This window comes from Natrix helvetica (assembly GCF_964273705.1).
Source record: "Natrix helvetica genome assembly, chromosome: Z".
NCBI lineage: Eukaryota > Metazoa > Chordata > Lepidosauria > Squamata > Natricidae > Natrix > Natrix helvetica.
This window is the reverse complement of record NC_138554.1, coordinates 39370161-39514339: the sequence shown is the minus strand read 5'-3', so window position 1 is coordinate 39514339 and position 144179 is coordinate 39370161. Positions and strand designations below refer to the sequence as shown.

Genomic DNA, 144179 nt, shown 5'->3' with positions numbered 1-144179 from the left:
AAACAATTTGGGTAACCTTGGGCTAGTCACTTTCTCTCAGCTCTAAAAAAGAAGTAACTTCTGAAAAACTTTGAGAAGAAAACTGCAAGACTCGGACAATCTCTGAGGATTGGACACAATTGAATGGAAGCCAAGAATAATGTTGTTACCTCAGAGTTATGAACTTGAGATGGGGACATATCAAATGAAGGAACAGACAAACAAACCACATGCAGGGATGTGACAGTTGAAGCCACGATTTTGAAGACAATTTTCATTGTTAAACTTAAGATGATCTACAATGATTTCATAAATATAATAGCAGCAGAAGCTGTTCAGGGATAGACAGCCTCTTTGAATAGCAATGGCAATAGCACTTAGACTTATATAGTGCTTTACAGCCCTCTCTAAGCAGTTCACAGAGTCAGCATATTGCCCACAACAATCTGGCTCCTCATTTGACTGACCTCGGAAGGATGGAAGACTGAGTCAACCTTGAGACTGGTGGGATTTGAACTGCCAAATTGCAGGCATCTGGCAGTCAGCAGAAGTAACCTGCAGTACTGCACTCTAACCACTGCACCACCGAGACTCAGTATGCCTTGTAGTGAGGATATTCAAGGTGTCAATCTTACGCATTATCACTTTTCTTCTGCTGCATATTTCTGAGTAGATATAAAACTAGATTACATATTACGCAAGTGAACATTTGCTCCCACAATAGATGAGTCATGAAAAACACAAAAACTGACACTCAAGCCACCTCCAAATCACCTCTTTCTATATTATGCTAACCTCAAAGAAGTCATTATTTTATTTAACATGCCACTATAGTTCACAGATACTGTGATGATAGCTGAATTTTTTTTTGCAATATCTTGAACTATAAACTACTCAACCCCATTTTAGCATGTTGTACAAACTTGGTTATTCAGTTATTCTCACAATTCTGAATAAACTTAGATTAAAGTTGAAATAACCCTGCTTTTTCAAACTAAGGTACAGCATGTCCCTTCTCTTACAATATTCAAAATGTATCTTGAAATTAAACTCAGTAATATAGGTATGAAACTTTCCTCATAGGTCTAATTTATTTCCTTAGTCAAATCAAATCATATTTGGGTTAAACAAGATCACAGTCCAAATTAGGAGTGATTGCAAACTGAGCTGACCTCACAATATGGTTCTTAGAATGCAGATTCCTTAGTTCATCTCCAAATATTTCATAAATAAAAAATATGAGACCCAAATTGTAAACCTTTGTTGACAGATTTTTAAGTCAAACATAGAAAGTCCTAAGCAGAAGGTAGATACAGGCATCTCTAAAATACAGTTCTATAAATCTATTCACTCTACAATATAACACGTTTTCTTAAGGGTATGTTAATGTGTTATTAATTCAATATCTAATGCTGCCCAGTCTCTTACACTGTGTAATTTTAAAATTGTTGCAGTTGGCATGCATTTCCTCTTGGTAAGTACATGGAAAATAAATTGCAACATTGGAGCTTTTATTTATATGTAGGGCTAATGAGCACTGCATTGCTTAGAGACATATGCATGCACACACTCAGATCCTGCAAGACACCTGAGGGAAAAGACAGTAATCAAGAGTGTTACTGAAATAAGCGCTAATTATTTTTGCCACACACAGTTGCATATTGTCAGACTAATGAAGCCAATTGATTTTAACAAAAGTATTATACAACATACCTACAAAGATCAGAATTGTGCAAACTATGATATTCTCTATGGATTTCAAAGGAGCGGGATAGGAAGAAAACAACTTGATGGCACAAAAACCAATAAACCAAACAAACAACATTAAAAGGACCAATCCTTCCTAATAGGCAACATAGAAATTTAACATGTATCCCTACTCAATACCTGAAAGCTAATAAGAACTCTTAAAAAGATAGTAATGGTAATAATAACTAAGCAACTAAATGTATATGTCACCTGATTCCCTGTGATTCAACAAAAGAGGATTTTCCAAGCAATCTGATCCTGTTTCTTTGATTTATTTGAGGATCCAAATTGTTGGGGGGCAATATGCTGACTCTGTAAACCACGTAGAGAGTGCTATAAAGCATTGTGAAGCAGTATATAAGTCTAAGTGCTATGGCTATTATAGCATAAGAGAAGCAACTCATCCAGTTAAATAAATAATAGACTTTTATAAAGTAATGTAATGATTTATAGTTTCACATTTTTGTCCTCTTTTTTAAAAACAACATATGGACTTTATAGTTGTTTTTACCAAATCCTTTGGTTTAATTGAAGCATATGGAATTTTGACACTTGTGTTTCTTTTATTATTATGTTAGTTTCGTCCATCATCATCATCAATTTATTTTCTATAATTTAATGCAAAAAACATGATTAAATTAGTCAATCCACTTTTGCAGAATCATAAGTAAATCTATTTTGTCCTATTTCTATAACTCTCTATGACTTTTGTAAAATCTGTGTGAAAAGTCTTCCTTACTATATTTTTGTGTTTTTTTCACCAATGATGGACTGACAGAATTTGGGGGTTGTGTTTTTTTAGTCAAGAAACATACTAGAACATTTGGAAAGTGTGGGTGGAAAAGTACCAATCTGTACATTAGCACAGGCAGTTCAGATCAGTTTCCATGAGAATTCTTAGAGATCTATTGTGGCCAGAGCAGGCCACAGCTTGTAGTTACCACGTTCTTTGAGTTTTCATGGTCACTGAGCAATTTCCAAGCCTTTGGTTACAACCAATTGAAACGTGAAAATTTGGGCCACCTAGACCAAATCATATGGTCTCTAGAAGATGTATTTCTGAATTAGGCAGGAAAAAGGCAAAGGAACTGATTGCTATGGCAGTTGATTAATTGATTGACTGAATGCCATACAATGTCAGGGAAATCTACACATGCTGGACACAATCCAGTATTGACAAGCTAAATTACTAGTTCATTCTGTTAGGCGTTTGTATGCCTATCCTTGATGCACAGCAGGGGGCAAACTAGCTAGGTATGGGAGAATTAATTGGATATAGATAGTCCTCAACTTACAACTGTAATGGAGCCTGCCCCAGGGGTGAAATTCAGCAGGTAGGTTCTGACAGGTTCTTGACAACTGGTAGCGGAAATTTTGAGTAGTTTAGAGAACCAGCAAATACCACCTCTTGCTGGCCCCAGAGTGGGGAAGGAATGGGGATTTTGCAGTATCCTTCCCCTGGAATAGGGAAGGAATGGGGATTTTGCAGTATCCTTCCCCTGGAATAGGGAAGGAATGGGGATTTTGCAGTATCCTTCCCCTGGAATAGGGAAGGAATGGGGATTTTGCAGTATCCTTCCCCTGGAATAGGGAAGGAATGGGGATTTTGCAGTATCCTTCCCCTGGAATAGGGAAGGAATGGGGATTTTGCAGTATCCTTCCCCTGGAATAGGGAAGGAATGGGGATTTTGCAGTATCCTTCCCCTGGAATAGGGAAGGAATGGGGATTTTGCAGTATCCTTCCCCTGGAATAGGGAAGGAATGGGGATTTTGCAGTATCCTTCCCCTGGAATAGGGAAGGAATGGGGATTTTGCAGTATCCTTCCCCTGGAATAAGGAAGGAATGGGGATTTTGCAGTATCCTTCCCCTGGAATAGGGAAGGAATGGGGATTTTGCAGTATCTTTTCCCTGCCATGCCCACCAAGCCACGCCCACAGAGCCGGTAGTAAAAAAAAATTGAATTTCACCACTGGCCTGCCCGTTACAGTCATAAGTCATGACAGTCCTAAAGTGGGATGCCAAATGTTAAGTGAATGCCATGCTTGTTAAGAAAACCCATCATTTGCAATTGGGTTTTGTTTTATTTTTTGCTGAAAACTGAAAGTAAACACTGGCTTTCGGCAAAAACTTTGTAAATTAGAGTCATGTGACTGCAGTGTGTTCAAACAGCTGTAAATTCAGGCTGGTTGCCAAGTGGCCGAAATGCAGTCACATGACCATGAGGGGGATATCAACCCTTTTGGAGGTTCCAACATAACTTTGAATGGTCATTAAGCAACCAGTTGAAAGTTGAGGACTATCTCTAGTTTGTATTGAAAGCCAACATCATTGGAAATGGCAAGGGCTAAAGAGAAATAGGACAAGCAAGGCACTGGGAAGATGGGCAGGCCGGCCAATGTTCAAGGCAAGCAGCAGAGCATGGAAGAAAAGGACAAGGTCCAATCACTTTTTAAGAATCTCCAAAATCTGGAACAGCCAGGAGATTCTGCCAATTTCTGCCTACCTAGTATGTTTTGGCAAACCTTCCAAAACATGATGCATTTGTTCCAGGTTTAAAACAAAACATCATGTTTTATTTTGTGCATTCCCTAATGCCATTATTGAAACTTATTGGTATCCTGTTCCCTACCCTGGTTTTTAAAAATTCAGAAATTCCTCAGAAGCTTTCTCAAGTTAAGTAAATCAATTGGCAGGTCTATTTTTTGCAATCCCAAACACTAAGGTGACCAACCGTCCTCCTTTAGGGAGGACAGTCCTTCTTTTGTAAGTTCTGTCCTCCCTCGAAAAGTGTCCTCCTACATGTCCTCCTGTTTGATATTTGAAGGCTAATCTGTTGTGCGTTATGTGACATATTTTATTAAACAGTTTTTAATGGTGTTTTTTTTACTTCATCGCAAGTATATTGAACAGATATTGAATCTTGTGTTGAATTTTTATCTAAAGAAATGCTAGACATTAAAATAGACGACAATTGTCTCTTTGAAGAAATTAGAAGACTGAATGTATATTTAAATTCTGAAAAATTAATACAATGGGAAAATCAATACGCTGAAATTGATAAAAGATGGGTGGATATTTTCAGCCATTTCAAAAATGAACATATTCCATGTGAACATTTATTTATACTTGTTCAATTTACGTTGTGCTGTCCTGGAACTAATGCAGCAGTTGAAAGAGTTTTTTTCAATTGCCAATGATTTTTGGACAAGTGAGAAATCGAGATTGAATGTTGATACTCTAGCTGCAGCACTTGCCGTAAAATTCAATATGAAGGATATTTCTTGTTCAGATATTTCCAATATATTGTTAGAAGATGATACATTGACAAAAATATTAATTCATTGGAAAAGTACTCATTTAAATAATAATTAACAGGCATGTAAGCATAATTACAATATAAAATGTTGCAAATGTTTTTATTATGCATATATCATATTTTAGTGTATTATTGTTGCAATGAATAAAATTCTTTTATTTACGATATATTTTTTCCAATTTATTTGTCCTCCTTTTCATTGTAAAAAAGTTGGTCACCTTACAAACACCAGCAATTTCACAGAATTATAAATCTGGAATGGATCGTTTTGGCTTTTGAGTCTAACCCTCTATATTTTCTTCCTCTTCAAAAATCAGTAGTAAATCAGGAATTATGAAGAGAGTATTTTCAATATTCCATTTTACTTCAGAAGATGCAAAACCAATCCACTTCAATCAATTTATTGCATTTAGAAAGTGGCTTGATTATCTCTTAAAGAAACATTTGTAAAATTTTATCTGGTTTCTGCATGTGGCGTCTGAATTGGGGCTATTTTGTTGTATCTTTTTAGAAAGCTGAAATGTAGATTTAATTATTACTATCTGGGGGAAAAAAACTGCCCATCCCTGAAGGACAAGTAAATATTTCTTTAATAAACAAATCTTGTTCCAGGCTTAAAACTAATGGACAATAACCTAATTCCAATATAATAGTTGAGAATGCACAGAGACAAGTCGAAGGCTTATTGGGTTTCCATTCCCTCTCAAACTCATTTTAAGTTTCTGGATGTAAACGGGTCTCCTCAAATGCAGGAAACAGTTGTTTGCATTGGATTATGATGTCTTGGGTGAATTCTAACTAATGGGATGTTCAAATTATTATCCTACAATAAAAAAGAAGCTCTTTGCTTGTGTGTGAACAAGGGGCACAATGTCAGGACAAGGCTGAGCATGTGTCCACGTGTCAATGAATTGAGATTAAACACGTACCATATTTTTCGGAGTATAAGACGCACAGAAGTATAAGATGCACCAAGATTTTGAAGAGGCAAATTTTAAAAAAGTTTTTGTACTCTGCAGGCCTCCCAAAACCGGCCTGTTTTTTGTGAAAACAGGTCTGGTTTTTGTCAACAAATGGCATGCATAGCCTTTAAGAGGCTTATAGAGTGCTCCTGTGGGCTGGGGTGGGCAAAACTGAGCATAAAAGTCCCATTTTTCACTCATTTTTGCCCTTCCCAGCCTCCAGGAGCACTCTATAAGCCTCCTAAAGGCTATGCATGACCATTTTTGTGAAGGGGGTGGGGTTTGAGGAGGCCAAAAATGCTGTATTCGTTGTATAAGATGCACCCAAATTTTCACCCTCTTTTTTGAAGGAAAAAGGTATGTCTTGTACTCCAAAAAATATGGGCATATGCTGAAAAACCAATAATAATTCTACCCATTGTGCACCCAAAGTATACAATGCAGCAATTAAGAGACAGGGAGAAATATGATATTGTGAAGAGATAAAGCTATATGCCTCTGATCCAAAGAATAAGACAGTCAACAATGAAATGTACAGCAAATCCAGAGAAAGCTGACACCACTACTAAATTTTATCAGCACTCTGTTTATCTAGACAGATTATTTGCATAACTAAACATGGATCCATTGTTGCAGAGAACTATTTATTTATTAATATTCTCCCTGAAAATAGCTTATACAGAGAAAATTTTATCTCCACAGCCAACAAACTTACAAGATGCTGACAGAGAGACCTCAAACCGTTCAATGGCAAAGGGTTGACTTGGGGGGGTCTCCCTCCCTTCTAGTCAAAAACCTTAATCTCTGCAGCCCATTACCTCTGACTATTGCTTGGGCTTTGTTAAGGCCAAATCTCCCCTAGTCCTAGTTAAAAAGCAACAGATTGGGTTTACCATTTTGTGTGTCTCCTCTAGTATGTTTAGGAACATACCCATAATCCTTAATCCCTGCAGCTATTGGGAATTGTAAGTCAAAATATCTAATGAGTTCTAGGGCTGGCTGCCTCCATCAGATGAAAAAGACTAACAGGGAGGGAGGGAGGGAGGGAGGGAGGGAGGGAGGGAGGGAGGGAGGGAAGGAGCGCAAAACCTTAATGCAAAATGTAAAAGCAGAATAGCTGGGTTTATACAATTCAGTTATCCAGCTAGGTCACAGACCTAGCAGCTGCATTTGTACAATCAGTTAAATTTGATTAATTTTTAGCTGAATCCAGCCAATCTGATTAGTTTTATCTTTAGCTTATTAGTTTATACATATCTTTATTATGGTTACTAACCAGAGAATATCAATAAGTGTTGGAAATAAAACAGTTTGTGACTAGTTCATTGACAACCAAAGTACACCTAATTTGGGTTAGACTGTGATTCAGAGTTTTGGCAAATGCAGAAAATAGGGTAACTCAATCAACTTGCTCAGGATTAGGAACATTGTAGTTTTAGGGCAAGTTCCAACTTGAACTCCTGTAACTCCAGTTGACACTGGCAAGAAATTATTGGAGCAGTACAAATCCTTGCTTTATCTCATAGAAAGTGCAATAATCAACCCAATGCCCTCCAGATTTGTTCTAGATTCAGCTTTAGATTTCTGGAGAATACCAGGTTGGAAAAATATGAATCACAGATAGGAATGTTCTTACCTGTCTCAGAGTTGGTTGAAGCAACAGGCATTTCGACAACTAAAGATGTCTTCTCAGTGATAGAATTAAAAAATAGTTAATTCTTCTTCTAATGAATACCTGTGGCTATCCTGCAGAAAGAGAAAAAAATTGAACAACACTTCTTCAAAAGATGATCTCAGAAATTTATCCCATGACCTACAGTAGCATACACCCACTTAATTCTGAAACCCCATATCAAGTTCAGAGATTATTTATAAATAACTAGGTGATTTTTTATTTTATTTTTTTGCATTTTATTCTTTAGCTAATAAAAAGAGGAATAAGAAGAAGAGCTAAATTGTCAAGGAGATACTTATCTTCTGCCAAGTTTCACTTTCTCCCACATTCAAATTTTTAAAAATCTGAAAATTTCCCATCCCAGTTATGAAGAAATTCAAATTCTGGCTAGTTTTATCAACAGCCCACCTAAATGAAGTAATCTACCATCTGCCCCATTGAAATTTGTGGAGTTGTTTCCAACAGTAAAAGAACTAAACAAATATGCAGCTGTGAACGATGAAGACTACATCCAAGAAAAGAGAGTTGCCAACCATAATGAAACCACAACAGTGGAAAAAATACGTAGAGATTCAAAGCCAGGCTTGTAAGAGATAAACATTTAAACCCCTCTAACTTAACTAATCTCACATTCTTTGTGGCCAATATATTTTAAAAATGCAATTTCTCTTACAAAAAATATTCTGACCTCAATAATATAGATAATATAGTTTATTGTTCACATACATATACTGAACTGTATACTGACATTTCTTGCAAGTTGATGCTGAAAGATTATATAGCAACCATTTGAAGTTACAATCAACTAAAAAATGGGGACTTAAAATCTCTGTGTGAAGATCAGATCTACTTTGTGGTCATGTGACCCAAATTCAGGTATCACTATGGTAGCATTTATGATTATTTGCAGCATTGCAATCTTTGACAAAACCATACCTATAACAGACTATTGGTTTGCTTAACAACTGCAGCATTTTTTTAACATTTGCCAAGGTCATTTTACAACTTCTTGTTCACAAAAAAAGATCATAAAATTTAATCAGATTCATGATTGGCTTGTTTTATGACCATTGCAACAACATAATGGGCATGCTCCTTTATGTTCACATGTAGAGGACTAACTGCATAATTGGAAATTTTAAGCATGCTTTAAAATTGGAGAAAGAAATACCAAGAGCTTACAATGTGTTGATGACATTTACAATAGCTACAAATGCAAAGCATTGGCAAGCCCTAAGTACTAGTAAAAGAACATAGTAGAAAAAAATGGGATTAAAATTAAATATAAAGAAGACCAACTAATGACAACAAACAGAACCACCAGCCTCAGAACTAGCAAAGTAGCTTTTTAGGATCAGCTATCAATAGTAAAGGAATAAGCAATCGAAAATACACCATATACTAGCACTTGGTAGAGCAACTATAAAGGCCTTAGAAAAGATATTCAGATGCAGTGCTGCATCTAATTACAATCATGCTGTGACACTCTATGGAAGCAAAAGTTGGACTTTAAAGAAGTAGGATAGTAAGAGTATTGACACCTTTGAACTTTGGTTTGGAGAAGCCTCCTGAGGATACTATGGACAGCCAAGAAAACATGCTAATGGATCATCAAATAAATCAATTTAGTATTCTCAATCCAGGTACAAATAACCAAGTTCAAATTATCCTACTTCAGTCAATTATGCAAAGATCTAGTTCCCTAAATAAGACGTTAGCACTAGGAAAGGTGCAATGAAGCAGAAGAAGAGGATAACCACAAGCAGCAAGGACTCAGTTATAGTGGCAATAAGTATCCTATTGGGAGTCTTGAAATAACAGGGATAAATCATCATGGAGAAATGAAAACTGACTCAACGGTATGTAATCAATCAATCAACAGTTTTATTATCTGTCATGATAACAAAAATATCATTATTCTGAAAGGATGCTAAACTTTATCACTTTATATATTCTGACTGTAAGCAGTGTAATATTATTCTGTTTAATTTAGGAATAAGTCTCACTGTTTTCAATAGAGCTTTTATCCCAATTTCATTATATTCCCCTACAGCTGTAGTTTAAAGTTCCAGTAAAGACCAAATCTCCTTTCTCCTGTGTATAACTATTTATTGAACTAGATAGAGGCTAGACAGAAGAAAGGAAGTCTTGGTTCTTATTGGACCTTAAAATTACAGCTGTAATGGAATACAGTGTAGTTTGGATGTAAACTCTTAGAGGCAAATCCTTCCAGCTGGATTGAAAGGTTGCTCATTTTGTGCCTAGCTTCCTGTAAGGGTCATTGCCAAAAATCTAAAAATATATTTTCCCAAAGGATTGATGAACTGGTTCAATTTTCCCAAAGCAATCAAACTGCTTTCTTTCTCCTGCAAGATTGATGTTAGCAATAACTCAGGAGGTTATCCATACAAGAAGCACAATCAGGAATACTATCTCTTTCTTTATTGTTAAGTTACATTAACAGAATTTTACAAGACTGAATGTATTTCTCTCCCCCCTCCCACCCACCCACCCCCGGCCTCCTTTGCTTTTACATTTCAGAAGACTAGGAAGGATCCCTTCTGAAATATTTCCCACACCATTCTCCCTTCGGGTGAATTGAGACACCTTTTACACGCTGGTTATCCGGTATGCAGTTCTCCCTCCTGTATCCTAAGACTATTTCCACAGACCATCACACTCTCAGACACTAGGAAAAATATTGCAAGAAAAGATACATTATTATTATTTATCTTTTCTCCCAAACAATGGGCCTGTTCTATTTTTTTTCCCTCCAAAAGTACTAGGAGATGGTGAAGATTGACAGAGAGCAACTGGTTCAAGCCATCCAGTGAACTTACAGCTAAATGGGGATTTGAACCAAAATCTCCCAAAGCTTGTCCAACACAATACCAAATTACACTGAATATTAATATCTTTTCAGCAATTGTCTCTTTTTCTAAGACCTAGAGGTTCAACTTATGAGTTGATGCATCCCTGGGTGTGATGCAAATGAACCAGCTACTGTATGTGTGGAAAAAATATATAGATGTTCTTATAAATTCTAAAGTTTTAGCCAATATTCCTTGCATGATTTTTTGGTGAACAAAAGAACCGATTGGGCTGATCTCCTCTACTGTGTTCCATTATTAGCCCAACCCTCATTGACTATTCACAAGAGAAATCTCAGCCAGATCTGCTGACAGGAGGAAAATATTAGTCAGAGAACTGACATGCCCACAAGCAGCAGTTAATCAATAATTCGACAATCAATAATACATTAGGAATGGAGTTAGTCCTAATTAAAAGGTGAGATGCAGCCATTCCCTACAGGAAGTATAGACTGAACTGTATAAAAGAATCTGTATAAAACTGTACAAAAGAATTTTAAAAAAAAACATTCAGATAAGGATTATTGATAGCTCAGCCTAAATGTGAAGAGACAAGGCAAGGACATAAAACCAAGATTTTTTTTACTGTATCTTTTTTACATATCTATTTTCTGGGATTTTACATGCAGAAAAAGAAGCCACCTCTAACAAGCATCCTTAGGCTGTTTAGAAACCCAATAAATGCTTAGTCTTGCTTTTTTTAATCTTGGTTCTGCTTGCAGCATGGATTCAGACCCTGAAGAGAGTGTTTCAAAATTACCAGCTTCTCTTGCCATTTTAGGGACACAGTGGCTCAATGGCTAAGACGCTGAGCTTGTTGATAAGAAAGATCGGCAGTTCAGTGGTTCGAATCCCTAGCACCACGTAACTGAGTGAGCTCCCATTTTCCCAGCTTCTGCCAACCTAGCAGTTCGAAAGCATGTAAAAATGCAAGTAGAAAAATAGGAACCACCATTGGTGAGAAGGTAACAGCATTCCGTGCGCCTTCAGCATTTAGTCATGCCGGCCACATGACCACGGAGAAGTCTTCAGACAGCACTGGCTCTTTGGCTTTGAAACAGAGATGAGTACTGCCCCCTAGAGTCGGGAATGACTAGCACGCAAGTGCAAGGAACCTTTACCTTGCCATTTTATTCCACTATATTCCCTTTCAGAGTGGGGAAAATTGAAGGCAGTCTTTTGCAAGATTAGCAGGAGATAGATAGAATGCTGCAGGAAAACCCCACCCCACCCAACCCCCAAATTACGAAAATGCTTGGAACTGGAGGGTGAAAACTATGCTCAAGATTACAGCAGTTAACCATTGGGTGAAAACAAGACACATATTATAATTTAATGCATACCTATAAAACATACAATGTAACTGAGGGCTTAATCACTTCTTGGTATTCCATCCAGTGGTGGGTTCCTACAGTTCGGCCGAACCGGTAGTAGCTTGGCAGCCTGGGTCGCTGAAACTGGCAGCAACCCTGACCTGCCATGCCCCCGAACCGGTTCCCCATCTTGTCTTTTGCTTCTGCGCATGAGCAGAGCAATTGTAGGTGTACTGTGCATGCGCACACAGCATAGACCAAGCGTATCCTGAGCGAACCAGCAGTAGTTTCTGCCGGAACCCACCCCTGATCCCACCCTCTTATTTCAGATGTTTGCAGTGTGATTTATGATCACTTAATAGCATTCTAGACTGGTCTTTAGGCTTTCCACGAGATCTAATTTTTTCACATCTTCGATACAGGAAAACAGAAACTACAGATTCCAGGGTAGAAAACTGTTTGACACAAATTAGGTTTCCCATATAAGGATCATCTAGGGATGCTTTAGAGATACACAAATCTCAAAAGCAAGAGGAGGAGGATGGCAAGCAGGGAGAATAAAGCCCAATAAATTCCTTAAAAATTAGAATAGTTTCTATTTGCCTGCTGCATTTCAAATCTTATAAAATCCTTGCTTTCGCTGAATGTTTTCATACAGCATATTGCACCTGTAGTCTACATAAGCCTTTAGGTTGCAAAGTACAAAAAAATATTCAGCAGTAAATCTTAGGTAACTCTGAGCTAGTCTGGCATTAAATTTTGGAGTATGACTGAGGTAGAACGGAATTCCAATTTCCAATCTCAGTTCCAATTTAGATGGAGGAAGAATCTGGGGGAAAATATTCAATGAATTCATACCATAGAATGGCAATATATTTATGGAACATAGAATATTCACAAACAGGAATGTTTTTGTTTGAAAACTTTAACTTTATATAGTGAAAGGGATAAATGCTTATGACATTCCTGTTAGATAGAAATGTGGGATATAAATTAATTATGTGGCATCAGGCTGTTTTCAGTGACCTTATAGATAGATTTTTTTCTCCCATGACAATCTATTCCCAATGGGGTATAAATGAAGTAAAATGATCTGGCTCAGAAAGATCACTGGAAAAATATTCAATGAAGGAAAAAGGTTGGAAAGAGAAATAATTTCCTTGGTAGCTGGACTTAATCTTTGTTTTGCTCTTCTACAAACAAAGCTTCAGGTTTTCCTTGTCAGCTATACTTTTTAAGTTGCATGATTAACTATATTGTTTTTAACCATTTTAGTGTGTGTGTGTGTGTGTGTGTTATTTCTCTTGAAGCTGTTTTGAGTGTCCTCAGGTAAAGATTGAAAATAATTATTTGAGAAAGAGTGGTAGAAGGAGATTACAGGGGATTGCAGAAATCCTCACTGAATGCAATGCAAGCTATATCTAGATTCCAAAAGACGTTTTTATTTTAAACAATTTGGAAAGAAAAAGCATGGCCATCATCATTCTTAAGGCCAGCACCCAAAAATCTTAAACCGAGAATTGTTCGAGGGTTAGGCTTATACTTCCTTATGCATCTCCTGTACAGGTTGTATGTAAATAGCATAGGTAACAATAGATTTTTCCCTCTACAGCAGGTAGAAGGATCATTAAGAGAGATCGTTTAAAGCAGCTGTTCCCAGTATGAACACCTTGGGCAGTCATGGTTGGTTGACTGAGGGTAATAAATATGTTTAAGGGACAGAAAGATTGTGTTAGGAATTTGAGCTTGCACTCATGTTGCTTTTAGGAAAGCACCAATCTTCCATAAAACAGTCCTCTATATCTTTCATGCATACACAGACCATCATAATCTATTCATCTCGTGTGTCCCAAATCAGTAGTCCAAGGAAATAAACACCATTACGACATATCCATTCAAAATGATCAACCTCAGCACCAACACACTTGTGCATTATGCAGAAATGAGTTCACGTGACAAGTGGGGTGGGGGCAAAAAGACCACTAATCTTTTCGGTGTGCCAGCCTATCATCACATTTCATATTATGTAATATGCTGTGCATTCCGCCTCCATGGAGTGCAATGTTAGTAGCTTTCTATTTTTATAGACACACACAGATACAGACACAGTCTTTTTACTGTGATGGATTTTTTTTTAAAAAAAAAAGAGGAAATACGGATCATTCAGGGCCATTTTGAAAATAAAATCTCAAGTATGTTTCAAAATTTGAACTGGAATTCCAGGGGCTGAAAAGGAATGTGGCTATATTCTCTTATGTTCCAAGATTTTAAACATCGAATTGCTTTTCTCCTCTTGCCTCCTTCCCCCTGCCCCGACCCATACAAAGAAATTCTCAAAAGCTATGTCAGCAACTAAAAATCTGAGAGTAGGGGATAGGATAATAATGTAAAAGTGTACATTTTACAATATAAACCAGTTTTTACTATCTCTCATACTCACAAAAATGTGAATTCGTGGACGATGCATTGACACGGATAAACTATTATGAATTAAGCCTTAATAATCATGAGTAATTATACTGGCTTGGGGGGGGGGGGAGGCTGGCTGCAAATCAAAGACACTTTACAAATGGTTGTGAGTCAGGTTTTTCTTTATTATGCCAAATAAATGTAAAATGAATCTGCAACGTTAATGTCATCTGCTTTTTTTTTCTAACAATACAATCTGTGCAACTTTAATCACTTTGTCATCAGAACAATTTGGAATAAATATTTAGTGACAGAATTTTCAGAATGGTCCATGGCATAGCACATCTGGCTGAATATCATTCAAATAAGTAACACATTATCTGTAAATGTTGGTTCTTTATAAACTTATGTCAGAAACTAAAATGAATTAAATGGTCTATGTCAATGATATAATAGAGATTAGGCCCTTATAGTATATCTAACAGTGACAAATTACCAGTTTGGTGGTTAAGGCATCCAGCTAGAAACCAGGAGATTGGGAGTTCTAGTCTCACTTTAGGCATGAAAACTGGCTGGCTGATTTGAGCAAGTCACTTTCTCTCTCAGCCCAGTGCACCTCTCATGGTTGTTGTTGGTGGAAAATAGGAGGAAAGAGTATTAGGAATGTTAGCTGCCTTGAATTATTTATAAAAAATAATAAATGTAGGATTAAAAAAAATCTAAAATAAAAAAATGTGCAAGGTAAATCACAGTTTAGCACAGACTGATCATTAGCCAATAACAGTCACTTTAATACAGTTTCACTTTAATACAGTTTCAAGTAGAGCACTTTGCACATTCCAGATGTGATAAGATTCCTAAAATCAGCATGGTCTTTGATCAAGAATCAGGAGAAGACGATTCAAAACGCTTGGAGACTAGAGGCTTGGTTACTCCTGAATTTTTGTGTTGGGTGAAGAAGCCCATGGTTCAAATACTTACTCAGCCAAGAATCTAATTACAGTAAGTGACTTCAGTTCTACTTCCTCAATTCAACCTACCTCAAAAGATTGTTGTAAGGAGAGGAAGAGGAGGAAGAGAGAGCCATATAAGCGACAAAGCAAAAGAGCACCTCTCCTAATTTTTAGGCACTGTTTTCTTTCTTTCTTTTCCTTTTCTTATTTTCTTTTTTTTAAAATAAAAAACAACATCTTTTACACTCCTAGCTACATACAGTGAGAGAAAAGGGGAAACATAGAACGTAATTTATTTTTCTCATTAAGTCTAAACAGGTTTCCAGCATTTTTGAAATCTCAAGAATTGGGGAGGGGGGGAATGCATGAGCATGTGCTATGTTGGTATCCTAGCTATCCAAACAGGTAATCCATCTCAAATTCAGAAATGCAGATCACCCCCTAACAAATTTGTGTTAATTTTCTGCAAAACCCTAAAATACTGCACAATTGCCGTATTCTAGAATAAGGCAGAGAGACCCAGGGAGATGAATAATGTGAGAAGATCTGCCATCCATTTTGTCTATCATCACACTATGATGAAATAAGGCAAAGCAATTTAAAGAAAAGGACCACCCTTAAAAATACCCAGGGAGTGGTGAAGATTGGGTAGCTTAAAGGCATATTATGGTTTCCCTACACAAAAATAAATACTTTTGTCCAGGAAAAAGAAAATATCCATTCATTCATTCATGCCCCAGTAACAGAACATCTTTCAGCTGGATTTCAGCTGGAATCATCATCATCATCATCATCATCATCACCATCATCATCACAGTAACAAGCTGCGAAGCATTACTCCTATTCCTGTGAAAGCAATTCCCACTGAGACTTAATTCAAAGTAGACTCACATCGTGGATCGCGCTAATAATATACCCACGTAGTGAGACAATGATTGCCATTTTGCACAATACGCTAACTAAGCCATACCCCTGGCTGCCCATATTTTGACTTAATAATGCTGGTCGCCTAATCCAATTTGTTTGTGATTCCGTGTGTTATGAAAGCTCAGAAGTCTGACTTATGTTCACCGTGGTTCAATTAACCATAGTTAAATACGTCACACGCGAACACCCAGCTATTCTCTGTGATGTGGATAACACACATCTCCACCCTTCTTTTTCCCAACCGGGAATCGGAGAAATTATTATATTCAATCATTTCAGGTCTCTTCCAACCTGCACAACACTTAAATCCGCGAATAGTTTAAAATGAAACCACAGAAGCCTCCAAGACCTCACGCGCGCAACGCTACTCGAGGCTAAACGAAAGGCGGAAAGGGAGAATCCAATACTAGTATGGCAAATCCGCCCATTAATATCAATCATTTAAAAAAAGATAGATCGGAAAGGATCCGCGTAGTTTTGGGGCGAACCGATCTGAAAGGAGGAGGAATGGGAGGAAGAAGGGTGGAAGGAGTAAATCTTCATCGAGAGCTAAATCTCAAGATAAGAGATTCTGTTTAGGGTTAGAGGCGAGGTGACACAATGCAAAGGAAGAACCGGGGCGACGGCGAGGGGACATTCCAGCCGAGAGGAACGAAATGGGTCGGAGTGGGAAGGATAGAAAAGGAAGCGACGAGGTCCACTGAAATCGTGGGAAGGCTTACAGTGGCTTACCGCTTCACCCCACTCCCCTTATTAAATACAGAAGCCGGGAGACGAGATAAGGAAAGAGAAAGGGGGAAATGGATGCGCCGAAAGAAAGAAGAGGGGTGGGGGAAGCTGGCAGCCCTCACTCACCTGTTTACGGCGGCGATTAGAGCCGAGACTGGGTGGGGGTACCGAGTGCCCCTCTTTCTCTTGATCTTGGAGATTCGCGGCTTCGTAGCTGAGCTTTGCCTTGGCTTGACTGGGAAGCGGCTCGGATCATTCTTGACGTCTCCTCTAGGGGCTTTAAAGGGGCAGCACTTCACAGAGAGAGGCGATGGGCTCCACCAAGCCACGGCTTGCGGGGAAAGCTTTCTTCTCGGGCTTTTTTCTTATTATTTCACAAGCAAAGTACGCGCGATCGGGTTTTGATTGGATATAGCTCAAACATTAAATTTGGCTGAAAGGAGAGGCCACAGTCTAGAAGTGTCTTTGAACAACTTATCTTGGGGGCACAGGTGCCATGTCTCTTTTTCATCGAGTTTGCAGGGATGCTGACACCCGAATTGGCCAACTATTTTTCACCATCGCTTGTCCTAAGACCATTCAAAATTGTGTGGGTACTATAAACCATGATTGTGTAACAAGTTTATGGATAACAAAGAGAGCCACAGATAAGGTTCCACTTGCAATTATACCAACATTAGTTTGTTTTTGATTTAGTGGAAGCCCAGCCAGTTGCATCATATTGGTCTACCTATTAATAAATGGAGGTATGGCATAAGGTGTGAAAACAGTCAAATAGGCTGAGTTCCTATAATATGTTGTGCCTAATGCTTGTTTTAAGCAAGATTTTATTATTAAGGCACAAGGGGCTGAGTTTACAAATCCTACTGCTGAGTCCAAACCAAACAAACTTTATTATGAAAAGAATATCCCTGGCACCATTTTCCTTCTGTCCAAACCTCTAAACCTTGGACACTTGGGCAGAACTCTACATGATATTCGTCCTCCTGCTCCAACCGAGATAAAACATCACATCTGAACATCCGTATGTTATTGAGCTGTGAAAAGCACCAGAACAGAAAGTTTGTTGTGCAAAAATTCCAGGCAACATACAGAGTCCGTGTTTAGTTCATAAAGATAGAATAGATTTAACAATTTTAGCAGGCTGCAAAATGATTTACAGGCCAGGCAAGAAAGGGTTAATAATTTGTGCTGGAGATGAAACCTGAAAAGAAGATAGATGCAAGGCAAAATCAAGGGGCAAAATGTTTCATGGCAATGGGCACAAATAGTCTTCGACTTACGACCACAATTGAGCCCAAAATTTATGTTGTTAAATGAGACATTTATTAAGTGAGTTTTCCCCATGACCCTCCTTGTCACAGCTGTTAAGTGAAGAACTGCAATGATTAAGTTACTAATATGGTTGTTAAATGAATCTGGCCTCCTCACTGATTTTGCTAGTCAGAAGGTCACAAAAGGTGATCACGTGACATTAGGACACAGCAATGGTCATAAATATGAAACCAGTACCCAAGCATCTGAATTTTGATCACATGGTGAGGGGAATGCAGCTGAGGCCATAAGTGTGAAAAATGGTCATAAGCCACTTTTTGAAGTGACGTCGTAACGTTGAACGTTCACAAAATGATCTGTTGTCAGTTGAGGACTACCTGTTAAAGGAAAAGAGAATTTGGACAAGCATTTCCCTAATAAGACTCTTGTGAACCCTTGGTCATGGAAAAGAACAATTTGATCTGATTGAAAGCTGTTAAGATGATGGACATATTGAGGTAGTCCATCAGTCCAGCTTACAGAAGAACACCAGAGGGAAGAAAACAAAATCGCATCTCCTCTTCTATCAAGCTTTATTTTTGAAGACACACTCTTAGAGCAGTGATGGCTAACTTTTTTGTTGTTGCATGCCGAAAGTGTGTGTGTGTGTGTGTGTGTGTGGGCAGGTGCACCCTCGCCCATAATGCAACACGTGCATGACACACACACCATGTGCCCCCCCTCTGCATATGTGCACGCTTCCCACTGTGCATCCTGCACCAACCTGGAAGCCAAAATTGGGTGCAGGGGTGCCGCGCAAGGCCCTCAAATGCAATGTGAGTGCCCCCTGTGCATTTGCCCCATTCCCCCATGAATGTACATATGCATCCCCCGCATGTGCCCCGCCTCTACACATGGGTGGCAGAGACCTGAAGACCAGCTGGCTGGCGGGAGGTGTGCATGCATGTGCGGTGGAGCTTGGGCAGGGGCAACGGCTGGCATGCCCGCAGAGAGGGCACATGTGCCATAGATTCACCATCACGGCCCTAGAGACTTCCTACCCTCTTTCTTAGCCAGAGATTTTAAAAGTGTATTTTGGTATGTAAGATTTGAATGATTGCTAGAGTGAATATGAGATGCTTATGTTACTAAAATAAAGTTTTTTAAAAAAAATATTGTGATGGTATCCTAGAATCATTGGGTGATGTTCACTGACTTTTCTGCCACATAAAAGATTCTCAATTTCTGTTAGGAAGGGCCGTCATTTCAAAACAGTGGGGGAAGCAACCTTGTGCCCTCCTACCTTTATATTTATCAGCTCCAGTCAAACCAGAGAATGGTGAAACACTTGGGGAATTGTATTCCAAAACATTTGGAGTGCACCGGTTGCCTAAATTAGATGGTCAGCCTCTACCAATATGTAGAGTAGTCAGTATGTCAGCCAGATGTCTTGAATTTCAGTCTCCATATTTCATACTGAGCTTGATCTTTGAGATGGATATTATTGGATTTCTGGAAAGAGCTGAATTAGGTAAGGTTGATATAGGTACATTAATGTCTAATGTGCATTCAATTATTCTTGCTTGCTTAAAGAACAGCTTCAAACAAAACAGTAACTCAATCAGCTAAAATTAGAGTAACCCTATTACAAACTTTATACAATTGCATACTATCACATTATAATGGTTTCTAATGTCCCTCAGGAGTTGGATTTGGGCAGGTTTATCCTAAATTTAGATTACTGGGTTTAAGGTTGCTGACTTCTTACTAGGCTGTGATGTTTTGCAAATGATTTGCTTATTCACAGCTTCAAAAAGGCAGGGATACATGTACAGCCAGTGGCATCTACAGTATGCCACAATGACATCAAAAATATGTCTAGCGATGTCATCACGCAACTGATGCACTTAGGTGATGACATCATGTTGTTTGATATAAGTAAAAAAAAATCATGGAATATGTGTAATGTCATGCATGTTACAACATTTGCTCAACTGGCAGACACCAATGTTTCCAGCAACTGGCACTATTTCAAGATGAATCCCCAACACCAAGCCTATTATCAGCCATACAGGACATTTTTATGGATTTAGATTCAAGTGGCAATTATTTTCAAATACTGAATTGCTAGTACCAGGGCAGTCTTCTTTCAATAAAATGTAATACCACTTTTATTATTATTACAACAATCCTATCCTGTGAGTTATGTTGTGAGTGATAGATTCAAAGGCATCCAATAAACTTGTTTTCGGGCCTGCAGCGGTTCCTTTAAGAATCTTTGGCCTGCCACACTCTCTCTTCTAGCTTCACCTTTAGTATGCATATTCTCTGGGCACAATACTTCCAATGGTTTAAATTCAAAATTAAACACATCCCCGCAGGAAAGAACTTGTTAGCAGATGCTCTGTTGAGAAAACCGCAATATGACAGGAAGAAGGAAGAAGTTATCCACCCCATCATATCTCCCTCTTACCAAAAGGCAGCTCAAGTCGCCACTCAAAGCCAAGATAAGCTGACGACCGAGCTGAAAGTAGCACTCCGGACAGACCCGTTGTTCAACAACAACAAGGACATCCTAATGGTGAATGATGGCTTAGCCTGGAAGGGGTCCAAACTGTATGTCCCTGCAGGGATGAGGCTGCAAGTTCTACAGCGGAGTCATGATGCGAAACTAGGAGACCACTTCGGATTCCTAAAAATGCTCCACCTCGCCAGGCGTCAATTTTGGTGGCCAAAGATGAAATCGGAGGTGGAATATTATATAAAAAGCTGTGCTACTTGCGCCACGATGAAAACCCGGCCGGGAAAGCCCCCTGGACTACTACATTGAGTGGCCAACCCTAGCCGACCATGGGAAGAGATTGCAATGGACTTCATCGTTGGGCTTCCAGACAGCAGTGGTAATAGAGTAATCTGGACAGTTATTGATTTGTTTTCCAAGCAAGCGCATTTCATCGCTTGCTCAGGGCTGCCATCCGCAAAGAAATTAGTGAAAATGTTTGTGAAACACATTTATCGCCTACACGGGGTGCCAAAAAGGGTCATTTCAGATAGCGGAGTTCAGTTCACAGCCAAGTTCTGGAGAGAGTTCCTCAGATCGATTGGGTCCACACAGGGACTCAGCTCAGCATTTTATCCCAGCACAAATGGGGCAGTGGATGCGATGGTGGAACAATACATCTGGTTTTATGTGGACTATCAGCAAGACAACTGGTCGGACTTGCTACCCTTCGCTGAAGTGGCATACAACAATGCAGTCCACAGCAGTACTGGATTAACTCCTTTCCAGATTACCAGTGGCATGGAATTCATTCCCATGCCTGAGCTGCCTAAAGAACCTCCCTCCTCCATGTCTCTGAATGAATGGATGGACACACTAAAGAAGGGATGGGAAAATACGAAGAAGGCTCTAGCACAATGATGGCAAACCTATGGCACGCGTGCCACAGGTGGCACATGGAGCCATTTGTCAGGGCACGCAGCTGAGTTCACCATTTTTAAAAGCCATTTTTTGCCCTCCCCAGGCTCCAGAGACTTTATAGGAGCCTGCGGAGGGTGAAAAGAGCCTCCCCCGCCCCCTGGAGGCCCTCCAGAGGCTTCAGGGACCGTCCGGAGGCTTCCCTGAAGCCTTCAGAATGCTTAAAATGACCCTCCAAGCAAACCGGAAGTGACTTCCGGTTTGCTCAGAGGGTCATTTTAAGCGCTCTGAAGGCTTCAGAGACCGTACGGAGACTTCCCTGAAGCCTTCGGAGCACTCAAAACGACCCTCCGAGCAAACCGGAAGTCACTTCTGGTTTGCTCGGAGGGTCGTTTTGAGCGCTCCGAAGGCATCAGGGAAGCCTCCGGACAGTCCCTGAAGCCTTCGGAGGGCCTCTGGGGGTGGCGGGGGAGGCTCTTTTTGCCCTCCCCAGGCTCCTATAAAGCCTCTGGAGCCTGGGGAGGGCGAAAAAAGCATGTAAAAATGGGGGGGAAGCGCCTTTTGTGCACGCATGCACAATGGGGGGGGTGCATTGCATTATGGGTGTGGCACGCACGCACACAACCCCCCTGTGCTCCCCCCATTTGTGGCACACGAGCCAAAAAAGGTTCGCCATCGCTGCTCTAGCAGATGCGGCAGAAGCTTACAAGAAGCAAGCTGATAAACATCGCTCCCTCCAACCCCCCTTTCGGGTGAGGGACAAAGTTTTTGTATCTACCAATACATAAGATTAAGGATGCCTAGTAAGAAATTGGGTCCAAAATTTCTAGGTCCTTTCCCAATAGAAAAGATAATTAACCCAGTTACAGTTCGACTCAGCCTACCCAGAATTCTAGGGAAAATTTACTCGGTATTCCACTGTAGCTTGTTGAAACCAGGGTCTAGCATAAGGCCATCCACCCAAGCTCCCCCTCCTCCTGTAGTGGTAGAAGGGGAAACACATTATGAGGTGAAATAAATCTTAGATTCCAGGCTGCATAGAGGTTGCTTACAATATTTAATGCATTGGAAGGGGTACCCCTTATCTGAAGCTACGTGGGTGAAAAGTTGGGATCTAAAAGCAGATAAATTAGTGAAACAATTCCATGAGAAGTTCCCTGATAAGCCAAAGGGTCCCCCTGGGGGGGGGGGCAGAGGTGGTTAAATGTCTTATGGTAACTTCTAATTTTAATTCTCTTTTCCAGAAACGGTTTCCCTTTTGAAGAGAGGCTGCCTGTCAGGCCTGCAGCGGTTCCTTTAAGAATCTTTGGCCTGCCACACTCTCTCTTCTAGCTTCATCTTTAGTATGCATATTCATTAAGGGGGGGAATAGCAATGGGTAGAATGTGTTGTTTTCAAAATAAAAAATTCCTTTCTAGAAGCTCAAGGTTATTTTTTGTCTCTGCACCTTGGCACCTGACCGGAACCAGTGGGGTGGAGATGACAATGTGGAAGAAGAAGATTGGACCATGTGATGGATTAGTGGGTATGGGGACAAGATCATGAACTTTCACTGGGTGGGAATCCTAGGTAACTTCCAGAATTGGGATTCCACAGATGTGCTAACATGTCTGACTTATTAAATTGGAACTTTAAGGAAAGATTTGCCTTGGACTCTGATTTAATTCTGCATGATAATTGGAACGCTGACACTTGTGGATAAAAAAAAATTGAATGCATAGCTTCAAAGTTTTAAGTTCCATTCCTTCATTACAATTGTACTCTGAACACAAGACAAAGCATACACTGGCCATATGTAAACGAAGCATAGCCATCATGTTGAATGACAAGATTGCTAGCTTTTCAAACACTTGTTGGAATGTTTCTCATTTTTACATAAACTGTTTTAAAAGCGTTGGCATCTGTACATTTATATTAGTCATTTATTTTAACGTAAGGTGCATAAGGAAGTAGTAATGATATAGTTGTCCCTTATAAATGGCAACATGGGAAGGAAAATTGTATGTGAAATAGTGAGGGAATAAATCATGAAAGGCAGGAGTTGTTTCCATAAAACAACTGACTAACTGAACCATGATTTACTAAGTCAACACAATTATCTGTATTCACATACTATACTGAATAATAACAGGGCACATAAGATGGGAATGGAATATGCACTAGGCCAGGGGTGTCAAATTCACATCATGGGTTTGACACTTGATGTATCACAACATTTCCCTCCTTCACTAAACCAGGTGTGGACATGGCCAGCATGTGAGGCATCCGGGCTGTAGGTCATGAGTTTGACAGCCCTGCACTAGAATTATATAATTTTAGTGTTTCAGGATGATTAACAGAATTAGGGGTTGATAAGATAACCGAGTTAGGTCTAGTTGTTAAGGCACTGTTGGAAGATTGAAAACCTCCGTGACACCCTGTTTAGCCACAAAGCCCCCCACCCCCTTTCATCTGTTCCACAGTCAAATCCTCCCCTGACCCACATGCAAGGTTATAAAAAAATCTTTACACTGAAAATTTAAAAATCTGTAAAATTAAAAATTAAAAAAAACTGTAAACTGAAATTTAAATGTAAGCTGTAAGCTGGCAGCCAATACAGGTGAATCAATCAGGAAGCAAGATCATCTCAAAGATATGGAAACCTCCTAAATCACAATACCTGGAGTCAGATCCCCAACACGGCCCATAAAAATTCTACACCTAGAGAAGATTCTACACTTAGAAAACATCAACACTCCCTGACCATGCAGCCCCAGAACAAAAACATTTCAATCAACATATCTACACACTTCACAATCAAAGCCAATTTTCACTATAAATATTACTGCTCTGGATTTCATGGTTCCCTTGAAGAGCTGGATTGTAAGTTTTGACTTGCTGTGCTCATTTATTCAGCCACTGAATGGACCAGAATTTTCTTCTAATAGCAGCTGGCTACAAACTCAGGGTGTGTGACTTTTAGTCTGGCCTTAAGCACAAAATCAGATAGTGACTTTGGGCCAGTTGCTTTCTTTCGAGGCCAACTCATCCCACAGGGTTGTTGTTGTGGGAAAAATAGGAGGAGAAAGGAGTATTGGGTATGCTTGATACCTTCAACTATTTATAAAAATAATAAAGGCAGGATTTTTAAAAAAAATCTCCCCCACTCTTGGGGAAAGGCTCAAATTGGGGGGAAGAGTGCCTGCCATTTTATTCAAGGGGACTGCTCAGTTGCCTCAGTTCCATGTTCCATAGCACACAGGTCATAATGTAGTGTTTCTAATCCTTACTGCTGCCCGCAGAGAAGTTGAGAAATTATCCTTCCCTTTTCTGTTGTTGGGTTATTGTTATTTTTCCCCCACCAGAACAAAATAGATACCAGTATCAGCACCATGGACAGAGTCAGGAGGAATGTATTTCAAACTACCAGTCTCTGCCCCCATTTCACCCATGCCCATCCTTTGTCAGGATTGCCATTACAGTGACAATAGCATTTATATAATTTATTACAGTCACAAGCCAGTAATTTATGCAACATTTGAAAGAAGACTACAAGGCAAAAGTCCATAGCAATTTTCTAGCTTGAGGATTTTCCCCTTTTCTTCCCTTCAGGCTGCCAAACCAGTTTAGACTTTTTTTAAAAATTCCAGAAAAAAATGATCAAGGGACAAATATTAAGAGCTGATGTTTTGATTGCAAAACCAAGGCTAAACACTTTAGGTCAACAGTCACTTGATCATTCCATTGTGGTTTCTGCATGCTGAGAAAAGCAAATCACCCTAATCTCAATTTAGATGTAAAGGCCTTTTTTTAAAAAATGCCATTGGTAATTCCTTTGTTGTCAAATAGGTACTCTTTGTCATCAAATCTTTTATACTCAAAGCTGGAGTGGAATGGGAGCTGGAATCTTGTAAAGTCAGATGAAAAATGTAAATATTCTCCCAGGCATGCAAGATTGTCAAGAGCCATCTTTAGAAAATGACATTGGGTTCACTATCAGGCAAATGGGGAAGCTTTAGCTGTAAGCTGACATTCTTGCATTAAAGGATCTGCTTTTCAGGAATCGTTTCAATATGCTACTTGAAGGTATTTTTCTAGCCTTGGAGCTGATTTGTCTCCTGAATTGCAAACATGCAAAAAATGCTATGATAAATATTGGTATCATTGCCATCCCCGCCCCCTTGGTCTTACCTTTGATGTTCTTGCTTTAATTTCATATTTCACCCAATACCAGTGATCTACACTTTCTGCTTTGTCTAAATAGCAATTTTATACTTGCCATTCGATTTCAGGTTTCAGGTTTAAGATCTAACTGGAAGTAGAGGACTATAATCCCAAGACACTTTACTTGGCACTTTCTACAGTCATTTCTGGAGGCATTCTGAGAAAATAAAAAGGAAGCCCAGTACAGCCCAGTGATTGGTATGAAAAAATCCCCACCTTGCTTACATCTTTATCCATTCATATACAGTAACTCCCCGGTTTGGAAGGCACACACATTTATTTCCACTGCATACAAATGGAAGTTACTACAGTAATTTTAATTGGCAATTTTGACTATACCCTTTCTTAATAGGGTTTAAAAGTTTCTGTGCAATGTTTTCTCGTTTTGTAAAAAAAATCAGTCTTTTTGTTTTAATGCAGGCTCCACCTTGTAATATTGCCGGGGGGGTGGGGGTGGGCTTGGTTAAAAGTAAAGAAATCAATATTTTAATTAATTTTTACTGTCTAGTAGACAGTATCCGTATCATATCATCCAGATTTCCAAAAGATTAGGATTACCACAGAATTATTAAGGGCCTTGAAAGGACTTACCTTTATTTCCCTAATAGGAGAATACAGGTAATGGACAACCTGCTCTTTATAGTCTTCAGTTGTGATAATCATAAAACATGTTGGTCATGTGAATATTGTGGTCATTAAGCAAACATATGAGCTGAGTTTGCTGAAAATTGGAAAAATTTTCATCAAACCATTGTAAAACATGGTTCACATAAATATGGAACACTGCAAAAAGTTGTGAATGCAGCCTGGTTGCTGAGCACTCAAAGTGTGGTCATGTGACTATGGGGAGGGGGCGGTTGATCATTGGAACTTCAAATCCAGATGATAAGTATCTCCCAGGTAGGTTTGTCGTAGCCAGTCTGTCAGGCCTGTAATTCTGTTCCTTTTAGGATCTTTGGCCTGCCACACTTTTTAATAAATTCTCATGCTGTGTAATTGGTATAGTAGTTGGGAGGGGGGAATAGAAAGGAGTAGGATTGTGGAATGTATTGTTATGGATTTTCTTAGAAGCTCAAGGTCGTCTTTTGTCTCCGCACCTCGACTCCTGGTCGGAAGAAGATGGGTGTACATGCCAGCGTGGAAGATGATGATTGGAACATGTGATGGATTTGTGGGTGTGGGGATAGATCATGAACTTTCAACTGGGTGGAATTCCAGGATGCAAATCAGAGTTGGAATTCCATAGAGGTGCTAACATGCCTGTAGAATAAATTGGACTTTTAAAGATGGTTTTGCCTTGGACAATGATTTAATTCTGCATGGTATTTAGAATCTTAACACAGTCATTAATTGAGGACTGCCCGTATAAAAATGAGATTGGATTTTGAACCACTATGTTAGATTTCACTTGTATTTCTTTTGGTGATACTTTCAAGCTTTGTATTGTTATGAGTTTGCAGAAAGAATTACTTTTATTGCTTTAGGCCAGGGGTGTCAAACTCAATTTCATTGAGGGATGTATCAGGGATGTGGTTGACCACAGGGGGGCTGTGAGGGTGTAACTGACTGGGTGGGTGTGGCCAGCTTGACATCACTCACTGGGGGTGGCTGACTGGGTGGGTGTGGCCATCTGAGTGGGTGTGGCCAGCTTGATACCACTACCCAAACTGCTGGCATGTTTCCTCTTTGCATTGGGTAGACCAGGCCGAAGTGACACGGGTAGACCGGGTTAAAGCAACATGGGTAGACCAGCCCAAAGTGATGCAGGCTGGCCCCTCACATTTTCCAGGACAGCCCTTGGGCTGAATCAGACCAATCATAGGCCAAGTCCAACCCGCAGGCCTTGAGTTGGAAACCCTGTTTAAGTTGTAGAACAGACATTTCTACAAAAATTCACATAGTCCCAAAACTAACTACAGACGTCCACAATTTCATTCCACTGTCTGTGTTTACCAGATGACAAAGAAATGGATAGTTTTATAGAAGAGCTGCTTCTTTACCTGGTACAGCTGCCTATCCCCTAATCCAGTGCTTGTAGTCAGGTGTCCAACAGTCTCCTGGTTGTGGCCTTTGTCAGCTTCTAGGGACTCTATTTTGATTTCTGCATGTTTGTGAAGTTGCAGAAAGCATTGCTCTAATTGCTTTAAGCTACAAAACTGGCATTTCTACAAGAGATTATTCTATAGCCCCCAAATCAGCTCCAGACTTCAACAATTGCATGTCACCATCTGTGTTCACCAGCTGAGCTGTTTTATTTCTGGCTCAACTGTACAATGCCCACAATTGTAGGAGGGGGGAGATATAAAATGCTTTGCAGAAGCTGCAGGCAGAGTACCTTCCCTCTGGTGATGAGAAGGCCAGTAGAGAGTCAGCAGCCATTCAATTTTAGAATGAAGAAATAAATAGCACTTTGGTGAGTCTGAGGTTCTTCCCACACCCATCCTCTTCCTCACTATAACAAGCACTCGTCTATGGAGAGGGGTTGTTGTCAAACACAAAGTAAACATGGACTCTTGGTCAACTGGAAGGTGAGCCCTGATTGGTTTAAGCTATTCTCAGCATTTTGAAATGTTCAGAAAGTCCCAGTTTTGTCGGGATTAGAAATATCAATTGGATAAGAGGCTTGAATTAAAAGCCATGATCAAATATTTGGAATAGGTATGTGCTTATCCCAATTATTTTTCAAATGACATCTTTAATTTTTGTACCACATCTAGTTTCAATATTGCATTTTTTAAAAATTACTATTTTTAATATAATTTTTACTGGCATAGCAACCCTATTGAAAACAGAAGTAAATTTTACTTATTATATTTACGTGGTTTTGGACTTTGATATATGCTTAGTTACATTAATAATGTTTATACTTTTTGTTCATAATAAATGTACCAGTCACATAGAAGAGGAAATGTTACAACCTTGATCAAAAATCTTCAAATGAACATTTTGACTAAATAGAGAACTAAACATCTACATAGAATATCTCTAGGGCCAATCTTATGTTGATGCATATTGAGTATTAAACTTGATTCTTATCCATTTAAAATATTCATAAATGGGACATAGACATAATATAGTCAGTTCCCTTTTATTACTTTATTCACAACTACTAATGTCTATTTCACTTGTAGCTGTGGTTGAAGCATAATCTTTTCATATTCTAATTAGGTTACTAGACTACTACTAGGCTACTAGAACATGGAGTTTTCTATATCACCCATTGAACCATATCACTCAAATTTCCAAGAAGTAATTAGAATTACTAAGGCATTATTTAAAGTCAATGTTCTGCAGACATTTGATTTTGTTTCAACAGCAGGTTTCAATTTTGTATTAGTAACAGAAATAACAAAAAAGCCTTCTTTTATTCTAGATGAGCTCGAATCACCAGGACCAGATGAATTACATCCATGATTCTGATGAAACTGTTGGATGGAATTTGAGAACCATTGAACCACATATTTCGAAAATCCTGTAGCATTGGGGAATTACCAGATGACTGTAAAAGGGCTGATGTATTTCCCATAAAACTACAGACCTATCAGCCTGATATCAATACCTGAGAAGATTCTGGAAAAGATAATCAAGCAATGAATCTGCAAACACCTAGAGGCAAACAAAATCATAATCAGAAGCCAACATGGGTTTGTCAAAAATGAGATCATGCCAGACTAATCTTATTGCATTCTTTGACAATGTGACAAAGTTAGTGGATGAGCAAAATAATGTGGACATAATTTACTTGGACTTCAGTAAGGCATTTGATAAAGTAGACCTCTACTTGTTAAGATAGAAAAATGTGGATTGGATTAGTAGATGAATTTGTAATTAGCTGACCAACTGCACTCAATGTGTAGTCCTTAATGGAACTGCATCTACATGTAGAGAAGTATACAATAGGATACCCAAGACTCTTTCTTAGTGCCATACTCTTCAATATTTTCACAAATTATTTAAATGAGGGGATAGAAAAGGGAACTCATCAAACTTTAGATGATACCAAGCTGGCAGGAATAACACTCCAAAAGATACAGAAGGATTTTGACAGAATTGAAAACTGGATCCTATCTAACAAACTAAAATTCAATGGTAGGAAAACTAAGGTTCTACATTTAGGCAAGAAAAACCAAATGCACTGTTATAGAATAGGTGGAATCTGGTTTAATAGTAATAACTATGAGAGGGATCTTGGAGTCCTAATGGACAATCATTTAAATATGAGCCAGCATCCTATAGCTGCCAAAAAGCCAAAGTAGTCCTAGGCTTCATTAACAGAGTGATAGAATCCAGATGACATGAAGTGCTAATATCACTTTATAAAGCCTTGGTAAGATCACACTTGAAATATTGCATCCAGTTTTGGCTGCCATAATATAAAAAAAGATGTTGAGATTCTAACACAGGGGTGTCAAAATCAAGGCCCAGGGGCCATCTCCGGCCTGCAAGGTGCTAAGATCTGGCCCCCAAGGCTGTCCTGGAAACAGCAAAGGACTAGCCTGTAGTGCCTCTGCCAGCAAAAATGGAGCTCAGGAGGGCTGCATGAGCCCCCCTCCAGCTTCATTTTCACTGGAAGATGGTTGCAGGAGGCCATCACAACAAAAAATGGAGTTTGGGAGCCCATTTCTGCTGGCAGAGTTCTTGGGCCCCCCAGCCGTCCCTGACATGAGTGATGTTGAGTTGGCCATGTCCACCCTAGCCATGCCCACCCTGGCACCCTGAGGTCAAACATAATCCTGATGTGGTCCTAAATGAAATTGAGTTTGACATCCCTGTTTTAGAAAGAGTGCAGCAACAAAATGACCAGGGGACTGGAGGCTAAAACATATGAAGAATGGTTGCATTAAACTATGTCTAGTTTAATGAAAAAGACATTAGAGCACTGTTATTATGCCACATGTAGTCCTTTACATGTGACATGATAACAGTGTTCCAATATCTAAGGGGTTGCCACAAAGAAGAAAGGATTAACCAAAACACCTGAAGGCAAGACAAGACGCAACGGATGGAAACTAATCAAGGAGAGAATCAACCTAGAACTAAAGATAAATTTCCTGATAGTTAGTACAATTAATCAATGGAATAACTTACCTCCAGAAGTTGTGGACATGCAAGGTTTTTAAGAAAAGATTGGGCATCCATTCATCTGAAATGGAACAGGGCTTCCTCTTTGAGCAGGGGATTTAGAAGACTTCCAAGGTTCCTTCCAAGTCTGTTATTCTGTCATTCAAAGATCTGAGAGAAGAGGACTTGATTTTATTTCTGTAATAAACATGTATAAAATTGAGATTGGATTTTGAAGCACTGAGTCAGCCTGTTAGATTTCACTTGTGTTTGAATGTACTTGGGCTTGAGAAATAGTGTTCCCACAGTGACAAGCTATACTTGAGCCTCACTTAATTCTCGCTCATTATTTGCTTTTGGCTTTGAGCTTAGAAGCATAAAATAAAAACCAAAACACAATAATCATGTTGTGCCAGTGAGCTCTCCCTCGGTTTTACAAAGTGTTTTCTGGTATGTCTTGCAACAAAGGCAAACAGTGACTTAACCCCAATTGCCAATATCTTTTCATGCTGAATCCGGCACAGGTATAAATAAATGTTTCATGCACAATATAAAACAGTCCTGAGTTCTCTCATTTCTGAAATTTTATGAAATGAAAATTACATGCATGATGCTATCTTCAATTCTATTCATACTATCTTCAATTCTAATATGAAACACCAGAGCAAGAATTGAAAATAGGTAATTTAGCCAGTAATCACATAGGCGGCCTGCTTTCCTAGGAGGTTTAGGCATTAATAGACAGCTACAGAATTACACTATGGAGAGCCCTGCCTTCTCTAACCTAAAGCCCTCAAGACACCTCAAACTACAATCCACATCATTGCCTTGCTGCCAAGGAAGAGAGGTAGGAGTTGTAGCCCTCCCTAATTTTGGAAAGTTTGTAGTATAGATTGCTTTGAAGTAAAACACACTGATCTGACGATATTCTTGATTGCACAGCACTAAATCTGTGCCTAGATGGCCTCTTTCTCATTAAATTCTTCTCTTCGTTGATCCTCTTCATGAGATTAAATTTAATCTGCTTCTTCTTCTTTCTTTTTTTGCTCCGAAATGGTAGATGGCAATACAGAGTATCTTAGGGTAGGCAGTTGAAAAGTTGATGACATAATTTGAAACAAATGGGTTTTCCATAAATTCCTAGGAGAGAGAGAGGAATTTCCCAAAAGATAATTTTCATGATTGAATGTTTTAAATCCTTGTTAATCTATTCCATTTATTTTTAAAAGACATTTTATTTTATTTTTCTGCTATTGTCCAGTTCTGCATGTATTAAACTGCTACTCAAATGCCAAGCCTGGTTACAATGTAGTAAAAAGAAAAGGGTACATTTTGATTTGCTGCATATTTAACTTTATAAATATGTTGAATGCAAAGAGCATTCAACATTTATCAGAATACCACAATATATTTTCGTAATGCTGCATAAGGGCACAAAGATACATGATGCCCCTAGGCCACATTGACTGATAGAATCATCTCACAAAATGTGAGGATTTGCATTCCTAGAAGGATTTGAAAGGAGGGGCGTCATGGCACCTCTCATTAGCCTGTTCAGTCTTAGCTTAAAGCCAGCCATTCAATTCTGGTTATGTACTCGAACACTGCCAAGAACCCAGGGGATGTTTTGTATTAAAGGTGTCCAGTTTGTGGTACTCCCTCTTTTTTCCAGGGGCTTAAAATATGATATTTCCAGTGGCATTTGGGACATGGTGGCTCAATAGCTAAGACGCCCAGGAGTAGAGCCTTCTCTGTGATGGGCCCAACCCTCTGGAATGACCTCCCCCCCAATATCAGAACCACTACCGACCTCCGCTCCTTCCGACAGAAACTCAAGACCCACCTGTTCCAATTAGCTGGCTTAGCCGATTTATAGTCCCACTTTTAACCTCCTGGCAAACATCTTATTCTGGGGTAGTTTTTAAGGGTAATTTTTAATTTCTTAATTCGAATTCTAACTATTACTGTACAGTGTATATCTTACCTCCTCCGTCTATCTATATATATATCTATATTTATGTATCCATATTGTTGTTTTAATGTGACTGTACACCGCCCCGAGTCCTTTCTGGGAGAGGGCGCGGTCTATAAATTAAAGTATTATTATTATTATTATTATTATTATTATTATTATTATTATTATTATTATTATTATTATTATTATTATTATTACGCTGAGCTTGTCAATCAGAAAGGTCAGCAGTTTGGCAGTTTGAATCCCTGGGACTGTGTAACGGAGTGAGCTCCTGCTACTTGTCCAGCTTCTGCCAACCTAACAGTTCAGAAACATTTAAAAATGCAAGTAGAAAAATAGGAACCACCTTTGGTTCAGTGAGCCTTTGGCTTTTAATCATGCTGGCCACATGAGCACGGGGACACCTTCAGACAGCACTGGCTCTTCAGCTTTGAAATGAGCATCGCTTAATGACTAACAAATATGTGTGAGGGGAACCTTTGCCTTTACCTTAGTGGCATTTGTCAATCTATTTTTTCTGGCATGTAAGGAAATGATTTTTGAGTTATCAAATAATGTGTCACTCTTACACACCTGCTATATTTATACTATCTTTATATTATCTGGTCTCCAAAGCCAAGCAGAACAGGAATTTCAGAAGAAGAGCAGGAAGTGGGAAAAAGCTGCACAGAGAGCAATGTACTTATGTATTGATGCCAAGAAAACTGAGTGAATGTGAAGGTCCAGGAAGCTTCCAGCTTTATTTTTAAACTGTTGTTGTTATTGTTGCTTCTGTTGGCCGTGTGTGTGCTCACATTGTTAATTGCTTTAGATTGGTTGATTTATTGTGTATATATTTTAAAATAATTGGGCAGCCTCACAATTTAATTGCATTGTTTTTTTAGTTGTTAGTCACTCAAAATCATTTGGTGGTTAGGCAGCCCATAAATTAAAGGAGAATATTTGTAGCTCAGGATTGAAATGAAATGCTCTCTGAGCTTGGTTGGCTTGTTTGCAAACATTTCACAAATTAAATTATGTTTAATTACATTCTATAAAATATTATTATTTTTAAAATAGTATTCGATGTTTGGAAATAAAGTTAGTAACTTGTTCTACCAGTCTTATATGGATATGGGTAGGATTTGTTAATTGGGGATATTGTTTCTTCTTTGACTGGTATATTATTGTGTAGTGAGTGAGTGATAAGGATGAGGGGTGAAACCTACTTACTTTTGCTACTGGTTCACGGAAGGTCCTATGTACATGTGGAGGACCTTCCGTGCATGTATAGAGCGTCAAAAACGGACATGATGACATCCAGCTGGGTGGGCAGAGCCTGCTACTGAAGGCGCCTGAAAGGTAAGTAGAACAGCAAGGAGGAGGAATCCACTGTACCATGCAATTTAGATTAGCTAGAAAGCAGGAAATCCTGCTTTCTAACTAATATAAACTGTGCATTACAAGTAACTGTTGGAATACTGGTCCACCTGAACCAGTAGCATTTTTTTTACTACCGGTTCATCTGAACCAGTAGCTTTTTTTACTACCAGTTTAGGCGAACTGGTCCAAACTGGTAGCATTTCACCCCTGATAAGGATATTCTCAGAACTATTTTCTCCTTCTTTGATCTTTGGTTTTTGAATGATTCCTAAATGTAATTTATTTTTATACATACTTCATCAGAGTGCCAAACTTCCAAGAATCTTCTTGCATTTCTAGACCTTATGTAATCTAAAATGTCTACACTTTTCCAGTGGAACTTGAATGGTCTATGTGATGTGAAATTAACAAATGTCCATCGTACCTCCTTACTACCAATTGATTAACCAATACAGTTGGTTCAGTATTGCGGTGAAGACTGAAATAATAATCAGCTAGTTCCACCTCCTGGGCATTTATCAGAACTGAAGAGTTGGAGCATGGAATTCTCAAACAAATTACAATACCGCAATTATTGTGGAAAACATTCAAACTGATATTCTCTGGTTGTTATTGTTTTCCAAGATTTCAAGCAAAAGTGCTGTTACTGGTGAGGCTTTCCTTAAAAATAAAAAAACAGTCAACAGCATTGACTTTTGCAATGTAGCATTCCTTCGATTTCTTTAGATAGGGACTTCTTACTAAATAAATCATACGTGGAACAAGGAATAGAATCCTGCAGGCACTCTGTGCTCATTAGTGTGACTTTAGGACCTCAAAAGACCCTGTTTTTAAAATAACTTGTATTTATTTTTTTTATTTTCAAATCCATCTTTATTATTTTTATAAATTACTCAAGGCAGCAAATTATAACTGGAATTGTGGGGCAAAGATGTCATATTCCTTTTTTTCTGCCATACACCTATATTTTATATGCTTCTACATTCTTGTATTAAAATAAATTGCAAACAAACAAAATTAAAAAACAACCCCACTTGATTGTACATCCTGAGAAAAAAGAAGAAATGATTTTTGCCTTGTTGACTTGTGGCAATATTAATGAGTACAGGAAGAAATGGAAGATTTCAGTTGTATTTGAGACTGAAATATAATGCTGCCACAGTGACAATTGAGCCTCACTAAGTTCTCATTCATTATTTGTACTTCTCTTTATCACAAAATACGCAATAAATATTTTGTTCAAGTAAGTTATCCCTTGTTTCTTCAAATGTTAAAAATAATAAAAAATATATTTCAAAAAAAATAGAAGATAAAATTAAGTTGAAACCTATTGCGATAGGAATCTTACTTACTTTATTGAAAGGATTGGGTTCAACAGGAGGAGAAAAAGAAGACTGTGTAAAAGATGATATTCCAAGGTAGCAACAGTGGTGGCTGGAGGATAAAAAGAAACACCAAGTTCTCTGGGTAAGCCATTTGTTGGCTTCTTGCAGTTGTCCATTGAGAATCAGTTCCTGAAGACAAAATATATCTTACAAGACGATGCAGACAGGAAATTCTACACTCCTCCTAAAGGCCACATCTATGAAGTCTATTTTGTCACTGACAGATTTGAAACTGGACTTTTAGTTTCATCTGGAAAGTGTATACTATAGTAGAGTTACTACAATATCTGTCTGTCTCTTTATCCCTCTCTCCCTCCCTCCCTCTCTCCTTCCTTTCATCCATCCAATTAATATAGCCATCTGTCTCACACATTGAATCTAGGGAACTCACAATGTTAAAACACATGCATGCACAAGAGCAAGCACTGAAATAAATCAATAAACTCAACCATAGAAAAAAACCATGAAAAACCCCATAATTAAAACTTTAAAAACCATACTTAATAAAACATTAAAAATGTATTCTGTGAGAGTGCAATCCAATTTACTAACCATTTCGCAAGTTCCACAATACCACTATCAGATACATACCTAGGCAAGATAGCAAAGCTAAAAAAATCTTATAAAAGCCAAAAAGTAGGGAAATAATGTTCCAAGAATGGGCTTGATGGCAGAAAATATTCTCCTTCTAGATCCCGTCAGATGATATTCCTTAGTGGATGGGACTAATAAAATGCCTCTTCTGCTGAATCTGATGGGATGAGATAGATGTAACTAGGGAAAGGTGATATCCCAAATATCCCAGTTCCATGCCATGAATTACCAGGTGCATTACCAACACCATCAATGACACCTGGAAGTATACAGGCAGTCATCATGGCTTACAGAACAAAGGTGTATGGTGCCCTACTCAAGGAGTGCACATAACTGCACACACAACCACAGTTTGTACCAGCTATACTTTCTGAATGCTCTTCAAGCTCAGCCCCATGTACAGTGCATTACAGTAATCAATTTGAGAGATAGCTAGGACATATTTGACAGAGACCAATGCTTCCTGGTCCAGGAAAGTGTGCAACTGGTGCATACCATGCTTGCTCACAATGTCTGTTTGGGGCAATGCCACTTCATAAGAGATGTTAAATCCCTGCAACCAGAAGGCCCCAAAACCCAAAACTGCTCAATTTTGCCAAGGTTGAATTGAAGCCTTTTTTCCATTTATACCTGCACAGTCTCTAGAAATGAAGACTGAAAATCAATAGTATTGCTTAATTTACCAGGAGCATAGCTATAAACCATATTGATGATACCTCACCCTATAATAATAGATGATCTCATCCAATGGCTTCATATAGATTAGACAGGAACAGAAAGAATTCACTGAGTAGGGGTTGAGGGCAGAACCTCCTACTTCTTAACAATACCATCTTTGGAAGAATGAGGAGAGTAAGCATAATACAATGCTGCCCACTCCTCCCAATTTTTCTCTGTCAATTCAGAAAAATACCATGGTTGATGGCATCAAAAATAATTGAGAGGTTAAAAAGATCCAGAAAGGATGAAATATCCCCATCTTGCTCATTCCAGATGTCATCAAGACGTACAACCAATGCTGTTCCAATCTCTGTCTGAAATTAGACAGAAAGGGATCCAAATAATTAATTCATTTATTCAAACATCCTAAAGCTACTGAGTGACCATCTTCTAAACAACCTTTCCTAAAAAGGGAAGCTTGGACGTGGGACAAAATTATCCAGTATAATAGTGTATATGATCACTTTTTGAGAAGGGGGGAGGGATAATCCTCCCTCTTAAGAAGGAGTTCGTAGGCATTGGAAGCCAGCCACACATCACTTCCTGGAAAGCCTTCATCATCAAAGAGGGACACAGATCTAATAGGTGGGTAAATGAATTCACAGTCATGAGGACCCTGTCCACCTCATTAGGCTCAATAGTATCAAACTTTTCCCAGATAACGTGGCAACATTTTGAGCCAGGTACTTCTCTAAGACCTGAACCAAGACTTGAGTTCAACTAGATGGAGATTTGAGTGATTTGGTCTAATGTCTAGCATATTCTTCTGCGGAGCCCTGTGCAGGTGATATTCTGCCCTTCCCCTCCTTACCCAGGAGTCACTGAATCACCTTAAGCAATGCAATAAGGGCAGAGAAGCATTGTTTCTCATTTCTAGTAATTATACAAGAGTAATTTATTCCAGGCAAACTAGTAAATTGTTCTTGTCTATTAAGAGCTGACCCAATAAAGAATTGCCACTCAGTGTCAGCCCTTAAGGAGCTTAATTCTTCCAGAATGCTAGATATACACACATTATCCAAAATCCCTCATGATGAAAATACAGATTTGGGAGAAGAGTTTTCAAGCAATTTCTGCTCACCAGGAATACCTTGAATTAATGCCTTTTAAATCACCTAACCTAATTTTAAACTTCTCTACAGGTAGTCTCACTTAACATTCCCTCTTTATGACAAGCTAAACCAGGGTTACTTAGGATGAGTCCCCATAGTTGTGACTCTCACCGTGTTCCCATTTGATTGCAATTTGGATACTCAGCAGTTTCCTCATGATAACAACATCACAGAGTTCTGTAATCATGTGATCAGCATTTACAATCTTCACTCCTGACCTGCAACATGCAATAGTGATTGAGAAGCAACAAGAAGGTACAAATGACAATCATATGACCATGGGATGCTGTGCTACATGGGATTTTCCTATGGACTGCCCTGCCTATAGGTCAGTGTGATCATATGATGTTGCACCAGTGGTGGGATTCAAATAATTTAACAACTAGTTATCTGCCCTAATGATTCCAACAACCAATTCACCAAACTGCTCAGAAGTTTAACAACCAGTTCTCCCAAATTGCTGCAAACTGGCTAAATCCCACCACTGTGTTGTACCTTAATATCATGTGCTTAGCAACATAATTTCTGGTCCCAATTATCATCAGTAAGCAAAGGTGATCTATATTTGATTTGTTTGCCTATCCATCTCTCTTGTCAGTCTCTCACTGGCTACCCACTTCCCTATCTCTCTACTACTCAACTACACTTAAAACTCTCTTTTCCAATCTCTGGACACAACTGACAAAAGTGAGGGTATATTCACCAATTGTTTGAGGTATGAAAACATAGCTGTAAGTTTTAAAAACAAAGAAAATGCAAACAATAAAAAATCCTGGCCCATTTTCTATTCTGACTCTTCTATTGTGACCTTTAATTCCCACATGGAAAAAAGAATTGTTTCCCTAATGGTTCAAAATACAAAAAAGAAGAAGGACATCTTAGATTGAACCTATGTACTGCCATTCTCTGTTTCCCAAAACTGCTTCTAATATTTAGAATGAAAAGAAGTTAATGTCAAATTGCCTCAAATATCAAACTTACCTTTCAGAATAAACAATCCAAATTGGTATACAAGCCTCCACAGTATTTCTGGCAGTTGGATCGCTTCCCATATCTGAAGGAATCTGAAAGGAAAAAAAATATCTTCAAATATAGGAATGCAAAAAGATTCTGTATCAGGAAAAAGTGATATTGTATCGCCAGTACAGTGGTACCTTGATACTCATTTTTAATTGGTTCTGAGAACCAGAATGAATACCAAAAACAATGAGAAGTCCAAACAAGGAATAATGTAGTAAGTCACAAGTCAGCCAAAACCAACAAGTTCTAGCTTGTGTATTGCATACCAAATAAATTATGAATACTGGGACAAAAATTTTGCCACAAAATGCATTTAGTATCAAAAGAGGAGTGATTTCTACTCTTGTTCAGGTCAGTTGTAAATATTGCATTAAGTCATTTTCTTAGTGATTCCTCAATGCTTCGTATAATTTTATAAGGAAATGTAACTTTCATTCAGCTTCATTTTTTCCCAACTTCTTCTCATGCAATTTGGCGTCTGATAGGTGGGTATTTGTAGTTCCTTATGCCTATCATGGCAACTATTGGTGACAGTGTCTAGACAGGCAAGTTATGATACAATTAGAACAGAGGTCATCAGTCTGGCTTTTAACCAATTAGCTGGTTTCCTAAATAAGTGTGCAGAATACAAAGCCAGAAACAAATTCTTCCTTTGTAAAAATTCAGAGTGAATGAGTGAATAGTGCAGTGTAACAAATGAATACCTAAGGGAATTTTAAGAAAGAATTTTTTTTATTTCTGACTGTAGAGGGGAATGATAGAATATTTGTATAATTACTATATTATTATTATAATCAGGCATAGAGATGTACAAATTTAAAAATAGGGAGGGCATCATTTATATTTCCCCTAATCTAGGGAAGATCAATCTCCATGCAACTAATTTTCATTTCCCTCCAGTATGACCACATAAAAGCAACAATACACATTATAATAGTAAACAACACCACTGGTTTTTATCCCAAGATAGGATTCATTCTATAAAATGAAACTGACTGCAAGTTACTGCCCATAAAATTACAGTCAGTGCCAAGTATGTAACTCCTTTAAGGTCAAGAAATTTAGGCTTTTCAAATGTCCTTCATGGTTGAAAGTAAATCTTTACCTTTGGAGGGAAGGGATGTTTTACTTGATCTGGAATGGTTGGAGGGTTTTCCCCCTTATGTTAGAAAAATCTTGATTTCAAGAAAGTTTTGAAAAAGTGTGATGGGGCTGAACAGAACAAATTGAGGACCCAAAAACTTCTGAATCCCTCAGCCTTTCCTTGAGGCCATTCCTAGAAGGAACTGGACAGGCTGCTTAGCAGGCATACATCTGGTTGCCATTTAGTCTGTGTGTCTGTGTGTCTGTGTGTCTGCCTGCCTGCCTGCCTGCCTGCCTATCTATCTATCTATCTATCTATCTATCTATCTATCTATCTATCTATCTATCTATCTATCTACCTACCTACCTACCTACCTACCTACCTACCTACCCATCCATCTACCATCCATCCATCATCTATCTATCATCTATCTATCTATCTATCTATCTATCTATCTATCTATCTATCTATCATCTATCTGTCTATCATCTCAACACTTACCATCTTATCTAAACAATATATAATAAAAGCAAAAGAAATACTACAACATGGTTAAAAGTCAGAGATAAAACAGAATTAAGAACAAGGTTAAAAAGTTGAAAAAGTTGAAAAAGAGGCGGAAGGAGCACCCTCAACCCACCAACCACTCTTAGGGTTGCATATCATTCTTAAACCACCATGCTCATTAGGAGGGGATGTAATTCTTGGAGTGGACACTAACAGACAATTGTTTCCCAGTTGTTTGAGGAAAGGGAGGTGAAAAAATTGTCTGCTGAACGGGGGAAATGAAACAACCACTTCATAAATGCATGGCACAACATAGGAGAACAAACACATCATGACTAGATTCAGCAGTCCATCGGCATTTAAAAGACATAGGCCACTCTTTTGAAGACAACAAAGTCCATATTTTGGATAGAGAAGACTGCTGGTTTGAAAGAGGGGTCAAAGACGCCATCTATGTCAAAATTAAACAGCCCTCTCTCAACAGAGAGGGAAGAATATGACCTAGTCCATCTCCAGTCTACAATATAGTCCTTTCAGCAGTTCCAAGAAGGCTCCACATCAATTTGCACCACTCAGGTGACCCTGATGTCATAGATAAATCTCCAGGTGGCCTTAATGACCTGCTAAAAGAATGCAAATGACCAGCTGTCTGCAAGGAGTATAAATTCTTTCATTCCCCACCATACAGTCAGAGCTGAAGAAGCTTCTTGGATGAGAAGAAAAACAACAAAATCAGGTTGCCTCTTGAAAAAGCACCTTTGGGACAACCATGACCTGGATGACTGAGAATCTCCATAGACAAAAATATTTGTATTTCTATTTCTTTATTCTGCCTATATATCTGAGGTTGACATGCCAAAGTTTCTTTCAAAGAGAAAATAAAGCCCGTTGAAAGTGGTGAAAAGAACAAAATAATTTCAGCTGGAGCAAAAAAAATTAAAATAAATATTACATATACTGATGTTTCATAAATAAACTCTCATATGAGGCAAGCAGAGTTTCTGTGACTTCATGGACTTCCTGATTTATAGAATGCAGTTTAAAAAAAGATGCATACATGTATAAAAATGCAGGCATATTTAGCATATGGACATAATTTACATGTTTGCTAAAATATTGTACAAAAGAAATCTTATATTAAAAGAAACCCCATATGGAAATCTATCAGGATAATTAGGCATTTTTGCAATATTCATATATAACCTCAACTTGAAATTTATCGAACTATAAAAGTCTGCAAAAATTTCTTTATACATGAAATTTGCTTTAGCAACAGCATGAAAAAGCAGAGAAAAGAAAGAGATGAGCCAGGGAAGAAGATTTCAGATGTTCTCTGTGTTACAAGGGATACATTATAAGCTTTTGTGTAATCATATTCTGTAATTAGTTCATACACTGGAAAGAACGAGGGAAGACTGATCAAGAAAAGAATGGATTGGTTGAGTTTGATCGATGGAGTTGAGATATTGCTGGAATTCGGTGTAAAACTTTGTCATTTCATCTCTGAGGCATCTTTGCCATAGAATAGAGGTGCAAAAGGTGCCTCAGTTTCAAGATGTTTGAGAAACACAGCCAGGCATAAAGTCAGGGTAATTGCAGTAAACCATCTTGAATGAACATCTGGATCCAAAAGAAGGAAGACAGAAAACAACATAGACACTATTCCTCAGAAATCAAGTTCAGAGAGGTTTCTGTGGAATTTACTACTAGATAAGTGTGAATAGGAATTCAAGCCATGCCTTTATAAATCTATTAACAGGGGAACAAAAGTTATGCTCAGTTTGTTTGTGTACACACACACACTCATACACACACAAACACAACATCACCAACTTTCAACTAAATTTTAAAGGTTTTCAATGACAAGTCTTGTTCTCATTATAAGCTTAGTAGAAATTCCTACAGTCAAAATTTAGTTTAACTGTTGACAGTATCATTAACAACAATAAGAACAGCAAAATATTTCTTTAATGCTAAATTTAAGATCTGATGATTAGATGGAAATATCCATTAGTTTTCTTGGCTGCAGTAAAGAAATGATTTGGCACTGACTTGTGAGATGCTTTTCAACTGCCCAGACTATCTTATAGACCAGTGATAGCTAACCTTTTCCCAATCATTGCCAAAAGCAGTGGTGGTGGTGCATGAGGGTCTTGTGTGGGCATGGCCACACCCATAATGTTATACGTGCAACCCTGCATGCAAGCGTGCATGACCCCAGCCCTCCCCCGCTTTTGATGTGTGATGGACCCGTTTTTCTCCCTCCCCAGGCTCCAGAAGCTTTCTAGGAGCCTGGGGAGGGTGAAACCTGCCCTACATCCTCCCCAGAGGTCCTCCAGAGGCTTCAGGAGGCTTTCACCTCCAGAGGGTGAAAAATGGCCCTACGGGCAACCCAGAAATTGGGAAACGGATTTCCGGTTTGCCCATAGGCCATTTTTCACCCTCTGGAGCCTTCAGGAGGCTTCTCTGAAGCCTCTGGAGAGCCAAAAAATGGCACAACACACAAACCGGAAATCTGTTCCCAATCTTCTGGTTTGTGTGTTGGGTTGGTTTTTTTAAATGAAAAACGGCCGAAAAAGAAGGCTGAAGTCAGCTGGCCAGTGCACACATGTGCACTGGAGCTGACAGGGCAATGCCTTGCGTGCCCTAATAAATGGCTCCATGTGCTACCTGTGGCATGCATGCCATAGGTTTGCCATCAGTGATAGACCTTGCATTTTCTATCAATTACCCATACAATTACTAACCAGATTCTCTTTATTTTACCTTCTACCTCTACTGCGGTTACTAGGCAATGGTGTACACACTCAACTTGTTTCAAACTTTCTGCAAATATTTGTCATAATACAGTCCACCTGAATTTTTCTGCAACAAACTCAAATTATATCTATATATCTCTATTCAAATGCAGTTCATGTCTATCTATTATATAAGAACAGTAGGTTGGAGGAATAGACTTTTTAAATCAACCCCAAGCCTCCTTAAAGTGCCAAAAGCAACATAGTCAAGTATTGTGCCTATCAGCTCCCAAATTTAGTAGGAACAAATGCCTGGGAAGATGCATTGTTAATGCCATTAATTGGTGTCTGCTTTTGTTCTTCTTGCAGCAATCTTCTCTAGAACTAGTCAGTTTTTATTCAATCAGAACAAAGTGAACTACATTTCTATCTATCTACTCATCCATAAAAGGTTGCATTGTAAAGAGCTGCTGGTGATAATATCAGAGTTATTTTTCAGAAAATTCACTGTTCTAGAAAGCCAAGGATCTTTCTCCCAATGTTTACCTTGAGCTTCTGGCAAAATTCATGCAGCAAATGAGGCTCAAGCCTTCCATCCTTCCGAAGTCAGTAAAATGAGGACCCAGATTGCTGGGGGAAATATGCTAACTCTGTAAACTGCTTAGAGAGGGCTGTAGAAAGCACTGTGAAGCGGGAAACAGTACATAAGTCTATTGCTAAATGCTGGTCAGGATGACTTATTTCTGGGCCCAACTCTGGGACATCTTTATATTCCTAGTCTCCTCCTTGCTGCCCTCTTTCCAATCTCTGTATAGATCATGGACAACTCTCCCATTTCCTTGAAACCACTACACAAATAAGAATAAATTTAAAATAAGTAAGAGTGGATTTTAAGAGAGTGAAAAAAGAAAAAAGAAAGAGTGATTCAGTCAACCTGAAGATAAAGTGGACAAAACTGAAGTCACAATTAAAAAAAAACACCTCTGGAGAATGTGTGGCATATGGTTGTGGACACACGCATGATTGCAGAGACGTACATAGGATCCTGCACTTAAAGGGGCATTATCTTCCCAACATGTTAATGAGAACATATTTGTAAAAGCGAAGAATATAGAACCACTCCCTTCAAATATTGTGAACTACAATTCTCAGCAGCACTAGGTAGGATGATCAGCCATGAAGAATGTGAATTCTTCACAAAATCCTGCATATAAGTAGCAGGATTTTGTTGCAGGTCTATCTTTGAATTTGAAATGGTAAGTACTTAAATCACAAAAGGACCACATGTTGAATACACCACAATTGCCGGAATTGTACCAAACATGGTTTAAAACAGTGGAATTTCTGACTATCATTAAGAGGACTGGCAAACAGTAACAGCATTTATAAGACATTGTGATGAAAATGGTAGGGAGGCATATGACTTCAAAGCATAATAAATTAAAATTGATTCTCCTCAAGTTTATATTGTTAAGATAAGTAAAAGCATAAGTCTCTACTTTCCCTTTCCTATAGGCACAGAAGAGGCCAAGTTCTTTCTCCCTTTTTCTTTTCCAGTTCTTGACATGAATTAATTTGTACCTGTAATTTGAATATGACCTAACTGGGAGCATAGCTTTTTGATATGCCGATAGGCTGCTAAAATAGATGATGTATTCTCTGTCAAATTATCAGACTTTCCAAGGAGGATATAATGGTTCAGATGAGAGATTCCAATTACCCCAGTCAAATAATGCTGTCAATCTAATTCTGTCAAGAATCAGAGATGCGAACTCCTCTCTTTCTGACTATACCACATTCCTTTCACACTTATCTCATTTATCCAACAACTCTGACCCACTCTGCTTCAGACCATGCCCTTTTATCTGTTTTCATACACCACACAACAGACTAACTCACTTACTTGACATTTTATGGCTAAATATCCTATGTGTCAGGATAGTATTAAAACACCAAGGACTGAATCTGGAATGTTGCATCAAAAAGCTTTCCCAAATACATTAACTCTTACCTGGACCACCAAAAATGTGAAAAGAATGAGCAAGTTTTTGGACTCATCAAAATAAAATATTTCTAGGTAAAAACAGATGTGTACTGCAAGTAGTAATGTATATTTCCTGTGTGCTAAAAACAGATAAGAGTTGTTGGTTTTTTTAAATTTTTTGGTGGATCTTGATGCAAACTGAATAAAATCACAACTATTTGGTGTATAAACATCTTTATTATTGGGCGGCCTAAAGATTACAATTTGGGGTTTGCATGATGCCAATTAATATTTGCTTATTTGGGTTCTTTTGCCAATTTGCAAGTTGTGTCCATGATCAAGTGAAGCTTCAGCAGACAAATTTAGAGAATATGAACAGATGATGCTATGATAGCATCATATTCACCTCACCTTTGAGACATGGAAAAGGGAGACCAAAGAGCTTTCCAGTTTCTTCTTTCACAAGATATGAAAATCATTATACTAAGATAAGCTTAGGGACAAAAGACTCCCTTATCGCAAGTGAGCATATAAGGTGGGCACCTTGTTCTCTCAGTTCCTAGCCACTGATTTTTCTGGATGATTAATCTTTTGCAATGAGAGGGTCAAAGCTCTCCACTGTGCCAAAATATCATCTCTGCTACTTCTCTTGACAACTCATGAATGTCAGTAGAGGTGAAAAGACAAGGAGGGAAAATGGATCTTTGAGATACTAGTTCTCCCAGCACTAAAAAAGACCCCCTTACAAAGTTATGGCTGAAAAACTAGTTTCTTTGTTTATACCCAAATGGGAATGGAAGTGCTCTTCGCCTCTCCCAACTTCTTTGACAAAATCATGAGTAGTTTTATGGAAGAGCTGCTCCTTTTCATGGTACACCTCTATCCTTTCCCCTAGTGCTTAGCTGATGCAACACATATTCTGGGAAAGAACAATGTTTATATAAATGTTCAGCAGTCTTCAGAAGTGATCTTTGTTCGCAACTTGGAGCTGTGTTTTTATTTCTATATGGCTGCATTAAATTGCCTTGTTGCAGCTACCACTAGGTGGAACTCCAATATGCATGAGGCCTCAAAAGTATTTCAAGCTTAATTTGCCTGGAACAAGTGTTTTTATTTGATCAGGGCTGTTGCCCTTTAGACCAGCTGTTTGGCGTCTAAGCTTTGAGACATGAATTGTGTGGATTTAGGAAAATCTCACTGAGAAAGAAATAGAGGAAAGTAACAAGATGTCAATAGTTCTCTTTGCCTTGGTAATATAGTACTTTTTTCTATCCCCTCATCAGGATTCTTTAGAAATTCTTTTAGTGCTATTTTTAAGTTTTATATTGTTGTGAGTTTGCAGAATGTATTGCTTTTATTGCTTTAAGCTACACCATGGGCATTTTTACAAGAATTCATGGCATAGCCCCCAAATCAGCTTGACTTCTACAATTGCTGCCACCATCTGTGTTTACCAGCTGAGCTGTTTCATTTCTGACTTAATTATACAATATCCAAAACTGCAGGAAAAATAGGTGGAAAATGCTTTGCAAAACCTGCAGGCAGAGTATCATCCTCTTGATGGTACTTGTGTTACTCTGCCTCTCACTTCATCACGAAGCAAAGAGAAGGAGGCCCTCAAAACAGCCAGAACATAAAACCTTCGGCTATCTGGTATATAAGAGATCCAGAAGTCAATGGATAATCTTCAGGGAGATATAGAAACTCTTGGTCTGTTAACCATATGTGATCTGTATCATGATGGAATCAGAGCATGAATCACACATCCAGCCTATACTTGATACCCATTGATTTAGCTGTCCCGTATCCTGGGACAGACTCCAACACCATAGCAACAATCCCCTTTGCCACTAAGTGATCCATGCTGAAAATACCAGGGTGCAGCAATGGCACAAGGCAAAATGTTAAATGGAAGAGCCATGCTTGCCATATATCCGCCAATACCACATCAAGATGTGTGTCCACGTGTATGTGTGTGGTTGTGTGTAAATAAATGGTACCTTATGTGGTATTGGCACATATATGGCTAGCAAGGTTCATCCCATGTATGGCCTATCTCATAAAAAAAAACTGATTCTGCATGGCATACAATAAAGGTCTAAAAGTAAACATATAAAAAAAGAATCATTCTTTTTTTTAAAAAAAATGCCAAGGCTAAGAGAGAATACCAACAATAAAGACAAATAATGGGGCCATTACAATATCTCCCCAGTCTCCTGGGATCACCAGCTCTGGTAACCCAGAAAACCAACAGGGGTGGAGCAAACCTTATTTAACCATATCTCCCTCGTTCTGGCATGCCCTGTATATGGAAGGAAAGTGGGGCCATTGGTAGTACGCAAGCCTGTAGCAGATGCGAAATCGGGAATGAAGTAAGAATTCAATCACAGAAATCATTTTTTAAAAATGGAAACACATCGACAGCCAGCGCATTATGGCATTCTTACAAAAAGAAAAAAAAAAGGGGGGGGGAAAGGATGAAGATGTGGGTTCCTAATCCTTGTGCAGTCAACTGATACATGGAATGTTCCAAAACCCAGGGGAAAATGTAGTGGGGGGGGGGGAGAGAGACAAAACACAAGAGAGTGATGCCATTGCAGACTTCTTGAGTGACTGGGGCAGAGGAGATGGCCCTGGAGTGGCAGAATCAATATGAACTACCAGAACTTACAGGGTAAATTGTGTCCAGGTTCCTCCCTTGAGCATCAATACTACATACTATGAAATAAGATGAGATCAAAGGGGGAAACCAGAGCTCTTAAACTGTTCTTGAGGTGCCCCAGCAGTAGAGGTGCAAGTAGGGCATATGGATGCATCACCCAGGAATGTTTGCTGGGGCACCTTTGTATTAAAAAAATGAAGGTATTTGACTATAGCCTCAAAGAAGTAGCAGGTTTCCTTTTGCAGGAGTTGTAGAAAGACTAGGCAGCCATCTGTGATGATTAGGGGACTCGAGACTAAAACATATGAAGAACAGTTGCAGGAACTGGGTATGTCTAGCTTAAGAGAAAGAAGGACTAGGGGAGACATGATAGCAGTGTTCCAATATCTCAGGAGTCGCCACAAAGAAGAGGGAGTCAAGCTATTCTCCAAGGCACTTCAGGGTAGAACAAGAAGCAATGGGTGGAAACTAATCAAGGAGAGAAGCAACTTAGAACTGAGGAGAAATTTCCTGACAGTTAGAACAATTAATCAGTGGAACAGCTTGCCTCCAGAAGTTGTGAATGCCCCAACATTGGAAGTCTTTAAGAAGATGTTGGATAGCCATTTGTCTGAAGTGGTGTAGGGTTTCTTGCCTAAGCAGGGGGTTAGACTAGAAGACCTTCAAGGTCCCTTCCAACTTTGTTAAATTATTATTATCTGTTGAGATTATTTTAATCTGAATTCATGCATTGAGCAGCGGGTGGCACTCAGTGACCACTGTTTTTCATGGCTCTTTCTCCAAACCTCTCCTATTTCTATTGCTGTCTTTCAAATCACAGCAACCATCTGACTTCCTTCTAAGGTAACAAGTAAGGAAGGTATACAGAATTTACATAGCTTAGAGCTATCCTTGGACAATAACAGAATAAGAGGGAAATTCTATTTTAATCACAAAACAATTAAAAATGCAGGCACCAGCAATGAAGAGATCTTACAGTCTCCTGGATTTATAATTTATAAATTAAGACATAGGTAGTCCTCAATTTATTACTAATCTTTTAATGGTAGCACGGCAGCATCAGAAAAAGTTATTTATGACATGTCCTTGCACTTATGGCCATTGCACCATCATCCTACAGTGCAGTCACATGTTCACAATTGGAGCAGTTGGCAACCAGCTTATATGCATCATGGGTTGCAAAATTCTGCCATCACATAATCATAATTTGCAATCTTCCCAGCTATTTTCTGATTTAAAAAAATGTCAATTGAGGAAGCTGGATTTGCTTAACAATCAAGTTAAGCAAATCCAGTGATTCACTTAATGGCTGTGGTTTTTTTTAAAAATCATACAATCAGATTCAGTCATGTGATGATTTACTTTATGACTATCCTAATTTAGAAAGGAAATTCTGGTCCCAATTGTGGTCATAAGTCAAGGACTTCCATAAGACTACTGTTGGATGGTACCAAAATAAGAGGAAAATCCTACTAAGATGGTGTAAGTCTCTCTCACGTATGAACTGAGGCAAGTGGAAGAATATCCTGAGGGGATTGGTAGAAAAAAATGGGCAAATTTTTTTCTGTGTTTGATTTGCTGCAAGGTCTCCAAATATGCCATTTGAAATGATGAAAAGAAAGAACACCTAGCAAAATTCTTCTCCAATACATTTGCTTTTTTATTGTTGATGCAGAAAAGTCATTGAATATGCATACATTTATACACACACACACATACACACACACACAAACATTCATACACACACACATCTATTGTTGTATAAAATAAAGAATGGACATAGTGTGGTTTTTCATGGATGAATCAATGCAGACATTGTTTCAAAAAAAAAAAGCCGAGGCCATTACTGAACGCAAGTATACACCATACCTGTCCCCAACACAATAGATTTCTTGCAGGGTCCCCTTATGCTTGCAAGAACCATTTTCATTTTTTTTAAATTTAGGGGGCAGAAGGAATCCCCAAAGGGATGATTTCCCAAGATTTAACATTTGATAGAAAACAGAAATGGGGAAAGAGCAGGCTTTTTAAAAATGTTAAATGACACAACAGGAGTGGAATATTTAAAAAGAGGCAGCTGATCTTCCATTCACTGAAAAGTGAGTAAGTCTTCACCACATATACGAATCATCAAACCTATGAAAAAGAAAGACAAAACTAAAGTAAACATTTTCTTTAAACTTTACTTTGAAGGAAGACTATCTCTACACTACACTATTGAATTAATGGTTTGCTAGTGATGTAATTATAAATTGATTCTTGATCTTGTAGAAGTTTGGAGGGATTCTAAATCTGAATAAACATTGATCCATGCAGATAAAACAAACAAATGGGTATAAATGCCATTTTTGCTGGGATTAGTTTGCATGGATCAATAGCAGCCTTATCCTATCTATCTATCTATCTATCTATCTATCTATCTATCTATCTATCTATCTATCATCTATCTATCTATCTATCTATCTATCTATCTATCTATCTATCTATCTATCTATCATCTATCTATCTATCTATCTATCTATCTATCTATCTATCTATCTATCTATCTATCTACCTACCTACCTACCTACCTACCTACCTACCTACTTATTTATTTATTTATGTCAGAAGCATTACAATTAAAATAAGGCATACGAGATTACATTTAAAATATAAAATACAAAATTAAAATATGTACAAATTAAACAGATCTTGCCCAGAAACTAGCAACAGTAATTGTATTATTCAATACAATGTTAACAAAGAAGTCATAAATTGTGATCCCCATAACACTAAAAGAGTTAGATTGAGAAAGGCTGCAGTACAGATTAGCTTTCGCCTTCCATTTAAGAGTGGCTGACGCATAACTTTTGGCATATATACTGGTGGTTGGTTGGTTGGTTGGTTGGTTGGTTGCTTGGTTGCTTGGTTGTGTGTGTGTGTGTGTGTGTGTGTGTGTGTGTGTGTGTGTGTGTGTGTGTATACAAACCTATAAGTTCTTGGATTTCATGATTTAGCCACGGTGGCGCAGTGGTTAAAGTGCAGTACTGCAGGCGACTTCTGCTGACTGCCAGCTAACTGCAATTTGGCAGTTCAAATCTCACCGGCTCAAGGTTGACTCAGCCTTCCATCCTTCTGAGATGGATAGAATCAGGACCCAGACTGTTGGGGGCAATATGATGACTCTGTAAATGGCTTAGGGAGGGCTGTAAAGCACTGTAAAGCGGTATATAAGTCCGCTATTGCTACTTAAGCCATGTTTGATAAATGAGATGCAATTTCTATTCAGATATCATATATTTGAAACTGTAGAAGTGGGGTTTTTTTGAAACCCATTGAAAGCCTGCAACTCCACAAAATTTGTAAGATAATTTCTAGATAATCCATTTCTCCAGGAATTCTGTGGTTAACTGCAGCCAAACAGTGAATGATGACTTGATGGATTTGCAACTTCCAAAACTAGGTATTGTTTTGTTTTTGCATACAACCAGAGAAATGCACAGCCTATGAATAGGTGGTGGTAGTAGAAATTTAGTATATTTTCATCTTGTGGGAGATTTAGGAGACTTTTATTATACTACTAGGAGCTCCACCAGTTCAGAAACAACAGTGATTAATTGCTCATCTTTGGCATTTTTTTCTCACTATTCCAAAGTCAACAGAAGTAAAGATAATTACATATTATTTTTAGTAAGTAGAAATGGGAATTGAATGGACCGTAGCATCTTTATAACATGAACTGCTTAGACTCACCTTGATCTGGCATTGCTATTGTCTCCAAAAACAAGCTCTGACATCAAGGTCTCTGGGATAGATCTCTTGCCATACCTGATTATAAAAAGTAAAGACTAAGTTAAAGCTCCCCAATTGTTTCCTTGGAGAGAAAACGCTTCCCAAATGCAATTCATTTTTTCCTTATACCTAGATCCCTGCAATTACAAAAAATAAAATAAAATCCTACCAGCTAGGACTGATTATCTGGAATAGGCTTTGAAAGTATAACATGATATTACTTTTTAAGTATTTAATTTTTGATTGTCTTTCTTTTATTGTATTTCTTATTTCTATATATCATGTTTGGTTAACTCCCTAATCATCTGGATGGATGAAAAGGCAAGGTATAAATAAAATAAACCATGAACAAAATGGATAAATAACTAAATAAATCTTAGTTACTGATCATCTGCAAATTGTTAATAGCCAGGGAATCCACCATCAATTTCTGCACAACCAAGCTTAAGGCAAGACATTTTAAACATTAATCAGCCCTTAGCTCTATATTTTCTCATTCAGCAGATTAAGTTCTATTTTGGATTTAGAGAAAGTGAAATAAAGCTTGCTTCCTTAGATTTCTCACTATGTAATTTCTTGGCAACAATATGCCAGTACTTGAGCACTGTCTTCTTCTGGGATTTTTAAAAACTTTCCAATTTAGCTTATAACTATGGAATTCACTCAAATTATCACCCAGACTAAACCCCTTAGCTTCCAGTTCCAGAAAAAGTTTTGCCACTTGTTGAGCTTTAGAATGTACAGCTGATTTAAAAATCTGAGTGCTCGGCTTATACAGATAAGTCCTCCACCTATAATTTTTTTGTTTAATGATTGTTCAAAGTTACAAAAATACTGAAAAAAGTAACTTACAACCAGTGCTCACACACAACCATTGCAGCATCTCCATGGTCACTTGGTCCCAATTTAGATGCTTGGCAACCAGGATTTATTTACAATGGTTGTAGTGCCCCGGGATCATGTGGTCCCCATTTGCAACCTTCCCAGCTGGCTTCCAACAAGCCATGAGAGAAGCCAAATTTGCTTAATGTGATGCATTTAACATGATTCATTTAACAACTACAGTGATTCACTTATCTAACAAAGTAGATCATAAGATTGAGTGCAATTTTATGCAGTAACAGTCACTTTGCTTAGTAATTGAAATTCTGGTCCTAATTGTGATTGTAAGTCAAGAACTATCTGTAGGAGTTTCATTAACTAACTCTATGCAAAAATCAGGGGACATATATTTCAAAAAAAAAATGCTCCACTCTTTTTAATGATCCTGAATGATAATAGATCCAGAGTTTCATAGGAAGTTGATGAAATATTCTTAGTTAATAGGTAGCTAGCAAAAAACAGTTGTTCAGTTGTACTGAAGATGTGCTCCTTTGCTGGAAGGTATCAAGAAAAGATTGGACAAGCATTTGCCTGGGATGTTATAAGGATCCCTGCCTTGGGCAGAGGTTGGACTAGAAGATGTAAAGTTACAGCCCTTTCATTCAGTGATTTCATAACTAAACTGACTATATTTTTCCCACTTATTCTAAAATTCAAGAATATTTATGCAGAAGAAAATCTGTAAGTTGACTTTTGGCTGCTAACAAGAAAAAAGTTCTTTGATTGGCTTCTGCAGGAAGAAATTCACTGGTCTTCCATGGCTCAGCAAAAAAAAAAAAAGAACAGTTTCTCAACTTTACAACTAGACTATGGACACTGAACAGCTCAAAAGTATTAGTAATAGTATTAAACACCAACAACTGAGAGAGAGAAGTGCTCCCTGATGGTCTCCTGGTTCTGGTTTCCAATTAAATTTCTAAGTAATAAGAGCTAATAAGATGGTGTAGGCTTTCATGACTGGTTTCTGTTGGGCAGTGTTGGGCATCAGGGTTTAATGACCATTCACTAGACTAGACTACAATCAATAAATCCTGAAGCCCAACCTTGTCCAGCTAATGATCTGTTCCAAGCAGCCAACACTAATAGGAAAAAAAGCTAACTGGGCATTTTAGAGCCGAGTTCTTCATTTCCTCCTAAAAGACTGCAAAGCACAGCAATCCATGGAGAGCATCATTATGTATGAACAAACTTGCAGCCACTAAAGTAATTGTAAAGTAATTGTAAAGTGCATGCACCACCTTGATATACAGGCTTACTAAGTGACTGAAAAACGTTAAATTTATCTGAATCTGTAAATTCTACCAGGATAGAATTTTGAATTATATATATCATTTTTTGAATTATCTATATTACTTTTTGAAGTACTTGGCTGAAGATAGATGCAACATGAAAAGAATCCATAGCTTCTAGACAGATCTGATATAAAAATCTGATGCATTGAATAATTATGATTTAAGATGGTGCTTGTTCATGTAAACCCTATAGTTTCTCAATCAACAGTCTTGCATCCCCCTTTTATACATATTCACCTATTTGCTATTGCAAATTTTCCACTTAGAAAAAACATTAACAAAATGTGCTTGGAGATGGAAGCTTGAGTGAAATGAGGCTGCATTAATTCCTCCTATTCTTTGGATCCACACAACAAATTCTTACCCGTTGTACATTAAGAAGAAATGAAATAAATCAAAGTAACATTCACAGGTGGACAAATGGCATAAAATATCACCCATGAAACATGCCCACAAAAAACTACATTCATGCTTTTTCACACCTTTGTCTTGTCACCAAGTTAATGTAATGCCGAAGATCAGCAAGATATTTTGCCATTTCTTCCGGCGAAGCATTTTCTCCAGGACTCTCAGGCTTGGGTGGATAGGCTTCCACAAAAGTTCCCAGACAGAACATGATGCACAGAGCCATGGCAATCACAAGAGGCCAAGACTTCAGAGAGGCAACCATCTAGGAGGAAACAAATAATACTGATAAGTTCATAAAAATCTAATCCACACTAGCCTAGATGAAACACTGCAACAAGTCTGATATTCTCAAGTTCTGCATGAAGTCTACTTTTATATTAACTGTCATAACTATAATAAGCTTAGTAAAATATATTGCTGGAGTTACCTACAATTTGTATATTGTATTCTCTCTCTTCCTCTCTCTCCGTCCCTCTCTCTCTGTGTATTTCTGTCTCTGTGTGTTTCTGTCTCTCTCTCTCCCTCCCCCCTCTCTCCATCTCTCTCTCTCTGTGTTTCTGTCTCTCCCTCCCTCCCTCTCTCTCTATGTGTTTCTGTCTCTCCCTCCCTCCCTCCCTCTCTCTGTCTCTCTGTGTGTTTCTGTCTCTCCGTCCCTCCGTCTCTCTGTGTGTGTTTGTCTCTCTCCCTCCCTCCCTCTGTCTCTCTGACTCTGTGTGTTTCTGCCTCTCTCTGTCTCTCTGTGTGTGTTTCTCTCTCTCTCCCTCCCTAGCCCCTCTCTCTGTCTCTCTCTGTGTGTTTCTGTCTCTCTCTCCCTCCCTCTCTCTCTCTCTCTGTGTGTTTCTGTCTCTCTCTGCCTGTGTGTGTGTGTGTGTGTGTGTGTGTGTGTAAAATCATTTGATATTGCGTACACTTATCATTTGAATGTTAACAATTGCCCAAATGCACCATCTCACCCTACTAAGCATCAGGTTCACTGATATCTTTAGCCTAGTTTGTCAAACTCTGCTTAAGAGTTTGGTCCTGTGGACCATTTGCCGATAACGCTTTTCTAAAATCAGTCTAATCCTGACTGCACTGGAACAGAAACATCTGCTTGGAAGAAAGCACACATATAAAAAGTAAGGTGGGATGTGACCTATCAATAATCTTGTCCATTTATTTCATAAAATACACAGTGGCACAACTTTTTCATCCAGGAATTTCCTTCACCCTGTCCCAGCTACTCACTGTGGAAAAGAGATTCAAAGGCAAAGCTGGATATGAAGAGATGCTGAAGCTCCGCGATCTTCAAGTTGAATCTTGCAATTGCCTCTGTTAACGGCTCTCACAATCAGGGTTTATATGCTTGGTAAGTGAGTAAATGAAGGAGGGGAAGGCTCCTCCCCCTCCCTCATTTTCTCTCTCCCCCACGTTCATTCAATCATTCACCCATAATTTGTTGATCGATGCAATTCTGTATCAGCTACCTTGATTATATTTCCAAGGAAACCACATATGCATGCCAAGGGAGGGAGGAATTCATTAGAAAACTAGATGAACCCAAAGGGAATTAAGAACTCTGTCTCTAAGGCAGTGTCAAAGAACTACAACTTTTGATGACCATCAATAGGATGGCAATGATGGAGAAGTCTACCCCCTAAGAGAATATAATGCTGAGTGAAGATACATTCTTTTAAAAGCATAAGAAATATCCCATTGGAATGGACAAGTTCATATTTAAGACAAACTACAGTGCAAAAGAAGTTTAATTCACATAGTAGACCCGGTCCTTTTGCTTACAACTATTCTTTCAGACAGAACCAATATCAAGGGCTTAAAAATAACATATGGGATTAAAGAAAGCATTGTATTTTTAAGTAAAACAGAAGGCAACATTTAATTTCCAATATTATACATAGATTGCTTTGACAGTTCATGATTACATATGGTTGTAAAAAGCAAAAGGAACATAAGTCCAGAGAATTGTTTTCTTCTCCAAAATTATTAGTTGAAAGCGAAATATTATGCTTGTTTTAACTTTTACATCTTCTTTTTTGTGTGTTTCTCATAAAAATATGGGAAACCAGCTGCCATTTTTTGCAATTATTAATCAGGCTTCAGTCATTTCAGCACAACTGAAACTATGCACTGTTGATAGCTCACCAGAAAATCCAATAATTGTTATTAAGCAATATTTTTTGTCCTCCTCTTTTAACAGATCACTGGATTCCCTCTTTTCAGCAACTTGTCTCTATTTTTTTATTTCTTCCAATCATTAGATTTTTTTAATAATATTTTTTTATTATTTGACTTCCCTCATTCTTACGACTGGATGGAGCCATAAAAAGAGTTTCAGGGGCCACAGATGAACCCAAAGTCTTAGATCATTACTTCTATGCTCCAAATAAATAGATGTCTGGATTTTAGGAGGAAATACTTAGCATTCCTCTGAGAAATTGAAGGTATTCAAATCTCTGGAACAGAAAAGAAGAACACAATGTACTCATGTTATTCAGGTACTCCTTGATTTACAACCACAATTGAGCCCAAAATTTATGTTGCTAAGTGAGACAGTTGTTAAATGAGTTTTGCCCCATTTTTCTATCTTTCTTGCCACAGTTGTTAAGTATATCACTGTAGACCCTTGTTGAATGAACTTGGCTTCCCGTTGATCTTACTTGTCAGTTTATAAACGGGAATGACATGACCTGGAACACTGCAATAAATTTTTGTCAGTTGCCAAGTTTTGATCTTGTGACCATGGGGATGCTGCAAAGATGGTGTGAAAAACGGTCACTTCTTTCAATGCTGTTGTAACTTTGAATGGTCACTAAATGAACCATTGTAAGTTGAAAACTAGCTGTACACCTTTTCTTGGTGATTCTACATACTCTGAATACATCAGCGAGCAGCCACCCCTCCTCCTCCCACTCAGGTTAATTAGAAGGACAAATGATTTGTTAATTAATCATTGCTTTGCTGTCCAATCTCCCATTAAGAGTTGATTACATCACAAAGATTTTTTCCAACTTAATCAATAGTCATCCAAATTCCCACTTTATAGACAGATTAGTTGCTCTTGTGGTTTCAATTCATTAAAACAGTAACTCGAGTGGAAAATATTTCAACTTTTAAGTCATGGGCTAAACGTATCACACAACCCTGGAGTGATATGGAAGCTTGTCTTCCATACTTTCCAAACTTAACATATTATTGACTATTTGATCTTCTACTTTATCTTTGAATCTCATATTCTAACTTTTTAAAATAGTCACACAGTGACTGATAGCAATAGATAATTGCTTATTTTACACTAAAATTAACCGTGAGCTCTCGTAACATGCTGGGCGTTCATCCCTGTGATTTTAGAATTCTCAGCTGAAATTCTGAAATCTGAGGTTTCAGTTGAGAATGCTAAAGTCACAAGGACAAGCTCTCCAAAATCTTACCACTTACGAATTGATCTTGCATTATTATTATTTTTAGATTTGGTTTGTGCGTGATCATGTAATTTAGAAATAATTTAGGAATCCATATATGTAAGAATAATTTGGAAGATGGATTTATGGAACAATCTGAGATTTTCAAACATAGTTCTCCCTTTACGTACATTTAAGCTATGGTGATCTGTTATAGTGTGATTGGATCTTTTCTAACATATCTTTAACCAAAATAACAAGCTATCCTTTTCGCAGTTAACTCGGTGCTGAAATGTTTACGGTAGAGCAAATGAAAACAACAGACGAGGAACATTAGCAAAAAATCCTTTTACAGCAGTGAAAGAAAAATTCAATTGGTCAAAAGTATTTATGCACTTGAAGTAAAAGCTTCCCTGAGACAATTTGATTGAATGTGACTGATTATCAGAGGTGGTATTCAGCCAGCTCGGACTGGTTCGCCCAAACCAGTAGCGGAAATCGCGGGTGGCCACCCACGAGTCCCAGCTCTATGCCATCCTATTTAGGCACGTTTTCAAGCCAAAGCGCATGCGCGGAAGGCCAAGCACATGCATGGATACGCACGCTCACATTTATGAACCGGTAGGGAAAGTAAGTGAATACTATCCCTGCTGATTATATAGCCATCATTTCAGTTTCTGGAGAACACAGTAGATGGAATTTGCCACTGCTGCTTTCTGGGACAGTTATCAATTTCCCAATCTTGCATATAACACTTAACTTAATTCTTATTTCTTGAACCCATATACAAGCAATAAGTTTGCATGTATGCACATTTTCTAACTGTTGGGATGAAGCTCACAGTTCAACAAATGCTCCAAGATATACAATATACATGCAAATTACCTGCAAAATGCAAATAAGAAAAAAGCACGAACATTTGCTTCTGCATATTTTGCAGAAAGTATGCATTCAGAGAGATCAGCATGCAAAATGCACATATTAAAAAAAATTTATACACAATCCAGATGCTGTGTCTATGGAGACTCTTTTAATAATACAGGTGAGAAAAAATCTTAGTTAAAAAACTGGAAATCTCTACCAGAATTTTTTAAAAGTATTCTATACAAAGTGAAGATGAAAACCCTTTTAATTCTGCAGGTTTTTGCAAAAGCCCAACATGGACCTGGCCTCATTTATAACAAGATAAAAAGAATGTCCTAATGATTGTAGAGGCATCAACTTTAAAGACACCTTTAAAGTTGCCAACACTGAAAGATAGTGAAACAGAACAAGCCCATCACAATTTAAGCAAAATATACTAATTAGCAAATATTAATAACTAGCTGATAACTCGATGTTGCCCAAGTATTTATTTATAGAGGGAAAATATAAGGACCGAACATAATTTCTAATGTTGGATTTTCCCCTTACCAGAGGGAGCCCCCTTGTGGAGTACTGTGAAGCCATTACCATCGCAACTCCACTGCGCTGTACAGTTGAAGCCATTTTACGGCAGTACAATAGAAGCCATTTGAAGGCACAACAGGCTGTATCGTAACAGAACACACACTCCGAGCGGTGTCAGAGGTGTCTTACCCTCCACAGTATTTGTTTCCAGAGAGTAAGTCATCTGTGCACCAAGTTTGGTTGAAATTGCTCGAGGCGTTCCAGAGTTATGCTGGAACATACACACACACACACATACAAAAAAAAACATATTATTTAACTATTCATAAATTAATGAATAATGAAAATATATGCTTGATGCCCTCCTTGAAAGACAGAGAAGGTAAGGACGAATTAAAACATAAAAGGAAGATGATACATAATTTTAAAGTGGTATAAAAGAATATATTTTCTGATTTTCCCAAAGTGAGTGGACCTCCATAAAAAGACAACAATCATAGAACTATTTCTTGGAAGATTTGCACCCATTTCTGGATAAGGAGGATTTACTGCTCTCAGTCATTCTTACATTAGTCATCTTCCAGATATACTACTATAGTGCTATTTAGATGAGGCTACCCTTGAAGAATATATGGAAGGTTCCCAAATGCAGTGCTCCAAGATCCGCACATGTTACCACTCTGCCATTAGTGGTGCATTGGTAGCCAGTTTGCTTCTGGATCCAATTCAAGTTTTTTGTTACCACCTTTAAAACCTTACATTGCATAGGACTGAGATATTTGAGGAATGCCTTTCTACTGATCCCATCAGGTCTGGCAGGATGTGCATATGCTGTGGGTCTCATTGATACGATTTGTTGGCTTACTGGAAGGTGCTTAAAACAGATTTTCAGCGAGCTTGGAACTCTCATGATGCTAGATGGCTGTATGGCAGTCAATAGAAGGGACTTCCTATGCTTCACTGCTATTTTGTTTTTTATCTTGTTCCTATTTTAACTTAAACTGGTTGTTTCAATGCTTTTATATACTTTATTACCAAGGTATGTTGCCCAGAATAACTAGGTAAGATGGGTGGCCATACAAATGTGAATGAATAAAAAAAAATTTAATAAAAGTTTTATTGGTTTTTTAAAAATTTTACAGGGAAAAAGGTAATGGAAAGGTACAAATTTTGGCGGTTGCAGTGTGCGGTAGGTGCCCCCTCCCTCCATACTCAAAGTATACATTTACAGAGAAATCATTACTAAATAGTAACATAAAGTCAGCATATAGATTCAATTAATAATTTCAGTCAACTTATGTCAAGCAGATATCTTATTCATTTTTGTGATCTGAGTTTTCTCGGTGTCGCCCCATCTCCCCCCGCTGGCAGAGCTCCAGCCCCTCCCGTGTCCTGTGTATCTGGTGTAGGATCATCTGGTTTTTCTAAGAGAGCTTTGTTTTTTTCCATAAAGGCCTGTGCCTCTATGGGTGTGTTAATTCTAACTCTTGTGTCCTCCCAGAATACTAGCATACCTTCAGGCATCAGCCATCTGAACCACACCCCCTTCTGGTATAATCTCTTCACTAGCTGCGAATAACTTTTCCTTTTTTCCCTCACTTTCTTGGGGATCTGTTTCAGAATGTTTATTTGCCTGTCCTGGTATTTCAAGTGAATGAATAAAATTAAAAGTCCAAATAGATTTACAATACAATAGTGATTGCCTTCCATAGCCTGACTCTGAATCGCATTAAATTAAAATTGGGCCAAAACAATTTGTTAAAAATATTCCAATATGTGGATCAGTTAGAGGCCTGGCTGTGCATCCCCAGCTGAAGACTTCAGATTCTCTTCATGAGAAAACCAGATAGAGTGAACCTGTTTACACAGCAAAACCATCTGCATCTTCCTGTTAATGCTTGATAATGTCCCATGAACATGAGAATTACAGGTGTGAGGCCAAGACTTCATGCTCCAACTAGTTTATACCTTTGGCCAGAGCAGTAGAGCTAGGTTTGGGTTCAGTGCTGCAGCCAGTCACCACTAGGGACTTGTATTCTGGGGCTCCCAAAATTCTACTGAAGAGTTCTGTAAAAATTAGTTTGTTCCACTTCATAATATTATAGGGTGGCCAAAAGAGACTGAGTAAGGCCAGCTTAATTCAAAAGGCAGAACTCTTGAAGCTTAACATTCATTCTCTCCCTCTCCATGAATGACTATGTTACTCTCAATCTGAAATTATTGAGAATATTATGGAAATCAAACCAATCATGTTGCAGGGATTTAATCCTGACATCATCAAAATATCAGTAACCACTATAAAGTTAGACCAACTCAAAAATGGCTATAGTTGATGCATAGCCATGAAGCTATTCAGAAACAACTGTTGCTATCAGAAACAGTGCAGACGACATTATGCAATTATTTTGATTACTTTAGGGAAACTATAAGCCCTTCCAGAACAAGCTGAACCCTAATCTTGTTCTATTGGCCAATTTTACTACAAAAGAGGATATGTGACCACCTTATATGAGCCATGGTGGCACAGTGGCTAGAGTGCAGGCTACTTCTGCTGACTCCTGATTGGCAGCTGTTTGGCAGTTCAAGTGCCACTGGCTTCAAAGCTAACTCAGCCTTCCATCCTTCCGAGGTCTGTAAAATGAGGATATAGATTGTTGGGGGAAATATGTAAATCGCTTATAGAGGGCTGTAAAGTGCTGTGAAGCGGTATATAAGTCTAAGTGCTTTTACTATTATGAACAAGAGTTACAGCTCACCCAGTCTAACATCTTTTTTAATGGCTGAAACATGTTGCACAGATTGTTTTCCAACTGCAACTGTTCTGATCAACACCTCTTTTTATTTCTGCAGGCTAAACTATTCCAGTCCCTTCAGGCTGTCACAGCAGATTTGCTATTAAGAATTTTCAGGGTTCACTTATCTCTGCCACAAAGTGGCCTACGTGTGTCAAATTTCTCAGAAGGAAGGACCAGTGCAACAGGAAACAACAAACCGTGTTCTCCTCATACTGTCTCCACTATGATTTTAAAGAGATAACCTTTAGTATTGATCTTCTTTTATGAAGTTCCCAAGAGTCTTTTCAGAAGAGTGCTGTGGTTCAAGCTATACTAATAGCAGCACTAATTGACTCGAAACTGGCCTTTTAAGTATGACTCATGATCAAGAGATATGATAAGGACCCATCTGATAATTCTATTATAACTATCCTTTAATGCTTCAACCATCCATAAAGATTCTCAGAGGACTCTCACAAAAATAAATAAAATGCTGTAGTTATAGATACAGCTGAACATCCTTCCATCTGGTCTATTGTCTTTGGCAAAAGAAGTAAAATGGGAGGCTGTTAATTATCTCAGTCTTCAATACTATTCCAAAAACCTAGTTCAATGAGTGGAGCTGAGTTAAATTGCAAAAGAAGAAGGAGGAGGAGGAGGAGGAGGAGGAGGAGGAGGAGGAGGAGGAGGAGGAGGAGGAGGAGGAGGAGGAGGAGAAGGAGAAGGAGAAGAAGAAGAAGAAGAAGAAGAAGAAGAAGAAGAAGAAGAAGAAGAAGAAGAAGAAGAAGAAGAAGAAGAAGAAAGAAGAAGAAGAAGAAGAAGAAGAAGAAGAAGAAGAAGAAGAAGAAGAAGAAGAAGAAGAAGAAGAAGAAGAAGAAGAAACACCTGACTGAGGCAGGTACAGCTGAAAACACTAGGATACCTTAGTAAAACAGCCATCAAGTCAATGAAAGTCTATGCAATAAGAAATAATAACATCCGTAGTTTATTTATTATTTTATTTATTTTATTCGATTTATCAGTCGCGTCCTCTCCGCGAAGGGACTCGGGGCGGAGTTATCTCTGTCTTCTTGATAGAGAAAGTTATGCACCCTCAAAAGAGTTTCAGAAAACAAGAACCTTAATGAAATTCAATTAAATATATTTTAACAAGTGCAATATATATTTTTGTAGTTCCCATATTGATTTTGAAATGGGACTGACAACGGAAAAGCTGTTGTAGAAGTTCAAATAATTATTTGGAAGGTCCCTCTCTTTTCAATCTCAGCAACTTTTACATTTGGACTTCAATACTCCACCCATATTCCCCCTTCACTGTTCAATGTTCTGATGCCAGTGCCACAGAATAAAGAATGGCTATTGTGCTCTGATTAGGAAGGCAAGCCACTCTTCTTGCCATTTCTTGTGTTAAATCAGAGATTCAAACAACGCAACTCCTCAAGGTTAGAGTGAAGCCAAGAATGCCACTTCTCATTTCTCTTTCTATTGCCCTCTCTCTGTATTTCTGTACCATCTTGCTACCCTATTCTTTTAATCTCTTTTATATGTCTGTATCTAGACATTATTTTCATCCCAACCCTTCCTTTTTTGCTGTCTTTATTTCCCAGTATCTTCCTGTAATCAATCCAGGAAATTCAGTCCTTGATCCAGGATCCTGCCTTCTTTCCTGCTGTTGTTAGATTATTATTGCCCAGACATGATTTGCTTGCCCATGTTTTAATCTGTTTAATTTATCATTTTCATGTTTAATTATTGTGAGCTATCCAAAAACATTCATGGGTGGGTAATCATAGGATGGGTGGATGGATGGGTGGATGGATTGCAAGAGACCCTGATATAAGACATATTGAGTTTTCAGAGAAAATATGTACTACAATGCTAAATAAACAAACCTGTGCATGTATGTTTATGTAAGTTGTGCATATATATTTCTAGGTATAAACATAGACAAGATCAGCAGACAATAAAAAGCAAGTCATAAAATGGGAGGTGAAAGGGGTCCAGAGAGGAAACCAAGAACTTGAGAACCATCAGATAAAAATGAAATTTGAAAGGATGTCTTTTTTCCTTAGATTTCAAAATGTAATTGAGGCTGATGATGAAGACCTGAGGGATATTATGACAAACTTACTGACTGAATATATCAAAAAAGACAGACAACAGTTGGGGTGGGACATTGACCTGGTCTATAGAGTAAACTCAACATACGCCAGAACACATAACATTCCAAGGGAGGTCCACATTAAATTTCTCAGAAAGACTACAAGAGATGAGATTCTGAGTGCACAAAGGGGGCAAGCATTAAAATACAAGGATAGAGAAATAGCCATTCTGAAACAAATCCCAAAGAAAGTTAGAGATAAAAGAAAAAACTATTCGCTTCTAGCGAAGAAATTATACCAGAAAGGGGTGTGGTTCAGATGGCTTATGCCAGAAGGTATGCTAATATTCTGGGAGGACACGAGAGTTAGAATCAACACAACTATGGAGGCTGAGGCCTTCATGGAAAAAAACAAAGTCCTCCTAGATAGACCTGATGACACTACACGGGACATACAGGACACGGGAGGTGCCGGAGCCCTGCTGGAGGGGGGAGAGGAGGCAACATTGAGAAAACTCAGATCACAGAAATGAACTAGAGAATCTGTTTAATATAGAATGATTGAAATTATTAGAAGATAAAAGGTTATATGCTGACAAAATACTATTAAGTAGCAACAATTTAATGTATTAATAAATGAAAGTTATGAGAATGGGGGGGAGGGCCATTTCCTGCATAATGTAACTGTCAAAATTTGTAACTTTATCCACCATCCCTTTTCCTAATTATTTTTTCTAAAACCAATAAAAATTTTGTTTAAAAAAAAACAAGTCATAAAAGGATGAGATTTATCCTCCCCCCCACCCCCCGCCCAGCTCTCTAGACCTGTAACATCCATTCAATCCCACAAAAGGCGTGCTGAGTGGCACTTTGGCTTTTTCCAAGCATTTGTGTAAGTAGGAAAAAAGGAGAAATAGCATTTATTTTCTTTCCAATAGTTTCCGTGTCACTGGAAATTTTCCAGACTGGAAAAATTAGCAAGGGAAAAGATCTGGTCCTCTGCACAATTGTGTTTTTGTCTATCCTGATAGCAAGGTGCCTTGTTTTGTCTGTCTCCTTTCCGATTCATTTGGATTAATCTAAGTAGGTGATGGCAAAAGATTCTGGCCACAATGTACTCATCTTTATTTATGGATTTTTCCTTTAAGAAAGTGTACAAAGGAGGTGGATGAGTGGGGAGGATCATATAAGTAATATGTACATACTGTATATATTTAAACTGATTGGAGAAGCAAAGGCTGACATTAACCCATAACTCAAAGTTCATTATTCTCAGATTACTTTCTTGCACATGCTTATCCCCACCCAACGTTAGCAAACTAATTATTTGTTGCTCATTTAAGAATTCAGAATCAGTTGCTGTGTGCATGTCATGGTAGCCCCGACTCTTGTGTAAACCCCAGCTTCCGATCAATCCAGCCAGAATAAAAAGAGAACCTCTTCTAATGAATTTGGCCATAGATCCCAAGATCACTCTGGAATCTCTAGCCAGAAGATTCCCCGCTCCCCCACACACACTCCCCTCATGCATTTTAACAAGAATTCACACCCTCTTTTTCCTCTTTGTAATAAGTGAATATTAAACAAATTGAAAATTTGAATTGAAGCAATAAAAGACTCCAGACATCAGGTAGTTGGGGAAAACATGAACCAAAAGGAGATATAGAAGAAAAAACTAGCCCAAATAGGGTTTCTATTCTTCAAGGCAGAATAATGCAATGCAATACAATAGCAGAGTTGGGAGGGACCTTGGAGGTCTTCTAGTCCAACCCCCTGCCTAGGCAGGAAACCCTATACCGTTTCAGACAATGGCTATCCAACATCTTCTTAAAGACTTCCAGTGTTGGGGCATTCACAACTTCTGGAGGCAACTTCTGTTCCAATGATTCATTGTTCTAACTGTCAGGAAGTTTCTCTTCAGTTCTAAGTTGCTTCTCTCCTTGATTAGTTTCCACCTATTGCTTCTTGTTAATAAGAGAGTTGGAAGGGACCTTGGAGGTCTTCTAGTCCAGGGGTGTCAAACTGGATTTCATTGAGGGCTGCATCGGGATTGCACAGTCGCTAAAAACCAAAATGGCAGCGGGCCAGTGGGGGCAAGGGAACCAGTTTGGGGGCATGGCAGGCCTGGGTCCCAAATTGACTGGATGCCCAGAAGTTGAATCTATAGTAAGAACAAAGGAGCTTCTGGGCATAACTTCTACTGGCCTGAGTCTAAGCAATGTTGGAGAACTTAGAATGCTCCAGATAGGGCTTAAGGAGAACTACGGTGGCTCCAAAACTCACATAACCTAGTGTTAATTTTCCTCATCTTTTTGCTGCTATCAGGTGATCATCCAGAGCTTTGAAAGGATTACTTGTAGCTCTAACTACAGGTAGTCCTTACTTAATGACCATTCACTCAGAAATGGCTATGTACATACGCTTGATCATGCTATTGCATTTTGAGAGCTTAGCCATTGGGTCTTTACAGATGTTTGCAGAATTCTGCAGTGACATGACAGATATGCATATATTTTTTTGCCAATTTCCAGCCTTTTCATCCTGTTTGTGACCAAAAACCACCAATAGATTCACTTAACAACTGCAATGCTCGCTTATCAGTTGTGGCATTTGCTTAGCAACTATTATTTTTAAAAGTTATAAAATGTGGTGCCTCGATCTACAATTATTATGGCTTTTGTCAGAAATTCCATGCTCCATTGTGGTCATAAGTCAAGGACTACCTATACATGACAGTTCCCAGCATTTTAAAAATAAGTACATTGAATTACAAGAGATGCTGGAAGTTTAGCAATATATGGAACTCTAGATTTTTCCTATCCCTGACGTAAGACTTGAGCCAAAGGATTCAATACTTGATAAGCTATGTAAAAAACTTTTACATGTAAAAAACCTCTAGAATGCAAGTAATTATACTGTAAATGCTTCATTCTTCCTATAAAGTGACTGTTCAAGAACATTTTCGCTCTCCCGTAGCCAAAATGTTCATGTCTTCTGAACTGCAAAACCTGAACAATAGGCAAAAAAGCAGGGGGGGGGTATTTATTCACTCAGGTGTCAGTAATAGCAGGCATTTAACTGAAGGCAAACAACTAATAACAATACAGTTTGTTCTCCAAAGGCTGGAACACAAGCCAAGTATTGTAGGATAATAGAGATAATCAGAGTATTGCTTGGCTCCCTTTCTAACCAACTTCCTGCTCCCTTTCACTCAGTTTTGCATTTCTCCCCCAAATTTACCAATCAAAGACAAAAACTCAGTTCAGTTGACTAGGTCTTTTATGATTTGATTTCATACCAGGAAGCTTGGAAGCCAGGTCAGGTTAGCATAACCAGCCTCTAAAAAGGATATGGGAAAAGGGGCAGGATATTCTCCAGTTTTAATAGCACTATGGAAAAGGTGGTTGAACTGCAATTTGTCTACTGCAACCCCCCCCCCCCATGTATAACTGGGAATGGTATAATATTAAAATGCCTGCCTGCTATCCTCCTTTGGCATCTAATCATACTGAACGCTATTTCCTAGTGAGCAATGGACGCTTTGGATGTGTTCAAGGATATATTGTTCCAGTGACGTGCGGTCAGTAGAGGCAAGGGAGGCAGGGCCTCACCTCTCTTCATGGAATAATAGTATATAATATTATATACTATATATATAATATTATATACATCCGTCCGGCCGCGCCCGGGAGACGCGGAGGGAGAAATGTTGTCGGCGCCTCCGGATGACGAACCAGTCGCTTGCTTTCATCATCGGGAGGCCGACAACATTTCTGCCTCCGCGTCTCCCGGGCGCAGATGGACAAAGGTAGCCAGAATGGCGCCGAAGCAGTCCGGCGAGCGAGCGAGGCAGCGAGATCTTCGGTCACTCGTCCACCGGACTGCTTCCGCATCTCCCGGGCGCGGATGGACGAAGGTAGCCAGAATGGCGCCGAAGCAGTCCGGCGAGCGAGCGAGCGAGGCAGCGAGATCTTCGGTCACTCGTCCACCGGACTGCCTCGGCGCCATTCTGGCTACCTTCGTCCATCTGCGCCCGGGAGATGCGGAAGCAGTCCGGTGGACGAGTGACCGAAGATCTCGCTGCCTCGCTCGCTCGCCGGACTGCTTCGGCGCCATTCTGGCTACCTGACTGCCTCGGCGCCGGACTGCCTCGGCGCCATTCTGGCTACCTTCGTCCATCCGCGCCCGGGAGATGCGGAAGCAGTCCGGTGGACGAGTGACCGAAGATCTCGCTGCCTCGCTCGTTTGCTCGCCGGACTGCTTCGGCGCCATTCTGGCTACCTTCGTCCATCCGCGCCCGGGAGATGCGGAAGAAGTCCGGTGGACGAGTGAGCGAAGATCTCGCTGCCTCGCTCGCTCGCTCGCCGGACTGCTTCGGTGCCATTCTAGCTACCTTCATCCATCCGCGCCCGGGAGACGTGGAGGCAGAAATGTTATCGGCCTCCCGATGACTAAAGCAAGCGACTGGTTCGTCATCTGGAGGCGCCGACAACATTTCTCCCTCCGCGTCTCCCGGGCGCGGATGGACGAAGGTAGCCAGAATGGTGCCGAAGCAGTCCGGCGAGCGAGCGACGCAGCCTGATCTTCGGTCGCTTCCAGAGCCGGAGCGGGATGGAGCAGCCACCGCCTTGGAAGTGAGTCGCTCGGACGGAGCTTTGGGGCTGAGGAGAGAGGCAGGGATGGAGGGAGTGGGGGGAGAGGAGCCGCCCCCTCACCCCCCAGGCTATGGGGAAAGCTTTCCCGAAATGGGGGGGGGGGTGTCACGGGAAATAAAAAGGGCGCGCGCTGGGGGGGGACGAAGGAGGCTTTGGCGTGCCTTAGAGGCGGGCAGGCAAGCAACGAAAGGAGCAGCGAGGGCGGGCGGTGGCTGCAGGCGGCAAGGCTTGAGCGGGGTGAAAGGGACTGGTGCCGGTGGAGGAAGTAATGCTACGCCGCGGTCCCCTTAATGTTCACTCAGGAAGGCGGAGAATGAGACCACGTGGTCTGCACACGTGGTCTGCACACGTGGTCTGCACACGTGGTCCCATTCCCCGCCTTCCTGATGACGTCACCAGCCTCCCCAGCCATAACCCTCACCGCACGTCACTGTATTGTTCTCAACGTCTTCCCTGTTTTTGAAGACACACTCCAGGGGCTTACTGTTCATGATGGCAAGGCAATCTCGTACATTTCCATGTATATGGAAAGCTTGCTCTATATCTCCAAATATGCACTAAAGCAGGAGTGGTTACTAAGTGAAGGGAGTTGGTTTTTCTACAGTTTTCATGCCTTTGTGTGTGTGTGTATGCCTTTGAGTCATTGTTCACTTCTGGCAATTGCCTGCACTAGCCCCTGCAGTTTTCTTGACAAGCTTTCAGAAGTGGTCAAGTGGTATGCCTTTGCCTGCTTCCCAGGGCTGAGAGAGAGTGACTGTTCCAAGATCACCCAGGTGGCTTCATGACAGTGGTGGGTTCCGGATTCCTTTCTGGTACCATTGGAACGGCCCCGGCGTCACCCACTTGCACGTATGCAGCTCACGCATGCATTGTAACTGAAAACGACGCTTCCGCAAGCCTCCACAACGCTCCAGCTGCTCGGTGGAGCATTGCACCATGCACATGTGCGGAAGCGCCAACAGCTTTAAAATACGAGGAGCTCGGGTGGGCAGGTGAGCCCTCCAGAGCACCGTACCACAATGGTTCCCTGTGCTCCGGGCAGGCTCCGGTACGCCCATACTAGGATGAACCGCCTGCAACCCACCACTGCTTCATGACTAAGGTTAGACAAGGACCCACGGTCCCAGGTTTCTAGCCTGGTGCCTTAACCACTGCACCAACCTGGATGCCAGTCTTAAATATTTGTAATAAAAGTTTATATACTGTGACTTGACACCCAAAACTTCTTTTGGGCAGCATTTCTTGCTCTGACAGGTTACAGTTGTAGGTAGAGAGAATTCATGAAAGTTTTCTACTGGGAGCCATCATAATTTACTATTTTCATTTTTTAAAAAATAGTTCAATATGATGGTTGCAACCATATGATGAAAGCCCCATCCTTTTAATGTGTGTTGCAAGGTGCATTAGAAGGGGAAGGAACTTCAATTGCATAGATGTGTCTGCCATCTTGACCCTCCCTCTATCCCCCCGCCTTGTGGAACTCCTGGCTATAGGGATGCTTATCCTCTTCCTAGGAAACATTGATTAATTTGTGTTGGCTGTTTCTTCATGTTTCCTGTGGTCCACTAAACCAGGGAATCACTGGTTCTTTTGTTTCTTTGTTTGCATGAAAAGGAGAGAAACATATGGAACATACCAACGGTGATCTTGGTTCTGGCTTTCATGGGAAGACCCTTCTCACAATGCATACTGGGCTCCTGGCCCCCTTTCTCCAAGTGCTTCCAAGCCCTTTTCACTTTAACCTTTCCCTACCCCAGCTCGCTCTGCCTAGCTTGCTTGTTCCAAGCTTCTCATCTGTATATCTGAAGATATAGCATCCTTTCACCATCCCAAACAAAGAAGAAGTCAAAGGAAATCCAGGGCTGCTGCTCTGATTCTGGTTTGTAACTTTTCTGTATCTCCATTGGCATTCCCTTGGCCATTTTTCAACTATTTCTGGGCAAAGATTTTGCTTCTTTTTTGTTCCATTCACCTGCTTGCATGTGCTGTTTGAATCCCCAGTGATTGATCATGAGTTTTGATGGAAAAAGAAGCCAAAGCTCAAGAGAGAATAAGCTTGTCTGCTAGACTCCGGTGAAAGACTGGAGTGCTCCCTCTCCTCCCCAACCCCATTTTATCAGTGGAACAATTGATGCAATGTTGAAATCATAAATTTCTTCCTTTTTTAACTAGGTGAAAATCAACAAGGTTTATGCTAGTTTCCTAGACCAAGGGACAGAAAAAATTGTAAGGTGTTTTTTTTTGATTGGCTGATTGTTGTATATTGGTCCACTGGTGAACACAAGTAGGATGCTGGAAAGTAACAAGGATGATCAAGTGGATATGGTTATACAAAAGGTCTCTCAATGAAACCACATATTCTTAAAGTCCCACTGTGGAAAGGAATTGGTGCTTCCTTTCCCAACAAAAGCAAAAAAAACAACAACAATGGAATCCACCATTTCAGGACTATAGTAAAAGTGATCTGGACAAAATACCAGGCAGGCCTGATATAACATGGGGAAATTTCTGTTTCAAGTAGAAGTTCTCCAAAAATTCAGATTAAAACTACACAAATTAGATAAAAATGGGGGATATTATTAATATAAACATTCATAATTGTTTCTATGGATTAAAAAGAAACATTGGATAACACTGCTTGGCTGACAGAAAAGTAAGTGAGCTTGGAGATATCTGATTAGTGCTAATTCAATGAAAACTTCCAAGATTAAGTTTAATATGCAGCTTAAAAAATGTATATAAGTAAAGAAAAAATATTTGATAACATTTGTTAATCAACCAAATATTTGGTATATCATATTTCGTAATCAAAAATTTCCTCCCTTGTACATTGTTTTGATATGATGATTATGTCCCTGGATGCTGGAACACTTTTGTAATATCCTCCTAGGCTGAATTGTAAAATGCCTGCCGACAAGTACAAGGGTAATAATAATAATAATAATAATAATAATAATAATAATAATAATAATAATAATAATAATAATAATAATAATAATATATTTATTTCTTAGCCGCACCCTCTCCCGAAGGACTCGGGGCGGCGTACAACGAAACATACGAAATAAATATGTAAACAAAACAAACATATAGCAAAGACATACACTGAAACATACACAAGGAGGAGGTCGATTGATAAAAACAATTAAAATACAGTATATAAAACCCCTAGAAATTAAATATAATTAAAATACCCAGTTAAAAACCCGTCAGGAGCGATATGGTTAGATCAAAGTTGAGCCAGGCCAGCTGCTTGGAATAGGTGGGTCTTAAGCTTAATACGGAAGGAGCGGAGGTCAGAGGTATTCCTAATATCCGGAGGGAGGTCATTCCACAGAGCTGGGCCCGCCACAGAGAAGGCTCTACTCCTAGGCGCCGCCCCACGACATTGTCTAGCGGACGGCACCTGGAGGAGCCCCTCTCTGTGCGAGCGAATTGGTCGCAGGGATGTATGGGGCAGAATACGATCCCGCAAGTAACTAGGTCCTAAGCCATGGAGCGCTTTAAAGATAGTTATCAAAACCTTGAAACGCACCCGATAGACCACAGGAAGCCAGTGCAGCTCGCGCAGGAACGGTGTCACATGGGAGTACCTAGTACTCCCCATAATTACCCGCGCGGCTGCGTTCTGGACCAACTGCAGCCTCCGGGTGCATTTCAAGGGAAGCCCCATGTAGAGAGCGTTACAGTAGTCCAAGCGAGACGTCACCAGTGCATGAGTGACTGTGCGCAAGGCATCCCGGTCCAGTAGGGGACGCAATTGGCGCACCAGGTGAACCTGGTGGAACGCCCCCCTTGCCACGGCTGTCACATGGTCATCCATGGACAGCCGGGCATCCAGGAGGACGCCCAAATTGCGCGCCCGCTCCACAGGGGCAAGATGAATGCCCCCAATGGCCAATGATGGAATTAATTGGCTGAACTGGGGGGCTGGTACCCACAGCCACTCCGTCTTGGAAGGGTTGAGCTTGAGTCGGTTGTCATCCATCCAGATCCGTACGGCTTCCACACACCGGGACATCACTTCGATGGCCTCGTTGGGGTGGTTCGGGGTGGAAAAGTACAGCTGAGTATCATCAGCGTACAGATGGTATCCCACCCCGAAACCACGGATGATCTCACCCAGCGGCTTCATATATGTGTTGAACAGGAGTGGCGAGAGGACCGACCCCTGTGGCACCCCACAAGTAAGGGGGCGTAGGGTCGACCTCTCTTCTCCTGTCAACACACGCTGCGTCCGGTCAGAAAGGAAGGAGCCGAACCACTGCAAGACGGTGCCCCGGACCCCCAACCCCTCCAGCCGGCGCAGCAGGATACCATGGTCGATGGTATCAAAAGCCGCCGAGAGGTCTAATAGGACCAGGATAGAGGAACAACCTCTATCTCTGGCCCTCCAGAGATCATCCACCAACGCGACCAAGGCCGTCTCCGTGCTGTGACCGGGGCGGAAGCCGGACTGGCGCGGGTCTAGATAATCATTTTCCTCCAGATGTCGTGGGAACTGGTGGGCCACCACACTCTCTACAACCTTCGCCAAAAAGGGAAGGTTGGAGACAGGACGATAATTGGCCAGCTCCAAAGGGTCCAGGGAAGGCTTCTTGAGCAAGGGTCTCACCACCGCCTCTTTCAAGGCGGCCGGGAGAGACCCCTCGCCCAACGAAGCATTCACTAGGCCCAGGAGCCAGTCTCGTGTAACCTCCCAGGATGCCAGTACAAGCCAGGAGGGACACGGGTCCAATAAACATGTGGTGGGTCGCAGTCGTCCACGCAATCTGTCCAAATCCTCGATGGCAACCAAGTCAAACTCCTCCCAGATCGAAACCTCAAGACTCGCCATGGGCGTCTCCACTGGACCACTGACTGGAACCCAGTCTCTCCGGATTTGAGCGATTTTATCCTGCAGATATTTACCAAATTCCTCTGCCCTGCCCTGTAAAGGGGCCTCCCGCGGCCTCTGAAACAAGAGGGAGCGGGACACCCGAAACAGGGCGGCAGGGCGGTTCTCCGCGGACGCAATGAGAGTGGCACAATATTGACGTTTGGCCACTCTCAATGCCACAAGGTACGTCCTTCAATGGGCTCGTACCTGTGTTCGATCAAATTCGGAGCGAGAGGATCTCCAACGACTCTCTAGACGTCTCTTGCGGCATTTCATCACCCTCAGCTCCTCGGTAAACCAAGGGGCTAGGGTGGATCGTTGCCGCCGGAGAGGCCGCAAAGGCGCCATCCGGTTCAAGGCCCCGGTAGTTGCATTATTCCACGCAACCACCAGGTCCCCTACCCGGGGGCGGGTCAAGGTTACAGGAGGTGGCCCAAGCTCCGTCTGGAACCTATCAGGTTCCATCAGGCGCCTGGGGCGGAACCATCTGGAACTTTCCGGTTCCGCCTCCCCGCGGCGGGAGGTAGCACCAGGGAAGTCAAGACGAAGGAGTGAGTGATCTGACCATGACAGGGGAGTGATGGTTAAGTCCCCTCCTCCCAGATCACTCAGCCACTGGCCAGAGACAAAAACAAGGTCCAGAGTGTGTCCTCCCTCGTGTGTTGGACCCTGAATCATTTGAGTCAGGTCCATGGCTGTCATGGAAGCCATGAACTCCCGAACCCCCTCTGATGCTTCTCCCACCGACGGCAGGTTAAAATCCCCCATCACTAAAAGTTTGGGGGTCTCAACCACCACCGATGCGATCAGCTCGAGTAGTTCAGGCAGGGCCGCTGATGTATAGCGAGGAGCCAGGTATACTATCAGCAGGCCCAACTGTCTCCCAGGCCCCCATTTCACAACAAGGGTTTCACATCCGGACGTCTGTGGCACAGTAGACTCCCTCGGCTCTAAGTCCTCCCGAATAATTGCTGCCACCCCGCCGCCCCTTCCCTGGGCCCGGGGCTGGTGAAATGCTCGGTATCCTGGTGGGCACATTTCCACGAGGGGAAGACCTCCCTCGTGGCCCAACCAGGTCTCCGTTATTCCCGCGAGGTCCGGCTCCCCCTCTAAAATTAGATCGTGAATGAGGGGGGCCTTGTTAACAACGGATCTCGCATTGCATAACAACAGCCTTAGGCCTTGGGAAGAAACTTCAAAGAAGACCCAACTTACAGTAAATGGAGCTTTCCCTCCTCCCAAAGAGAATTGTATGATATGGTGCAATAAAATGTTTTTCTAGACCTTGATAACCATAAAGTTATGACCACAAGTAGGACCATTGCTAAAAAGTTGTTAAGTGAGTTGTATCCAAGTTTAAGTCGTTAAGTGAGTTATGCCCAATTTAAAATCTCTTTTGCTACGGTTTTAAGCAAATCAGCAAATTGTTAGGTGAATGATGGAATCATTAAGCGAATCCAGCTTTCCCCATTGACTTTACTTGTCAGAAGTTGCAAATAACATTATCCTGGGATGCTTCAACTATCATAAATACATGGAGGTTGCCAAGTGCCCAAATTTTTAATCACATTATCATGGGGGATGCTACAATGGTTATAAGTGCAACAACTAGTTTTGAGTCATTTTTTTAGTGCTGTGGTAACTTTGGATAGTCACTAAACAACTGGGTGTTATTTCAAGAATTATCTGGATGTGTCGTTTTTTTTAATAAATCCCTGAAAGTCATTTTGATAAATGGGATCATTATTTTGCAGTGGATGCAAATACGTTGAACAAGTACAGTGTAAATTCCACCCAATTTCCACCCAAGTTCAGTGATGTCTATTACTACAGCAAAACTATTTTGCAAATAACTCTCTTCCTAAGTGTTCTTGACCAGAGGCAACATTAAAATCTTCCACATATGGTTTCCCCTTTCAGGCCTTAAATATTTCAAGTTGACTAGCTCAATTGGCTTAGATAACCTAGAAGGCACTTTATTAGATCTATGCCAATGACGTCCAGTCAGGTGAGGCAGGGGAGGCACAGCCTCACCACTGTCATCATGAAAAGAAAAAAAATGTAAAAGGAAAAAGGCGAGAGCTGAGGTCAGGCTGAGCTAGTTGCTGCCTCACTGTGGATGACTCTGCTTAACTGTTTAAAAAAGCCTCTTAAAAAGCGCCCTCTACTATGAGGCAGGAGAACTGCATACCTCATCTAGTCTGACTTTAGGCGTTTTATGATCACTCTAGCAGAGTTAAGCAAGGGTTAAAAGCCTAAAAATTCCTGACGTAGGTGAGGCACGCAGTTCTCCTGCCTCATAGTAGAGGGCGCTCATTTGGGCGGGGCTTCTTCAGAGGACCCGAGGCAAGAGCAGAGTTGAAATCCTCTCTGAAACAGCTGGAAAAGGTTCGTGTGGGTCGGAGGGAGAGGGAGGAATTCAAACTTTCTCCTCCTGGTGTGGGGCTTTGGGCAAAGGCTGGAGGGAAGGACCCTGACTTGTGCTCTCCCTCCCCAAGTGTAGTTTGATTGCAGGCAGAGCCAGGTTGCCTTTTCAAACTTGTAATCAGTGAAGCTGGGCTGGATCCTTCCGGGGCTGGGGGGAAAGTGTGTGTGCTCCACTATGACTCTTTGACTGGCTTCCTGCCTCCTCCTGTGGTCTCCTCACTGGTGCTCTACCTACAATCCAACTGTGTGTGTGTGTGTGTGTGTGTGTGTGTGTGTGTGTGCGTTTGAGAGAGAGTGAATGAGAGAGAGGGAAGGGGGTAGGAGAGATAGTCCAATCCAACTTCTCTGTGTGTGTGTTTGGGAGAGGGGGGAGGGAGGGAGAGAGGGAGGAAGGAGGGGAAGGGAGAAGAAAAAGAAAAAGAAAGAAGGAAACTTCTTTCATAAAGGAGAAAAACAAATGCTGTCACTTTAAATCGGGCATGCCTGGCTGTGCAATTCTGGGAGTTGAAGTCCACAAGTCTAAAAATATTTGAAACCCACCACTGTGTCAGTGGCTCACCAGCCATAAACCTCACTACACGTCACTGATCTATGCCTTAGATTGGGTCATTTCTGAACAACAACAAAAACTTCCTTATTATTATTATTATTTCTTAGCGCTTATAGACCGCCCCCTCTCCCGAAGGGACTTCCTATTGTAATACCTGTCCTTGTTATAGGTGGGATCACTTTTAGAAAACTAAAATTTTGTTTATATATATTTTTGTGCAAACACTACCCATCATTCACTATTCTTTTCTACAGCACCATCATTATTTGAAAAGCACATGGCAAAGTTTTTAGACCAAAAAACTAGACAGGTTTATTTGTCTCCTCGCTTTTAGCCAAGGGCTGTGTGCTAGCATCAGGGCATCGTTAATTGCATGCAAAGATGTAAAGACAGGATGATCTCATGTAGGGCCTGACTAGGGGAAATTTTAAAGTGAGGATTTCTTGTACTCCAAGCTTGGAGTTTCTTGCAGACATCTCGTTACCCATATTAGGTAACATCATCAGGGCTAGTAAGGAGTGGGGTTAACTCCCAATTTATATTCTAGTGGCTTGTCACACAATTTCATCAAAATGTGCCTTATCACTTAATCCTTTACAGAACAATCAACGCAAGCTATAAAAAAGGATAACACCCCCTTACATCAAAACATCTCAGAACATATGGAATGAGCGTAGCACACAAACCAGTTAAAGCTCTCCAAGACATCCTAAGTTAATCAAAAGACATAGCAGCCCCAGAAGAAAAGAAACAAGAGACCTCTACAACATACAGTGTAGATACTGCAATGACCACTATGAAGGAGAAACAGGCACAAAACTAGCAGAATGCATCCATGAAAACCAACTAGCAGGCATGAGACATCATGAAAACTCACTAATGGACAGACTTATAACCATAATTTCAACTGGAAAACTATGACTATCCTAGACCAAGCCAAGTCCAAAAATGCTAGAGAAGTTTGGGAAGCCTAGCACTCTGATAAATTGGCCATCAATGGACACATAGATACATATAAACAACACTTACATGCTGTGTAAAAGAGACAATCAACAAGCCAAAGAGGAAATAACACCTCCCCGCCAGCAATCAACACCCAGATGAGCATAGATTAACATCAGACCAAGATTAACATCAGACCAATAATCAAGAATAAGCATTACCCCCATCAAGGAACTTCCAAACAAGCCAACAATAAACAGCCCAACCAAAGAATCCCAAAGACCACTCCCACCAACACTAACATGGCAAGCCACTAGAATATCAATTGAGAGCAAACCCCACTCCCTTCTAGCACTGATGAGGCTGCCTAGTTTTGCTAATGAAATATTTGCAAGAATATCTGCAACAACCAAACTCAGAGAGCATCAGACTCCTCTTTTCATCCTTGAACTATACATTTTCTTCTTTATCAGAAATTTTAAAAATATTACAGGTGGAAAGCACTATAAAAACAGAAGGGAAGTTCAAATATCAAATTGAATAATATAGTGTTTCTTTTAGAAATTGTTATCTTGTAGATTACATACATACCGCATGTATGCTACTTTCTAATGAACTAAAGCTGGGTTTTTCAAACTTGGCAATCTTAAAATGTATGGATTTTGAGAAACTTTGAATACTTCATTGCTAAGTCATTCAAGATAAAGGAATAAAATCCAATTAGGGTTTGTCATTCTTCAGGAGGGGGACTCTATGTAAGATATGGGTGGCTTTTCTTTTCTAAAATGTATGAAATGGTTGATAAGTCTCTTTTACATTTTGAGTTTTCCAAAAACCAAAACACTTTTTAGCACTATTGAACTGAATAGTTTTCCCCCCTAGGAGATGCTATGAAAGAAAGCCATGCTCTTTAAAGAGCACTGTAAATGTTAAAGTTAAGAAAGATGGAAATCATCCTTTTGCAACCTTGCATGATTTCTAACATAAAGACCCTCTATGTCTCTGGATTGTGAAATTTGCCATAAATGATCAGATAACTGCAGTGGACCTAGCCTGGTCATCTAAGTTTTAAAGAAAACATTTCCCTAGGTAAGAATTGTGTAGAATGTTAGAATGTCATGCATTTAGTTTGTAAATAAACCTTTTGGAACATGAGTGACAGGGGCAGTGGATATATATGTGTGTGTATATATGTGTGTGTGTGTGTATTTATCCACAATCTAAAATTCAGACAAAAGAATAGAAGACAGAAAAAGGAACACAGAAAAGGAAAATAAAAGTTTACTTGTTGCCACAAAATCAATGCTATTTTCTAATTTCTTCTAAAAATCATTAAGTAGTAACTCAAACAGAAGTTTTCAATCAATAAAGACAGGGGGAAATAGTTTTGAACTAATTAATTGCCACAGACTGCTCTGGGATTGATGGTGAGGTAATGAGTCCAATAACAAGAGAAACAAAAACATCTTGTGATCCTTCGTTGATCTGAGCAGCAATTTAGCCAGGGATGAGGCCCAAAATGGGAAGCTGTGGTGCGTGCAAGGGGAGAATCACTAAAACCAAGATGATAAGCAAATTATACCATTCAAACCCTGGTCCCTTTTTTAAGTGCAACATAGCCTCCACCCCGCCAAAGTAGGATTGTATGATCGTGGATGTTATCTTGATTTTCACACACACACACACACACACACACACACACACACACACACACACCTCTAAGACCAGGAATATAATCCTTATCTGTGGTGTGGCTGGATATAGAAGCATGGCCATTTTCGTTCCCTCATGAAACAATTACCTGATTCTCATGCTACATGTAGCCTTGGGGTGCATGATGGAAGTATGCTCAAAAAAGTAACAGGTGGAGGAAAAACCAGGGACATACATGGAGGATTTAAAAAGACAAGATGGATGCCATAATCATAACTTTGAAGCCCTACATGGGTGGCATCTTAAAAAGATGGTAGCTCTACTCCAATTATGGAGTAGAGCTGCCATTTTGACATTTTAACTCTCCTCCTGTGGATGCCCTTAGATTATATAAATACTGGATTTCTCACCTTTATCTGTGATTAAAGTAAAATGTAGTTGAATAAATACTATTGTGTCATGTAATTAATATTTTATTCTTTCTGTCATTAAGCTATTTTAATTTGATTAGTAACAACCATTATGTCTTCCATGACATACAACACAGAGAAGGAATTAATTTCTCTCAGATGCTATTTATTTAATCAGAAATCACTTTTTCATCTTAAACAGATGCATTTAATTTTAGAAAAGGCTGATCCAGGAGATACTGATTAAGGCAAAATATCAATCAGGAAGAAAATAAAAATGATTATTACAAATTAATGATAAGTTGTTGGTTTGAGAGGCAGGTAATAGGTTTCCAAATACCTTATCCGACAGGCTAATGTGGAATCTCAAAAGTGACTCCATTGAATAGGTAGCACAAATGAACCGGCTCCAACTTGAAGAAATGCTTATAATTTATACAGCATTATACATAAAGGATTGGGCATATCACGTTTATTTCTCCAATTAGGCTGAGGAAGGAGAGGTGGGGAATGATCTTTTGCCATGGACTTAACCTGTCAGCTTCTAAGTTCTCAGTATTTCAGAGACTCTGATATCTAAACTGATGTTCTAGGGCTACAGTTGATAAGACACAAACAAGAAAGCCTGTTTTAAATCCAAGCATACCACCATTATGAGAACATTGGCTGCCATTCATACAGGAAATGGAAATCCTACTTTCCAAACTCCCCCAATCTGAAAACAGATTTGTATGTTTGCCTGAATGCTCATAAAAGTTTTCCAACTTTTAAAAAGAAGAATTGAAAATAAAATGCATATAAAAGATTACACTCACAAAGTGTAGATTTACACTCACAAAGGAAAAGTAGATAAAGGGGGAGATCTCCCAAAAAAGAAACCCCAAAATAGTAAGGAAAAGAGGAGAACAGGGAAAACCCTGGGGAAAGTTGCTAGAATAATAAAAGTAAATATGCTGAAGAAAAGATATAATAACTACAAAAACAGGGGAAAGAAAAAGAAGACGTATGGGGAAAGGGGGAGAAGAAGAAAAAAATTAAAACTGGGATTTTTGGGAGCCCAAAATAAAATGGTTAAAAGAGGAAGAAAGGGAAAAAGAGTTATATTAGTAGACTACAGAGAATAGTAGTAGGATTGTTATTGTTATGTAATTAATTAAGAAATAAAGAAATGATAGTAGTACATTGTTAATGGTAGAAAAAAATTGAAAGAAATGCTCTCTATGTTTAAATTGAATTAGAGATGTATGCTGTTTATAACAAAATATACTAACGAAGAAAATTTTAAAAATGAAAATTTGGTGTAACTTTGAAGGGGCAATTGAAGATATTGTTTATGTGTTGAGAAAAAATAACTATAAAGATGGAAAATAATGGAAAGGAATAATCTGGCTGAAAGTGAAAACAAAACTGTGATGTAAAAAGGACTATGTAATTGAGAGGATGTAAAAGAAAAGACCCAGACAACTCTTTGTTCCTATATGTATAATTTGTATTAAAAAAAATAAAAAATCTTGAATGGGAAAAAAAAAGTTTTCCAACTTTTATGTGGAAATTACTAAGAACCTATTATACTCATGTAAAATAGATTTGGAATGAAATGGTTTTCTTTCTTCTCCAGCTTTTTTATTCCTTGTGATTGGGAAAAGTAAAAGGAGAGGGGAACAGGGATACTCAACGGCTTCTCCCAAATTTGGTTACTTCTAGAACAAAACTTGCTGTTCTCTTCTTGCTGGAAGGAAAGTTTGTTTAGGCCCGAGAGGGGCATCAATTCTCAAACAATGCAGGGAACCAGGAGATGTTTTAGAAAAATTTGCTTTCTGTTATCAGCAGGTATGAGGGAGTCAAACATTTAGGAGAAAGCAAACCAGTGTAAAAGAAAATACAAAAATCAGTCCATGCAGAAAAGAGGAATTGCTTTCTTTGACATTCGGAGACCAATTAGTTATCAGTGTAATTGTTATATAAAAAAAAAGACTATGGTCTGTTTGCCCTGGGACCTCCTCCACTGATTGATTGAAGGGCAAACATGTGTTTAAACAAGATAAAATTGAGTGGAACAAGTCAATTAAGAAACACTCCCTGCCTCCACCCAATTTTCTGTGTACACAATTGTACCAGCCTTGCCAGTGGTTTTCCATGAATGCATTAGACAAGAAGCAGAGGAAATAGACACCTGGTCTCCACTGAATCATGTCCATCCTTACTCAAATTGCAGGCAATGATCAACAAATTGCAGGCTCAACCTTTTTATTAGCTAGCAGATTAGAACAGAGAAGCAATGAAGCATTTTCCAGCTTCAATCTGAACTGGTTATATTTTCAGGCAATTGGGAAATGTAAAAGACCCTGTCTAATGGACCCCCTCCCTCAAAAGGCAGGTCAGATGTTATTGCCTGAGCCCAAAATGAGTACAGTAAAGGAAAAACTCAGAAAAAATCAGGAAAGCAAAAGGCAATGGGTTCAAGAAAGAAATCAAGCTGAGCTGCTTCATGCTCTTACTCCCCAGTGAATATCAGCCTTTAGTAAAATTGTATCCAACATGGTGTGCTCCAGGTATGTAGGGAATTATATTTTCATTCAAACCTTTGCAAAAAGATATACTATAGATAGAATAACACTCTGCAGCTTTGTCGTAACCTTCTTTTAAAAACAAAAACATATATGAAATGACATTTCCATCTATTCCAATGCATAGGGATTGTGGGGTAATGCAGAGGATGCAAAGCATAGGCACAAGTAAGAAAAAATATGTGATCACTAGCTGTGATACTGTGTCTGCAACTAATGATTAAATTCTGAGAAAATGGTTGGAGGAATTCTCTGGTAGGAAAAAGTGGTGGTGGGGATTTGCAATTTCATTTGCTTAAAGCTTTAGTCTTAAATCTTCCCTTTCTCTGTGGTTATCCCTGGCTAATGATATCCGGTCATGTTTTTTGATCCAGCATCATACCAGGCAATGGGGAAATTTAAATAGCAGCCCCTAGTGGAGATAGTAAGCATGCTGGACGTGGCTAGTTTGCTTTCTAATAAATTAGTGTTTTAGGCTCCAAGAGAAGCAAGTGATGTAAGGTGCAGCATGGCATTATTGTCACAGATTTCTCACTTGAATTTTGATGCAATGAAGGCAAATGGTATGATTTGCATCTACCACTTGCTTTCAAAATTCAAAATATCCCCTCAATTGCCAATCCAACCTTGCAACACCTGAAATTACCATTTATTAGGGAAACAAATTTCCATACTATGAAAAATGAATGTAGGAGATATTTGGGATACATATATTGAAGATCAGGCTGAAAGACCCTTTTGCTTGTACTTTCCTTTGATTCAACATCTAAAGGGATTTGTTAAAAGGGAGGGGGGGAATCAACAGGGAATTCCCATTCCGAGCAATTCAGTGCCACACACTTCCCAAAAGGAGAGTGAAGTGCTTCCCTTTCTACTGCACTCCAATGAGGACTCTAAAGGAATATCCTTTAATTGGAAATGATGGACTTCATCTGCAATAGGAAACCTGCTGTCTTCATTCCCTTGGATTTTCTTCCCATGACTCAGGTAGATCCTTCTGGGTGGGCTTTGAGAGAAGGACATTGAAAGCAGGGGTGGGCTTCAAAAATTTCAGTTCCTGGGTGGGCGTGGCCATGGTGGGCATGGCCTAGTCGGCCTCCTGCACCATGGCAGGGTGTGTGTGTGTTTTCACCTTCCCCTGGCTCCAGAGGCTTTCCTCAAGCATCTGAGAGGGCAAAAAGTATCTCCCCTGGAGGTCCTCCTGAAACGGGCCCATTTCTGGTCTTCTGGAACTTCCGGGAGGCCCATTTTCCCCCCGCCCTGAGCCTCCGTGCAGGTCCTGCACTTACCTTGCATCCAAAATAGGCTGCCTGGAGACTCCTGGGTGGGGTGGGCGGGGCCAGCCAGGGGTGGGATTTGAAGGTTCTCCAAACTCGCCATAACATTAGCTACGGCTTCTCCCAAACCCGAACAAACCTGTAGCAGCCAACCCCTGACTGAAAGCCTTTGTCTGGCCTTGTCCCCTCAGGGTTGGGAGGAGCAGTTGGGAGATGAAAATAAGACAGTTGGAGCTTTGGACATTGCATATATCACTTGGGCTGCTGTATTTAATTGCCTCTATCAGGGGAAATCAGGGGTATCTGCAGGAAAGGTATCAAGGAGGAAGCCACACCATGCAATTGAAGTCCCACCCCAATTATAAGGCATGTAGAAGAAAGGCAGAACTTCAGTTGTACAGTTATGGCTGTTCTCTTGACATTTTTGACACCTTTCCTCCTAGGTTCTGCCTTCCCAATGTGCTTATTTTTCCCTCAAACATGTTAGTTACATCAAATATCCAAATTTCTGAAAACCAATCCAATAAGTAATTCCAAAACAAAAGTGCTTATTTATTTCCTCCTAACTCCCTGTTCTCTCATTGCTTTTCTGGCACAAAGTAAAAAAAGAAGTTGATACTGTCTTTTCTAACTTTTAAATTTAATCTTACTGCTATTGTAACAGGGCTGATCATCAGCGTTATGCCTGCTGTTTACTGTATCGTTTTATTGTGCTTTCTGAAGTGCATTTTCAAATGCTGCTTTATTGCATTTTTTTCCTCTGAGAATCCATTTTTCAGGTAACAGCAGGAAACTGGAGGAGGAGGAGGATCTGTTTGCAGTAACCTTTCTTCAGATGGTTCTGCATTTCCTTGTGTAAACAGAAAAACCTGGGGGAGGAACCATTTAGCTGCCGCCTCTGGCGTCATGCACTCAAAGCCCCATCACTTACCATGGGCAAATGTTAAAATGCTGCTGCCTAACTACCATGCTCTGAACAGTTTATGGAACAGGTTAGCTGTCTTCCTGATCTGAGTTGAGCAAAAGGCAGGTTTCCATTCCATTTGCCAGGAACACAATCAACAGCCATTTTCCAAAGGTCACAAGATGGATCCCTGGTGGGAACAGGAACACTCCTTGGCTGCGATCCAAACAAGGGATAAAAGGGCAGAGGGACACCCCTTGAGCCCAAAGAGTTTAAGCTGGCTGCAGGGTCTCATTGCCAGGGTTCCAGCTCAGGAAGAAGCATTATTCCAATGCTACATTCTTGATTCTATGCTAATGATTCTAATAACAAGAGAAAATGTGAAATGAATGAACCATGGTAGACTTCAACCTAATATAAATGTGTATTATTATACGATTGTATCACAGCGGCCAGTTGTTTCGCCGGATTTGGCATTGATTACTAGTGTGTTGTTGTTGTTGTTGTTGTTGTTGTTGTTATTATTATTATTATTATTTGGTGAGATTCACGGCCTTTGGGGCTGGTTGGTAGCCTAACAGCTCGAGTCCTAACCAAGGACCTAGGAACTGTTAAGGTAACGTCAGAGGATATAAATTGTTCCAAGTAGGGTGGCTTTTTGTAGAGTCAGAATGTTCAAGTCAGGTAAATTTAGAATTTTCAAATAGCGAAGTAGCCTTTAGGTATTGCTCCAAGGGCTCCAATTACAATTGGGACAACACATGATTTTTTTTTCCACAGTCGCTCAACCACAATTTGCAAATCCCGGTATTTTGTGATTTTTTTCTTGCTGTTTATCTTCAATTCATGCATCACCAGGTATTGCAATGTCAATGAACCATACTTTTTTCTTTTCAATTATTGTTATGTCAGGTGTGTTGTAGGCCAAGTGCCTGTCAGTCTGGATTCTGAAGTCCCACAAGATCTTGACTTTCTCATTCTCTAAATCCTTCTCAACCTGATGGTCCCAGTGGTTTTTGCTGTACTCAAATCCAAACTTTTGGCACAATTTCCAGTGAATAATCTTAGCAATGCGGTCATGGTGTTGTAGGTGGTCAATTTGTGAAATTTTGCTGCACCCACTGATCAAGTGATCGACTGTCTCATCTTTCTCATTACAGAGGCGACATTTGCTGTTGGTGGTAACATGTTGAATTTTTGCCTTCATGCAGTTTGTGGCTAAGACTTCTGTTTCTTTTTTCAGTACTCCTGATCTTAACCAGTTCCAAATTAGTTTTTGGTCAGCTTTCCTTCAATACGTTTCAAGTATTGGCCATGCATAGCTTTGCTTTTCCCATTTTCAGCTCACTTCTCAATTACTTCTTTCTTATATTCAGTTTTTAACTTAGTTGTCTTCAAAAGGCCTCCCTTATTTACTTCCTTAATCATTGGTTCTTTACTTTTCTGGATGTAATCATTCAAGCTGTATCTTTCTTCTTCCACAATCTGCTTTACTTGTAGGAGTCCTCAACCATCCTCTGCTCTTGGTAGATACAATCGATCAATATCACTTTTAGGGTGCAAAGCATGATTCATTGTCATAAGGTTCCTTGTTTTTCTGTCCAAATTGTCCAACTCCATCTGGGTCCAGTCAATAATTCCCGCAGAGTATCGAATTACAGGTATAGCCTAGGTCAGTGGTGGGCAACCTTTTTTTTCAACTGAGCCAAATCTCGCCAAAACCACGATTGAAATTTATTTTGAGAGCCACATTTTTAAAACCAAAAATACATAGGATGGTACACTGTTTTTAGTTTCAATAAACTCTGGCATTTGAAGCACGCAAGTCTTAAAGCTGTCAAGTTACAAGATCCTTGCATCCCTAACCCTTTAGAAAAAAAAAACCCAGGGATCTTCAAACCTGACAGCTTGAAAACTTGTGGACTTCAACTCCCAGAATTCCTCCTCCAGTCATGTTGGCTCAGGAACTCTGGCATTGAAGCATGCAAGTCTTAAAGCTGTCAAGTTGCAAGACCCTTGCACCCCTAACCCTTTAGAAAAAAGAAAAAACCCAGGGTCTTCAAACCTGACAGCTTGGAGACTTGTGGACTTCAACTCCCAGAATTCCTCCTCCAGTCATGTTGCGGCGACGTCATCTGCGTGGATCCATCTTCGGCTTTTTTCACAGGGGGCAGGGCTGCTGCTGAAGATGTCGACGACGAGCCCCTGCCGCCACCAGAACAACAGCTGCCTCCTCCTCCTCCTCCAACAGCACCACTACATTTGGAGTGAAGCCACCAAAGCTCCCGCTGGCGCCCCCCTCCACTCGGAGCACCGCGTTACCTCTGCTGCCTTCTCCGCCGCCGCCATGCTTTTGAGAAGCCATGAAGCCTTTTTTCCCTGCTCCTGCCCCCCTCCCGCCGCCTTCCTACTGGCTCCCGCGGCCTCATGGCTCCTCAAAAGCACAGCAGAGGAGGAGGGGGCAGGGTAACGCGGGGCCCAACTCAGGTGCTCCAAACGGAGGGGGAGGCGCCGCTGCCATAGATGGGGGCACCGGCGGGAGCTTTGGCGGCTTCACCTCTGCCGCAGCGTCGGGTGCTGTTAGAGGAGGAGGAGGCGGCAGCAGATATTCCGGTAGCGGCAGGGGCTTTACTTTAGCTGCAGTGCAGGGTGCAAGCAGCTAGGATTGGCCGCTCAAAAGGCAACCGACAAAAGCCACTTTCCCAGAGGGGGGGGGCTGTTGGAAGAGGGAAGTTGCTGCCGTTCCCCGCTTGCCGCTTTCGGAGTCGTTTTGAGGCTAAAAGGGAGCAACTAACACGTGTCCTTGCCACAAAGTGTCATTGAAATGCAATATCTTCTGTGTCTTCTCCCCCTCCCCAATACCGAGGGCGATTTAAACAGATTAAGGCCGAAGGAGATAAAGCGAAAGTACAGTTTGTTAGCGAGTCACTCTCCCCCCCCCATGTCTTCCTCCTTAAAACCTGTAGCGGCAGGGGCTTTACTTTAGCTGCAGCGCCAGGCGCAAGCAGCTAGGATTGGCCACCCACAAAGGACCTCCTCCCCGGGCTTGCTTTCCTGGCGTCAGTCGCCCTGCGCTCACCAAAACAAGTCCGGGGAGGTCCTTTGCGGGCGGCCAGTTCTAGCAGCCGCGCACCTTAGAGGGAACAGTGGGAGGGAGGGGAGAGGGCGCCCGGCACACAGAAGAGCCGCATTAAAATGTGTAAAGAGCCGCATGTGGCTCGCGAGCCGCGGCTTGCCGACCACTGGCCTAGGTATTTATGGATTTTATGATGTTTCCTCCACTTAGTTTGGACTTTAATATCTTGCGAATTTGTCAAATGTACTTGGCTGAGGTTAATTCCTTGACTTTATTATGCATTAAGTCAGAGGCCTCTAAAATCCCCAAGTACTTGTAGCCTTCTTCTGGTTTTACTGCCTTTATCATTTCTTCATTCTCAAGTTGTATCCCATCATCTTCTAGGACCTTGCCTGCCTTGGTTGCCATTGTTGCACATTCGTCAATTCCAAACTGATACCAATGTCTTGGCTAAATTCTTTTGTGCTTTCAATTAATAAATTCAGTCCAGCTTTTGTTTTATCAAACAGCTTCAAATCATCCATGTACACCAAGTGTGAAATTTTCAGTCTTTTCTTTGCAAGTTCATATCCACAGTTCACCTTCTTCAAAATGATTGTCAGTGGTAGCATTGAGAGTATAAAAAGTAGGGGTAAAAGGAAATCACCCTGGAAAATGCCTCATTTAATTTCAACTTCACCCAGTTCTTCTTCATTAGCCATAAGCTTCCTTTTCCAGAGGTTCATTGAGGTTTCCATGAATTTTTTTATGTTGCTGCTGATGCCAAAGATTTTCAGGCATTTCTTGATCCAGCTGTGGGGAACTGAATCAAATGCTTTCTTATAGTCTATCCAAGCCATGAACAACTTGGTTCGTCTTTTCTTTGAATTCTTTAGGATTAGCTTGTCAATAAACAGTTGGTCCTTTGTTCCTCTTGAATTTTTGCAGCATTCTTTCTGTTCTACAGGAAACAAGTCATTTCTTTCCAAGTATCAGTAAATTTGGTTTGCAATGATACCAGTAAGGAGCTTGTATGTTGTTGGCAAACAGGTGATTGGCCTATAGTTTCCAGGGTCCTTTCCTTTTTCTTTAACTTTTTGGATCAAAAACGTCCTTACAGTTGTCATCCATTCATCATTTTCAGGTGTTTTTAAGATCTGGTTCATTTGGGCTGCCAATCTTTCATGTATACTTGTAAGTGCCTTTAGCCAGAAACCATGTAGTTCATCTGGTCCAGGTGCACTCCAATTCTTCACTTTTCTTGACTGCCTTTGCACCATTTCTTTTATTATTTTCACATCTTCCATTTTATGCACTTTAATAGAATCCTCAACCTGCTTGATCCATTTTGCATTTCTATTGTGCTTCTTATTGTTTTCCCACAAATTCTTCCAGAATTTCAGAGCTTTCTCTTTATCAGGCTTTTCATTTGTTGTTACTCCATCTCCACTTTCTAAGCTCTTATAAAACTGGTGCTGATTTGCTCTGAACTGTGAGTTTTCCTTGAACTGAGTTACTTGATTTTCATATCATTTAATCTTTTCAGCAATGGCAACAACCTTCTGCTTCAGCTCTTCAATTACTACTGCAATCTCTTTATTCTCCAAATTGTATCTTGCTTCCTGGCTGCTTTTGACCTGCTTGTTCTTTAGTTGACCTTGCCTTAGGTCAGTGATGGCAAACCTTTTTAGGCTCGCGTACCATAAGGGGGGCAGCGCAGGGGGATAATGTGCAGGCGTGCCGCACCCATAATACAATGTGCCCCCCCCAGGGTGCATGCGTGCACTACAAGTGCTCCCCCCATTTTTTGCATGCTTTTTTGCCCTCCCCAGGCTCTAGAGGCTTTATAGGAGCCTGGGAAGGGCAAAAACAGCCTCCCTCGCCTCCCTGGAGGCTTGAGGGACCTTCAGGACACTTCCCTGAAGCCTCCGGAGCAGTTAAAACGAACCTCAGAGCAAACCGGAAGTGACTTCCAGTTTGCTCAGAGGGTCGTTTTGAGCACTCCGAAGGCTTGAGGGACCTTTAGGACGCTTTCCTGAAACGACCCTCCGAGCAAACCGGAAGTCCATTCCTGAATTTCCGGTTTGCCCGTAGGGCCGGTTTTTTGCGCTCCGGAGGCTACAGGAAAGCTCATGAAGCCTCCAGAGGGCCTCCAGGGGATGGGGGAGGCTCTTTTCGCCCTGCCTAGGCTCCTATAAAGGCTGTAGAGCCTGGGGAGGGTGAAAAATGGCTTTAAAAAAGGGTGAACTCAGTTGGCCAGCGCACGCATGCGCACTGGCCGGCTGACAGGGCAGCTCCTCGCGTGCCCTGACAAATGGCTCCGTGTGCCACCTGTGGCATGCGTGCCATAGGTTTGCCATCACTGCCTTAGGTTCTTCAAGTTGCTCAAGTTTCCACGAAATTTTTTGATCTTCAATTCCAACCGAATTTTCAATTAGGCTTCCCCTTCTTGCCTCTTTAGTTCCTTTGTATTTTCAAACCCAATTCTTTGGTGGTTATGAAGGCTGCTGCAAACATCAGCTGGTTTGTTTCAGCTAATGTAGTGGTTTGAATGGTTTGCACAGCCTCACTGACCTTTTTTAGTACATTTCTCAATTCTTTCCGGTTCACTTGGTTCAGCTTTGGCACACATCTTCTTTCAGCATCTTCCATTTGATGCTTTACTTTCTCAGCTAATTGAGCACTATCTGTTGGTGCTTGTTCTTCGGTGCTTCCTTTTTCTTTATCTTCATCCATTTCAGCAGCCTCTTCCTTCCTTTCTTCCTCAGTTTGCTTTTGAGTCTGCAAATCATTCTTGATGTTACTCTTCTTTGTTGGTATACTCAGACCATTAGTTGCTTTCTCTTCTACTCCTGTTAATTCTGTTGTAGTGAAAAATGTGTGGCTCAGAATTACACGTCGTTGGTCCATTAGCCTTTGTTCACTGATATCACAGTCGTGTGGTTCACCTTCCAAATCTGATACATTCGTTTTTGAAATCCACGTTTTTCTGGCTCAAACTGATAGTAAGCTTCCATAATAGAGATGTTTTCTTCCCTAGTCCAGATTTTTCGCTTTTTCGCTTTTTCTTCCAGTAGCTTGTCAGCTCCATGCTCTGGTTGCCTAGCAGAAGGAGGTGAGCCCTGTAGCTCATTTTGCGCAGAATGCCCAAGAGCCGTAGCATCCAACGGAGCCCTTGTTAATCTGGGCGATGGTTCAGCCGGCATAAATTTCATTTTTCTCGTATTCACCATGTTTGAATGGGTTGTGGAGCAAATTTTGTCTGGCCCTTCACCTAAGACCTGTCTGATATGGTTGCACCTGTTCAGCATAGCCCTTAGGATCACTAGAGCACACAAGCCCCTCCACCACGACAAAGTAAAGCTCCTCGGAGGGGATTATTATTGTTATTAGAAATACATGAGTTGATTGAATGTAATAATTATCATTAACCTTACTAGTTTTATTTGTATTAGAATATATGGCACCCAGGTGCCAGACTGTTGATGCATTGATTTGAGATATTTGTTTAAAAATTTAAAAAGAAAAGAAAATGATTCTTGGCTTAGAAAAGCAAGCACAGGATACACTATAGTTTCAAAAAGCCAAATAAATATAGCTTTCTATGCTGAAAGCTGTAGGAGCCATTTGCATCTCAAACATCTATATCAGGGGTGTCAAACTTGTGGCACGCGGGTCAGATGTGTCACGTGTTGGTCATGCCCACTCCCATTTTAGCGAAGGGGGGGAAAGTTGTGATACATCACGTGATGCCGTGAGTTTGACACCCCCGATCTATATCACTAAGGCTGCATTACTATTACAATTAGTCTTCTCATCGATCCTATCACCCATCTCCTCCCACTTATGACTGCATGACTGTAACTTTGTTGCTTGTATCCTTATGATTTATATGATATTGTTTCATGATTGCTTATTTGTATCCTGTGACTATCATTTATTATGGTTCCTGACGAATGTATCTTTTCTTTTTGTGTTCACTGAGAGCATATGCACCAAAGACAAATTCCTTGTGTGTCCAATCACACATGGCTAATAAAGAATTCTATTCTATTCTATTCTATTCTATATCATCTGCAATATTTTTGCAAATTTGAAATTACAAGCAAGGAACAATTCTTTTAGGGTGGGGGGAGAAATCCAAGTAATATCTCATCATGTGTATTTGTTAATGCAAACCTTAATCCATAGTTGTCCAAATTCAGAGATACTCCCTAATTGATCCAAAAAGTTGCACTGTTTTTTGAAGTCACAATAGAACAAAATATCCTGAATTTACAAAACAAGTCATTAGAAGATGCCTCCTGCTAGATCGAGCCTGGTGAAGCCTGGTGAGGCGTTGAACTATGTCAGCTCCAGCTTGGATGTGTGTGCTGGCCAGCTGATATTTGGCCTTCCTGAGGGCCTGGTAAGTCCATTTTGTGCCCTCCCCAGACTTCAGGAGGCTTTCCTGAAGCCAGGGGAGGGCGAAAACAGCTTCGGGAAGGCCAAACGTCAGCTGGCCAGCACACACATCCAAGCTGGAGCTGACAGAGCAACACCTCGCGTGCCCTCAGATATGGCTTCGTATACCACCTGTGGCACACATGCCATAGGTTCGCCATCACAACCCTAGGAGGTCCCTTACCTCACGTGCCATCAGATATGGCTTCGCATGCCACATTGCCTCAGGTGCCCTCAGATATGGCTTCAAGTGTTATATATGGCACACCTGCCATATGTTCACCATCACAGCCCTAGGAGGTCCCTCGCCTCACGGGCCCTCAGATATGGCTTTGCGTGCCACATTGCCTCACGTACCCTCAGATATGGCTTTGCATGCCACATCGCCTCAGGAGTCCTCAGATATGGCTTCGCATGCCACATCGCCTCACATGCCCTCAGATATGGCTTCGCGTGATACATTGCCCCAAGTAACCTCCGAGATGGCTTCGCATGCCACATCGCCTCACATACCTCAGATATGGCTTCACGTGCCACATCGCCTCATGGGCCCTCAGACATGGCTTTACGTGCCACATTGCCTCACGTACCTTCAGATATGGCTTCATGTGCCACCTGTGGCACACATGCCATATGTTCACCATCACAGCCCGAGGAGTTCCTTCAGCTCACGTGCCCTCAGATATGCCTTCGCGTACCACATCACCTCACGTCCTCTCAGATATGACTTCGAGTGCCACCTGGGGCACACATGCCATATGTTCACCATCACAGCCCTAGTTGGTCCCTCACCTGACGTGCCCTCAGATATGGCTTCGCGTGCCACATCACCTCACGGGCCCTCAGATATGGCGTGTCACCTGGGGCACACATGCCATATGTTCACCATCAAGGGCCTAGGAGGTCTTTCACCTCACGCACCCTAAGATATGGTGTAGCGTGCCACCTGTGGCACACATGCCATATGTTCACCACCACAGCCGAAGGAGGTCCCTCGCCTCACAGGCCCTCAATTATGGCTTTGCAGGCAACATCGTTTCATTTACCCTCAGATATGACATATGTTCACCATCACAGCCCTAGGAGTTCCTTCGTCTCACGTGCCCTCATGTATGGATTCACATGTCACCTGTGGCACACATGCCATATGTTCACCATCACAGCCCTAGGAGGTCCTTCACCTCACGTGCCCTCAGATATGGCTTGGTGTGCCACATCGCCTCGCGTGCCCTCAGATATGAGTTTGCATGCCATCTGTGGCCAAACGTCAGCTGGCCAGCACACACATGCGAGCTGGAGCTGACATAGAGCAACGCCTCACGTGCCCACAGATATGGCTTCGTATGCCACATTGCCTCTCGTGCCCTCAGATATGGCTTCACGTTTCATATGGGGTATGCATCATGTGCCCTCAGATATGGCTTCCCATGCCTCCTGTGGCACATATGCTAGGTGTTCTCCATCACAGCCATAGGAGGTCCCTCGCCTCACATGCCCTCAGATTTGGTTCGGGTGCCACATCGCCTCGTGTGCCATTAGATATGACTTCAAGTGCCACCTGTGGCACAGATGCCATACATTCATCATCAAAGCCCTTGGAGTTCTGTCACCTCACGTGCCCTCAGCTATGGTTTTGTGTGCAACATCACCTCATATTCCCTCAGATATGGCTTCGCGTGCCACATGGCCTCAGGTTCTCTCACATATGGCTGCACATACCACCTGTTGCACACATGCCATAGGTTTTCTATCATAGCCCTAGGAGGTCCCTCGCCTCACGTGCCCTCAGTTATGGCTGTGCGTGCCACATCACCTCACATTCCCTCATTTATGACTTCACGTGCCACATCGCCTCACAAGATCTCAGATATGGCTTTGCGTGCCATCTCTGGCACAGATGCCATACGTTCACCATCAAAGCCCTAGGGGTTCCCTCACCTCACATGCCCTCACCTATGGTTTTGTGTGCAACATCACCTCATGTTCCATCAGATATGGCTTCGTGTGCCACATTGCCTCAGGTTCTCTCACATATGGCTGCACGTGCCACCTGTTGCACACATGCCATAGGTTTTCTATCATAGCCCTAGGAGGTCCCTTGCCTCATGTGCCCTCAGATATGACTTCGCATGCCACCTGTGGCACACATGCCATAGGTTCGCCATCACAGCCCTAGGAGGTGCCTCGCCGCACATGCCCTCAGATATGGCTTCTCCTCACACCTGTTGCAGACATGCCATAGGTTCGCCATCACAGCCCTACAAGGTCCCTTGCGTCACATGCCCTCAGATATGTCTTTGCATGCCACATCACCTCACATACTCTCAGATATGGCTTTGCGTGCCACCTGCTGCATACATGCAATAGGTTCACCATCACAGCCCTAGGACATCACTCGCCTCACGTGCCCTCAGATATGGCTTCGCATGTCACATCGCCTCACATGCTCTCAAATATGGCTTCGCATGCCACCAGTTACACAGATGGCATACATTCGCCATCACAGCCCTAGGACGTCCCTCACCTCACGAGCCTCAGATATGGCTTCGCATGCCACATCGCCTCACATGCTCCAAGATATGGCTTTGTGTGTCAACTGTTGCACACATGCCATAGGTTCACCATCACAGCCCTAGGTGGTAACTTACGTACACTCAGATATGGCTTTGCGTGCCACCTGTTGCACACATGCCATAGGTTCGCTTCATAGCCCAAAGAGGTCCCTCGCCTCATGTGCCCTCATATATGGCTTCGCGTGCCACATTGCCTCACATGTTCTCAAACCAGGCTTCGCTTGCCTCCTGTTGCACACATGACATAGGTTCGCCATCACAGCCATTTGACATCCCTCACCTCATGTGCCCACAAATATAGCTTCACATTCCACGTTGCCTCACGTGCTCTCATATATGACTTTGTGTGCCACCTGTGGCACAGATGCCATAGGTTCGCCATCACAGCCCTAGGATGTCTCTCATCTCACGAGCCCTCAGATATGGCTTCGCAAGCCACATTGCCTAATAATAATAATAATAAATTTGAATTTATTAGCCGCTCCCTCTCCAGACAGGACTCGGGGCGGCGTACAATAAAACATATAAAACATAAAACATGTGTGCAAACACATAAACATCCAAATACACACATATACAAAGACATACATGCACGGAGGAGGTAGCAAATTACATCACATTTAGACAGTTAAAAGTCACCATTAAAATACCCCATTAGTACCACAATTTAAAATTTAAAAGGACTGTCAGGAGGAATAAGAAAAAATTTATGGTTGAGCCAGGCCAGATAATTGAAAGAGGTGGGTCTTCAGCTGTACACGGAAGGAGCGGAGATCGGAAGTAATCCTGATGTCACGGGGGAGGTCATTCCACAGGGCTGGGCCCATCACAGAGAAGGCTCTGCTCCTGGGTGTCGCCCCCCGACACTGTTTAGTGGACGGCACCCGAAGAAGTCCCTCTCTGTGTGAGCGGATTGGTCGTAGGGATGTATGGGGCAGGATGCGATCCTGCATGTAACTAGGTCCTGTGCCATGAAGCGCTTTAAAGATCATAATCAAAACCTTGAAACGCACTCGGTAGACTAAAGGAAGCCAGTGCAGCTCGCGCAGGAGAGGTGTTACAGGGGAGTATCTAGTCCTCCCCATAATCACCCGCGCGGCCGCGTTCTGGACCAACTGCAGTCTCCGAGTGCATCTCAAGGGAAGCCCCATGTAGAGAGCATTGCAGTAGTCCAGGCGAGACGTCACCAGCGCATGGGTGACTGTGCGTAGGGCATCCCGGTCCAATAAGGGGCGCAATTGGCGCATCAGGCGAACCTGATGGAACGCCCCCCCTTGCCACGGCTGTTACATGGTCATCCATGGACAGCCGGACATCCAGGAGGACGCCCAAATTGCGCACCCGTTCCATGGGGGCCAGTTGCTCGCCCCCAATGGCCAGAGATGGAAGCAACTGGTTGAACCGGGAGGCCGGAAGCCACAGCCACTCCGTCTTGGAAGGGTTGAGTTTTAGTCGGTTGCCATCCATCTAGACCCGTACGGCCTCCAAGCACCGGGACATCATTTCAACGGCCTCGTTGGGGTGGTTCGGGGTGGAAATGTATAGCTGAGTATCATCAGCATACAGATGATATCCCACCCCAAAACCACGGATGATCTCGCCCAGCGGTTTCATGTATGTGTTGAACAGGAGAGGCGAGAGCACCGACCTCGATCTCTGCTCCCCTGCCAACACACGTTGCATCCGGCCAGAGAGGTAGGAGCCAAACCACCGTAAAACGGTGCCCCTGACTCCCAGCCCCTCTAGCCAGTGCAACAGGATACCATGGTCGATGGTATCGAACGCCGCCGAGAGATCTAATAGGACCAGGATAGAGGAACAACCCCTATCTCTGGCCCTCCAGAGATCATCAACCAACGCGACCAAGGCCGTCTCCGTGCTGTGCCCGGGTCGGAAGCCGGACTGGCGCGGTTCTAGATAATCATTCTCCTCCAGGTGACGTGGAAACTGTTGTGCCACCACACTCTCTACAACCTTCGCTAAAAAGGGAAGGTTGGAGACTGGACGATAATTGACTAGATCCGTTGGGTCCAGGGAAGGCTTCTTGAGCAGGGGCCTCACAACCGCCTCTTTCAAGGTGGCCGGTAGAAACCCCTCACCCAACGAAGCGTTCACTAGGCCCAGGAGCCAGTCGCGCGTAACCTCCCAGGATGCCAGTACAAGCCAGGAGGGACACGGGTCCAATAAACATGTGGTAGGACGCAGACGTCCACGCAACCTGTCCAAATCCTTGATGGCAACCGAGTCAAACTCCTCCCAGAACGGTCCCTCAAGACTCGCCTCGGGCGTCTCCACTGGACCACTGAAAGGGGCCCATCCCATCCGGATTTGAGCGACTTTGTCCTGTAGATATTTCCCAAACTCCTCTGCTCTGCCCTGTAAAGGGGCTTCCCGCGGTCTCTCAAACAAGAGGGAGCGAGTCACCCGAAACAGGGCGACAGGGCGGTTATCTGCGGACGCAATAAGAGCGGCACAATGTTGACGTTTGGCCACTCTTAATGCCACAAGGTACGTCCTCAAATAGGCTCGTGCCTGTGCTCGGTCAAATTCGGAACGGGAGGATCTCCAACGACTCTCTAGGCGTCTCTTGTGGCGTTTCATCACCCTTAGCTCCTCGGTAAACCAAGGAGCCAGGGTGGTTCGTCGCCGCAGGAGAGGCCGCAAAGGCGCCACCCGGTCTAGGGCCCCGGTAGTCGCACTATTCCAGGCGTCTACCAGGTCCTCCACTCGGGGGCGGGTCAGGGCAACAGGAGGTGGCCCAAGCTCCGTCTGGAACCTATCTGGTTCCATCAGGCGCCTGGGGCGGAACCATCTAATACCTTCCGGTTCCGCCTCCCCGCAGTGGGGGGTAGCACCGGGGAAGTCAAGCCGGAGAAGTGAGTGATCTGACCATGACAGGGGAATAATAGTTGAATCCCCTATTCCCAGATCACTCGTCCACTGGCCAGAGACAAAGACAAAGCCTCAAATATGGCTTCGCATTCTACCTGTTGCACAGATGCCATAGGTTCGCCATCACAGCCCTAGGATGTCCCTCACCTCACATGCCCACAGATATGGCTTCACGTGCCACATCACCTCATGTGCCCTCAGATACGGCTTCGCGTGCCAACTGTGGCACACATGCCATACATTCACCATCACAGCCCTAAGAGGATTCTCGACTCATGTGCCCTCAGAAACGGCTTCGGGTGCCACATCGCCTCGCATGCCCTTATATATGGCTTCATGTGCCACCTATGGCACACATGCCATATGTTCACCTTTACAGCCCTAGGAGGTCCCTCGCCTCAAGTGCACACAGATACGGCTTCGCGTGCCACATCGCCTCGCGTGCCCTCAGATATGGCATCATATGCCACCTATGGCACACTTGCTATATGTTCACCATCACAGCCCTAGGAGGTCTCTCGCCTCACGTGCCCTCAGCTATGGCTGTGCGTGCCACATCGCCTCAGGTTCCCTCATTTATGGCTTCATGTACCACATCGCCTCACAAGCTCTCAGACATGGCTTCGCGGGCCACCTGTGGCACACATGCCATACATTCATCATCAAAGCCCTAGACGTTCCCTCGTCTTACGTGCCCACAGCTATGGTTTTGTGTGCAACATCACCTCATGTTCCCTCAGATATGGCTTCGCGTACGACATCGCCGCACATGCTCTCAGATCTGGCTTCGCATGACACCACTGGCACACATGCCATACGTTCACCATCACAGCCCTAGGAGATCGCTCATCTCACGTGACCTCAGATATGGCTTCGGGTGCCACATCGCCTCAGTTGCCATCAAATATGGCTTCAAGTGCTACCTGTGGCAGACATGCCATATGTTCACCACTACAGGCCTAGGAGGTCCCTCGCCTCAGATGCCCTCAGATATGGCTTTGTGTGCCACATCGCTTCATGTGCCCTCAGATATGGCTTCATGTTGCACCTGTTGCACACATGCCATAGGTTCGTCATCACAGCCCTAGGAGGTGACTTGCCTCACGTACCCTCACATATGTCTTTGCATGCCACATCACCTCACGTGCTCTCATATATGGCTTTGCATGCTACCTGCTGCATACATGGCATAGGTTCACCATCACAGCCCTGACATCACTCGCCTCACATGCCCTCAGATATGGCTTCGCATGCTACATCGCCTCACATGCTCTCAAATATGACTTTGCATGCCACCTGTTGCACACATGCCATACGTTCACCATCACAGCCATAGGCGGTCGCTCACCTCACGTGCCCTCAGATATGGCTTTGCATGCTCCCTATGGCACACATGCCATATGTTCACAATCACAGCCCTTGGAGGTCCTTCGCCTCACGGGCCTGCAGATATGGCTTCGCGTCCCACCTGTGGCACACATGCCATATGTTCACCATCACAGCGCTTGGAGGGCCTACGCCTCATGTGCCCTCATATATGGCTTCCCGTGCCACATCGCCTCACGTGCCCTCAGATATGACTTCGCATGCCACCTGTGGCACACATGCCATATGTTACCATCACAGCCCTAGGAGAGCCTTTGGCTCACTTGCCCTCAGATATTGCTTCGCCTGCCACATCAACTCACATGCCCTTAGATATGGCTTTGCATGCTCCCTTTGGTTCACATGCCATATGTTCCCCATCACAGCCCTTGGAGGTCCCTTGTCTCAGATGCCCTCAGATATGGCTTCATCTTCCACCTGTTGCACACATGGCATAGGTTCGGACCCACAGCCCTAGGTGGACCTTCACCCCTCGTCCCCTCAGATATAGTTTCGCATACCACATCGCTTCACATGCCCTCAGATATGTCTTTGCATTCCACATCACCTCACTTGCTCTCAGATATGGCTTTTTGTGCCACCTGCTGCATACATGCCATAGGTTCGCCATTACAGCCCTAGGACATCACTCGCCTCATGTGCTCTCAAATATGGCTTTGCATGCCACCTGTTGCACAGATGCCATACGTTCGCCATCAGAGCCCTAGGACGTCCCTCGCCTGCCGAGCCTCAGATAAGGCTTCGCATGCCACATAGCCTCACGTGCTCCAAGATATGGCTTTGTGTGCCACCTGTTGTACACATGCCATAGGTTCGCCATCACAGCCCTAGGATGTCCCTCACCTCACATCCCCATAGATATGGCTTCGCATGACACATCACCACACATGCTCTCAGATATGGTTTTGTGTGCCAACTGCTGCACACATGCCATAGGTTCGCCATCACAGCCATTGGACATCCCTCACCTCATGGGCCCACAGATTTGGCTTTACATGCCACATCGCCTCACATGCTCTCAGACATGGCTTTGTGCTCCACCTGTTCCACAGATGCCATAGATTCGCCATCACAGACCTAGGACGTCCCTCACCTCACGTGCCGTCAGATATGGCTTCTCATGCCACAATGCCTCACGTGCTCAGATATGGCTTTGCATGCCACTTTTTGCATACATGCCATAGGTTCGCCAACACAGCCCTAGGAGGTCCCTCGCCTCACGTGCCCTAAGATATGGCTTCGCATGCCACCTGGGGCACACATGCCATATGTTCACCATCACAGCCCAAGAGGTCCTGCATCTCTCGTGCCCTCACATATAGCTTCGCATGCCACATCACCTCACTTGCTCTCAGATATGGCTTTTTGTGCCACCTGCTGCATACATGCCATAGGTTCGCCATCACAGCCCTAGGACATCACTCGCCTCAGGTGCGCTCAGATATGACTTCGCATGCCACACCGCCTCACGTGCTCTCAAATATGGCTTCGCATGCCACCTGTTGCACAGATGCCATACGTTCGCCATCAGAGCACTAGGACGTCCCTCGCCTGACGAGCCTCAGATAAGGCTTCGCATGCCACATCGCCTCAAGTGCTCCAAGATATGGCTTTGTGTGCCACCTGTTGTACACATGCCATAGGTTCGCCATCACAGCCCTAGGACGTCCCTCACCTCACGTCCCCATAGATATGGCTTCGCATGGCACATCGCCACACATGCTCTCAGATATGGCTTTGTGTGCCAACAGCAGCACACATGCCATAGGTTCGCCATCACAGCCCTTAGAGGACTCTCACCTCACGTGCCCTCATCTATGGTTTTGTGTGTAACATCACCTCATGTTCCCTCAGATATGACTTCGCGTACATTGCCGCACATGCTCTCAGATCTGGCTTCGCATGACACCTGTGGCACACATGCCATACGTTCACCATCAGAGCCCTAGGAGGTCGCTCGTCTCACGTGCCCTCAGATATGGCTTCGGGTGCCACATCACCTCATATGCCATCAGATATGGCTGCAAGTGCCACCTGTGGCAGACATGCCATATGTTCACCATTACAGCCCTAGGAGGTCCCTCGCCTAACGTGCATGTTATATGTTTGCCATCACAACTCTAGGAGGTCCCTTGCTTCACGTGCCCTCAGATATGGCTTCGCGTGGCACATCGCCTCATGTGCTCTCAGATATGGCTTTGCATGCCACCTGTTGCACACATGCCATAGGTTCGCCATCACAACCCTAAGAGGTCCCTTGCCTCTCGTGCCCTCAGATATGACTTCATATGCCACATTGCCTCATGTGCTCTCAGATATGGTTTTGCGTGCCACCTTTTGCCCACATGCCATAGGTTTGCCATCACAGCCCTAAGAGGTCACTCGCTTCACCTGAACTCAGATATGGCTTTGCCTGCCACATCACCTCACATGCTATCAGATATGGCTTTGCATGCCACATTGCCTCATGTGCTCTCAGATATGGCTTTGCATGCCACCTATTGCCCACATGCCATAGGTTCGCCATCACAACCCTAAGTGGTGCCTTGCCTCACGCGAGGCCATGTGGCATTCGAAGCCATATCTGAGGGCACGTGAGGCAATGTGGCACGCAACGCCATATCTGACGGCACATGAGGCGTTGTGGCAGCTGTTGCACACATGCCATAGGTTTTCCATCACAGCCCTAGGAGGTCCCTTGCCTCATGTGCCCTCAGATATGGCTTCACGTGCCACCTGTGACACACATGCTATGGGTTCACAATCCTAGAAGATCCCTTGCCTCGCGTGTCCTCAGATATGGCTTTGCATGCCACATCGCCTCTAGTGCTCTCAGATATGGCTTTGCATGCCACCTGTTGCACACATGCCATAGGTTTTCCATCACAGCCCTGGAGGGTCCCTCACTGAAATTCCCTTCAAACTGGAGCTATCATGAGCACTGCCTTTGTAATGATAATACAAAGGTTGAGGAAGAAGAGGGAAACACGGGTAGTCATCAGCTTACTACCATTCATTTAATGGCTGTTCAAAGATACAATACTCAAAAAAGTTACATGACCAGTTTTCACATATACAACTGTTACAGCATCCCTATTGTCATGTGATCAAAATCCTGGTGATTGGCCACTCTGGCATGCATTTATGACAGTTGCAGTGTCCCAGGGTCATGTGATCACCATTTGTAACCTTCCCAGCTGGCTTCCAAGAAGCAAAGACAATAGGGGAATCCGGATTTGCTTAATGACCATATGATTCACTTAACAATTGCAGGGATTTGCTTAACAACTGTAGCAATAAAAGGTTATAAAATGTGGCAAAATTCACTTAACAGTTGGCTTGCTCAGCAATGGAAATGTTGGGCTCTGTTGTGATAATAAATTGAGATCTATCTATATGGTTAAATCAAGCAGCTAAGGATGAGACCTTTTTTAATTTCACCTCCAATTTTCCCCAGCTAATATCTCTTTGTCTTATTTCAAAGCACAAAGGCAAAGAATATAACCTTCTATTTATGCACTTGTGAGTCACTTAAAAATTTGCATCTGGCCTACATGCATGAAATTAGGCATTTGCTAACTTTAACATTAAGCTCTGCCCTAACACATAAAAAGAAGGAGCAGAACAAATCATTGCTTTGTCCTGATCATTAGGAACAGCTGTTGTGCCATTATCATTAGGAACCATATCTTTCCTCTCTTTGGTAGCCTTCCTAAGTCAAGAGAAGTGTCAGTAATAAAGTATTTATTCAACACCTCCCAAACTACTGCAAACAATCTAGAGAATCCCCTTTTTATAAAAAGTATTATATATCAGTATTCCATTTTCAATGATTCATGGAAGACATTGTCTCATTCCACCTTCAACAGTTTTTAGGAAAGGATGGATTATCAATAAAGGAGAATATTTGTAGCTCAGGGCTGAAATGAAGAGTCCTTGATGCCCTCTGGTTCTAGTTTCTTGATTGTTTTCTCACAGATGTTTCATTATATAAACTAGACAACATGACTAGCATTGAGGATGTTACCTAGTTTGGGTAAAGTCTGCAAGAAAATAACAAAGCTCAGCGAGCAATAAGGACCCCTCAAGGATGGATTAATTTATCTCCCATTTATCTTGAACATACGTTATTTTTTTCATATTCCAATAAATATGTTATTGGGTAAAATAAAACAGGGCTAGACTATTACATACTATATAAGCACGGTTTGAGACTTTAATCCTACTCTGACAAAAATTGAGATTTTTTTTTTAAGGATGAAAAGATTTGTTCCATGTTCCAGCCTCTTTTATTGATTAATAAACACATGTTCCTATTGCCCAGGCTTTAAAAAGTCACATTGGGGCAAAAATAACATAGCCAACTTGTATATCATATTCCCAAAATGGCTTCCAAGAAGGAATTGACCACTTACTCACAAAATGAGTGTCAAGCCAGTCATAAAACACTAGGCAAACTTGCAAAGAAGCTGCACGCTTTCCTTAGTGTTCTTATATTTGGCGTTTTTTTAAAAAAATAAATAAACAGCTGACATATTTCCATACAAAGTAGTTAACTATCACTTTTTTTTAATAATGCCTACAGAATTCATTTAGAATTAACAAGCTCTTTTACCAAGATATATGTTTACAGAAGTTATCCTGTGAATCCTAAAATTGGTAAGTATAATAACTAAAGAAAACAGATGCAGCTGGTTCATGCAATACACGGAATCATATGTTATAATTCATAAGCCGAATTCAGTCTAAGCAAGTTATGTCCTGTCTATTAAGTGAAGCCAGCTAGTGACTGTTCAACAGTATGGCTGGATATGGATTTAAATAGTGGTCACTCAGTTTTCATTTTTCAAATGAATGATTATGTCTGACTTCTCCCAGCTTGGTCATTTAGGAAAGAAGAGCCTCCAACAGCATTTGTAGTGAAAAGTATACTTTTATTAAAGCCAAGTTGTTACAAAAACAGATCTAGAAAAAGCAGATCTGAAGTTAGCATGCAAAAACTGCCTACTTGCTTCCCCATTTACCAAATCCTTCCCCCACACCCCATTTCTCCCTGGTGTCCAATTGGATTCAAATAATTTTTTTTGTAACAGTTCTGATACTTGGCAGGCTGGGTGATGGTCCACATTCCATTCCCATGATTGTGACCTTGGGGGTCTCCTGCTAATGTTTCTACCAGTAACTCAGACTGATTTTGGTTTCTTGTTTTCCCTTTCCCGCCCACTGGTTCCCTCCTCTCACAGAATGGGAAATGTCCCACAGAAAGGAACTGACAACAAATATTCTAAAAGATATTAATTACACATTAAACCGCATTTGTATAAATACCATCGTAACTATAATGAAAATATAACTGAGAAGTCAATTATTTCAAGTATTTTTTTGTCTGTGTCCATGTTATGAGGAATTCAGTCTTTCTGAATTTGGACAGTAGTGATTTATCTACATTTGATAGAGTAATGAAAAAACAACAACAACCCACCTGAACCATCCAACAACTCTTGAATCTTGCAAAGATTGTGCTGCAGCTCAAAGAAGATACAGAACTGGAAATGCAAATAATAGGTAGGTAGGTAGGTAGGTAGGTAGGTAGGTAGGTAGGTAGGTAGGTAGAGAGACAGACAGACAGACAGACCGACAGAGAGAGGGGGGGGATAGATAGAGAGATAGACAGACAGACAGAGAATGCAGTTACAATATATGTATATTTTAAAATGTAAAAATGTATATCTCACTCACTACCAACAATTTTTATATAAAATGGTTGATTTTTCTGTGAACCTGGGAGAATGAGACAAGAAATTTGCAACAGAAAGATTGGTGGTAGTTTGAACTTTAAGGAAAGAAATTCAGTTCTCCATTGCAGTTTTGGACAAAATCACATGACCAAGTCACATCATGTACGTTAGTTTAGAATAGAAGGTTCTAAAATTTCCCCGAAAATAAGACCTCCCCAGATAATAAGCCCAATCGGGATTTTGAGCGCATGTGCTAAAAGAAGCCCTCCCCAGAAAATATTGCAATACAGCAGCAGCCATGAGGTGACCACGCTCGCTGCCTCCGGTGCCTCAAAAATAATAAGACCTCCTCAAAAATAAAGCCAAGCGCTTATTTCGGGGTCAAAAGAAAATAAGACCCTGTCCTATTTTCGGGGAAACATGGTAGAAATCTTATTTAGAGAGAATTTCCTACTATTTCAGCATCCCATGGATTCTTTTCCTCTTTGTTATGACTTTTCAGTCCTTTGCATGTTTGTCTGCCTCAATGGACCACTCTTTAAGCAATGCAAAATCTCATTTGGGTCAACTTAAACTTCAAGCGACTTCATGAACATTTCCATGTAGTTCCCTATCAAACTTGTTTGCCATTCTATTTTGTTCTAAGATAATGTTTGCATGTCCATAATTCAATAATTCAAAATTGCTTTTAGTAAGCAGTAAACATATTCAAATGGAATAGAAAAAAATCCAGATTCAAGTCTCCATTCACCCCTGAAGCTTACCAGGAGATTTAGAGCAACATTTTTTTTTCCTCAATGCCCAACCAATCTCACAGGATTACTGTTTTGGGAACAAAATGAAACTGGATCTCTCTTTCTTTCCTTCTCCTCCTCTCTTTCTCTCTCACACACAGTTTCTAGAGGAAAAGAGAAAAATAAATGCAATGCTGTACACATGTGCACATTAGTGAAGTGAAAAACAGATCACCTATGTTTCAATTCAATTCAATTCAATTTATTAGATTTCTAGACCGTCCCCTCTCCCCGGAGGGACTCGGGGCGGTGTAAAGGAATAAATTTAAAAAACCATATAAACAGTCATATACATAGCTAAAAATCAAATTAAACAACCCCTGTACGAATTTATAAAAATTAAAAACAGACCCTAAAACCAATCCTAAAAATTTAGAAATAAAACTGAGGTGGGAAAGGTGGAATTAGGCCAAGCCGGCTAGTTGGAATAGGTGGGTTTTAAGTTTCTGACGGAAGGAGCGGAGATCCGTAGTCATTCTAATGTCGGGGGGGAAGGTCATTCCAGAGGGTCGGGCCCATCACAGAGAAGGCCCTTCCCCTAGGCGTCGCTCGCTGGCACAGCCTAGTGGACAGCACCCGGAGGAGTCCCTCTCTGTGTGAGCTAATCGGCCGAAGGGATGTGTTTCACAAAAAAGCATAGCAAATTATGGCCTTAAAGGAAATATATTTATTCAAACAGTGTTGACAAAAAGCTACCAGTTTTTGAGTTCTCCAAGATACTTAAACCAGATACAACACAGATATCGATTGGCTCATGCCATATGTTCTCGATTCAAGCTCCATAAACCTTGCAACATATTCAGTGATTATGAGAGTTGTAATCCAAGCATCTTGAGGGCATATCATGACTGTACTGGCTGGATCTGATGGACCAAATTAATCATTATACAACTGTGTTCAGGATCAAGGTGACTTGGGTAAAGTGATATTAGCCTCTTCCTCCCACCCAAAAGAGAAATCAAAACAATTTAAGTGGAGGTAAGAAAAAATGAAATTTGATTTAATTGGAGTACAATTACAAATGAATTAAATCGTTATCAGCTTAAGATATGGATTAAATATTACAATACATCCTTTGTTATAGGATGTATAATTATATTGCCATAAATTAAAAGAGCCAAAATCAAAATCAGATTTTCCTAGTTAATGTGCTCAATATCGCCTCGAAACCACATCTGCTATAAGGATTTAATTTCCCATCATCTGCTACATTTCTAGGCTTCCAGGCCTGTGAGTTGTAGAGGCACCTGGATCCATCATAATGAAGAAATAATTGAGCCTTCAGTAAAAATATCTATTATGTTTCATGAATGTTCCATAATGACTTGACAGGTGGTATGGTACAGACCAGTGAAGGTGAGCCCCTCCCAGGGACAAAGGTGGAAATGACCCTTCCTGTGTTCCTGGGCCAGCAGTAATTAGTTCTCAATTGTCACAGGTGAAGTTGAGTTCCCATTTATGTCTAGGAGCCAGCTGTTTGATGATGGAGGATAACTGAACACATCATCATATTGTTCTTTGATTGGATTCACTTCACAATTATTCCTCTACCAATCACTAATTGCCAAGCTACTCAGTATTAAGGAGAACAAAATAGTGGGGAAAATTTGAAACACGGGGGCTTTAATAATAAGCAGATTTTTTTTTAAAAAAAAAAAAGCTCCTCCAGCCTTGTCTCTGAAATAAATAGTTTTGGAATTGGATCCAGATTGGAAGATCTTGCTGCGGGGGGAAGGGAATCCTTCCTGTTGAGAGACCTTGATGGATAGAATAGCAATGTTCTAAGCAAGTGCAACTACTCATCTATTTTGGCTTCCCAGAACAACAGTGACATCAGACTGGGAGACATATGAATGAAGACTGAAGTCAACTGCCTGGCCAAGCTAAGTGTGCAAGCAAGTAAAAGAAAATGAATTGAGCCCAAGATACTCGGTGTGGACTCAAACTGCAATATTATCGCTTAATTTACAGCCTCTCTTGGTTCTTTTTTAAATTGCTGCTAAATCTGACCTGAGACAGTATTTCTCTAATAAATACATTTCAACCAAACAAATTCACAACAAACCAATATGATAGTGGGAAAGATTGCACCAGTTGACTTTTGACCTTCTAGGGAGTCATAATAGCAAGGAAGATAATCTCATATCTGAGATTAGTACATACGGGCCTCTGTTTCAAAGGCATTTTACCAAATTTCTTACCAAGTGATCAATTTTTCATGGGAAAAAAAACTTTGCTATTTTTAGCCCAAAAGGGGGTAGAGTGGGAGTGGATAGCTAAAGCAATTAGAAGACAAATGGCTCTCCTTCTCTCTGCTTAATTACCATTGTATAAATAAAAAATGTTGAAAATACTTAGTTTCATAAGTCATACGTAATCTAACTGTATCAATTGTCCTTATTGGCCCAAATAATTGTTAAGTGCTATAAAAAGTTTGGCTAATTCTGCAAGAGATACACAAAATGTTTGCAATACAGGTAGTCCTCAACCTATGACACTCAACTGAGCCCCAAAATTTTGCTGCTAAGCTAAAAGTGAATTTTGCCCCATTTTATAGAACTTTCTTGTTATGGTTGTTAAGTGAATTTGGCTTCCACATTGACTTTGCTTGACAAGTGACCCCAGGACACTTCAACCATCAAAAATATGAACCAGTTGCCAAGCATCTGAATTTTGACCACATGACTATGGATAATGAGTATGCTGCAACAGTAATGTGTTAAAAATAATAATGTCACTTTTTTTAGTGCTGTTGTAACTCTGAATGGCCACTAAACAAATAGTTTAGGATTACCTGCCTTGAAAAATTGGAGATGAGTTTTCATCCTCTAAAAGGCATGTAGAAACATTTTGTAGGGTTTACTGTTCCCAAGCTGTCTTCAGAGGTAGTTCCTTCTTCAATACATTGCAACAATTCATCCCAGAGATGACAAAATTGTGCACTAGGAATGTTAGGACTTCCTCCACAACTGGCATACCACCTAAACTCAGAAAAAGACCTTCATTCACCTGGTCACCTATTATAGCTGGGAGTTTTGGATAACCACAAGACATCAATCTGCTCCTTTAAGAATGATCTTATTCTATTCTAGAGCCATGGTTGAAATAGATGAGAACCAGATATTTTCTGGACAAACGGCAGTCATGTCTTGCTGGGATTCAGTTTCAGTTTGTTTGTTCACATCCATACATCCACCAGGTCAAGATGGATAGACCTCAGCTCCCAGAATTCCCAAACCAATATGCTATATTGGGAATTCTAGGAGTAGAAGTCTACCCATCTTAAAGTTGCTGAGTTTGAAAAATACTATACTACATTGCAACCTGAAATGGAAATTTATCTGAATATCATCAACAGACTTCTAGTTGTCCTTATGTTTGAAATGTAATTTTATATATTGTTGTACTGCCCACTTTACAAAAGCATATGGTTAAGTTTTATATTCCCCTTATTACAGTAATTACATTTCTGGACCATTTAGATTCATTTTGTATAGAGTTGTTACCTGATCAATATCACTTAACTACTTTGCAGTTGGCCCAATTTTTTTTTTGTAAAACCTGCTGTATTCATAATGATTGTTTAGTTAATGTTTATTCTTATCTTTGTACATTTTGTAAGTTTTAATTTCTGTCTCGTCTAAGCAGAATTCAAGTCATTGGCTGTAATGAAGGATGGATTGACTGGATTTAAATATTTCATTTCTTCTAGGACACTCTGCAATTGTAGCCCCCACAGTTTCCTCCACAGTCTTTCCCCAAACAGATAGATTGGAGATTGTTCAATTATGGATGGAATCAGGATAGGCTTTTTAATGGGGGATATTCCATCACCTATAAAGGAGAATATTTATAGCTCAGGATTGAAATGAGGGGTGCCCTCTGTGCTTGATTGCTTTGTTGCAGAAATTTTATTACCCAAACCAGGTAACATCATCAGTGCTAGTCACTAGCACTGATGCAAGGAAACATGAGTGATGCAAGAACCGCCTGCAAGAAAACAGCCAAGCTCAGACAGCGCCAAGGATCCCTCGTACATACCATCACCTCTTTCAAGGTTGCTAGGGCCAACCCAAAAGCATCACTCATTCCTCCACCAGTTTCCTATAGGAATTAGTGGAGCTTAAATCCATTCCAGAGCTCACCCTATCACAATAAGACATAAAACATTGCTCGAATTGTCTCCTTGGATCCTGCCGGTGTTGAATCAAGGTCTGAGCAAGTTTGAGCAATTCTGTCTCCAAAATGTTTCCCAAATTTCTCATAGCAACACATAAGAATCCTTTGTTGCCCAGCACTTCAAAAAACAGACTACATCACTCTGAAGAGGGTTTGTTCAATTTAATCCACCATCACAATAAGGGCAGGGAAGTTAACAGAATTGTCCATTTCAGGGGTGAGATTCAGCTGGTTTGGACCAGTTCGGGCAAACAGGTTGTTATGATTTTGTGCAGTTCACAGAACCAGTAAAATCAACCACGGGCTAGCCCCACCCACCCCTATATATTATCTTCCCTTCACCATGTGGTCCAGACCATCCAGCTAATCTCTGTGCCTCACCTGCTCTGCTCACCAAAGGTAAGCATGCTGCCCACTTGCCCTTCACTTCAGGTTGGGACCAAGGGACAAGCCATTCCCTGGCTCCGGCCTTGCCCCAGAGCCATTGCCCACTCCCCACCCACCTCAACTCGGTTGGGGAATGTGCCATTCCCCAGCTCCAGCCTTGCCCCGGGCCTCTGCCCATATGCTGCTGCTCCCCTCAGGCCTCAAACTACCAGACAGTTCCTACCTAAAGCGCTGCAGCGGAGATCTTGCAACCATTCCTTGCCGAGGCCCAGTTGCTCGCGGAGATGCTCCATGTGGTCTCCAGGTCAGCAGTTGCTTCTCTCCGCTGCTGCTCTTGCTGGGCGAGAGAGCATCTCTTGTGCAATTTAGCAGCTGTGAGCTGCCACTTTCCTCTAAGTCCCATTCGGAAAGCGGGCAGTACAGAGAAGCAGCATTCAACATGGCTGTTGCTTCTCTATCTGCATGCTTTCCCGAAAGACTGCTCAGTCAATCCTTGCTGCCTGGCGGAAGCTGCGCAAGTGTGGAAGGCATGCACACATCCATGTGTGCCCACTCACATTTTCTGCAAACCGGTTGTTAAGTGGGTTGAATCCTACCACCGTCCATTCTGCACACTTTAAGTGCAGTCTGATAGGACACCTTGTCTATAATCATTTTTCCCCATAATATCTATTAGTTTGGAAGCAGTAGACTTCATCAAGATCATATGAAGTGATAGTACTGCTTTGGTAAGGCCACACTTGGAATATTGAATCCAGATTTGGTCACCATGGTACAAAAAAGTGTTGAGACCTAAGAAAGGATGCAGAGAAGAGCAACAAAGATGATTAGGAGACCAGAGATTAAAAAAATATGATAAATTGTTTCAGGAACTGGATATGGCAGATAATGCTTCATTATCTTTATTCATTTATTTTTTATATTATCTATATTTCTAAGCCACTCGTTTCCCTCAAAGGAGGACTCTGACCAGTATAAAATAAAGCATTTAAATATAAAACAGTATAAATCATAATTAGAATTATTATTTTTTTAATTTCATTGCCATGATTTAGGCTCAAACACCATTTCAGAACTATATCCAGTCAAGTTGCTACCTGTCACAATATTAATTCAAATAAATGTTGTTTTGATTGCATAGTTTCCCTCCTTAGCCACTATTCCAAATTCAGTGTAAGCAAATAAAGCTAAGCCTGGTCATTTGAATATCCAACAGTACTCTATTGTAGGAAACTACATGAACCTTATAGATCTGTGATGGTGAACCTACACACGCGTGCCAGAGGTGGCACGTGGAGCCATTTCTGAGAGCACGCAAGACGTTGCTCTGTCAGCTCCAGCGTGCATGCGTGTGCTAGCCAGCTGATTTTCGGCCTTGATTTTCGGGTGTTTTTCGCCCTCCGGAGTCTTCCCTGAAGGCTCTGGAGGGTGAAAAACTGCCCAACTCGCAAACCAGAAGTTCGGGAACAGAAATTCCCAAATTTCTGGTTTACATGTTGGGCCATTTTTTGCCTTTCCCAGGCTCCAAGAAAGCCATGTGCAGGGCACCAAGGAGGGGTGTCACGTGGGCATGCGCAGGGGGCATGGTGTGGGGGACATTAAATTATGGAGGTAGGCATGCTTTTGGCACTCGAGATGAAAAAGGTTCGCCATCACTGTTATAGATTCTCAATGTCAAACCAGTTCTATTAATATGTACCTGAACTGAAGTCTTTCATGTAAACTCAGCATTTCTCAATGTGGGCAGCTTTCAGATGGGTGGACTCCAACTCCCAGAATTCCGCAGCCCGCTTTTTATATTGGGAATTCTGGGAGTTGCAGTCCCTCTGAAAGCTCCCAGGACTGACAAACACTCAACAAACAGAAGTGTGGCCACTTTTTTCTCTTTCGTGGCTCAGCTTTCTGCAAGCAGTTGTTTTCTTGAGTGTTTTTTTTTAAACCGTAAGGGACATACTGACTTAGGAACTCTGGGAAATGACATCCAATACAGGGGTGGGTTTTTTCCGGAATTACTGCCATTTCGGTGTGTGCGCGATTTTACGTGTGCATGTGTGCAGTTGTCTATAAATAGGTCTGCACATGTGCAGAATATTTTAAAAGATGAAAAAAAGATGTCGTGGCAACCAGAGAACCAGTTCGGGGGCATGGTGAGCATGCCATCCCTACTGGTTCGGAGACACAGTTGCCATTTCCATTACCAGTTCCACTGAACCAGTGTAAACCGCTAGGAACCCATCACTGATCCAATAATCTGGAAGGGGAAATTATGAAGAAAACTGTTGCTCTAGTCCAGTGGTTCCCAAAGTGGGCAGTACCACCTTCTGGGGGGCAGTGGGATGACTTAGAGGGGAGCTAAGAGGCAAGGGGGGCGGCAGGGGGGTGTTACTAGAGTGGGAAAAAAGATAATGTATTGTGTTGGCTGCAGAGGGCGTCGCCCCTTAGGTTGGTAACTTCCCCTTAGCTAATTCTCGGATGAAAAGGAGAAACTTGCCGAGCAGAAGATGAACTGTTTAAAGCTCATCGGCGCGGGCAGAAGGACGAAATTACCCAAACAAACCTGGAAATAGCAGCGGGTTTCCCTCCCCTCCAATCACTGCCTTCCTCCCAGGAGAGGGGCGTGCACCACTTCAATCACCCGTCCCCCAACATCGCCAGCGACTTAACTGACTGGCTTGGCTTATGAAAATATGTTTTAAAATGGTACGTGGGTGGGGAGATCGTGCATGGTGTTGTTAGGGGGGGAAACCCCACCAATCGAATTATAGTTCAGCTTGCGAGAGAGCTCTTTGCCACTGGTTTAAAAAACGTTCACATATTTTGTGCCATCCTTTTCCTTTGCATGGAGATGCTGCTGGGTAAAAGTAACTGGGGGGAGGGGGTGATGAGCGGAAGTGCGGTCGCTCTCTCTTGGTGGTGTGGATTTTGGTTAGGGGGGGTTGGATTACCAGGAGGGAGCTCGCATTGCAATCTTCCATTTCTAGCCTTGGAAAACTCAAGGGGGGTTTCTTTGATATAGGTATAGTATACTATATGTATATACTACTATAGTATAGGTCAGGAGTCCTCATACTTGGCAAATTTAAGACTTGTAGACTTCAACTCCCACAATTCTCCAGCCAGCATAGCTGGGAGTTGAAGTCCATAACTGTCTGGAGAATTTTGGGAGTTGAAGTCCACAAGTCTTAAAGTTGCCAGGTTTGAAGACCTCTGGTATAGGTTCTCCTGCTTGAGCAGCGGGCTGGACCAGAAGACCTCCAAGGTCCCTTCCAGCTCATTTATTCTAATCTAAAGTTTATAAAAGCTCCACTCAATGCTGGTCGCAGGTGGATTTTCTTTTAGGATATGTGTTTAGTTTTTGAAATATGCCCATTCCCATTCCCTCCCCTTGCAAAATTACTGGTTTTGAATAGTTGGTTCGGCAAGCAGAAGTTTAGCCATTGAAACCACGTAAGCATTTAAAGGCAGAATGTTTGTGTCGTGCAAAATAATTGGCAATCTGAAGGAGATAAGAGTATATTGTATGCCTCTGTATGTGTGGATATGTGCACACATAAATTTTGCAGCAGGGTTAACAATGACCAGTGTTCCTCTTGGTTAGCATAGCCAATAAGAAACTTGGCCAATAATATTAAGGCAAGTATAAGCAATTATCTGTCCATGGTTGCTTAAAAAAATGACTCCAGAGTTTCTTGCCATTTTTGGATGGGGACTGGATGAAAACAGTAATACAAATCTTAAAATTGAGATTTTTTTAAATAAAAAGGAAAAATAGATTGTACTTCAGTTTTGCTTAGATGTATGATATGAGTCAACCGTTTTTGATATTTAGACCACCAAATCTTAAAGGCTATGCAGATGGTTTGGAAGGGGTTAGTAGCAAAGCTAGTGTTGATATTGTGGAAATTAATGACACTGAAAATTACAATGATATTATTGCAGGGATGTGACTATCCAGCTAAAGTTGTTTCTCTGACATTCTAAGACGTAGATGTCTGGATGATATCAGGATCTTCTTTTGATGGAAATTCCAGATTGGGTGATAAATCCATTTTCAGATACTGAGGAAGATGGGGTAGTGGAGGAACAACTCATAGAGCTGCAAAATGACGTTGGGCTGAAGCCAAAGTTTAAGAAATAGTACCAAGAGTTTTGGTTACAGAAAAAAATTTCTGATCGCTATCCTGCACTATGGACAGTGGTTAAGAAGCTCCTTGTTGCATTTCCAACATCATATTTGGTGGAACATGGCTTCAGTGTGGTCATCCAACTTCTCTCCAAGCAAAGAAATTGACTCCAGATTACTGAACGCGGTGATTTAAGACTCCTGCTAAGTGACTTAAAACCAGACATTGGGAAACTGGTATCACTTCATCAAGCCCATCCATCACATTAAGGATTTATTGAACAGTGAAGTAGTTACTAAATTTTACTGAGTTTACTAAGTTACTAGTTACTAAGGTCCTTGATAAATGACTATCAGACTTTGAAAACCTGGTATCACTGGATCATGTTCAACAATTTTGTTGAATTAACATTAACTAAAAAGGTTTTTAAATTGGATTTTGAATAAATGTGCAATTAATTGTTGCAGTTTTGAATTTTACTGTTACTATTTTCCTTCCGTCGTGCAAACCGCCCAGTCACATGACACCCCCCCAGCCATGCCCACCAAGCCACGCCCACAGAACCGGTAGTAAAAATAAATAAATTCCTCCATTGGGTGGGGGCACTTAGGATCAGTTTGTAGCACCAAGGGGGCGGTGGACTGAAAAAGTTTGGGAACCACTGCTCTAGTCCTAGAAGAAAGGTTGGTAATAGCACAAGAGGTTAAGTTTACTGGGAAGCAAATAATAAGAGAGGTGGAGGAGAAAAGGAATGAATGTTGTTTTCCTAGATTCAAAGCTACCTCTTGGGGAACCTGTTTTTTAAAAAATAATTCACTTGAAAATAAGCAAATAGATTTTATTTGCAGAAGCAATTAATATTTCCAACAAGATAAAAACAAAGAGCATCTGGACAACAAGTGTCATCTTCCATTTCCAGCATGTAGAGAAAGGATGCAGCAGCCGCTTCAAAGAGTTTATAATATTATGTCTCTCAGCTGATTGATTAGCAGTGTCCCTGCTGTCCTGTTATCATTAAACCTGGGATTGATGAGGTTCTTAAAAGCGAAATCAGTGAGCGGAAGGTGCCTATTTATGAGTGCTTCAAAAAGTATGATATGCATTTCAAATCCCAGTGAAATGCTCTGTCTCTTGTCCTAGCAAGAAACACTAGGACACAGTGAACTGAGACTTCAATTTGGCTCAAATTAGAATAAATTGAGGTCTGCATAGAAACGTGGAGCCAAATGTATTTCTTTTCTGTCTGATGTGAACTAGGCTAATGTGTGATGCAGTGTGATGTTGATTTCTACAACGACAACTCAATTCATAGTTCTTGACATAAAGGGTCCTTTGTCCATATTTATACTAACTCTACTTCACAGATCTTGGATAATTAGGCATGCTTTAGACCTAAACTACATATTAGATTATAGCAGTTGTATGCAAGCAAATATTTGAGGGGATGCCACAGAGAGGAGGGGGTCAAGCTATTTTCCAAAGGACCTGAAGGCCACACAAGGAATAATGGATGGAAACACCAAGGAAAGATTCAACCTAGAAATGACAGTTAAGACAATCAACCAATGGAACAGCTTGCCTTCAGAAGTTGTGGGAACTTAATCATTTGAGACTTTCAGGAAGAGACTGGACTGCCATTCGTCAGAAATGGTGTAGAGTCTCTTGCTTGGGCGGGGAGAAGGTTGGACTAGATGATCCCTTCCAACTCTGTTAATCTGTTAAAAGTAGGTGGTACGAATGCATTAATTCTATGCTCCCTAAATTACTTTCTATATACACAAGATTTTGGTTTAACTTTGGCTCAGCCTATGATAATTATATTATTGAGAATTCAAAGAGGGTCAATGACTCACAGGAAAAATATATATAATACGGAGTTCCCCAACTTTTCTGGCTTTGATGATCACCAGAGAAGTTCAACCTGCAGGTTATTTTAGTGCCAAGAAATAATAATTCTTTAAGCCAAAACTACCATGTTTCTCCGAAAATAAGACAGGGTCTTATTTTCTTTTCACCCCCGAAACAAGCACTTGGCCTTATTTTCAGGGAGATATTATTATTTTTGAGATGCGGGAGGCGGTGAGCATGGTCACCTCGTGGCTTCTACTGTGTTGCAATATTTTCAGGGAGGGCTTATTTTTGGGGAAGGCTTATTTTAATGCATGCACTCAAAAGCCCAATTGGGCTTATTATCTGGGGAGGTCTTATTTTTGGGGAAACAGGGTAGTATGTTGAATTGCACTTACAAACATTACAGAAGTAACCAGTCTAGGCTTATGATTATGGAATATCAGTCATCAGCATCAGGTTGCTGAATTTTGGATCATCTGATACCAAGTAGACTTTAAAGGCAGCCCCTTGCAGAAAATAGTGCAGAAATTATGATAAAAGTATAAGTAGCCAGATATTCCTGCCCAAGAAATGACCACAGCTGGAATATTAAATATGAACTATACAATGACCACTACCACCGGCACCTGGCCATGGGTAGCCATGAGTCCAAGGTGACACAGATAGTCTTGAGAAATAACAGTCCACTTAACAATGGTTCAAAATTACAATCAACACACCTAAACTACATAAGACTCAGTCTACAGTCTACTCTAGCTTTTAAGTACTAACTGGGTTCTACAAATAGTCCCAGCATTCTCCATTTTGTTGCACTAAGTCAGCTAAGTTTTTCCCCCTCCAATTTTAAGGAAAAAGTCATAGAAAGATTTTTCTTTTTGTTTGCTCGGTTCGCTTACTCTACAGCTTGGAGTCAAGGTAAGGTTTTAAAAGAGATAAAGATTGGAAATCAGAGGGGGAAAGTTTAGTTTTAGCACCTGATTATTGGAGGGGGGGGAGAGATCAACAAGTCTGTCTCTCCCACCTTTTTAAAATTTTGTTTATTAAAGAAATGTGCTTTTCCAGGGAAGGAAGAACAGTAAACAAGGGAAGGGTTTTGGAAAACTCCACCTGAAGCTGTCTTTTTTATGCAGGCAACAGCTTTGACATGAGAGCTTTGTTGTTATTGTTGTTGTTGTTAGTTGCAAAGTTGTGTCCGACCCATCACAACCCTATGGACAATATTCCTCCAGGCCTTCCTGTCCTCTACCATCCTCTGGAGTCCATTTAAGCTCACGCCTATTGCTTCGGTGACTACAAACAGCCACCTCACTCTCTGTCGTCCCTTTCTTCTTTTGCCCTCAATCTTTCCCAGCAATAGGCTCTTCTCCAGTGAGACCTTCCTGCTCATTAGGTGGCCAAAGTACTTGAGTTTCATCTTCAGGATCTGGCCTTCTAAAGAGCAATCAGGGTTGATCTACTCTAGGACTGACCGGTTTGATCGCCTTGCAGTCCAAGGGACTTGCAGGAGTCTTCTCCAGCACCAGGAGAGCTTTCCTGCCTATCAATCACAGAGAAAGCTCTGGAAGGCTAGGGAACTGGGCTTTTTTTTTTCTTTTTTGCCCCAGAAAGGGGAAAGGCACCCCGGTGTCATTGGGGGAATACACAAGTGACATGGATTGCATCACTTGATTAATAGTCTCATAATGCTAATAATCTATGTACATCATTTGCTCAGTGATATCATTACCCAACTGACATAAATCCAGCATAATTTTATCTGTTGTGTGTTACTGAAAGTGGAAAGAAAGAGAAGAAGCAGCAATGTGGATGGACTCAGTTACAGTGGCAATGGTGGGATCCTACTGGTTCATTGGTCGTTGGAGACAACTTTCCTTCTGCATTACTGTTGGGGAGGAAAACAGCTGAGACATGGCAATCCACTCTGCTGAGAAGATATAGGTCAGTTAAGAACAGGGGTGGGTGGTCGGGCCCACTTGATTGTCAGAGCGAACAGAACGAACTGGTTCGCTCCCAGCTGATTGTCGGAGCTACCGGTTTGCACGAACAGGTCCGAACTGTCACTCCTTGAAAAACCAGAAGGACCAGGTACGGCACTGACCTTCCTGGAGAAAAATCTGTTGGCCACTAAGGTTTAATATCATGTAAAATTAGTGGTGGGATTCAGGCAGTTCTCGCCACTTTGGGAGAACCGGTTGTTAACCTTCTGAGCAGTTTGGTGAACTGGTTGTTGGAAGAAATCATTAGGGTAGAGAACCTGTTGTTAAATTATTTAAATCTCTGCGTGAAATCCATTGTATGGAGATCCAGAAAATTTAGATTTCATTATAATGTTCACTAATTGTGATGAATGCAGATTAGATTTGGATTCTGGGAAGTTTAAAAACATATCAGAAGGTAGTGGAGAACCGATTCTGTACCTCTGCTAAGAAAACTAAATGGAGAGCTGAAGAGAAAGAGAGAAAGAAGGAAAAATCTATTTATACAACTAGGTAAGAAGGGCATCTAGTGGTCATTGTCTAAAATTGCATGAAATTCCAAGAAGCTATCAGCAAAAAGCAGCCAAATTCATACTGATTTAGCTGAAGCACAGCATTTGAAAAGAATTTGTAATCCAATGTATACCCTAAGTCATTACATTAAAAAAAGGAAGACCAGCCAGGTTGGACTATTTTTGTATATTACTTTAAATTTTGAGGCATGGAAATATTCTGATGATGACTCATTTCACTTCTAGGCAGAGATACAAAACTAAGCTGATGCAGTACATAAAATTATCTGCTACAACATACTACCTGTCAATGACTATTTCAGCTTCAACCACAACAATACACAAGCACACTATAGATACAAACTTAAAGGTAAACCGTACCAAACTCAATTGCAGAAAATACGACTTCAGCAACAGAGTGGTCAATGCCTGGAATGCACTATCTGACTCTGTGGTTTCTTCCCCAAACCCCCAAAACTTTAACCTTAGACTGTCTACTGTTGACCTCACCCCATTCCTACGAGGTCTGTAAGAAGCGTGCATAAGCGCACCAACGTGCCTACCGTCCCTGTCCTACTGTCCCCATTTATTCGTATCCATTTCATGTATTCATAATCATGTGTTTTTCAGAGTATAATACGCACCTTTTTCCCTCAAAAAAGAGGCTGAAAATCTGGGTGTCTTATACACTGAATACAGCATTTTTTACCTCCCGAAACCCCACCCGCTTCACCAAAATGGCCATGCAGAGCCTGTAGAAGACTTTCAGAGAGCTCTTGGGGGCTGGGGAGGGCAGAAATGAATGAAAAATGGGCCGTTTATTGCTCAATTTTTCCCCCTCCCCAGGCCTCCAGGAGTACATAAGCCTCCTAAAGGCTATGCATGCATTTTTTTTTACAAAAAACAGGCTCGTTTTCGTGAAAAATGGGCTGTTTTTTGCTCATTTGGGGGGGGCAGTAGCAGTCTGCAAGCCCCCTAAAGGCTATTCATGCCTTATTTTGGGAAAAAAAGGCCATTTTGGGGAGGTTTGGAGAGTTCAAAACACTTTTCTTTTTTAATTTGCCTCTTCAAAACCTTGGTGTGTCTTATACTCCAGTGCGTCTTATATTCTGAAAAATACAGTATATATGTTATCTAATACATGCTTGATGAAATAAATAAATAAATAAATAAAATGACTCATAAAAAACAAGATGTGTCTTACAGGAACAGACAAAAGTCTTATCAAGTCCAGCATCTTTGTTAGCCTTGAAAAGCCTATGAGGAGACGTTAAGCAGAGCAATATCCTGTTTTCCAAAAACTAGTATTAAAAGGCATTCAGCCATAATACTGTACAAATATAATAGTTACAAATTTACGGAGATAAAACTCTCATTCTATTTTATTTTTGCAATTTCCAATGTTTCCCTGTTCATTATATAACTACGTGTTTTGTCTTTGTCTACTTGTCTCTCACCATTTAGCATCATCATGTAATCCATTTTTTCTACACCATGCATAGCTCACTATCAGACACACCTTATGGCCTGACAACTGCAAACTGCTCCATTTGGGGCTGCCCTTGAAGACTACTCAGAAGCTCTAACTCAGTGGTCGGCAAACTCATTAGTCAACAGAGCCAAATATCAACAGTACAACATTTGAAATTTCTTTTGAGAGCCAAAAGAAGGTGTGGCCTGTTTTGTGGGAGTGGCTCGGCGATCATATGACTGGGTGGGCATGGCCAACTTGGAAAATGTGGTGAAACTCATTTAACGACATTCTTGCTTAGCAACCAAAATTTTCGGCTCAAAAGTTCTTTCTTTTTCTTTCTTTCTTTCTTTCTTTCTTTCAACTCTCTCACTTTCTTTTTCTTACTTTTTCTCTTTTTTCTTTCTTTCTCTTTCTCTTTCTGTCTCTGTCTCTGAGTGTGTGTGCCTGTCTGTCTGTATGTGTGTGTGTGTTTGTCCTCTCTCCCTCTGTCTTTGTCATTCTCTCTCTATCTGTCTGTCTCTCTCTCTCTCTATATATATATATCTCCTCCCTCCCCCATCTCTGTCACTCAGTGTGTCTCTCACTCACTGTCCGTGTGTCTCTGTCTGTCTGTCTCTCTCCCTCTGTCTCTCTCCCCTCCCTTCCTCTCTCTGTCATTCTGTGTGTGTGTGTGTGTGTGTGTCTGTCTGTCTCTCACTCACTCACTCACTTAATCACTCTGTGTGTGTATGTGTCTGTTTCTCACTCACTCAATCACTCACTGTGGGTGTATGTGTCTGTATCTCACTCACTCAATCACTCACTCACTCTGTGTCTCTCTCTGTCTGTCTCTCCCTCTCTCCCTCCCCCCTCTCTCTGTCTCTCTCTGTGTCTGTCAGTCTCTCTCCCTCTCTGTCTCTCTCCCCTCCCTTCCTCTCTCTGTCACTCTGTGTGTCTGTCTGTCTCTCACTCACTCACTTAATCACTCACTGTGTATGTCTGTCTGTCTCTCACTCACTCAATCACTCACTGTGCGTGTATGTTTGTCTGTCTCTCACTCACTCAATCACTCACTCACTCACTGTGTCTCTCTCTGTCTCTCCCTCTCTCCCTTCCCCCTCTCTCTGTCTCTCTGTGTCTGTCAGTCTCTCTCCCTCTCTGTCTCTCTCCCCTCCCTTCCTCTCTCTGTCACTCTGTGTGTGTCTGTCTGTCTCTCACTCACTCACTTAATCACTCACTGTGTGTGTATGTGTGTCTGTCTCTCATTCACTCAATCACTCACTGTGTGTGTATGTGTGTCTGTCTCTCATTCACGCAATCACTCACTGTGTGTGTATGTGTCTGTCTCTCACTCACTCAATCACTCACTCACTCTGTGTGTCTCTCTCTGTCTCTCCCTCTGTCCCTCCCCCTCTCTGTCTCTCTGTGTCTGTCAGTCTCTCTCCCTCTGTCTCTCTCCCCTCCCTTCCTCTCTGTCACTCTGTGTGTGTCTGTCTGTCTGTCTCTCACTCACTCAATCACTCACTGTATGTCTGTCTGTCTCTCACTCACTCACTCACTGTGTATGTATGTGTGTCTGTCTCTCGCTCACTCACTCACTCACTCACTCACTCACTCTGTGTCTCTCTCTGTCTCTCCCTCCCCCCTCTCTCTGTCTCTCTCTGTGCCTCTCTCTGTCTGTCTGCGTTTCTCATCTTCCAGCCGCGGCCCCACTCCATGGAAAACATAGGTGTGCGCATGCCCCGCACAATTACAGCCCGGAGCCCCTCTCCCAACTGGCCCTTCCTCCCTCGGAGGGCTTCGGAGGGAAGCTTCTGCAGAAGCCCAGGTGAGTTCCTGCTGTTATGAAGTCTCCGAGACTGTAATTGTACGGGCTGTGCGCGCTCGCCTATGTTTTCCACGGCATAGAGCAGTGGCGAGGCTCTGCACGGCCGGCGATGACTCTGGAGGCCATCCTCAGGGGGCGGGGTCCCCCTCACGTTCCTTGTCTTCCCGGACAAGGAACGTGAGGTGGCACAGCGGTGGGGGAAGAGCCACACTCAAGGGGCCAAAGAGCCGCATGTGGCTCACTAGCCTCGGTTTGCCGACCACTGCTCTAACTGGTCCAGAATACAGTGGTGCAGGTTGTGATAGTCTCTCACTCACTAGTGAGTAGTCTCTAGCCTCAATATGCCCATGTAAAGCTTCAGCTTCATGAGCTATACTGGTTGCCAGTTTGCAGTTGATGCGATTCAAGGTGCTAAAGGGTCTTATTGCCAGTCTCCTACAGTATCTGCCCAGCCAATTTGATTCTGCAGGGTTGGTGTGTTCCCGGTTCCTTTGGTTAATTATTTATTAGAATTTCAAAAGGGTGTCTTCCACTGGTGGGTTCCTACCGATTCGGACTGGTTCAGCCAAACCCCTAGTGCAGCCTGGGTCTCTGGAACCGACAGCAACCCAGGCCTGCCATGCCCCCGAACCAGTTCTCCGGGCGGCGCCTACAGCACACCATCTTGGTTTTTCCTCCTGTGCATACACAGAGCAATTTTTATTGCAATGCGCATGTGCGCCTTGTGCATCAAGAGTGTGCATGCATCAAGTGTGCACACGGCACGACCACGAGTGAATCGGCAGTAGTGACTGCCAGAACCCACCCGTTTTCTTCTCAGTAGCAGCACCTGCCCTCTGGAATAAGGCTCCCTCAGAGATCCAGGTGGCCCCCTACTCTGCCATTGTTTAGAAGAGCCATGAAGATCTGTCTCTTCATCCAATCCTTTGGCGTGGGAGAGCGTGACCCCTTGCTAGTCAAGCTTGCTATCTTCTATCCTTTCTAAGTTTTACCGGTTTTATTGTAATTTCTTTGATTTTTGATCACTGAAAGTTGGGTGGCATATAAATTTAATATATTGCTGCTGTTATTCTCCCTTGTGTCCATTTTTCTGAGGTAAAAGATCCCAAACTTTTCAGGAAGTTATTACAACCTCTTGAGCATTTACTTTTTTATGGGCAGAAACCCAAAATATATCTCCACTATACGGTATATCAAAGAAGTGAGTACATCCCCTCACATTTTGTAAATATTTAAGTATATTTTTATGTGACCACACTGAAGAAATGTCACCTTGCTACAATATAAAGCAGTGACTATACAGCTTGTATAACAGTGTAAATGTGCTGTCCCCTCAAAATAATGGAACACACAGCCACTGCTGGCAACAAAAGTGATAATGTCCAAATGGGCCCCAAATTGCCGTTTCTCTCCCCACCAAATTTCCCCAAATGCATAAAGTCAAATATGCAGTTTCAAAGATGTTTCTTGTTAATTGTAATCCACCTTGTCTTAAAAATCTTCAAACAGCTCCCTAATACTTCCATGCAGCCAAAACTCCAGTTGATGTGGAACCAAAATAAAAAAGCCTTCCAGGTTTTGTTTGTCTTTCACTATTTTCCTTGTTATTAATGTGTTTATCTCCAGTAATTCTTCCCATAAAACACTAATATCATATCTTCTTTGACCAGTAGATGGCACCCCCACTCTGAAATCCAACTTTAAACACCATAAAACAGTGATGATTAACAGAAGTGTGGGTTTGTATGCACACACATGTGTGCAGCATAGCACCGAAACCCAGAAGAGAACAGCTGGCCAGCTGCACTTCCGGTTTCGCTGCATAAATGCGCATGTGGCCAGCTGCTCTCTTCTGGGTTCCGTCGTGTACATGTGTGAAGACCAGCTGGCTGGCGCATATCTGCATGATGGAACCTGGAAGTGCGGTTGGTAACGACACGTGCCCACAGAGAGCTCTGCGTGCCACCTCTGGCATGCATGCCATAGGTTCGCCATCACGACTGTAAAACTCGGGGGGGGGGGTAGGAAAAATAAAAAGCAAAATTCCCTTCTTTAGACAAATTCTTCCAATAATCAAACAATATTATCCACAAATTAAATCCTTTTTTACACTAACAGTCCCAGTCGAGTCTTTCTTTATTTTAAAGCTTCACAATCTTCCCTTAATAGTTTGTTTCACTTTTAGATCTGTGATCTTTCTCCATGTAATAAATCGTCGCTTTCTTGATGTTTTGGAGAATCTTTTTTATTTTTTTGAGTGTGCTTTTATTTGGTTTTAAGTCTCTAATGTAGAAGTTGAAAGTTATCTCACCCAGTTTCAATCCACTGCCCACAACTTGTTCCAGCACATATTCTTTGTCACTGCGTTAATTGTTTGCTAGCTGAACTGAATAGTTACTGAAAACTTATTGCACAGGTCATAGGCCCTTATCAGCAATGATTTACTGCGCATGCTTAACACGTTTATAATACATCACACATTCCAGAAACTTCTTCACTTTTGATCTTCTGTTCGTCTGCCAAGAAGGTGGGCGACAAACTGCTCTTGCCAAAATGTAACAATTAGATATTTTTTTTCTTATTTTCATATTAAAAGTGTTTAAATTAGGACTTGTTACTGGATCTTACTTTCGCTTTCTTGAAGATATGCTGTTTGGAAAACCGTCGGTCTAAGACCTCATTAGCTCAGGGAGAAATTTCCCTTGACATTCTTCTTATTCCAGTTGTCACAACTTCGGCCTTGCCAAAGTCAGGAGAGTTTTCTTTGGATCAAACAAGAAAATTGCTGTTTCCTCGTGATCTGCAAAGCATCCCTCCTTTCTTCATCACCTCTCCAGGGTGGCTTCGGCCCCGTAGGGACTCCTGGCAAGGAGGTATCGGCTGGATTTCGCGAAGCCTCCTTGGAGCTCCATTATCCCATATCCATCTCACTGCGATGCCAACTGGTCAATTGCCCAATGCAGTTATAAACATGATGGTTGTAAAGTGGATCAATCGTGTGTTCAGATCTGATTTTATGACATTTACTGCAATTGTAAAATGAATATCAAGGTCATTAAGTGAATTTCATTGCTGCTTAAGTGAACCAATTGTTCACAGTGGACTGTTTTTGCCAAAAACTGGAAGTAAACACCAATTTTCAACAAAATATAGTAAACTGTGGTCAAATGACCATGAAAGATTGCAAAAGGCAGCAAATGTGGGCCAGTTGTTCAATGGCTAAAACATGCTCACATAACTGTGCAAAAGCGAGGAGATGGCCATTGGAACTGGCTTGTTAAGTTGTAAGTAACCCTTTTGCGGGCTCCATTAGAAGAATTTTATATCATACAATTGTTGGTGCATTGCTAACTGGGCTACTGGGGTTCAGCTAACTGTTAAGAAAGGAAACAAAACAGCCACAGGGAAAGAAAGAGAGATACACTAATAGAAAAGTGTGTTTATTGTCTTTAAACTTCCAAATGCATAATACGTATTAGGAAATCCTGAAGATGCAGCAAATCAATGATGCCTGCCAATGAGGAGGAAAAGGCAACATAGTGTATGGCTAAGACAGCTGAAATAGGCTATGATTCCAGAATGGCAGCATTTTCCAAATTCCTGCATCTCTCCTTTGAGAGTGAATACATATAAAGACCCATTATGGGGCGGGATTTTAAACCAATGATTCCTGAGTAGCATATTAAATTCCTTGAGAGCCTCTGAATACAAATATTCCATCCTTATATCTCACTGGATTTTTCCAGATGCAAATTACATTTCAGACAAGGTTATTGTCAGAAACGTGTTCTGGAAAGAAGTAGTCTGAATGTATTCTGGCCTGAAGAATGCAATTACAGAGATAGGAAAAGCTGCATAAACATTATTATGAACATGGATGCTACTGTATCTGAATCACATATGGTCAACTGAAAGAAACCCGGATTCAGAGCGGAGGTGGCTAAGCGTGTACAATGGCAGCCTATGCTTTAACTGACTTGAGATTCTAGTGCCTCTAGTAACATAATCTAACAATGAGGGGGCGGAAATCAGTATATTTGTTAAGCAGAAACCTCCTCTAGAGGTTAACATTTTGAAGAGCTTCATTGTATGAGAAAAGCCCTTCTTCTATTCCTGCAGTCTTCAGTATCATAATCTTATCTGATCCAAATTATGTAATCCCCAAACTCCCTGATTCCATCCAGTATCATTCATTTTTCATCTCATTCCCCACTGCTTCACTATTCACAGAGAAATAAATCTGGGTCTGTGATCTGAGGTTCTATGTCTTTCATATGCTCTTGGTAAAAGTGATGGATTCATGGACCTCTCAATCTCACCTGCATCCTTAAGACTCATCTCCCATAATGGCCCCAAACTGCTATCTCACAGGCCAATTTTGCCTAGATTTTGGCATAGTCCAGGTTTTTAACATATTCCCAGTTTTGATACCTCTGGGAGACAAACTGCTCCCACTTCCCCCTACATTTAAACTCTCCAAAATGCTGCAAAAAATGGCATTTTGAGAACATTTTCCTTTCACTTCCATTCTCCACTTTTCACCTTCCTCCAAAAGGAAGTATTTAAAATGAGCTAAAATTAGTCTTAAAAGTGGGGGTTTCAACATTTAGGTATGGGGATAGATGAGTTAAGGGCCTTCCAATCTCTCTCTCTCTGCCTAAAAAAGGCATAAAACCACAGACCGCAAATTCACTCCATCATTTTCTATCATGGGACAGACATATAATTTTAAAAATCATGAGGCAGAGACGCAATCATCTATCATTTCAAATATTGTCCATCCCTGATTAGTTCCAGTATCACAAAATCTGAGGCATCTAGATCAAGGAAAATTATATCCAAATTTCTTTTCCTCCACTTGCAACTAGTTGGAATCCAACTCTAAATGTTCTGCCTTATAGGAATTTAACACAAAATCCAACTTTCCTTTTACCATCCAGTTTCAGCAGTAAGCGCTCTTAGTTCTTAGCTAATGCACTAAATATATACATATTCCATTTACTAGGAGTCTCTTTACTCCTAAACCCACTATAAATAAAATAATAATTTACCCAATTGGTCACTGATTTCACACTTGTCTGGGAGAGTATAATACAGTTTCACAAATGTGTTCATACAAGCAGAGCAGAAGTTAGCCAATGCAAACAGACTTTAGCATTTATCTTAGCCTCTTTGAGAATTATCAATGGTCAGAAGCCCCACTTGATATAAAAACTGCACATTCTATAAGAACCATACTCTTGAATCCAAAGTAAAATGGTTCAAAATCTCTCTATCTGTCTACTCAACCCAGGAGTTTTGTTCAGGCCCAGTAGCATACCAAGTGGAGATTTTGTTCAAATTTTCTTTAAGTTTCTGAAAGACTGGAAACAAAAATCCAAATAAATTCTACTAGGGGACACCAAAACCCTGAACCCTCACGGATGTGATTAAAGACATTAATCTTTCACTTTCTATTGCTCAATAAATAGGACAGCTGTTGAACTGTCCTTGATAAGAATAAAATTAAAAAAATAGAAATGCCCCCGCATTATAAAGAAAGGATATAAGTTCGTTTAGCTGCCAGTGGAAAAGAGCAAAGAGTTTCAACAATGCAGTAAAACCAAAAAATAAATAAGCAATTGTTTAAAATCATCCCAGTTCCTTCTCCGGAAGTCTTCTCCTCTCCCTGGCCTGAAATCAAGCAGTTCCTCAAGTCCCCTGGGTTATGCTCAGCCATCTGTGGCCAAAATGATGGAGGCCCCAAAAACCCCAACGTTTTGGCCAATCAACTTCATTTGATTCCAGAATTCAACTCTGCGAGAATCGTGCCAAAAACCAAGATTGCCATCAATGAAGAGGATGACCAGAGGAAGAATTACCGACAGGATTTGAGCAGCTGTGGTGATGTAATAACCGGATAGAAAGGACAGAGCAAGGACACCGTAGAGAACAAAGAGAAGCTGTAGGAGGATCTCCCCACCCAGGATACCACCAAGATAGGCCAGGCGATCTTCTTTGCTGTGCTGAAGAGAGTAGGCCTGAAAAGAATCAATGGGAAGGTTGGTTTAGGAGTAATCTTTAGCCCAGGGGTATCCAAACTTGGGAACTTTAAGACTTGTGGACTTCAACTCCCAGAATTCCCCAGCCAATGCTGGCTGGGGAATTCTGGGAGTTGAAGTCCACAAGTCTTAAAGTTCCCAAATTTGGACACCCCTGCTTTAGCCTAACACTTCTATAAGGTGTATGCCTATTGGCAGATGGATATAAACTCCCATGCAATTTCTATTTCTCCAATTGCGGCTGTTAGGAAATCCACACTGGATTTATTAAACTGCAAGTGGGGACATGAATGTGTCTTTTTATTGTTTGCATCCGATTATTTTTTTTCAGGCTCAGACCTATTCATGGTTTTCTTTTGGCTTTTCTCCCGTAGTTGGTTGACTACATTTTTCAAGGTATACACTAGATCCTGCTCAATTTCAACTAAAGACAATTTTGGACAGAAACAACAGAAACAATTTTGGAAATGAATTATTTATTTATTTATTTATTTATTATTTATTTATTATTTATTTATTATTTATTTATTTATTTATTTATTTATTTATTTATTTATTATTTATTTATTTATTTATTTATTTATTTATTTATTTATTTATTATTTATTTATTTATTTATTTATTTATTTATTTATATATATATATTTTTGGAAATTAATTATTTAATCCTTTATTCTAGAAGCTTTATTTATTCTCATCCTAGAATGTAGGATCTCAAAAAATGAGAGGAGATTCCTAGCTTCCCATCCAAAAGTTTCCAACAGAAATCCAATACCCCTCACTCATCTATTTCCTCATCCTCTGCCCTTTTGGCCGCCCTCCATTCTGCTACCCTGCACCCCTCTACCCGATTCCTCCCACTGCTGACGAGATAACCAGATAAGGCACCTACTGGCCCTTCACAACACTTTGCACCTTGCGCTCCACACACACTCATCCCCAGCTAACCTTAAAATAGAAAGAGTTCAAAGGGACCTTGTAGGTCCTCTAGCCTAGACCACGGTTCAAGCAGGAGAATCCCAGATAATTTCAGATAAGTCCCTTTCTAGGTTCTTAAAAACAAGAAAAGACATTCGCTGTTCCCCCTGCTATTAACAGCTTTGTGAGGCCTCCATGGCAAAGGTCAGCTGGGGAGGCAGCAGATGATGACAGAAGGCAGGGCAGCCAAAAAGGGAGATATGCAGGGGGCGGAAGGGTGGAATAGTTGGGGTGGAAGCGAGTCAAACTCCCATCTGCCGAAGGGAGTTTACCAGGCACAGGTGGGGAGGAGGGAGCAGGACACAGCTGGCAATTTGTGGAGGGCAGAAGCATGAAGAACCTGCCAACAGCAGGGCAGTCGCCATCTAACAGCCGCAACTGGGACTTATCAGAATTGGCATTGCTAAGCCATGTGGTCACATGTTTCATCCAGTGCCTGCTTCATTTAGTGATGGAAATTCTGATCTCAATAAGGGTCACTAAACAAGGACTACCCATATACAAATAATGCTCCCTGTTTATGTAACACAAAGCTTGGTGGTTCTGTATGTGGAATTCTGGGTGCTCTCTGAGCTTAGTTATTGGCTAGCAGATGTTTTATTTATTTATTTAGCGTGTGACAAATATGTGGACTTATAGTTGTTTATCCGTAGAGAGCAGGAGTTCTATAAGGATGTCTAGCTGCCAACTGTCATTAACTGCTAATTCTTCAATGTAGTCTGGCTGCCACTTGTTGCTAGTCATTTGGTTCACAGTACTGGGCTATCCAAGTTGCACCACAAGGAGGGGAACTAGCATCACACCACAGATGTTTTATTACTTTCACTGATGGTATTATTTAATTCGAAATGAAATATATGCAAATAAACAATCAAGCTCAGAGAACGCCAAAAAACTCCACACTTGCACTTTGATAGCATTTGCAGAATCTTAAAATTATATTTCTAAGAAATAAACTTAAGCTCTTATCCTCTCCGTGCATTTACACATGAGCACTTATGTGACACTTTGCCATCTGCAAGGACTGCTGATTTCTGATCTGATCCCTGACTTATGGTGCACTCAATATGTCGACTATCTGCCTCATTACTATTTTTTAATCCCGTAGCAGAAAACTAACTAAAAGAGGATGGAAAAGAAAGAGAAGGTCAATTCAGACCTTTTTCATGTACATACCACACAAATGAGGTAGATTCCAATGAAAACTTGCCCAGTAGACTGCAATGATCTGTTCCGTGGTTTCTGGCGGTAGATTTCACCAGCGCCACTTGCCAAGATCAGAAATCCACCTATTATGGCTATTGTTCGTGAATACATTCTCACCTGTGTCATGCAAAGTAAACAAAATGTGCTAATTAATATAAACAGGAATGCCTGTTTTTTTATTACTCCCCCCCCCCCCCAATACTATAAATTTTTCATGTTGAACTCAATATCTATATATCAATTTCTGAAGAAATACTGTAACATTATCTGATTTTGTACTGATAATTTTCTTTGAGATGAAACGTGGCTGCCTAATATGGGCACACAAATTGTAGGTTATATATTTCTCATCCCTTCTTTTTACAGCACGGGGATAATTTTCCATTAACCATACTTCATTATGTTCAACCAGAAATATACCTATCAGGGTAAAATATATGAGGATTTGAATATAAAGGGAAATGACAATTTACAAAAAGTGTGAACTACTTCTTTAGAAGAACTAAATTTAGGCATATTACATGTTAAGTCAAGTTCTTCATCTTTATATCTGATAATGGGAGACACCATATAAAAATAATTATGAAGCTGAAAGCAATTAATTAATCAGCATTTAACTGATCAATATAATCACAGCGAGTACTGTTTCTATAGAGCCTCGGGTTAGGGAACACACCTTTGTTTTACTCCTTTGTTTATAGGTTTAATTCAATTTGGGCATAACCTGACTCCAACTGCTTTGGATAGTTCACAAATAATAGAATAAGAACCAGCAAGATAGCATCTGGGGACAAAAATGAACAGAAAATAAAAGGCTTAGGAGAACAGCCAATCTTCCAGGCTTTACAGAACACTAATAGGATGACAGCCATATGGTTTTCAGGCAGGGTCTCAGTCAAAAGGGCAGGCACAGCATCAGAAAAGTTGCCCTTACTAAATACTGACAGATGAGATTGTTTAAGAAGGGATGCAGAGCACACCAACTCTGCTAGCATGTACCAGCCAGGCAGAATCTATGGGAAACAGGGTCTTTCATGTAACTTATTATATGTGGAGTATTTTGGTAATAATCAGCATCTTGATTCACACTAGGAAGCATACTGGAAACAAGTGCAGCTGGGGCAGCAGAGGTGTCACATGGACACATTGAGGCACATCCCTTACTGCCTGAACTGATCTATTCTGGACCAGCTGAAGATCGTGTCTAGTTTAATGAAAAGAAGGACTAGGGGAGACATGATAGCAGTGTTCCATATCTCAGGGGTTGCCACAAAGAAGAGGGAGTCAAACTATTCTCCAAAGCACCTGAGGGTAGAACAAGAAGCAATGGGTGGAAACTAATCAAGGAGAGAAGCAACTTAGAACTGAGGAGAAATTTCCTGACAGTTAGAACAATTAATCAGTGGAACAGCTTGCCTCCAGAAGTTGTGAATGCCCCAACACTGGAAGTCTTTAAGAAGATGTTGGATAGCCATTTGTCTGAAGCAATATAGGGTTTCCTGCCTAGGCAGGGGGTTGGATTAGAAGATCTCCAAGGTCCCTTCCAACTCTGCTATTGTATTGTACCAAACAATTTTCAAAGATAGCTTTATGTAGAGCACACTGCAGTAGTTGAGCCTTGAGGCTACTGCCTGAAGGGCTTCGCTTCTTAACCTGGGAAAGAGTACAACTGGTGATCAGAAGGAGCTGAGGAAGGGGCCACAGTTGCTGCCCGCTCTTCAAGAAGTGTGAATCCAAAAAATCTCCAGATTGCACGTACTCTTGAACAGGAAAGTTCTATCCCATCTGCTAAGTGTATGCATGGAAAATCCTAGGATCTAAGACTATAATATCTCTAATATCCACAGATTTGGTAGGATTGAGTTATAGTCAGTTCCTCCCCATCCAGATATTGGGACTCAATAGGGGGAGACATCTAAGCCTCCAAATATTGTCAAAGTTGTATGTTTATTCTTTTTCACTGACTGATAGGAGATATAATACCTGGAGATGTTTTCACCTCTACAAAATGAAAAATTATTTCAGCATAAAATAGATGCTATCCGTCTGTCTCTACCTAGCTATCTAGGGATCCGCCGATTTTGCTTACAGAGCAACTTAACTGCAGAGGTATATTTTAGAAGATCCTCTTGCTAACACTGAAAGATGCTACACGTTAAACAGAATTTAATTACAGGAAAAATGCTAATACCGACACGCCATCCAACTTGAGCCCAAGTTAATTCTGCGATAAGGCAGATCTATGACCAGAATTCGAATGTCAAAAATAGAGCAGATAATTTTCTCACCTTCAGCCAGTCTGCATAATGTGCATAGCCTCCAACATATGCTGCATAGGTGCTGATAGCCAACTGGAGAGCAGCCCCCAAAGCGAACCATCGTCGTTTCACACCAAAGGACATAAAACTGGCACACAAAACCGCGGCACCCATATCAAAGTAGAGAAATGGGACAGGGATGTCTGGTTTCCTGTATAAGGAAATAAGAATAGAAAATTACTCCATGAAAACTGAGAGAAATGAACATGGCACACAAAAGAGGGTGGTACACATTCAGATCTTGGCCTTAATTTCCAAAGAGTACAGCCCCAGTTGGAATTGACAACATCTCTGTACTTTTTTCTTAAAAGTTAAAAGAAATCCCTACCCAATAGGCACTAAACCCTAAATATGTTTGAAAATTACAGTTACTGTGATTTTACTGGAATTCAGCATTAAGCATTGGGGAGCACAGGCAATTACAAAGGTTAAGAAATTCATTATTAAAAACCACTACTATGAAGCCTTTGACACATGCTTTAAGAGAGAAAATAATGCTGTATCCATGAGCTGAACATTTCTGAGCCACATACCTCACTTTTCCTTTGCACACTTTTCTGTGATATCAGTTTATCAACATTCTATCATTCTTTGCTTTCATATCAATTTTATTTCATATTCCTCAATGAAATACTGATGAGAGATACATATGTTTATCAGTATATTTGAAGAGCTACATGACTGTTCAAGCATGGCTCATATAGGCATGTAAACAAGTGCAGGTGTGATCACCTGTGGCAATCAGGAATCATCTCTAAGCAACCTGACTTAAAGAACTTTGGAAGTACAAAGAAACAAACTGCTGTTTTTCCCCTTCTGACCAGCAGATATCACAACTTACAGTATAAGAAGAATTTACATTTTTTTTTACTGCTTTGCATTTTACCTATTCCCATAAGTTCTAGGCAGCCGAGTTACCAGTGTTTGTGAGTCAATCTGCAAGGCTACCATAAAAAACAGAATATTACAACGAGCAAGACGTTAATAATATATTCAAAACGGCAGTTTACCCACCCACTCCCCAAGAAAGTTGATGGAAAATTTACTATAAATCTGAAAGAACAAAGTAGCCTTCAGAGGACAGTTAAGAGATAACAGTTAAGAGCCATCATGATTTGGAGAGCCACTAAAGGTCCATTTATATTATTATATTTGGTCAGCCAGATGTGTAGACTAGATATGGCATTTTGGTCCACCTATTGAGTTGTTCCCAAGGATCTAGGGTGGGACCAGTTGTAATTTAGTGTTGTGCTATAGGTACTGTCACAAGATATAAGCTGATCCAAGTAATGCTGCCTTTGCAGTTGACTGATGGTGAATTTGTCAGTACGAATGATGTTCAAATTGTGCTCCGGTTATTTTCTGATTGCACTCAAAGTCCCCCTTACTCTTGGTATTATCTTTGCTTTTTATATCAACGTCATCATTGTCATCATCATTACCACCACCACCACAATCATCATCATGCCCCAGGTACAATGAAATCAAAAGATAATAAAGCTAAATACAAATGGTTACAATAATATCGGTAATTATTTATACAATATCATGGGTGCGTAGTAAACTCATATAACTATAGAACATGTTCTGGAATGCAACTTGGTTACAAAATGCAAGGAAAGTGAAAGACTTTCACAGCTTCATGTGAAAGGGTATTCTATAATATAGCAGCTGTCACTGAAGTGGTTCTGACACTTGGTCACATCCAAATATTACTCAAGAAGAAAGACTGCAACAGAATTCCCTCATGGCAACCAGTCCAAACAATTTTACCCAGGTGCTGCCTGATTTATGGCTGTCTCCAGCCTCACTTCCAAAACAACAGGCTCTCCATTGACCTAACAGAATGAAACTTAAACTCAGTGCTCACAACAAATTTAGAGGAAGCCAGCTAGATAAGGTTGTTCTAAATCAGTTTTCTTTAAAGTGTGCTCTGAGGAATTTAGAATAGAGATGGAAGGGACCTTGGAGATCTTCTAGTCCAGCCCCCTGCTCAAGCAGGAGAACCTATACAATCTCAGACAAGTCTCTTCTTAAAAACCTCCAGTTATGGAGCTCCCACCATTTCTGAAGGCAAGCTGTTCCACTGGCTAATTGTCCTTACTGTTAGGAAGTTTCTCCTTAATTCCAGCTTCTCTTTTTTGATCAGTTTCCAACCATTATTTCTTGTCCTGCCCTCCCTCAAGGTTTTCTCAGGAGTCTGCGAAATCAAAATTATTTGATAGCTTATGTTGAAAATATTAAAATCACGTCAAATAATTGTGGGAAGCAGAAGCCCCAGCAACCGCATGAAGGTTAATTATTAATACTGCGAATATTGATATAAATATAACCCATGCTAACAAAAGTTCTCTTGGGGTCCTCCCAAAAAGGTAAGGAGAGTCCCGAGAGGAAAAACGTCTAAGAAATACTATTCTAAAACTTGTAATTGGCTCCGTTTTCCTCCCCAGTCCTCACATCCAATCATTCTCCCTGCTTGATCCACCAATGCCCTGAGATCCCGCCATCATTTCCGGCTACCGTCCTGATCCCCTTTTATCCCAGCATACACTCAGCCGTCATTTAACGATGCCCATTCTGTCACTGTCCCCCAGGGACTTCCATCCCTTCCCTTCCATCCTCAACTCCTCCACCAACGGGTCCTTCCCCCGCACCTGCAATGTGAAAGCCCAAGCCACCCTCCCACTCCATTCATTCTCACGTACATCTCCTCCTCCCTCCTGAGCGTTATTTTATCTTTCCCGCATGACAGACTGTCCCACCACTTCTCCACGACAGAGATAATGCGGGACTCCCGGCTTCCCCGACCTTAAAAGAGTTTGCCTCTGGTTTCTAAATGGACGGAGGCTGCTGGCATCGGTTGCTCTTTGCACACGCTCAGAAGCACAGTAACTTACAAGAAGATCTTAACTCACCGGCGAACCTCGGCCCGCTCGGCATTGAGGAGAAGGCCGCTGAGACAGTGCCAGAACGGGAAGCGAGTGAGCAGCACCGACCCGATCCGCATTAGCAGCCGCAGCACTCCGCGCCGCCTCCCGCTACCCGCCGCCATTTTGCGACAGGGCGGAATTACTGGCGTATCCCGATCGTACCAGAAGGTCCTCCTTGGTCCGTTAGAGCATCGCTCTAAAGTCCCTGTACAAAACTTTCCCTACAGAAACTGATGCCATACTCCAAAGGTTCCCTTCTTGTTGTTATAAACATTAAAAGTCGTTTGCTCAGATTTTGTGATTGCCAGTCCACCTGTATTATTTAATCTGCTGCTTCTAGGCAATTTACACTTTAAAAAAAAACAGAAATCCAACACAATAGTTCCGCGCTAGGGAAGCTGCCCCATTTTATTTCATACCGGTTAAAGAGTTTCTATGTCACCGTCAGCATCGTTTTCATCTCACCAACATCGTGTGATTTGCTGTAGTGTATAAGATTACAAAATTCTGGGGCTCTGCCTCGAGAAACTCGTAGTCTGATATTTGAGGAAATGGTGAAGACAGGATATTAAAATGGCTAGACAGGAGGAACAAATGCGAAGCAGGGATTGTGACACGTTTCATAAAACTACGATATATGAGACTTATGCACGTAGCGGGAGTTTGAGAATGCGTCCAGTTTGGTCTAGTGTTAAAACACCAGGCTAGAGTTGTAGTCCCGGATTATGCATGAAAGCTAGATGACCTTGGATCGGTTACTCTCTCTCAGTTCAACTCACCTCACAGGGTATTTGTTGTAAGGAAAATAGGAGGAGAAAGGAGTATTACATATTTATTTATTTATTTATTTATTTTATTTGTCAACAAGAACAAGGAAACAAATATAAAAACACATGAAAAATGGCACAAATAAATGGATATACATAAGCAAAACATAGCCATAAACACATAAAAAGAGTACATATAAATGGGGACAGTAGGGCAGGGATGGTAGGCACGCTTGTGCACTTATGCACACCTCCTTAGGGACCTCTTAAGAAATGTGTATGATCCATGGTAGACAGTAAGGTGACCAACCGTCCTCCTTTAGGGAGGACAGTCCTTCTTTTGTAAGTTCTGTCCTCCCTCGAAAAGTGTCCTCCTACATGTCCTCCTTTTCGATATTTGAAGACTAATCTGTTGCGCGTTATGTGACATATTTGTATTTGACATGACAATTCGTCAAGACTCGGTATAGTGCGGTATAAGATGCGATTATAAGACACATGCGCTCCGCACGGGATACCTTGAGAGAGCCGCGTGCAAGTGGCTTTGTTTACTTCTTACCGAAACACAACACGGCACATACTCATGCAGTAGACTCACGGCACGTTGGCAATTGAATGACTCACGGTAATTATTTCTTTCTCAGTGAATATTCAATTATACAGAGGTAAGTACAATTCACGTTTTATTAAAGAGTTTTTAATGATGTTTTTTTAACTTCATAGCAAGTATATTGAACAGATATTGAATCTTCTGTTGAATTTTTATCTAAAGAAATGCTAGACATTAAAATAGATGACAATTGTCTCTTTGAAGAAATTAGAAGGCTGAATGTATATTTAAATTCTGAAAAATTAATACAATGGAAAAACCAACATGTTGAAATTGATAAAAGATGAGTGGATATTTTCAGCCATTTCAAAAATGAACATATTCCATGTGAACATTTATTTATACTTGTTCAATTTACGTTGTGCTGCCCTGGAACTAATGCAGCAGTTGAAAGAGTTTTTTTCAATTGCCAATGATTTTTCGACAAGTGAGAAATCGAGATTGAATGTTGATACTCTAGCTGCAGCACTTGCCGTAAAATTCAATATGAAGGATATTTCTTGTTCAGATATTTCCAATATATTGTTAGAAGATGATACATTGACAAAAAATATTAATTCAATGGAAAAGTACTCATTTAAATAATAATTAACAGGCATGTAAGCATAATTACAATATAAAATGTTGCAAATGTTTTTATTATGCATATATCATATGTTAGTGTATTATTGTTGCAATGAATAAAATATTTCTTTTATTTACGTTATATTTTTTCCAATTTATTTGTCCTCCTTTTCATTGTAAAAAAATTGGTCACCTTAGCATATTGGACAATAGAACGTGTTTTGTCCTCCTTTTCATTGTAAAAAAGTTGGTCACCTTATAGACAGTTAAGGTAAAAGCTATGGGGGTTAGAGGAACTAACAACAGGATCAGCTAGGGTGTTCCATACATTTACTACTCTAGTGCTGAAATCATTTTTCCTGCAATCAAGATTAGAACGGATTACATTTAGTTTGTATCTATTGATGGCCCTTGTGTTATTGCATTGGAAGTAAAAGTAGTCATTACCAGGTAGGACATTGTGGCAGATTATCCTGTGCACTAATCTCAGGTCGGAACATAGACGACATAGTTCAAGGTTATCCAGGCCTAAAATTTCAAGTCTGATGGTATAAGAAATTTTATTATGAGCAGAGGAGTTGAGTATCCTTCTTGTAAAATACCTCTGGACCCTCTCTAATGTTTTAACGTCCAAAATGCAGTGTGGGTTCTAGGCAGGTGAGCAGTATTCAGGTATAGGTCTGACAAAGGTTGCCCTAGTTAGCAGCATAGCATTATCAGAGAGAAAACTACGTAAAATAAGGTGACAACTCTGAATGCCTTTTTGGCAATGATGTTACAGTGAGCTCTGGGGCTTAGATCTTTTAAAATGAGTACTCCTAAGTCTTTGACAGAATGTGGATCATCTTTTAGATCATTCCGCCCAGCTTGTATTTGATGTTCTCATTTTTACTGCCAATGTGTAGGACTGAGCATTTGTTAGCAGAGATTGGAATTGCCCATTGTTTGACTATTCAGATACATAATCTAGGTCATTTTGTAGAGCAGCAGAATTGCCTGTGGTGTTAAATAGTTTTACATCTTTGGCAGAGGACGCAGCTGCTTATAATATGATCACAAAGGTTGTTTATGTAAGGTAGAAAGAATGTTGGTCCTAGAACGCTACCTTGGGGAACACCGCTGTTAACTGGTGCAGGGTTAGATATAGTGTTTCCAATTTTGACTACTTGTTGCCTGTTTGATAGGAATGCAGCTATCCACTTGTGCAAAGATCCAGAAATGCCATAACAGAAGTTTGTCATGTACCACTGAGTCAAAGGTTTTGCAGAAGTCTATGTAGATTGCATCTATTGCTTTACCCTGGTCGAGTTGAGAAGTCCAAATGTTTTTACAGTATATGAGTTGCAGATTACAGGACAATTTTTTTCTGAAACCAAATTGCTAATTAGAGAGTAGGTTGTTTATCTCTAAGTGGAGGGTGATGGATTGGTTTATGATGGATTCCATGACTTTAGATACTTTACATATGTTCACCACCTTGTGACATTTACAATAAAAATAAATAGGGAGGGAGAAGAGAACAGGAGGCATGGATAACCTCAAATTGTGAATGAACATCCTATCGAGATCTAATTAAGACATGGATTTTTCTTCAGATTTAAGACAAAAACAGATAATAGAGAGAACCATGAAACACACTTCCCAAAACTGTGCCTTTTCTATTGGTGAATATGGGTTGCTTACTTGCTCAGTTTGAGCAAATTTATATCAATAAATTGTGATTTTCAGTTAACGTAAAAGTAAGAATTAAGCATAAGTATTGAGTTTTTTGCAGGAAAGTTTAACATTTCAGTATCTTTGAGTTAGAATTTATTTCATTTATGTCTTACACTGAATATTCTGCCTAAGTAGATATCAAATTAATAGCACTAAAAAGTATGAGGGTTGCATAGAGCAGAGGTCCTCAAGCATTTTGGTCTCAGAAACCTTTTATAGTCTTAAAAATCAGGATCCCATGGAGCTTTGTTTAGGTGGGTTATATCTATTGATAATTTATGAATTAAAACTTAGACATTTAAAAATATTTATTTGTTCTCATGGACCCCATGAAAGACTCTCTGAACTTCCAGGAGTTTGCAGACTAAACTTTGAAAACCATTGGTATAGAAAAACTAATCATCACAAAATGGGCACCAAACTGTCCATTTTAATTCCAAGGGCCAATTATTATATTGATTTCACAGCCTTCCCATTTTTTAATCTTCCAGGAATGCTGTAGTACAATTTCCATGTTTTCCAATCAGCAAGTAAATTGCTTGCATTGACAAGGAATTGGAAGAATCATAATCTGCCACATTTCAAGATAAGAGTTAAATTTCATTCTCTTTTCCTTTCGTTAATTTGAGTTGATCAACTGTATTTATTTGGCATAAAGAGGCTTCACTAATTTTAAGATGCTGAACAGCAAAAGAAAAACAAGTTAAACTTTCAAAAATATAAAAAAATGGGTTGATATTTTTATAATCAATTTAAGTCATATTTTAAGATTCCTCAAATTGAGTTCTTTGCTACCCACATCCATACACTAACTAATACATGTAAAAAATAATGTTAAAAGAACCGCTGTCACTCTAAGAAATCAATCTTCTCTGATTTTTTTTTAATGGGGAAACAATCCACAATGGCAAATTCTAAATTTTTAAACAATAAAGTTAAAGCCATTCCACAGCATCAGATGGGAATAAATGTCACAAAATATTCCATATGGTACTCATTTGGGTTAATAAATGCATAAGCAGTAAATGAAAATTAAGGCCACCCACAGAAAGTAAAATGCAAAATCATGTAATAATTAATACTGTACACATTCCAGATCAATTCTGTAAATTACTTATTCGTTAGAAAAAATGTTTGCTATTTCCTGATACCACCCCAAATAAAATTATCTGATGGAACTATTCAAAATAAATGATAAAATTTCCAAAGACTCTGTATTTCTTCTTCCAATAAACAGATAAAAAAAATAATTCAAAATGCTTCCAAGGAAGGCATCTGCATTATTTATATTGATGTATCTTACAAAAGCCAAATAAAAGTCATGTAGTTAAGGATCAATGCCCACCACATATGCTTTCAAGGTCCTGTGGTGATTTAGGCTACTTTTTGTGGTAAACCAGAAGAGGAAAACCATCTTAAAAGTTCTAGGAATTTTCAGAACATCTGTTCAAGATCTGAGAAACTCAGAGGCAATCAACTGTCTGTCCTCAGGATTTCAAAACAAAGTCATAGGAATTTTTTTTAAAAAGTTAGAGAGAAGGTTGTAAATCTACTAAATTTATTATCCCGGGAAATTCTGGGTTCATTCAACTTGGTGTGCACACCAATTAACATGCAAGACAGAAATATATTTAAAAGCTTTATTCTGTAGAAGAGGGCACTTGTAATTTAAGTTTCCAAAGGATTCGTTTTAAGGCAGTAGATTTTAAAAGGTTATAATCAGAAATATCACAATTCCATTAACAATTACAGTTTCATTGGCAAACATAGTTAAAATACATTCCAAAAGTGGTTGGCACCATTGGTCAAAAAGTGGACACTGTTGTTGCTATGGAAATATGAACTTGTGGGTAGATGGCCCATCCTTTGCTAGCACAGGTAATGCCTGCCTCATTTCATTCTGAGGAAAATTTCTAAGTCTTTCTACAGTTCAAACATGTATTACTTGTAACTTTCTTTTGATAAGATATGCTGTTTTCATAACAGTTGCTTTATTTGATATCCCTCTTTCCATTCCATATAATTCAGAAGATCTCTAAAACCCAGATACAAACCATACTAATGGAAGACTTAGCTAGACTTGGAGCTGTTGCAAATAATATCCTTCCTGATGAGGAAAGGGTGAAAAAGAGATTAAATAACCCAAATAAATGGTCCACATAAATAATGGAAAGGAATTTTAAAACATGACTAAAGCACATAAATGAGAAAGTTCTTTAAATGATTGTATTGTTGGCTGGAAATGTTTAATTGCCTCCTAAGCCTCATTTTTTTCCTGTTATATAAGACAATTTAGTATCAACATCTTGCTTTTATGTAATGGCAACTTGATACTGCAGCCATATTTATAGTTAGCAGTCTTTGCTGAAATGAAAAGTGTTTCTGTTTGCTTCAATGTACTAATTAGTGACTTCTTGGCGAATGCAAATAAATTGTTCTGAATTCCAGCAAGACAAAAAAAATCAAATATTAACTCTGTATACATTCTATGTCCTGTTGCTCTCAATAAGTGCTATAAAGCTAGTCTAAATTCCTGTTAGCTATGAGAGAGAAGTAACAGATATAGGTTGTAGGTTCCCCTCCAATTAAAAGATGTTCCCCTTCAATTAAAAATGCATGTCTTGAATCATAACTGCAGAAACAATATAGATATTGTTCCTGCAGTTTAGGACTAATATAGTTCTAAATTCTAGGGCTTTCAGATCTTTGCAGGGCATAGGATGGGATGGAGAGAAGTCCACATGGAAATGTGGGGCTGAGAGTTTTGAAAAATCAACCTCACTGCCACCTTTTTTCAGTAACTAAATAACTCCCCCATCTTCCACACTTCCTGGAATTTTGTGAAACAAGGTTGATTAGTCCAGGCCATCTTTATTTGGAGGTCCAGCTGACACTTAGATGGAAAAATGATTTATATCCAAGAATATCCCGTCTTCCTGTGGTTTTCCCTGTCCCGGGCTCACATAAGAATATTAGTGTAGATAATAATTGGAGAGGAAATAATGTAGAATATAAAGTCTTTTCCAATTATATTGACTCTAACTCTATATGCTGCAAATTTGAAATAATTAAATTGAATTTTAGTTTTAGTTCATAGATGACACAGAAATAAAGGAAAATTAAAAGCTAGAGTCACTTCATGTACCATCAGGGCCATCAAATACTGTAATTTAAAAACCTCTTGAAAGCAGGTTTTGTCTTTCAAAACCCTCCAAAATGATTCATAACCTTGGTCTTTATGACAGGGCCTAAACATACATAAACCCGATGGACAGAGGTCGTTGAAAATAAAATCAGATCTGAATATTCAACTGCATGCACGCACACACACACAAATAATCTAAAGTAAATGAGGCATACTAAAAGCTGAGGGCATCATCTTGAGTTCTTACAAGAAATTTGACTGATGGTGGTTTTGGGGGGCAACAATCCTGGAAATGTTCAGAGAGCCTGCAACAACTTTTCACTTAAAATTCATCTCAAAGAAGGATAAAGGGCAAGCTGCTGGCCATATGGATACTTCTGAGAGAGAAAGAGCAAGCTCTAGTTTCTTGATAGAGACTGGAATTCAGGCAGCAGGCAGAGAGCCTGCTTGATTACAAGTATATCAACAGTAGTTTTGTACATAATCTTTCTAAATTTAACAATCATGAAAAGACATGATTTTTCCAACATTAATGATCAAATTCACTCATTCTACATTGTCATGAGATAGTTTGTTTAGTTTTGACTTTGCATTTCTTATGACCCCTGTCACTGTGATTAGTAATTCACGCTCCACTTATAGTTTATGCAAATCATGGTTAAATAAAGCATGGTTTAGCACATGACACCAAGTATTCTAGCTGGGAGAACACCGGTGGACAAACGGAGGCAAGCCAGGACTTAACAAATACTAACAGTTTATTGCTAACAGGTTGCCAAATGTGGCACTTCACATTTCGCGCGTCTCAGCTAACTGGCAACAGCTGAGCCCTGTTTGACAGCCCTTTATATATGCTGGCTGTCAAACAGTCAACCAATCAGCGTCGAGCACAGCGCCCCCTAGCAAAACAGACCAGAGGGAAAACTATGATACATAATCCTCCTTCACACTTAGAACGCGCATGTGTAGTCTTCTAAATAGCCTGGGCGGCGACGGACCCGCCCTGATCTTCGCAGAGTGACCTCTGCCTTGGAGTTTGTGGCCGCGGTTCCCATGGCCTCAGACCTTGCCCCTTCAGACTGTCAACGCTGGAAGCTCCCGGGGAAGATCAGGTAAGTGTCTAGGTTTTCCTATTCTATTATGTGATTGCTCGGGGGAGGTAGACCGGGACCTAGGCATTTGCTCTGAGTTCTCGGTGGCTTGCCTATAGGATTGGCCCTGTTGCTCTCCCGCCCTGTTTGACTCCCTTTGCCAATTTCGTAGCTGATTGATATGGCGCCTCCATACTCGGCCGTCCTCTAGCTCTATCTGGTATGAGCAGGGGCCTGTGATTCTTCTGACTACCCCCGGGACCCGTAGTGGGTGGCCGGCGTAATTCCGTGCATAAACTGTTGCATTTAATGGAAACCCCTTAAGCTGACTGTGCAAGTCTAAGGGCTTTGAAGGGGAATACTCTGGGTGCAGCCTGTCTAGTGTTGTTCTGATTCGCCGACCCATTAATAATTCTGTCAGGCTTTTGTTTGTTGTGGAGCATGGGGTGGCATGCTGCCATAGCAAGTATGTGTCTATGTCCTCCTGCCAATTGAGGGGGCCAAACCTAGCCAGCGCTTTTTTCGCTGATCTGACAGCGTGTTCAGCTAGGCCATTGGCCGTTGGGTTGAAGGGGGCTACAAAAGCATGTCGGACCCTTAGTCTAGCAAAGAAATCGCCTAGCAATGCAGCAGTAGATTGGGGCCCATTGTCAGAAATGACCAGATCAGGTAGCCCATGGGTCGTGAACACCCTCCTTAACACCTTGATAATGGCAGGGGCAGTGGTGGAAGATAATAATGCAATTTCAACCCACTTAGAATAAGTATCAACAATAACAATAAAAGTTTGGCCCTTCACTGGCCCCGCCAAGTGAATCCGGGACCATGGAGCCCTTGGCTGCTCCCAATTCTGGATGGGAGCTCTGGGACAGGCAGGTCAGGACTCCTGGCACTTAGAACAGCCAGAAACCCACCTCACAATGTCCTGGTCCATGCCCGGCCACCAAGCATAGCTCCGGCCCAGCGACTTCATCCGGACTATGCCCGGGTGGCCTTCGTGGAGAGTTGTCAGCACCGCTTCTCGCAGGGAGGCAGGAATGATCACTCGGCCACCCCACAGGAGGCAACACTGCTGAGAAGAGAGTTTGTGTTGCCTGGTTGAGAAGGTGCCCAGAGGTTTCGCTGGCCAACCCCGTTCAGTCCAAGCCAGCACCTTGGCGAGTATCTTGTCCAGACTCGTGTGCACGGCCACATCAGCTGCTGTTATCGGTAGCTGCATCTCATCGATCAGCAAAACCTCAGAGGCAGGCGCTGGGTCTTTCACTGCGATGGGCAAAGGGCACCTGCTCAAAGCATCGGCATAGCAAATGTGCTTCCCTGGTCTGCGATGCAAAGTATAGTTGTAGGCAGCCAGGAACACAGTCCATCTCGTGAATTGTGG

At 41.0% G+C, this 144179-nt stretch overlaps 2 protein-coding genes and 2 long non-coding RNA genes across 8 annotated transcripts in view; all 4 read right to left on the bottom strand.

Annotated features, from left to right (window-relative positions):
* MPP2 (MAGUK p55 scaffold protein 2) overlaps window positions 1–17182 on the bottom strand; it is an 82714-nt gene extending 65532 nt beyond the window's left edge. Inside the window, exons 1-2 of one of the 3 annotated variants that reach the window (XM_081970989.1) lie at window positions 17010–17182; window positions 7644–7753 (exon numbers count right to left, since the gene is read on the bottom strand). In XM_081970989.1, coding sequence (XP_081827115.1) covers window positions 7644–7674 — 31 coding nt within the window. In that variant the 5' untranslated portion in view covers window positions 7675–7753; window positions 17010–17182. The remainder of the gene's footprint in view (window positions 1–7643; window positions 7754–17009) is intronic. The other 2 variants (XM_081970987.1, XM_081970988.1) reach the window with 2 other exon arrangements.
* Window positions 17183–29079: 11897 nt separating this feature from the next.
* Window positions 29080–36281, bottom strand: LOC309382216. Its single transcript, XR_014173640.1, has 4 exons — window positions 36133–36281; window positions 35509–35670; window positions 30847–31017; window positions 29080–29364 (listed from the first exon to the last, which is right to left on the bottom strand). It is a non-coding gene; the product is annotated as an uncharacterized lncRNA (long non-coding RNA).
* Window positions 36282–37033: 752 nt separating this feature from the next.
* LOC309382043 lies at window positions 37034–39031 on the bottom strand. Its single transcript, XR_014173618.1, has 3 exons — window positions 38949–39031; window positions 38079–38185; window positions 37034–37169 (listed from the first exon to the last, which is right to left on the bottom strand). It is a non-coding gene; the product is annotated as an uncharacterized lncRNA (long non-coding RNA).
* A 10578-nt stretch (window positions 39032–49609) lies between these two features.
* On the bottom strand, window positions 49610–135027 carry TMEM101 (transmembrane protein 101; the record flags this gene model as incomplete). Of its 3 annotated transcripts, XM_081933143.1 has the most annotated exons (6): window positions 49610–50098; window positions 51695–51769; window positions 54390–54577; window positions 129628–129774; window positions 131946–132126; window positions 134891–135021. In XM_081933143.1, the coding sequence occupies 6 exons, from the start codon at window positions 134980–134982 to the stop codon at window positions 50074–50076; spliced, it is 708 nt and encodes a 235-aa protein (XP_081789269.1). In that variant the 3' UTR covers window positions 49610–50073. The 3 variants fall into 3 exon arrangements, with proteins under 3 accessions (XP_081789269.1, XP_081789268.1, XP_081789270.1); XM_081933142.1 differs by lacking the exons at window positions 49610–50098; window positions 51695–51769; window positions 54390–54577 and adding an exon at window positions 124857–127452 and having other exon boundaries at window positions 134891–135027; XM_081933144.1 differs by lacking the exons at window positions 49610–50098; window positions 51695–51769; window positions 54390–54577; window positions 134891–135021 and adding exons at window positions 124857–127452; window positions 132862–132913.
* Window positions 135028–144179: the final 9152 nt, after the last annotated feature.